Source organism: Acomys minous, assembly GCF_964271855.1.
Source record: "Acomys minous genome assembly, chromosome: 9".
Taxonomy (NCBI): Eukaryota; Metazoa; Chordata; class Mammalia; order Rodentia; family Muridae; genus Acomys; species Acomys minous.
This window is the reverse complement of record NC_140490.1, coordinates 116,631,281-116,742,905: the sequence shown is the minus strand read 5'-3', so window position 1 is coordinate 116,742,905 and position 111,625 is coordinate 116,631,281. Positions and strand designations below refer to the sequence as shown.

Below are 111,625 nucleotides of genomic sequence, written 5' to 3'. Positions count from 1 at the left end.
AGTAATTTTCATTCTCCTGCCTCAGTTGTTGTCTGGGAGGCTTATATTTTCTTCTGCTAACCTGGGCAGAATCCTGGAAGCTTCTAGCCTCCACACAATCTAACGTAGGCCTAGAATGTTTTCAGCCTCTGAGACTTACTGCTTAATGAGATCACCCTTACTTGTCCTTTCTGAGCTCTGGGCTGGCTGGTTCAACTCAGCTGTTCTGGCTCAAACTCTTCTCCCAGCTGACTTATTCAATCTGGTTTCTCCCTCAGCCCAGAATTGCTCTGCTTGGCCTCAAACTAACTCAGCAATCTGTTCTAATCTTCTGGCTCCTTCTCTTTTTATAGCTCATTCCATCTTCACTTGAGTTCTCTCTCTGCAACCCACCTCTCTATTACTGTCCTGGTAGAAACTGCCTCCTCTCTCTGAAAAACTGCCTCTTAAGTAACTTTCCTTTGCTTTCTCTCCTTGTGAGAACTGGGCGTATCCTATTCTGTCAAATCTTCTTTGATTCATCACCTTTTCTGCCACTCAATTAGACATCATTTTCAAACATGGGTGCTTCCTTCTATAAACGAACTTCCCCTTTGTTTCAGATTAAAGGCATGTGCCACCATGCCTGGATCTAAGCTTTTCTTTACCTGATACATGCTCTATACCAGGCTGGCCTTGAACTCGGATCTGTTTGCCTCTGTCTCTTGGATTAAAGGTGTGTTTGTATTCCAGACGGATCACACAGACCTAAAAGTTCTTTGGATCTGATCCCTTGCCAAAATAGTCATGTTCTGACTTAGCATTCTTTTACACCCCTAGATGTTGTGCATTGCACCATAGATGTGCCATTTGGGGCTTGGCCTTCCATGGTCACTTATTTTCTGCATTTTTATTAGTTGTGGATATCTTTAATAGTCTCCATTGTTGCAAAAAGAAGCTTCTTTGATGAGGATGGTAGCTACACTTATTTGTGGGCATAGGATAAATATTTGGAATGCATTGCTTTGGGAAAATGGCAGTGGTTGGTTCTCCTCTGGGTTCATTGATATTTCCATCCATGGGTGGTGAATTAGGATTACAGTACCACGAATGAATTCCCCATATTGAACAGACCTTATGCCCAATTAGATAGCTGTTGGTTATCCCCAAGAGGAAAGCGCCACTATTACACCATCGAATGTATGTTACTGGGCTGGTCGTTGTTGCTGTTCATGGGCTTTCCAGCTGAGTAGGACTATTGACTGCTTTCTTCCCTGGCCGCTTGCATTACATCTTCTGAGAACTGATCCTCATGAAGGAAGTTTCCATAGCAGGTCCAGCTCAACCCCCCACGTCCTGTGTGTCTGAGGTGTGTGGTATGTTCAATAATAGGATTTTATCTTTAAGCTCTGAGAAGCAACCAAAGGCAACGGAGTAGCCTAGATTGTTTGGGGGAGTCTGTTGGATTCTTCTGATCTTGAAGAGAAGTTTCTCATGCCTGGCACTGGGGTTTCTGTTTGGTAGTTTATAGCTCATGGGGGAACATTGTCATCTGTAAGCTCTAATAGATCAAATGAGAATACCAATGTAAAAATGTACATTATGAAACAATAAAACTATTTTCACGTCTTCCTGTGCCACTTAAATTCTTTTTTTTTTTGTCAGCTTATGTACTCCAAATTTATCAAGTACAGTTAAAACTAATATTGGTAACATGCAGCCAGGTGAGTTTAGATTCAACCTTTCTAGTGATTTCTTTACTCCATTACACAGTCATGCTGGTGTGTTTACTGAAGATAAAAATGAAGAATGAAAGTTTAATTTTCAAACAGTAGTGCTAGAAGAAGGCCTCGATGTTAGGGTCCCAAACCGCTGGGGAAATAGAGTCACAGATTCCCAGAAAGGAGTGAGAATCCCGCTCAATCTCTATCCCAAATGATTAATTTAAAAGTAGTGTGAATTTGATAGTCTACCAGCAAAGACACTGAAACACTTCAATCAAAATACAGTTCATCACTTTCCCTCTCTGCTTTGAATCCCGTGTGAACTTACACATTATTTACTAAGAAGAGAGGCCAGTGAACCCCAGGACAAGCTTCCAAGACTGAGTCAACCTTAAGTGCTTATGCCGACTCAGTTGGAGTTAGTAAAAAAGCAATAAAAGACACATACTAGGGTGGGATTTTAATTGCATTAATACTGAGGACACCTTTAAGCGTTTTCAGTCATACGTGGCCAGCACCATCTGCGGATCCACAGAGGCCTCACAAAGGTTGCATCTGCCTGGTCACCTCAGTCACTTAGAGAACTCTCATATCTGAGAAGGGAGCCTCCGAGCCAGCTCTCCCTTGTGGGTCGCAGCTGTCGTCGGCCAGGTCTCGTGACAGTTTTCTCTGCCTCCCTGTCCTTGTCTTTCTAATTCGGCAACCACAGTGCTTTGAAGCAACATGGGCCACTTTAATACTTTAATATTAATTAACATGCTGCTTAGGTTTTTATTAGGACCATCACTGTTTTATTGACTTTAGTGTTCCTGTTTGTTTTTTAACCAACAGTCTATTCTGCTATTATTTTGTATGATTCTATAGGAAGTACACACATAGTAGATGACAGCAAGACACACTCAGGCCCTTGCAATGACTAAGTCCATAGCTCTGAAAAACGGGGGGTGGAAAAAAGTAATCCGATGGAGTAAGATTACTGCTAGGATTAAAAATACTGAGAAATACTTGTAAATTGACTTAACACGGTGACGCTATGTCCTACGTTTAGAGATTACCCAACACCCCTTTCTGATTAACTAGCTCTCACGTGGCTTGTCTGAAGATCCCTTCACTCTTTCTGGCCCTCCTTAGGGACTGCACTGTTTGTCATCTTTCCCTTGAAGGGCACTGTCATGGTTAGCTTCCACTGTCAACTTGGCATAAATCTAGAGTCACTTGGGAAGAGGGAACTTGGACTGAAGAATTTCCCGGATCAGATTGGCCTGTGGCCACATCTGTCAGGCATTTTTTTTTTTTAAATTGCCAATTACTGCAGGAAGGCCCAGCCCTCAATGGGTGGTACCATCCCTAGGGAATTGGGAGGCTGAGCAAGCTAGAGGCAGGAACCTGGTTAAGCAGGGTTCCTTTATGGCCCTGGCTGCAGTTCATGGCCCTAAGTTTCTGCCTTGAGCTCTTGCCCTAGCTTCCCTGTAAACTGTAAGCCAAGTTAACCCTTCCCTCCCCAAAGTTGTTATTGGTCACAGTGTGTAATATAGCAACAGAAAGCGAACTGGACTAAACGTCGGTGTCACCACATCAAGAGGTGACCTGTGTGCTGAAGAACAAGGCCTTTCTGTCCTATTTTCATATTCAACGATTTTATGACCACCGCCCTTCATTTGCTTTGTTTTTATCACCACTTCCTTATAATGCCGTACTAAAAGACTTATCATCTGTTCATTCCCAAATAAAGCCAATGCAAAGCTGTGTGCTTAGCTCACTGACTGCATCTTGTCAGAGCAGCCGCTAGTCAGCCAAGCCTCATGTGCACCTGCCTCGTTCAGCGTCCAACACTGGGGTAATTTGCCTTTTCTATATTAATCCAAGTTACAAATGACATTATTGAGAAAAATAGGAGCCTAGTCTGTCTATGGTAAACACCAAGCTTCTCTCTAGGTTATGCCTTCTGGAGGACTGTGGTGTCTTCCTCTAGAGAGACGGTTCTCAATCTTCCTAATGCTGAGACCCCTTAGCGTAGTTCCTCACGTTGTGATGACCTCAACCATAGAGTTATTTCATTGCTGCTTCATAACTGTAATTTTGCCACTGTTATGAATCATAATGTAAATATCTGATATTCAGGATATCTGATATGTGACCCTGTGAAAGGGTCATTTGACGCTCCACTCCCAACTGCTGCTAAAGTCATCAAATTCCATGGAATTCTGAAGTATTCCCTCTACCTTTTCCGTCTTTCCTACAATGCTAGCCACCCGTCTCTGACCTATTTGCCACTCTCCCACTGGATTGGAAGCTCCTGTTTGGTGTCTCTTTGAGTGCGATGTGCCACACCTTTGTCACTGCCTGTTTTCTTGCTTAGCTGCTCTGCTCTTCCTTGCCTTACAGGTGAGGCGGGGTGAGTGTCGCTCACTCTCTAGTGTCTGGCACACAGTACCTCACTGAACAGTTACCGCATGCCGAATAAAGGAATGAGCAATTCTGCTAAGTGTCTAGTTGAAATAGGGATGCACACGCCCATCCAGTCTCCCAAATCTGCCATCCAGCTGCTGTACAGGACAAGGCCTGCAGAGCTTGTTCCCAGAAGGCATGTGCAGGCTGTCTGCTGTCTCACACTCTCAGAAAAACCCAGAAGCCAGGCTTTCAATAGCCTTCTCTAGAACGTTATAGAAACCCCATATGGAGGTTGCTGCCTGTTACACAGTGTACTTACACTACCAATTGAATAAAGACAGATTTCCATTTTAATCTCTCAGTTATCGGTCATTTAAGCTCTAGGTGATTCATATCGTGTTAAAGTCCAGAGAGAGTCCATTCAGTCGCTGTCTTTAACAATGGGTCCTGTTATCTGTGCCGGGAAAGGGTGATTAGATCCTGGCTAGATCAGTATACACTATCCCTATGTGGGAAATCCTCAGGATCTTGGGGGTGGCAGGTGGCACTTTTCCTGGGTGCCTCGTCCTGCTGCCTGCTCTGGGTTAGGTACTCTTTTTTTTTAACCATCATGATGCAATACCTCACAGGAGCCACATGAAGAGAGAGGGCTCTGTTTTGGTTCTCAGTATCCAGGGGACACAGCCCCGCGTGACAGCGGCAGCACAGAACTGCGGCTTGGTCCACAGCACTGGGAGCTTGCAGCTCGTTCACATTACAGCTGCCCGAGGAGCAGAGACCGGACTAGAAGTGGAGGAAGATTGGAGCCTTGAAGGTCCACTCCTAGTGGCCCATGTCCACCCACTAGGTCTTACACTACAGAGGTTCTACAACCTTCTCAAACACGACCACTCGCGTAGGACCACACATCCAAACACAGGCCTGTGGGAGACATCTCCCATTCAAATGTAATGGTCACCGAGACTATGGGCAGGATGCGTCCTTGAGCCTCTCTCCTTCCTCAGGCTGCTCCCCTGATCTCACTTCCGTCTCCAGGCGTCAGCATGACTGCCAACACCAGGCCGAGGAACTGCTACACTCCTGAGTAGGCACAACATCCACCGCTTTGTCCTCCTGGGCGCTGCTTACAGCTGATGATGTGTGGTCACCCACTTAATAGACGTCCCTGGGAGGACGAAAGGTCAGCCCTGATTTTTAGCGTTGTGTTGACATTAACATTCTCACTATGGCTAATTTTAAGCCAGTAGCAGCTCAGTGTCACTATATCTCAGGAGAAGAGAAAAGTCTGAGCTAGTTGCCTTCCTCACCCTGCTGCACACTCTTGTACTTTCGTTTGCACGGAAACTGGATCAGAGTCTCAGGCCTATAGCCTAGAATCTGCTTTCGCTGACAGCAGCAGCCTCATTGACCCCTGCTCCTGACACCATTTCACGCTGATGAGTCATTCAGGTATCCCAGAGTGCCCTGCTCATGCTTTTTTTTGTTTGTTTTTTGTTTTGTATCTATTAGATAACTGCCATGCCCCAGGTCATGTTCTAGCTGTTGCATATGCTGCTGTGATGTCTTTATTTATATATTTTTTCCTCCTCTCACTGCTCTGTGAACTTTCTGAGCAGAGAAACGGTTGATAACAATACAAGGTAGCAATGATGGAGCTGGTAGCTGCGCTAAGCGCTTTCTGCTCACCAGCTCACTTAGTTCTCAGTACCCTATGACGTCCGGCCACTACTACCATTTTACAGAGAGTGAGATGGAGGCAGGCCACTCTCCTATCTGTGGACATGCGATTGTGTCACTCACTTCACATTGGTCATCGCTCTGCATAAGCGTTACCATTTATGATTGCGTCAGTTACTTTTATGTCACTGTGATCACACACCCGGCACATGCAACTTTGATTCGGAGGACATAGTTCATTACGGTGGGGAAAGCATAGCAGCAGAGGCTCATGGCCTCAGTGTCAGGAACACGAGGCTGCTGGCCACGTCGTGGAGGCTGACCAAGGAAGCCTGCGGGGGCACATGTCATATTTTTACTAACAGTAACTATAGCCACTCATCCACGCCTTCATTCATGCAACAAGCTTAGCATTTACTGAATAACTACCACATCCAAGGGCATGTTCTGGGTCAGTGGTTCTCAACCATCCTGATGCTGCGACCCTTTAATACAGTTCCTCATACTGTGGGGGACCCCCAACTGTAAAATAATTTTGTTGCTGCTTCATAACTGTAATTTTGTGACTGTTATGAATCATAATGTAAATCTCTGAAACGCCGGCTATCTGATATGTGACCCCCAGAGGGGTGGCTACCCACAGGTTGAGAACCACTGTTCTAGTCGCTTAGGAGCCGTACAGTGAGAGACAGTTCGCGTTGCAGAGGAGCCTAGAGTCGAGTAGGGAGAGCTGGCATGCCACATGTCATTGCCACCTGGCTAAAATGCAGATGTGCGAAGCTGGTGGAAAGCTCCATGGAGGGCGTGGCTCTTGTTCTCAGACACATTTGCTGCCTGCTTCCCGTCCCTGAGAGTTGGAACTCAGTCGCCCACTCCATGAAGACACGACTCCCCTGACACTCCCACGAGGCCTATGCAGCCTTCCTTCCTGCACTCGGGCCTTGTCCTCCCTCCCAGCCATGAAGCCTCCAAGGCAGAAGCCAGCAGACTCCAGGGATGGAAATGGGCTGCCTGCTGGGAGGAAAGGTACGCAAGCAGGGTGGCCTAAGCAAGTGTCTAAGACATTTAGAGCAAAGCGATTATTTTTAAAAGCACAAGATCTTATTTTAAGAGCCATCCGAGAGTTGCTCTCTGTGGGTAGAACCTCCTGAAACAGTTTTATCTGACACTATGAATTTATCTTGTTGAGTTATTTCCTCTGGGTCTAGGAGGCAGAGATGTGATCTGAGGGTCTTAGAGAAGGCTGGCTACAGCGGAGACCATCTCTCTGTGTTCATCGTGGTGTGTGGACAAGATGCCAGGCAGAGCCTCTCTCCTGAATCCACCTGGGAAGGGGAGCGGATGCAAGTGGAGGCATTAGTCAGGCCTTCAGGGATACAGATGCCTATTTCCACCTCCAGAATTGTGTGTGTGCGTGTGTGTGTGTGTGTGTGTGTGTGTCCACGCGCGCATGTGTGCATGCGTGTGTGTGTTAGGGGAGGGGTGCCCTATAAAGCAGATGGGGTGCCAGCAGGAGAGTCCATGTGAAACCAAACAGATTTCTCCTTCCATCTGCTTTGCTTAGCACTTGGCTTGTCCAAAGCCCAGTGAAGCGGCAGAAGCAAGCGCGTCCTCTCAGCAGTTGGTTGGCACTGCCCACAGAGGCAGCTTAGCCAGCTTGCCCAGAGTCACTCAAAGTGTGTAAGTGACAAGGGGGAGCCAAGCCAGGCCTGCCTTGACACAGTTTCCTATAGCCAACCTGGCCTCGAACTCATTACGTAGCTGGGGATGGCTTTAAACTTAGGTTCCTCCTGTCTCTACGTCCCCAATACTAGGATCACAAGCATGTGCCACCACACCTGGTTTAAACGGCTCTGGGGAGCAAACCCAGGGCTTGGAGCATGCTAGGCAAGCACACTACGGCCCAAGCTACTTCCCGGCCTTCTGGCTTGACTCTGAGCTTGCTCTCTGTACCGTTATTATCCCGCCTCTCAAAGCCGAGGTGCTGCCAGCAACCCTAAGCCTTGTGAGCTGCGTAGTAGTGACAACCACAGGCTAGGACTGAACTAAAGGTTTAGTGACATAAGGAAGGTAAAGTGTAACGTACAGCCAAGCACAGAGTGAAAAGTTTAAATTCTGCCTGTTTTTGGAAAGCTGCAGTAGCATCCAGATGCATCTCTCTCCTGTTGCTGTTCCCTTAAAAATCCCTTTGCAAAAAGCAACCAGAAGGAACCTTTGAAAAATGCGTGTAAGACGCATCCCGCCTCTTTCCAAAGGCTTCCGGTAACTTGGTCTCATCATGCCTACACTTCTGTGCTCTGTTCCAGGAGGACTCGCTGCCCACTCAGCACAGCACAGCGCCCTTGCTCTTGCCCTCCACACTCTCTCTGCTGCCCAGTGTGCTCCCTTCTTGATGTTTGCATAGCTGGCTTCTTCAGAGAGCCTTCAAGATCAGAATGATGCCCTGTAAGGCAGCCTGTCACACTGTCCTGTTATACCATCACCACTGTCTGACTATATCCTAGCTACTTCTTCTTCTGTGTTGTGGGTTTTGTACCCAACCCTAGCTTAGCAAGACACCTGGAAGGTTCCCATTTCGTTCTCCTCTCTCCTCTTCCCTTCTCTTCTCTCCTCTCCTCTCCTCTCCTCTCCCTGCTCCTCCCCTCTTCTCTCCTCCCCTCCTCTCCTCTTTGTGTGTGTGTGTGTGTGTGTGTGTGTGTGTGTGTACATGTGTTACAGCATGCAGGTAGAGGGCAGAAGACAATTTACAGGAAGCATTTTTCCTGGATATTGAGCTCAGGCCTTCAGGTTTGGTGCCAAGTGCCTTCGCCTGTTGCGTCATCTTACTCATGAAGGACCCCACGGAAGGCCCTCGTTTCCTTTCGCCGCTCCTGTGTCTCCAGCACATTGCACAGCTCTTGGCATACGATGGGCACTTAGTAGACACTGTTTGACTCAGTGGAAGATAAAGAGATCTGTGCTGCAGTCTGCTGCACCCTAGCCTGCCTTCAAACTCAAGCTAAAGCCTAACGGCCATGGCTCCATTTCTGAGCATCCCCAAGGTTAGGGATCTCTTTTCCCTATAAACTCAGGAAATCTTGATGATGTGTCCCATCCATTTCGCCCTTAGCCACATGCTTCTAAACAGAGTTGGTTGTGCTTCTTCTTCGTTGGGCATCGCAATTCCAGAACACACAGAGAGAAGCCTTCACATTGCTTTTGTGAAGCCAGCACAAGGCGTAAGAAGTTCTGGTGTGAGCAAGAAGTGAAGTATTGCGTATTTAAATCACACCCGGGGAAAGAACCCACAAGATGAATTAAGCCCTTAGCCAACTATCTAGCATCTATTCCAGACTTTAATAAGATGAAAGAGAAGCCTTTGGCTTTCCACCTCTGGCCAAAGCCATAAGACAAAACTCCACTTATTTCAGATTCTAAAGGCATGAGGATTTTGTTATCTAGAAAACTAAAATGTTTGGCACAACAAAGTGAGCCGCACAGAGTGGATGCTGGGATTTGCCAAAGACAACCCCCCAGCCTGCTGTGCGTGGAGCAGCCTGGAGCAGCTGACTGCCGTGTGCTGGACATGAGAAACCATCGCTTACCTTAGCTCAACCCTTGGGCAGCAGCTTCTAGATACTGGCTTCCTGTGATGCTTACCATGTTCTTCCCAACGCCGAGACCCTTTAATACAGTTCCTCATGTTGTGGTGACTCCAGACCATAAAATTATTTTCATTGCTACGTCAAAACTGTAATTTTCCTACTGTTATGAATTGTAATATAAATAGTTGTTTTCTGATGGTTTTAGGTGACACCTGGGAAAGGGCTGTTTATCCCCCCAAAGGGGCCATGACCAATAGGTTGAGAACTGCTGCTCTAAATAGTGGATTGTATACAAATCAACATCTTCTTTTATCCCCAACACTAATGAAAATTATTCTAATATAAAAGAAAATCATTAAACTTATCACTGAGCGTTCCTTGATGTGAGTCTTCAATCATTATGCCTCCCGTGTATGTATCTATATATGTATGGTATTGATTTAAAAAGTCAAACACAGATTTTCTCTTAATAAATAAATTTTAGTATTGAATCATCTTTGTATGACTTAAGTCTCCAAAAACTAAATTCTACCTGACAATATTCTATTCAGCACTTGGGCATAATGCTCAACAATGGTATTACTGAGTAGGTTTTTCTGTGCATTTCATTTCTGTCAGTTGTGGCTTTATAAAAGTATTTCAGCCCTTTATCCTTCCTCTGTGTTCTGGCATTGTGAAATTAGTGGAGGAACTGTCATGTTGTTCATGTTTTAAATGTGTGCTCTGTGATGCCATTTTATTAATTAATTAGCTGATTTATATTTCTCTCCGTGTGTTGTGAATGTATGCTATTTATAGTGTTGTGATTTAAAACAAAGCAAAACAATATCTAAAAACCATGACCAAGGCAACTTAGAGAAGCAAGGGTTTATCTGGGCTCAGGGTTCGAGAAGTTTGGATTTTATGATGGTGAAGCTGAGGTGCCCCACATGGCAGCTGGAACAGCAGCAAGCTGAGGGCTCACCTTCTGAAACATAAGCAAGAAGCTAAGAGAGCAAACTGGGAATGCTGTGGGGCATTTAAACCTCCAAGCCCAGCGTCACAGACACATTTCCTACAATACAGCCGCATTCCCTAAGCCTCCCCAGAGAGCATCTCCACCTGGGGACCAAGTAGTCAAGTATCTGAGCGCATAGGGGATGTGCTCATCCAAACCTGCACATTTCTGTTCCACAACCGTGAAACTGGTGGAGCAATTATCACACTCATGTTCTAAAGGTGTGGTCTGTGATGCTGTTTTACTTAAATTAATTAATTTTTAGTTCTGTGTGTTTGTGTTTGTGTGAGTGTGTGCCACTTTTTTGTAGGTGCCCACAAAAGCCAGAAGAGGGCATCTGGAGTTACAGGCAGCTCTGGGCCACTAACCTTGGGTCTTCTGCAAGAGCAGCAAACACTTCTATCTGTCTATCTGTCTGTCTGTCTGTCTGTCTGTCTATCTATCTACCTATCATTTTTAGATAGGTCTCACTAAGTAGCCCTGGCGGGCCTAGAACTTGCTGTATAGACCAGCCTGGCCTCAAATTCAGAGAGATCTGCCCTTGGTCTCCTGAGTAATGGGATTAAAGTTGTGTCTCACCATTCCTGGCCTCCGTGCTATTATATACAGGGCCCGGCAATAACAAAGAATGAAAGTTTTCCTATTTATTCTAATGCTGAGAATAATTTTAGACTTTGTCTTTATTGTTGAGAATTCTGGCAACTTGGCTTTAAAATTGCTTTTAAAGTATCATTTTTATGCAATGTTGTACAACATATTTTCCCCAAGTATAAAGTAGCTGTTTGTAAATATTGAGAAATTATCTTAAATCCTATAATTAAGCCACTGTTAATAGTGTTGTTATCATACTTTTGTCTCTTTGTATATCTATGTAGAGAAGAATAAATGAGTGGATAGGATAATTTTTTATGAAATAAACATTTATTTCCTAAGGTACATTTCCTTCTTGGCCTGGGCTGGCCTCAGACACATAATCCCATGGCCTCTGCATCCTACATTCTGGGGCTCACAGGATTGCACCACAGAATTTGTCTAATAGATCTTACATTACATATACTATATTAATTTTACTTGAACTCAATACAACAAAAGTAACTTAACGTGAACCTTTGGAACTGCAGATTTAAAATAATTTTAATACTGTTAGAGAGACCAATTTTTAAAGAATTCTTTAAGGCCAAGAAATGGGCCTTAATCACTGATGTGTGGACTAAATATTTTCTACCTGGCTCAGATTTAGGTAGTGCTATGGCTTATTATTCCAAATTCATGTGCTAATGGAATTACAAAGCTGAAGACTCAATCTATCTATAGTACTGAGGCACCTGAAAAGTGACAGTTTAGATAGGGTTATTAGGGTGCGACCCCCAGGATTGATTTCTTGGGCTTTGGTTAAAAACAAAACAGAACAAAAAAAGGAACAGAAGCTAGACACACAGATATGAAGGTGTGGTCTCCTCGCATCATTTGACACAATGTGCTGCTTGGTACCCGGCCCCCAAGGAAGCTGTCACAGAGCTGAGCCAGTAAGAGTGCCAAGCATTGAAATTCTAAAATTATGAACTAAGCAAACTACCTTTCTTTGTAATGTTATCTTGCCTCAAGTACTTAATTATAGTGACTAAACTCTGAGTAATCATCACCATCACCACCATCACCACCACCACCACCATCATCATCATCATCACCACCATCACCATCACCACCACCACCATCATCATCATCTTTGCTGGGCTCTGAGATATGGATGATGGGGTGATTAGCATTGTGATCTATCATTTCATCTCCAACCATCCAACTTTTATTCCTTACATTATTTTTCCCTTAGTCAATTCACAAAACACCCCTCCAGTTCTTAAAAAAAAAAATCTAAGAAGTCTTGACAGATAAATGGGTTAGATGCTGGACAAGGAAAAAAAAAAGCACCATAGGTAACATTCCAGGGATAATGGGAAAAATTTGAGTAGGAACATAAGTTATATTAAAATCTATATTAATGTTAAACTTTCTGGTGCTCGTAACTGAATTGTAATTGTGAAAACAATGTTTTTATACATAGGAGAGTGCACTGAAATATCCAGGTACAAGACTGCACTCTTAAATGGCTGAGAAAGGTCTGACAGGAAGATGTGTGTGTGTGTGTGTGTGTGTATGTGTTTTTGTTTGCTTTGGGCTTTAAAGATAAATGACTTTGTATGTGTGTGTATGAATATATGTGAGAGAGGAGTATGAGAGTGTGTGTGAGAGTGTGTGAGAGAGAGCTTGTGTATGTGTGTGAGAGAGAGCTTGTGTATGTGTGTGTGAGAGAGCTTGTGTATGTGTGTGTGAGAGAGCGTGTGTATGTGTGTGTGAGAGTGTGTGAGAGAGAGCTTGTGTATGTGTGTGTGAGAGAGCGTGTGTATGTGTGTGTGAGAGAGCATGTGTATGTGTGTGTGAGAGTGTGTGAGAGAGAGCGTGTGTATGTGTGTGTGAGAGAGCTTGTGTATGTGTGTGTGAGAGAGCATGTGTATGTGTGTGTGAGAGTGTGTGTGAGAGAGCGTGTGTATGTGTGTGTGAGAGAGCATGTGTATGTGTGTGTGAGAGAGCATGTGTATGTGTGTGTGAGAGAGCATGTGTATGTGTGTGTGAGAGAGCATGTGTATGTGTGTGTGAGAGAGCATGTGTATGTGTGTGTAAGAGTGTGTGTGAGAGAGCATGTGTATGTGTGTGTGAGAATGTGTGTGAGAGAGCGTGTGTATGTGTGTATGAGAGAGAGTGTGTCCATTGAATGTGCCCACTCACAGAGCTCTTACTTTCTTCTGTGTTATTTTGTATATTTATACTTCAAAAGAATAAATATTGATTTGTTTGTTTGCTTGCTTGAGACAGGGTCTCTCTGTGTATTCCTAGCTGTCCCGGAGGTCACTCTGTAGACCAGGCTAGCCTTGAACTCACAGAGATCCTCCTGTCTCTGCCTTTGGAGTGTACCACCGTACCCAGCTAGGAAAAAATACTTTAAAGAGCATTTGATGTAAGTGGCGTGGGCAGCACTAAGAGGGAGCAACTGTTTGTGTTCAACAGTTCCACATGCAACTGGAATAAAAGTGGAATAACCAAGACTCACAGGGTAAAAAACAAAACTAAACCAGGATTTGGGAAAAACGGCAGAAATAATTAGATTATTATCTAGTTTTCTGCCTTACTACTGTATCGTTCCGTCTAAAATGCTGGATTTCAAGTCTGTCCATTCAAATGATTGGTTGGAATAGCTGGGTTGGTAACTGGGCAGTGCACGGAGTTAGTGCTGCCTGTTCTGTCTGGGGGGCTCCTGCTGTAACTGTGCTGCGGCAGGTGCCCGTGCCAGAGCAGTCAGCTCAGAAAACTCTAAATGACGCCTACTAAAAACTTTGTTCAGCCGAAGAACAATGTACATCTCTCCGCTTATTAAAATATCATCTTAAGGCCTCAGATGGAGGTTTTTAGTTAAAAATTACTCTAGTATAATGATATGTATGACAATGTTATAATGAAACTATTATTTAGTATGTTAAAACATGGAACTAATTTAAAAGTGTTCTTAAATAGACACTTAGGTGTTTTGGGCTTTCTGTTGTTTTCAATGAAACCTCCCTGTTATACTCATCTGAATGTTAACTGGGGTTGTTTGTGTGAGAACAACTAGTTCTCACGGTTTATTTCAGCCAACTATTCTGTTTGATGATCTGGTCATTTGAGGCAATCAGTTATTTTTCTCTTGAGTTTGCTAAGTATAAAATCTTTTTAACTGCTGCCAAAAGTGCTTAGTTATTATTATTGTGTGTGCATGATGTGAGTGAGTGAGGGTGTGTGTGTTGTGATGTATGTGTGTGAGGGTGTGTGTTGTGATGTATGTGTGTGCCATGATGTATATGTTTAAGGTGTGTTTGTGTGTGATGTATATGTGTGAGGTGTGCATGTGTGTTGTGATGTATGTGTATGAGGTGTGTGTGTATGTATGTGATGTATGTGTGTGAGGCATGTGTGTGTTGTGATGTATGTTTATGAGGGTGTATGTGTGTCATGATGTATGTTTGTGTGTATGTCATGTGTATATGTGTGGGGTGTGTGTGTGTGTGATGTATGTGTGTGGTGTATGTAAATGATGTATGTGTGTGTGTGATGTATGTGTGTGTGGTGTATGTGTATGTCATGATGTATATGTGTGGGGTGTGATGTATATGTGTGAGGTGTGTATGTGTGATGTATGTGTGTGAGGTGTGTATGTGTGATGTATGTGTGTGTGGTGGCCATGTGTGTTTGGTGTGTGTGTATGTCATGATACATGTGTGTGGTGTGTGTGTGTAATGTATGTGCATGTGGTGGGCATGTGTGTGTGATGTATGTGTATGTGGTGTGTGTGTGTATGTGATGTAGGTGTGTGAGGTGTGTGTGAGGTGTGTGTGAGGTGTGTGTGTGATGCATATGTGTGGCTTGTGCGTGTGTGTATGGAGGTTAGAAGTCAACTTTTAGGAATGGGTTCCCTCCTATTTTCCAGGGACCAAACTCAGGTGGTCAGGCTTGTACAGAAAGCTCTTTTTTACCTGCTAAGCCATTTTACCAACCCCCAAAACGTTTTTTTTATTCTTCATTATATTTATTTTACACCATATTTTGTATTCTTTTAAAATTCTAATTATACTCACTACAATCAGTAAAAATATTTTTTTCATTTTGAAAGTCAAGAAGAAGGACAGAACTATTATATGTTAGGAAGCCTATCAAAAAGTAAAGAATATGTTGAACAAACCAATCAGCAAGCCATGCATCCATCCATCCATCCATTCATCCATCCATCCATGCATCCATCCATCCATCCATCCACCCATCCATCCATCCATCCACCCATCCATCCACTCCTCTATCCATTCATTATTCACTGATCTATCCAACAAATGATAATATCGTTGCTTACTTCTTTCATGCCTTGGCTCAGTATGGATAAAGTAAGAAAGACACAGTTCCTCTCCTTAAAGGAGACGGGAGGGATGGGGGGAGGGGAGGGAAGGAGGGACAGAGAGGGAAGGAGGGGAGGGAGGGGGAGGGAGGGGGAGGGAGGGGGAGGGAGGGGCGTTCAACAGTGTGCAAGACAAGTGGTCAGTGCTGTAGGGATTCCTAAAAGGGAACATTACACCAGCCTCAGATGTTCAGAAAAAAAAAAAATAGCTGATTATCACAAACGATCAGAACATCAAATTCTGATTGGCTAAAATAAACCGTAAGAACTAATTGTCATAATATAATACCAGGAAGTCTTGCTTGAAAGGGTGATCCGAAGAGATTTCAAAAGGAATTACTTAAATGGAAAAAAGACTATATTCCCAATAAATGCACTGTGTCTTTTGGCTGCCTTGTAACTCTGGGTATCTGCTTGTCAAGGTTTTAGCAGTCATTCTGAACAGTCATGGTTCTTAAAAAATCTTCACTTTTCCTTTGCAGCTCAGGGAGCCAGTGGCACTCTGGAAAATCCAGTGCTGGACACGAGCCTGCTTGAAGAATTCTTGGGCAATGACTTTGATTTAGGAGCCTTGTAAGTAATGGTGGCACCGCTTGCCACTTGGTATTTTTTTTAATTGTGATGTAATTGATCTGGAGAGTACTGGCTTTTAAAATTATTATTATTATTATTATTATTATTATTATTATTATTATTATTATTATTATTATTATTATTATTATTATACAAGAGCTTGAGTAGAATTGATCTTATTTCTTCTATGAAACCTGGGCAGATTTCACTAGTGCTTTTCTTCTCTTCATGGAGGTGAATCTTGCTCTTCTAAATCTCTTCCTTTGCAGCGAGTTTAGTATCTCTAGTAGATAGGGCGATAGTAGATCTCTAGTAGATTAGGGCCAGCTTAGGCTGTTTGTGGCTTCCAGTGAATTTGTTAATTTTATCTAGGTTATTAAGTTCAATGACATATGTTGTTCAACTTTCCTATTGTATATTTTAATTGTTTTCATATTCATGAGTATTCGTCTTTGTATGTGTGTGTGTGCCATGTGCGTGCCTGGTGCCTGGGGAACTCAGAAGAGAGCATCAGATCCCTTGTAAGTGGAGCTACAGGTGGCTGTGAACCGCCATGTGGGTGCTGGGAACCAAAGCCAGGTCTTTCCACAAGAGCAGCCAGTGGTCTCAGCTGCGGAGCCATCCTTCCAGCCTTTCCTAGTAGGACCTGTAATGCTGCCTCTGCTTTTGCCGTGGAGCCAGGCATGCCTTTTCCTTGATCAGTCTGGCGGATTGTTTATGAATTTTCCTAACTTTTTGAAAGAAGTTATGCTTTTGTTGTTACTGGCATTGATATAGCCATCCTAGATTTATTTTTTAACCTATATATAGTAAACTCAATGTACTTTTTAAAATTTATCCGTCCGTCTGTCTGTCTATTTGTCTCTATTTCTGTCTCTCTGAGTGTATTTGTGCGTGTGTACTTGTGTGAGTATGTGCCATGTGTGTGCAGGTGCCTTCAGAGGCCAGAAGAAAGCACTGGATGCCCTGGGTGGGTTGTGAACCGAACCCAGGCCTTCCGCAGGAGCAGCAAGTGCTCTTTACCATGGAGCCATCTCCTCAGACCTCAGACTTAACATGATTTGGACATAGTTTTGTGTTTTGATAATCTCATCAACTATTGCTATACTTATAATATCCAACAGCCCCCCCTAAGCCCTGGTAACCATTGATTTCTCTTCTTTGTCTCTATAATTCCTTCCCCACCCCAGAATGTCAAATAAATGAATCCACGTGGCACCTCGAGAATCTGTTGTAGTTGTTTAGAATGCCTTTGTGCATTAGTTCATTTCCTTTATTTCTGAGAAAGACTCCTCCAAATGCTTACACCATTGTTCAGCCCCTCCCAAACTCAAAGACCTTTGGGTTGTTTATACTTCTTGGCAGTGTTTCTCATGTACAGATTTTTTTATTTACTTATTTATATGTGCATGCCTGTACATGCACAGAGCAGAGGAGGATGCAGTGTCCTGCTCTGCCACTCCATGACTTATTCTTTTGGGACATGGCCTCTCACTGAACCTAGAGCTAGCGTGGCTTCCAGAAGGCACCACCCATTCCCCCATCTCGGCCCCACATAGCGCCTGGGTGACAGGTGTATGATGAGGCCACCCCTCGATTTTTGCATGGGTGGGAGGGATCCAAACACCGTCCTCAGGTTTGCGGGAAAGGTGCTCTTACTACTGGGCAATCTCTCCAGCCCTTCCTGTTAGGCTTTTGTGTTATCAAGAGTTTACATTTCTTTAGAGTAAATATCCAGAATAAATATGGTCATATTGTTGTAAATGCAAACTCAACTGTAAAAATTGCCAAATACTCTATTGTGACCACACAATTTTATATCACCGTTACAATCTATTAATTATCCAGTTGCTTCTTTTCATTGTCAGAATTATCTATTAAAAATGTAGCCCTCTTGACGGACATGGTGGTGCACGCCTTTAATCCCAGCACTCAGGAGGCAGAAACAGGCAGATCTCCATGAGTTCAAGGCCAGCCTGGTCTACAGAGTGAGTCCAGGACAGCCAAGGCTACACAGAGAAAAAACTGTCTTCAAAACAAAACAACAAAAAAAAGTAGCCCTGTTAACGAGTTTGTACTTGTTGTTCATCACGTTTACTTACTTTTTTTCCCTAATGGTTAATGACGTTAGGTATCGTTTTGTGTGTTCCTTTGCCATTGATTCTTTTTTATTTTTTTTGAGAAATTATCCTTTATATCTTATGTCTATACTTTAAAATTAGGGCTTCTTTCTTTTGGTTTAGAAAACTTAAAAAAACATTCTGGACCTAAGAAGCTTGTTCTCTGCAATCTGTGAATACTTTCTACCACTCTGTAACTTGCCATGCAGGTCAGGCTGGCCTTGAACTCATGGAGATCTGCCTGTTTCTGCCTCCTGAGTGCTGGGATTAAAGGCACGTGCCACCGCCTGGGCTGCTGAGGACTTGCACTGCACTTCCGTCATATTAGACAGTTTTTCCTTCTGGGGTCTTTGATGGAGTTGAAGATTAGATAGCCACAGTATTAATATAAGTTTAGTTAAAAACCCCAAACCTTTAGACATTAGGATAAGAATCAATAGCATAGGATAGATAGTGGAATAATTTCTTAAAAATTGTTAGCTACAAATGGGCTGACTGGTCTTTGTAAATGTGACTTATTGATAATTCTTATAATTATTTTGTTGTACATACCTTATTTTATTTAATAGAAAGGGGAAGATGAAGGAGAGATAAACATGTTCTTTTGTTTAGATTACAAGTGGGACATAAGAAAAAGATTTGTGAGAGAGCAGGTGATGTTTATCCCTTTAGAAGTCGAACCACCATGTGAGGGAGATCGGTTATTAAGCAGCTGAAAAACATCCTTGAACAAATTCTGAGAGGAGATATAAATGCGAGCCCAAAACAGAAGGCAAGGCCTTTGGAGACTTGGGATAGTTTTGGCTGTTTATTGCTCCACTTCGAGATGCTCCTAGAGAGAACCGCTTGAGGGAAGGCTTCCAGGCTCCGGGCACCTATGTTGATGATAATGCGAATCCTCAATTTTCCTTTCATACACAATTGCCTTGCAGTTGGAGGAACTATAGCTTCTTCTAAGCAATTAGAAAATTCTCCTTCTTCTTAAATCGTTTGAATGGAAGTGTGTGGGTAGATACAGGACCACCAACCTCACATCTAGGCAGGCACAGTGGCTTGCACCTGTAATCCTGACTACCTGGGGAGCTGAGACAGGAGCATCACAAGTTTGAAGGCAGCCTGGGCAATACAGCCATCTCAAACAAGAACATCAACAATAGAAGCAGCATCAACAAATGCCCAGGAGCTCTGTGTGTGTTTGTGTGTGTCTGTGTGTGCATGTGTGTGTGTGCATGTGTGTCTGTGGTGTGTATCTGTCTGTGTGTGTATGTGTGCGTATGTGTGTATGTGTGTGTGTACATGTACGTATGCATGTGTGTGTGTGTGTAGCTTTTTCACCACCTCCCCTAGGGAAGTGGTCCATTCTATCCGAGTCATCAAACTATGGCCAGGCAGTGGTCATGGTGTTTCTCATCACCTCTTTATTTTCTGAATGGTCTAGCGATATCTTTCATTTTTCAAATTAATACTTTCTTTTCTAATCTTCCATGATAAATGTGGTTAGAAATTTTTAAAATGTTTGTTTTAAGTGGAGTCACAATTATATATATTTATGGGGGCAGTGACAGTACAATGAAAGTATAAAAAGTACAATGATCAAATCAAATTGAGGTACTAGTATACTCACTGCCTCGAATACTTACTAATGCTTATGGTGGAAATATTAAAAAGCCTCTCATTATTTTGAAACATGTAGTTATATATCAATAAGCATAGTTGCTCTACTGTGTCACCGGACACTGAGTTATGTGTCTTCTCTGGCTCTGTCTCTGTACTCACTCAGCATTGCATCTCTAGTGCCCAGAGCTGTTGTTCTACATTTAATTATGTGTTTGGTGCCATGTATTTGTTTCTATGGTTCACAAAGGAGGGGGCTGAGGATAGGAGAGGTTCAGCAACGCTCCGTATGGCAGCAAAGCTGCGATTAAACCTTGTCTAGCGGAAGCACACACGGCCTTTTTCCTACATGTGGCTTTTGGACTAATTGCTATTTCAGAGAATGCTTTGGAAAAATGCGAAACCCCAGGAAATATATTAAAAGCATCTACAATGATCAATTGGAAAGTATGATTCGGAAGAGATCTAAGCCAATCTTTACAAAGATTGTGAGAGTCCCCTGATCAGACAGCCTGTTTGCTACTTGAGAAAACATGACCCCATGCAGGCAGGCAAATGTGTCTGCCACAGTGTCTAAGCAGGAGCAAGAAGCAGCAAGCCGTGACCTTAGGGGTGTTGGGCTTGGTGATCATGACATCAGTACAGGTGGCACCTCACTTTAAGTTAGAATACTTTATGCAGGCTGGCAGGATTTAACCCAGATGTGTGGTTTTACTTTTTTGTTTTTTGCTTGGGCAGAGTTGAGTTTCAGGTCTGGGCTTACCACTATCCTGAGTTATTTCCTCTTCTACTAAATTACCCATTACTTATGCCCTGAGGAAAAAAAGCCATTGTCAGGGATGGATAATTGCCTCAGAGGTTAAGAGCATGTGTTACTCTTCTAGAAGAAGCGGGTCTGAATCCCATTGCCCACATGGTGGCTCACACCCATCTGTAACCCCGACACCATCTTTGGGCACCAGGCACACACGTGATGCACACAACACTCAGAAGGCAGAGGCAGGTGGATCTCTGTGACTTCAAGGCAAGCCTCAGCTACACAGTGAACTGCAGGCTAGCCAACCTACATAGTGAGAACTTGTCCTAAAAAAAAAAAAAAAGAGAGAAGTTTCAGCATCACAGATGCTGGTGAGACTATATTATGGCAGTATCATCAACTATAGGGCAGAATGGTACTCTGTGCACTTAATATCATGTTGGTTGCGTGAGGATGTGTGGTGACTTCATAGTAGAGGGGCCTTCGTGGTGGTTGGGACACACAAGTCATGAAGGAGTCAGCTCCTGGTTTTATTTTATTTCTATCTAGTGCCTGGGGTTTTAATTAGGACCTGGATGACTAAGGAGTCAGGAGCATCTACATCTCTATGACCCCCTAGACCAGTGGTCCTTAACCTTCCTAACACTGTGGTCCTTCAATGCAGTTCCTCATGCTGTGCTGACCCCCAACCAGAAAACTGTTTCATTGCTACTTCATAGCTGTACTTTTGCTACTGTGAGGAATTGTAATGTAAACATCTATGTTTCCCGTTGGTCTTGGGTGACCCCATGGATGAACTGCTGCCCTAGCGCACGGCACAGAGCCCCTTTACTTTGAAGTTGGGGAAGGGAGTGAGGTGGGTGTGTAGTTCTGTGGGAGGAGCCTGTTAACAGCTCTGTGAATTCATTGGCTCATTTAATTCCTGGCTTCCAACTAGTGAACCCTGAGGAAGCCTAGAGAGAAGCTTAGAGTGGCCCCATTCCTCCCCATCCTAGGGGTTTTTGTAGAAGAAGAAGAAGAAAGGGGAGGAGGAGGAGGAGAAGAAGAAGAGGAGGAGGAGGAGGGAAGAGGAGGAGGAAGAGGAGGAGGAGGAGGAGGGAAGAGGAGGAGGAGGAGGGAAGAGGAGGAGGAGGAGGAGGAGGGAAGAGGAGGAGGAAGAGGAGGAGGAGGAGGAGGGAAGAGGAGGAGGAGGAGGGAAGAGGAGGAGGAGGAGGAGGAGGGAAGAGGAGGAGGAAGAGGAGGAGGAGGAGGAAAAGGACTATAATGAGTAGGATTAGCCTGATGTGCATCTAAAGCATGGGGAGGGGTCTCTGGTGCAGCTCATGGCTCCACTGTGACTACTTGCCAGATGTTAACCTGGGGCGTACTGTGTACTCTCGTCAATCTTGGCTTCACTGTGGAGCAAGGGCAACCACAGCGATTCTGCATCTGGGACTCTAGCCGTTAGGTGAGACAATGGATGCAAGGTTTAGCCTGGCGCCAGGCCCAGGCAAGATTCTCAAAGTGGGGTCTCTGTGTCTGAAGTAGCGGGGGTGGGGGGTGGCAAGAGAGCCAGAGCTTTGCGGTTGCAAACAGGCTGGAGGGGAGTTGGGGCATCTTCTCTGGCGTGTTTCTTGTCATCCTTTCCTGAGATAACTTTCTTGGGATGCCTTGGCCACAGATACGCCCTCAGAGCCATTGTTCAAAAATCCCAGTTTCAGGGTAGCCATCACAAACTGTACTTGCACTCGGGTAAGTGCTGTTCTCCAGGGTCCTGTGGAGCACTGCACACATCCTGTTGATGATACATCTTTAACATGAAGGTCCACATGGGGGAGATAAATCGTGCATGCTAAGAGTACAGGAAACATCATGTCTGACATCTATTTTGTACATGGAGGGTGAGAGACAACTGTGACCAGGCAGACAGGTTCCTTGTTGAGAGGTTACCCAGGGCAAAGAGCAGGCTGGCCTGGCAGGGTACCCAGTTGTTTTCCCCTCCAGGGCCGGCAATGCATTTGGAAGGTAATAAAACACAGACTAACTCCTTCCAGGCCTCAGTGTGGATTTAAAACTCTCCACAGACAATGCAGTTCCTTGTTGCTAGCTCTTGGGGTAAGCCACTTCCTTTCCTCACTCTTGGCAAGCCACTGCTGTCACGCCTCTGCGGTGGGAGCAGAGAGACAATGGCAAATGGTCTGGAGTCACTTAACAAGTTGAAGACACATTAGAGGAAGTAGAAAGTGAGGGCTCTGGGAAGGCCACCATTCTGCAATTGGTGGTGATGAAGGGCCTCTCTTAATATAAGGCTTTCCATACACAGCATGTTCATGCTTTTAAAAAGTTCTGGATCAGGTACTGTGTGGAGCTGAGCTCACTAGACAGCTGGGGTGAGGGAAGGCACAGGGGAGTCACTGGAGAAAGCTGGGAACTGAGCAGGACAGCCACAGGAGTATCACACTTTGATGAGTGTGGGTCCTGCACAGTGTCTCACGGCGTCACTAGCAAACTATGCAGTCAGTAAGTCTAGACTTGATCAAAACCGCCATCTGAAAGCAATACTGGCTGCTTTGGGGGCTCTGGACAAATGGCATGGAGGTACATAGGACGTAAATTCTCTGCTGCCTCCTCTGGCTTTGCATAGCTCACGCCTCCATTAATTCTCCAAAAGACAAAAGCAGATTGTATATCCAAAAGGGAGAAGATTAGAAGGTAAATTACTACATTTTCTGCCAGTTGCGAAGAATCGCTTGATTTTTTTTTTTTAAACAACCATCTATTCCAAGAAGAGCGACGCGCGTGTCCATCACACTCTGGTGTCTGCCGGTTTATGGAAATTTCTCTAGTGTAAGAGGAAATTGGGAACACTAGGACCTCATGGAGCCTAATGCATTCTGCCAGGATCCCCGACACTGTGATCGCAGGAGGGAACTTACAATGCGGATCAACGCCAAACAAGCCTGTGCATCCCCACCGACTTTGCTGTTGACGTTTTGCCTGGTTTTGAATGCAGTGCTCATGAATTCCTCCTTTAAACTCCCTGGGAAGAACTCCAACCTTTCGCTAAGTACACGGGGCGCGCTGAGCTTGGGCTGATAACACCGTGTATTAAGATAAAGGCGTGGCTATGCTGAATGGGCGGGGCGGGGTGGGGGGAGCAAACTGTGGGGAAGGCACGTAATGTGTAGAATCCTTTGAAACTACCCACACATATTGCAGTCGCTGGGTGCAGGCGTTCATTTCTCTAAACAGTGAATACTGGGTGCAGGGGTTCATCTGCTTTTGTTGTGACAGGCAGTGACTCTCTCTTGAGACCCGGGTTCCTGGTACGGTTCCCCACCACACACAGCAACAGCAGGAGATGTAGGCGGTTATACACTCACTCTGGGGCAGCCCCTCTGTTTTCCAAGATTCCCTGTTAAGTTTCCAAAATTCTTGCTTATTTCAAACTCGCTTTGCTCGTTCTGTCAGTCCTGAAAGTCTGTGTGTTTGCATTGGAGTTTTAGCTGCTTTGCGTTTTAACTTTGGTTAGCTAAGGGGTGTAAACAGACCATCGCTGCCCTGTTACCTTCCTCTAAGTCTCAGTGTCACTCCAGAGTCCTGTTGGTTTTGTCCACTTTCCAGCATCTTTGGGAGTCATGTCCTCCCACGACTTGAGTTCCCACTGGCTGGGAGATCGGGTCTGGCAGGGGCTTACCATTCACTCCAGAAGCAGGAAAGAAGGCTGCTGGTGATTCTTCGGCATTCCGTATTTGGTTGGGTGCCCTGGTTTTAATGTCACAGGCTTTCTGGCAGTATCTGCTGTTTCCTAGTTCTGTGTGCAAGCCATCATGCTCAAAGGATGGACTTTATTGAAGACTGATCAGATAGGGACTGGATATTTATTTGCAATTAAAATTACTAAAATGGGGGGTGGGGGCAGGAGAGATGGCTCAGTGACCATCTGAAGGCACAAGTTCAATTACCAATATCTACATCTGTTAGTGCACAACTACCTGTAACATTAGTTCCCTTCTGCCCTACACACACACACACCACACACACACACCACACACACCACACACACACACACACACACACACACACTCATACATACACATAAATAACTTTTTCATCACAAATTACTAAAAGATTGTGTCTCCTCCTTTGCCACAAGCACATCCAGTCTTCCTTGAGAATAATAGTCCTGTTTCTCACTTGTGTTAAGTCTGCTTAGATATACTCAAAGCACAGCCGAGGAGGGGTCTTTCAGTTCAGCATCTAGATTTCTTTTTTTCTTTCCTTCCTTCTTTTATTTCTTTCTTTTCTTTCCTGAGACAGGGTTTCACTGTGTAGCCTTGGCTGTCCTGGACTCGCTTTGTAGACCAGGCTGGTCTCAAACTCACAGTGACCCACCTGCCTCTGCCTCCCAAGTGCTGGGATTAAAGGTGTGCGGCACCACGCTCGGCTTAGATCTCTTTTTCTTTGTAGTGCTGGGGATTGAACGCAGTGACTTACACATGCTCTAAGCTAGCTCTCCGACACTGAGGTAGATGTGTAATGCACGCTTCCTTGTTCACCCCAGCAGCCTTAATCGTGCCTGGTCGCCCTGCACCGCAGCCTCCCTGGCTCCGTTTCCTCAGAAAACAAACCTTCTCAACTTTGGAGTGCTGGATGGGCTCACCTAAGGGTCTGAGTTGTTCCTTTCCTGTTTCCAACTCCACTTTTCTTCTAAATTTGAAGCTACGGGTGACTGTAGTGTCCCGAGCTTTGTTTTGGAGCTCTGTTTGGTGCGAGTTGTCCCTGTTGAGTCCTGATGTTCCCTCTACCATATCCAGGCAGTCTCTGTTAATTCAGTCCCATCATCCTGTTTGTCTGCCACCGTGAAGTGTGTTCTGTTGTGGTCTATACCCAGGTACTCTAAGCATTTTAGAATTTCTGCCTTTATAATATTCCTTTACAGAAATAATATATATTCTCTCTTCATTATTTATAGAGGGCAAATATATTTTAAAGAGCCAGTATGAAGGTAAAACTTAACTTTTTTTTTCTATTTAAAAACTACTGTTTAAACTTAGTATACAAGTAAATGACGGCACTGTGGTATTTTCATACATCCGTACCGTTACGTCCTGACCCCACTGCCTCTCCACTTCCCCTTTACCCTCTTCTTATCTTCCTCCCTCTCCCAAATTCCCAATAGGAATTGTGAAAACAAACTTTTATCACCTTTCATTATGTTGGAATGCTATTCGGAACCCCTGGGTGGGTTACTTCCAAGAGCCTGGGATGCCCCGCCCTTCCACGGACGCAAGACCATTCTTGCTTCAGCGGCATCGTTTTGCACTCTATGGAACACTAAGTTCGGAGCGTTACAGTACAGGCTTTGTGGACATTTTCCCAGTTCTCACAATGCAGAGAAGAGGGTGTGGTAATAATTTCTATTTTGTAGAGCGGGCCGGAGGCCCAGAGAGAAGAGGTGAAGGGAAAAGCTGGGACTTGAAGCCCAGCCCGCCACACTGGGGTCAGAGGAGCTTAGCTTTCCCCTCCGCCCCCTGAGGTGCTGTACCAGGAGGGTTGCCCCCCGCTGGTGACTAAAATAGAACGAAATAGAGCAAAACCAAAAAGCAGTATTTCTAATCCCCCAGGCAACGGCAGCTCCCTGACACCCCGCCTTACTCTGCTTCGGACCCACGCTCTCCTCCACAGCTCAAAGGTGAGTGCATCCACCTAGCGCCTCTATGGTGTGGACGTCTGGGCGGTGAGACTAAGAGACACCTGTCGCTCCTGTCTTCCCCGCAGGCTCTTGCTGCCGGACCCCGAGGCCTACAGCAGGGAGGATCCCAGCTACCTTCCTCCACTCCACCATTGCACCCAGGCTAGTGCCTGAGCACCAGCACCCACCACAGAGCATGTCCGGCCAAACCCACAGCAGCTATCACAATGGCTACCCGGAGTCCAGTCACCCCGCCACCTCCCGGCACCAAACCGGGCCCTCCCGTCTGGGGATGAGTTGCTCTTACCACCAGCAGCCTCTGTGCCACGTTCCTGGGTAAAGGATACGATATTAAGTTATGAACCACATCAGTTTTCACAGCTGGAGTGCCCAGGGGGGCGGACCGCGGCAGCATGTCCAGCAGGTGGCAGTGTGGAGACGTACATAGGTCACTATGAGGCACTGAAATACCTGGCTTAGAGAGTCTTTTTTCCTTAGAAATCCCAAGGTCCTCAGCAACAAAAAGTTAAAACGTCAGGAACATATAAAACAACTCCAGGTGGTGATAGGAAGCGCCGCTTGCTTATGCTGCCTCAGCAGAGGGGCTCAGGGCAGTTTGAGAAAGAGTTAGTTCTCAGATACCTGTCAACCAAGTTTTCTTTTTCTTTTCTCTCTTTATGGTCTCTGTTCCTCCTTCTCTGGAAAGCCAAGGCCATCTGTGACTGTGGTCAAGTTCCACACTAAGACAATCCACAGATGTAAAATGGACACCCGAATGTTCCGTCTGAGTCTTCCCTGCTTTGAAACTATTGACAGTTTATCTTTCAGGCAGGTGGAGCTTAGGTATAGAAAGACTAAATTTCCAAATAAAGAATGGGCGGTTAGACTTAGGGAACCAGAGAGTGAAGGTCTGGGAAATTCAGTTTGTTTTCCATGCAACAAGCAAAGATGCTAACCAACCCTTTGGTTTCCTGATTTCAGAGCCCCGCTGCCTCCGACAAAGAAGAGAAAGCACACGCAGATACGGGAGGACTCCGGGGACTGCTGCACGTGGGCCCACCACTTCAGACCAAGTGAGCAAGTGTGGCCTTCTGACAAAGTCAAGGCATGAAAGCCTTGGCTCTTGTGCCCAGGCTTTTGATAAGGCCCCACACAGTCCCAGCTCTCAGCAGTCCCACACAGCTGTGTTCTGTTTTCCACACTCTTAATGTGTCTTTCATGCAGGTCAATCGCACAGCTGAAGGTTTTCTATTTCAGGAGAAAGGTGTCTGTCTCAGAGGATATAGGCTCCAAGACTGTGGTATACACAGAGCTTTCATGTGCCTGTTGGCTGCCCGTTTCCTTGTTGCCCACAATCCTTTATAACTTTATTGTGTTTAAGTGTATGTATGTAATGTGTGTATGTGTGTGTCTCACATTTAGCACATCTGTTTTGAGCTTAGGATGACAGAGTTGGGAATAGCTCAGGCTTTTGGAATCTGAAGGCTCAAACTGTTGGGACATTTAGGAGAAAGGATAATTCTCCAGGCCAACTCTATTTGCTACTGTAAGCACTCACATGCATGCAGCGTAAACAGTGCTCCAAATTAAGTGTGCAAATCTTATGTTCTGTCTCTAGCGCTCAGTTTTGTGAGAAACCTAGCATTTCCTCTACGGGCTCCTCTGCCTCTTCCTAGCCCCAAACTCTCAGGATCTGTGATCTGAAAGGAGATATTCTGTTACTTCTTTCCAACTGTGGTTGCTGCCTTTGATTTAAATAACCCCGTGGTGGGGGCGGACCCTGCCAGAGGCACGTAGCTTCAGCTGTGGTATGGTACATGTGTACGTGGTTTTTCCATTTGCATCTGTGGACAATGACATCACTCTCCCAGCCAAGTCCCAAATGTGGCCATCCCCAAGAGTGGTCATGATAGCATTGCCCTGGACATCAGTTCTGTTTGATCTGAACCTTGACCTTCCTGCCTCATTTCATTTCTCACTGGTCCAGGAGCACTAATAGCTAAACCTTTTTTTCCTCCTCCGCTGAAGCACAAATTGCTTACTAAAGCCTGCTTTGGGATGCGGACCCTGCTGTCTACCTTTCTGTGCAAGTTTACTCTGGTTTCTTTAAGGATTTAACCTCCAGCTGGACCATAAACACTGAGCACATTTCCAGGCAGCTGGGGGAGCAGTTTGCCCACTCTCCTGTGTACGCCCCAGCTGCCTGGGTGAGGCACAGCAAGCTGCTCACACCTTCCAAGGGTTTCCTCAAAGGGCTATAACGCTGCCCAATTAGTCCCAGCTGTTCCAGAGTTAAACTTTGTCCTGTGGTGGCTTCCTGCTACCATCTTAGAATGGGCATTGGTTTTTTTCACTATCTTCAAAGACAGCTCTGAAGAGCAAGTGAAATGCCCCAGCAGGTAGGAACTCCCGGATCCCTTGTTTAAGTCGTCTTTAAAGGTCACTGAAAAGCAGGCCAAATGTAATTGGTGCCAGATAACTGTTGAGGATGAAAAACAAGCAAGTTGCAGGACCCAAACCAACCAACCAGCCAAAACCCAAAAACCAAACAAAACCCATAAAAGACTAGCTAATTCAGATGCCATCGTGTTGGTGGGTTTGGTATACATTTTCTGGTGGGAGTCCGCTGTTTGATTTGGTAATGCAGAGAGACCAAAGGCCTTTGCAACACTTGACAGTGGAAGGAAATGCCAGCACTAGTCTTATTGTCAGGAGCAGGATTACACACACACACACACACACACACACACACACATGCACACATGCACACATGCGTACACAGGCACACATATACAATGATTAAAGGTGTTCTAAGTCAACCAGCAAGGGTATTTCAAAAGGCATTCAGATGCAAGCCACGGACATTCTCCTCTGCCCCTGGTGCGTTAGATTTTCTCTAGAGATCCTTAGATAACACGGAAGGAAGAGGGAAGTTTACATCCAGGTTTTCCTCTTTGCAGCTGTGGTACTAAGCAAATCCTTTGGGGCCCTTGAACCCCAGTGTCAGAACTTGCTGATGGGGCTTAGAATCCCTGTCTCACAGCCACTTCAGATGCATGTGGCGGCATACCCTCAGATGTGTTCTCTCAGCCAGTGATACAACAGCTAGGAGTAGACCTAACACAAACGTCACCCCTCTCCCCAAAGGCCATGCGGCTCAGAACGTCCACTGTTGCATTACTCACAATTCAGGAGGTTGTCAGTGGCAAATTACACAACAAGAGTATGATATGGTAGTTAAAACAAAGGGCTGCCATCTGCAGCAGCAGCAGCAGCAACAATACAATAATATAAGAAATCTCATGAACACAACAGTGGGTAAGAGATGCTAACACCTATATTACTTTGCTGTACTCTCCCTCTCTCCCTTGCTCTCTTTCCCCCTTACTCTCGCTCCCAGCACCCATGTCAGGCAGCTTGTAATCACCTGGAACTCAGTTCCAGGGGTTCTGACGCTGCCTTGTGGCCCCCATGGGCACCTGCACTCATGAGCGCATACCCATACAGAGCGGCACACAAAGTCTGAACAACAGTAACTTGTATGAACAGATACAGTCACATCATTAAATGAAAATCTCAGTGCTGGGAGAAAGCTACGTCCCTGTGCTGTTGGCCAAAGAGGCTCTGAGACCTCCAAAACAACACTGGCAACAGAAACTGCTACTGGTTTCCCTCTGAGAGCAGCTGGTAAGACCTAAAGAAACCACATTCTCTGGTCACAGGACGTAGAGAAATCAATCCAGAACCAGGCTGGGAACTTCCCATCTGCTGGCTAGCCCACAAAGTGCCATAAGGTGCTATGCTGACTGCTGGGGAAGAATTGACATCAATGGCCTTGTTCATTGTGGGCTCTGAACAAGACACCAATCAGCCAGGCAAGATGCACCCCTGGGCAACAGTGTCAAGTCTGTTAGGGGAGCAAACAGCCATTTTATGCTTGGACCTGAGGCCTGCTCCACAGGAAGGAACTTATTTCTGATATTCTAAACCTAGTCAAAACCCTATGGCTCAGGAGGCCATAGGCCCTAGTGAGAAGTTTACCACTGTTACTTTACTAAATGGTCATGACATGTCCTCTACATAATCATGTTTATGTCCATTGGCTGGTACTGTCGACTTTGGCCAGAGAAGCTTCGTTCTGCAGTGGTCAGTGGTGACTGCAGGGACGCATAAGTAGTCACAGTGGCAAGAATAAGTCACTGTTGACTGCTTAGCCATACACAACCGTGTATACAGGCAACATTTGCGTTGTCCATGTACCAGCTGATGAACACGCAGGCTGACTTCACTTCCTTGCTCTTGTGATACAGAGGGGAAATAGGCATGGGAGTGCAAGTGCCTCTGTGCACTGGTGTGCAAGCGCCTCTGTGCATAGGTGTGCAAGCGCCTCTGTGGTAGGATATGGAGCACTTTGGGTGCACGCCTACGGATGGTTCTGTTGGATCATACCTGTTCTCTTCTCAGTATTTGAGACCTCAGGCTGATTTGCACACTAGCTGCGGTGGCTGACACGAGCACCAGCAGGAAATGAGTGTACCCCTACCCTACACATCTTCCAGGATTTGTTGTCAATTGTTTTCTCTTGACATGGAATGACATGGGTGACATGAAATCTCAAAGTACTTTTAATTTTCATCACCCTGATGGCATAAGGACACTGAACACCTTTAAAAGCATTTACTGAGAGAGACGGCTCACCAGTTAAAGGGCACACGTTGGTCTTACCGAGGTCCTAGGCCTCCGTGATGGCTCACGACCACCTGTAACTCCAGTTCCAGGCAATCTGATACCATTTTCTGACTTCCATGTGCACAAAGCACACACGCGATGTGCAGACATACATTCAAGCAAAGCCCTTATGGTAAAATAAATAAATATTTTGTAATGTATTTAAATGGCCATTTGTATTTCTTCTTTTGCAAATTCTCTGCCCAGTTTCTTAGATCAGTTTTTAAGTTGAGTTGTTAGTTTTCTTGAATTCTGTGTATGTTCTGGGCATTGACTGCCTGTCAGATATGTATCTGTCAAAGACTTTCTTCTGTTCTGTGAGGTGCCTCTTTACACAAATTGTTTCCTCTGCTATTCAGAAGCCTCTTACACCATGAGGTCCCACTTAACTCCACCCTAGCCTTATTCTGAGCTACTGTAGTCCTGTTCAGAAAGTCTTCATATTGGTTTGCATTTTCCCTCTAGCAATTTTAGAGGATAAGGTCTTTGATCCATTTGCAGCTGGTGATTTGTATGGGGTGGGAAATAAGGATCTAGTTCAATTCCTTTACATGTGGGTATCTACTTTTTCTAGCACCAGTTTAAAGAGTCTACATTTTTCTCCCATGTGCATCTTTGACATCACTAGGAGATATAGAATCTTGGGGCCACAAGACCTGCACCAAATTAGGATGTTGAATGAAATTAGTAAAACTGAAAACCAAAATCACCAGATTGCCTAAAAACAAACACAAATAAAATATACCAGATTATGTTGGCTCCTTATGATGCAAAAGTTTAGGGTTGGGCCCAGAACTCAAGTCGTGTCAGGACCAGGTGCCAACGCTGTTCTCCCTACCTGCTCAGTGCTGACAGCCTCCCCAGATGGGCTTTCTCTCTGTTCCCAGATGGTACCCGCTGGTTTTGAGAACATATCTCATAGGCTCAAATCCTATGGGAAACAAAGCATCTCAGTCACTTCATTACCCAAAGCGCTGAGGTTTCTGCTGTGCTTGTTTTGGATTAGGCCACAAGGCCACACTGGATGCAAGTGGTTAATTCTGCATCTCTACTGAAGCTGGGTGACTGCCCTCGTGGGGCTGGGCATAGAATTTATTAGGATCTGATGTACAGGAAGTGGCGAGGAGCTAGGGAGGAAGCAAGATCCCACAAACATCCAATGACCTTTCTTGGAGCTCATTGGCCTGAACATATTGTTTCTTAGGGATATGGATTCAGGTCAGCAGCACACCTCTTGTCACCTTGCACTCAGTGGGCCAGTAGCACACCTCTTGTCACCTTGCACTCAGTGGGTCAGCAGCACACCTCTTGTCACCTTGCACTCAGTAGGTCACCCATGGTAACTCTGCTTCCCACGCAGCCTGCTCCCTGGTGCCATGAGCTACCCGTGAGTCTTAGCAGCCCAGCCTGGTAGGAGCAGTCTAACTCACCCGTTTGCTTGTTTTTGCAGTGACAAGTAGGACTCACGGCATTGAAGCGCAGGACCGTGACAGAGAGGGACATAATGGGATGCCCATGGACCAGTGCTCTCCGGCTCTGAAATGGCAGCCATACCAAAGTGTTCCATGGCACGGCTTATTAAACAGTCATTATGAAAAGCTGTAAGTGGTCTTAGCAGTGCCTTGGGATGGACCAGAAACTCAGTGTCGAATGTGGGAGCAGTGCTACATTTTAGGATTGCATCCAAGTATTTGGGGTTAGGTGACATCCCTGATTGAGTTGTGGGGGGGGAGGGGGAGGGACTCTGAGAAAGTGTCTGTCCTGACCCTTATAGTTTGTATCTTACATTAAGAATCACTGAGGGGCTGGAGAGATGACTCAGAGGTTAAGAGCACTGACTGCTCTTCCAGAGGTCCTGAGTTCAATTCCCAGCTACCACATGGTGGCTCACAACCATCTGTAATGTGATATAATGCCCTCTTCTGGCCAGCAGGTGTACATGCAGGTGGAGCACTGTGTACATAATAATAAATCAATACATCTAAAAAAAATTAATGGGACAAAGGTTCCTGGCTTTCAAGAATCCAGGCTTGAAGTTGCAACTCATTGCAATTTACTCAGTAAATGTTGGAGGGAGAGGAACTTTTTCTGGGATCACAGGCCCAGTGAAAAGGAAGAGCTGGGTGCTGGCCCGATGGTTGAGGCGCTTGCTCTCCAGTTTGTTGACCTGAGTTCGATCCCTGAGACCCGCACGGTGGGGAAGAGAGAACCCAGGTCCTACAAGTTGTCCTTTGACCTCCATGTGTACATCACTCCCCAAGCAAATGTTAAAATAAATAAAAAAAAAAAATCAAAAGGGAAACAACTAACACCCAACTTTGCTGTAAATTCATGGTACCACAGCATTCTCTGGTGGGTGTATTCAATTGGTTGCCAAGTGACTGTTCCTAACATCTATGCCTGAGAACCAGTATTGTCTGGTTCAAAGTCAGCGGCTTCTGACCAAGAATAGAATTTTCAAGTAATAAATACAGTATGAGATGAAAAATACTGGGCAACACACTTAAGGGTCCTTTTAGTATTTTCCAAGTTCAAGTGTAGCAAAGCTTATTTTGGGACAGTTTTCCTGCTGACCCATAGGCTGCAGGAGCGAATGTTTTTCTCAAAGTCAAGCCTTAGGAGTCAAGAAGATTTGGGGAGTTGTGCTTTCTAGGTAGCAAAAGGAAGCGATTTTCATTGAAATATCACAACTGTGCCTGGGTCTGTGTGCAACTAGGAAACAAAGGGAAGGCTTCTAGCTCTTGCTTCTGAGACAGCCGTCCCTTGATTATCTCTTGGAGAACATTTTATGTTCATGACATTGTCACACACAAGGCGTGTGTTTTAGTAAAAACCCTCCTGTGTCCACGCATCTGAGCTGGTCAACTTTAAAACAGCAAGCGTTATCTCTCTCTAATCAGAAGAGACGAAAACTGTGTTTCCCTGTAGTTCAGTGAGTAGAAGCACTCACGGCCAGGCCTGAGTCCCATCCCTGGGACCCACAAGATGCCAGGAGAGAACCGAAGCTGACCTCCACTTGGGCTGACTCTCTAGAGCCTGTACTCACAGACAGAACACACACACACACACACACACACACACACACACACACACACACACACATGTACACACACAAGCACACACATGTACATAAACACAAGCGCACGTGTGCTTGCATACACATGCACACTCACACGCACACACACACACCAGTCTATTTCAACAGCCTGTCTGTGCTCCACTGATCTGAAATAGAAGGGGAACACAGATGAAATCAACTGAAAGGCACAGGGCAGGTTTATTTTGAATACTCAGCCACCATCCACTTTTTCTAAACAAACAAAGAGGCAAGGCACATTGAGATGATAATTCAAGCTCTCTTGACTTGACTATGCAAGTCATTGAGACAGAAAATCACTTATTTGTTTATAGGTAAAACATTTAATTTGTTGCAAAACTGTTGTTTCCCTAGTTTACCTCAAAGCAATAAAGTTTAACCCCTCCCTTCCTGAATCGTCCTAGTGCATGTAGCCGGAGAGCACTGCAGAGCGCGTCCAGCGGGCTTTGCACATAACTCTCACAGGAAGAGCTGCCTTTGCGCATGGTTAGAAGGTGGTTTAGTTGGAGGCTGTCACTCCCAGTTCAGCAGAGCCCAGCTTAGTCCTTGGTCTGTCCATGCCCGCCTACAGCGTCTCTGTTCTTCAGCCTGGTGCTCATGTCCGAGCTGTAACTCCTCTACGGTCAGGCTTTTGGACAGTGAAGTTTGAAACATTGTAAAAATCTCCCCCTTTCACCAAGACAGTTGTTACCCATAGTAAATTAGCATAACTTTATCCACCTAGGCTTTAGATTTGGGCTTCTTGAACATTTTCCCCTCACGGCCCTTTTGCCTGAGCACTTTTTGTACCGCCCTGGGAAGGTAGATAAGATAGGTACACAAACACTTGAAAAACAATTCTTTGGTATAAATATAATTTCACCATTAAAAGAATAGAAACAAATTTGCATGGGCGCACTTGTTAATTTTTATACTAAGAATTAAATCTTGGCTCAATATTTGATACTGTAAGACATGGACTAAATTCAGGGTTTTCCATGGATGCCTTTGATCTTGTTATTGTTAGTGTTGAGAACCCTGATTCACATAAATATATAGTATAAAATCATGAAAGGTATATTTAAAGCCATTTCAGAAACTGTTGGCAATTCTATCCGAACCCTAAGCCAAAATTCATTTCATGATTTAAAAAAAAAAAAAATGAAACTCAACTTGGCAGCTCAAACTGCAATTTTTAAAATCAAATATTTAAACGCAATCCAATCCAAAGGTATACTCACTAATTACATGCTGAATAACTGTGTCAGGCAAATATTAAAAAGTATTTGTTTTCTGTAATCAAATGTTTATCTTTCTGAAGAACAAAATAGTTTGAATGGGTGGTAGAAGCTCTGCAACTTGTACAATAGTTTGAAACGTGAGGCGTTTCAGGCAGCCATGACTGGCCTTGTGTGGTTCGATGGTGCACGGACTACAGCATGCACATGTGTGTTCAGAACTCAGTGACACCATACAAGATGACATGACACGAGCAAAGGCAGCCAAAGCACTGTGGATTCACTGCACATTTGATTTTAATTAACTATTGGGCAAACCTTTCACTGTTACCAAATTTTTTTTGGTTCAATTATGTGCCCCCTGTGTGGGGTTATTGACCCACAATGTAAGAAGCACATTAGGGGATTGATTGTGGAAACCAGGTTCAAAATCAAGCTCCTAGACAGAATAAGGCACACAGTTCTTGTCACACTCCTTGTCCAGTGGCTTTTCCTTGGCTGCTTGTGAGCACTGTGATCCCCAGGCCTTCGATTGGTTATTGAGGGTACCAGCGGTGCGGGGATGCGATGCATTGGTAGGTACCCACTTCACAAAGAACTTGGACATTCCTTTCTCAAGAGACCCATTTAACAGTTTCTGGTTTTGGAGTCACAGCAAAAATTCAAAGCTCTGTGCTTTTCTGATAGTAGCAGCCACCCTCACTGGGACTTCAGGGTCACAGAGAGCCTCACAGGAGACCAATGGGCGTCCTCTTCTGTTCACTCCTGGCTCTGAGAAGAAACTGCTTTTGTAAACAAAAGGTCTCCTCTTAGGAGCCTTGATGAATTAAAGATCATCCTCCACATGAGCATCGTGCACAGGAAAGGCCCGCTAAGGAAGCATCCGTTTTATTAATGTTTTTAAAAAGATTTCTTTTGTTAATTATATGTATTTATGGGTATGTGCATATACTCTGGAGGACAAAGGGGTTGAATTCTGGAACTGGGCTTCCAGGTAGGTGTGAGCTGCCCAAAGTGGGTGCTCGGACCTGAACTCAAATCCTCTGAAAGAGCAGTGCTCCCTCTTGGCTGCTGAGCCAGCTTTTCAGCTCCTCCTTTTATTAACACTTTAAAGTACTGATAGGAATCGTGTTATACACAGAGTATTAATATTGGAAACACCAAAGAAAGCAAAATTCCAACTAGCCACCTTGTCACTATCACACCCCTTTCTGCAGGAAAACAAACAAACAAACAAACAAAAAACCCAAAAACAACCCTGTGGTAGGTTTTCAGCGCCACTGCCAGGTTGGAGGGATCAGAGGGGAGAGAGGCTGTTCTGGGGCGGAGGACGGCTCCAGGCACACAGCGACCAGCTCCGGTTAATGTGGTTTAGAGTTGTTCTCAGCAGTTCTGACCAGCCTGATTTTTTTTTTCATAAGACAATCAGAGGGCTGAACACTCTTTCACCTGAGTAGCTAAGGTGCCTGTGAAATTTAGAAGCTTATTTTAAAAGGGAGATTAATTGTACCCCAGACAATTTTGAGTGAGGCGGTGTCTTCTCAGATTCCAGCCTCCCCATTTCTACTGGATGATGTGGAGTCAGATTAAAAGTTTAGAAATCACCGAGGGGAAGAAGCCCGGGGAAACAATGCTTCCATTCGGCAAGATGCGTTCTGCTTCCTTGGAAGAAGACAGGAGTGGCCAGGGTGCTTCCAAATATTATTTTCATCTCTGCAGCTAAAAAATGCAGGAAGCTGATGGAGTAAATACAGCCAGGCGCGCCTTGCACAATGAGCTCTCTTAGAATGCTTATGCCACTGATGGTATCGACTCAAAAGGAAAACTCTGCAGTTGGTTTCTCGACCCCTCTCTTTGCAGGCCTGACGTGGGCTATCACGTTGTGACAGACAAAGGGTTCACTTTCTCGCCAGTAGATGACGCTTTTGTTTGTCAGAAGAAGAACCATTTCCAGATAACCGTGCACGTCCAAGTCTGGGGAAGCCCGAAGTTCGTTAAAACCCAAATGGGCCTACAGCCAATAGAAATGTTTTACTTGAAAGCTTTTGGAATTAAGGTAAACCTTTTATTAATTGAATTTACTTTAACCGGCGTTTCTTAGGCGTCCTAGTTGTCTATCACTCCGCAATCCTAACCTCAAAACCTTAGTGACTTAAAAAATAACAGCAGTAATTTATTCAGACCACCAATCTGCCCCCTGGTCACATGTGGCCGTGACAACTCATCTCTGTTCGCTATTGGCCAGAGAAGCCCCTGCGCTGTTTCTATGAAGTGCCTGCCATATTAGGGCTTCCGATAGCCTGGTGCTTAAGTGGGACTGTGGCTGGGAGGCGTCGGCTCTTCTTCTCAGTGACACGGCTTGGGCTCCCTACAGCATGAGAATAAAAGTCCAAGACAGAGCATACAGAATCTGCCAGTTCCTCAGGTGTGAGCCCTAACCACCCCCCCACCCCCCCCCACCCCCGTTCCATAGCCCCGCCCCCTCCTGGTACCTCATCCCTTCAAGCCTCATCCCACTGGAATACAATGTATTCTGTCTCGATGCGTTTGCTGTCAACCATTTTTAGTTTTGATGCTGGGGTTATGGCCCCAGGGAGTGGATTCAATCTCAACCCAGTTCTCACAGCGTAATCTGCCTTCAAAAGCCAAAGAACGCTTAGTCAGCAACCCTTCTCTATAGTTTAACACAGGGCATAATTCATCTGGGACAGCAGTGCCAGGGTTGCTTTATCCCTACCTCAGACGTCAGTGACTTAAAGATAAGAGCAGCCATTCCTGTGGGCAGCACATCTGTAACTTGGTCAGTCTGCCTATGACGCCTCACAGGCCGTCATCCCCAGCTCAGTCCAGTCCTTTCTAAGACGAACGCAGGGTGGTTTAGAGTGATCAAAGGCGTCCCAAAGTGTTACTCCTATCCAGCCCCTGAGGAGAGGCGATGTCCATTTCATATTATATTTCATCCTAGTGGTGAGCCTGGTCTTTGGTGTGGCCATGTTTACTCTCAAACGAACTCTTGAAATGAATCCGCAGCAATAGTAGGACACGAACAACAAATAAGCGGGTAGCCACAGGCCAGCATCTTTTTCTGACCGTGGAGGTCCTGTGCCCACTGTGAAAATGTTAGGACATAGTAGAAGTTATGAAGAGGAGATGGAGTCACTCCTGGCTGACATCCAGTGCCCCGTGGACTAGTTTTCCTCTCGTTGAAAACGAATGCTACTGTGCCAACAGGCCATTATGGAAGTCTGTGGTACTGAGCACGTCACGGAAAAGCCAAAACAGTTTTCTGTTGTGAGGATGCATAGTATTCAGGGCTGTGCTGTTGGAAACTCCATTGCTGTCTTCTGTAGTTCCTAGCTAAACTTCACATCGGTGTGCATCCACGTGTACCTGAGGATAAGTTCCAGGAAAGGACATCCATTGCCCCTTCACTTTTTAGGAAGACTGTTCCAGTGTGAACGTCCACGTGCTGTGCTGTCAGAGCGCGGCGCTGGCACTGTTCACAGAGTAGGCTGTGCAGTGGCTGTAGGGTGAGCACCACCTCGTGTATTACTTACATGCCAAGTCATTGTCACTTCATATAAGTGTGTAAGCTCTTTCAGAACAGGAGTGTGCTAGTGTGTGTGTATGTGTGTGTGCGCACGCACGGGGGCATGCATGTGCGGGCGCACGCACATGTGCGCTCTCTCCCTCTCACACACACACAGGCCAGGTTGCACTCACATGTATGTGTATGCTAGTAGGGATCAAATTGATGGCCTTGTGCACACCAGGCAAGTGCTCCGTCACATCACCAAGCTCCACCCTCAGACTTCTTTTTGCCTTTTGTTCTAAGATCTCACTAAGCTGCCCAAGCTGTTCTTGAATTCACTTGCTGCCTGCCTCAGCTTCCTGAGTACCCACCACTATAGGCCTGGACCACTGGATTTTTATTAATTTTAAAATTAATATTAAATAATTAAAATTAATATTAGATTTAAAATTTAAAAACGTATGCCTGTCAATATATATTGATTGTAAATATTAATGGAGTCCATTGTGTTTCTCTGTGTGCATCCAAGTGCATTAATCTTGTCCATTTTCAACTTTTATCCTTCCCGTTTTTTCCTTTAGAAAGAAAAGGGCAGCAGTGAGAGTTGTAACTGCTTTGTTCACTTATCTGTAATGCTTAGTGTGATGCTTGGCACATAGTAGGTGCTCACTAAATAGTGAATGGCTGGATCCTTTGAGTTGTCTTGGTCTTGTTTAGTTTACTTTTATTCATTTTTGCTTCTGTTACTTTGGTAACAGCATACTTTATATTTCATCATTTATGCTGCAGGCATTTCTTTTGTTGCTCTCCAGTGGCACATGATAGGTAGTGCCCTTTGTTTAGTGTAGAGTCTTCTTCAGAATTCAGACCTTTAACCCAGAGTCTGGCATGGTACCCTGGCAAAGGTTTTAAGTATCTGAACATTTTCTACTAATGGGCATTATTATTTTTTTTCTAAGTTAACCAATCCATTAAGAAACTAATTTGCTTTTTGCCTTTTCCATACAGGTGGAAGCCGTCAGCCAGGTGGTTGCTATTGAGCAGTCGCAGGCAGATAGAAGCAGACAAGCTTTTGAGCCTGTTAAGTAAGACTTTCCTTCCTGAGTGTCCCGGGGAAGGCTAAGGAACATGGGTGGTGTCATTTATTTTTCCTTATTTACAACAAAACCCACAGTAGGTCCGCATCAGTAACAGGATGCTAGTATTACAAACACATGTTTACCAATAAAAATAAAGCTTTGAGATCATTGCAAAAAGAAAAAAGAAAAAAAACTGTAAGAAAAAGTCTATTTAAAAACCCACCATTGTTTTCATTAGTTTTGACAATCGATGATCTTACATTTTGAGTCCTTGAGATAGAGCATGGCTAGATCTTTTAAATTTCAGTTTAGGCTAGCACAATTTTGATGGACTTTAACCTCAAGGTTTCCTTCCTATGCGTACAATTCGTTTTCCTGTGTATTTTATGGTTACCTTGCCAGATGCTGGCCTGAAAGCTTGGCTCATGGTAGAGTCCACAGCACTAATGAAGCAACGAGTTAGAGTCCGGCCCGTGTGGGGCAGGATGGTCATCCAATCGGGACAGAGCTACTCATAAAAACTGCTGTGGGGTTCAGGCAGGCGAGCAAGCATGTGACCTGGCGCATGGGAGTCTCCCTTGCTTAGGCAGGCAGGCAACACGGCTTTTTGAAGGATGCTGACTCCTGTTGCTAGGCTATGGGAGGTCACCTACGTGTAGGAAAAGCCTAAGTGTCCAGGACGAAAAGTAAGAAGTCGTTTGTTAGGAGTGGGCTGCTACTCTAGCAACAGTGCGGTACCCACGAGAGTATCTTTCCTTGCCTGCGGAGGCAACAGACGCCATCTGGGGCACACTGAGTTCGTGGTCTTTGGGTCTAAAACCTGAAGCTTAGCTTTCGCTAGCAAGGAGTCACTCTGTGACCTTCCCTGGTAGATACCCCTCGCCACGCTCTGGATCCCTAAGTAACAAACCCTAGAATAAATTGTCCTCTTGCAGTGTGACTGAGAACAGGGGGCCAAACACCCTAAGGGGCGTGGGGGTCGGGGTGGAGGGAAGCTCAGCCGATCATACGCGATCAAAGGCTGTAGTCTCTTACGTTCTTTCGTTGTTTGTTTCAGAATTGACCTCCTGACTGACCAGGTTACCAAAGTAACGCTGGGTCGATTACACTTCGGCGAAACCACAGCAAACAACATGAGAAAGAAAGGGAAGCCAAATCCGGACCAGAGGTACCCGAGAACCACTGTGACCAGGAATGGCCAGACACATGACCTAACCAGGAAGTGCCCCCTCTCACCCTCCCCCCCCCCGCCCCCGTGCCCCTCTGATCCTCCGGGCCACCTAGCCAGCACCCTCAGCCTGCTTCAGGCTCTCTGTCCTTGTCCGGCTCGGTTTATTAATGCATCTTATTTACCCCCATGCCTTTGTTCTCCTGTGCTCCCGGCCAGCAGTGCTCACACCTGCTCTCCGGCTCCCTCGGTGTTCTCTAGATGGGTGCACACAAGCCTGCTCACGGCTCTTTGATTGGGGACTGACTGCACTTTACCAAACCTACGAGCTGGTCCTGAACCGCTTCCCCGCCCCCTCTTTATTTAAGAAAAAAGAAAAAAAGAAAGGAAAAAAACAAAAAAACAAAACCAGGCAGAGTGTCATATACCTGCAATCCTAGCACTTGGGAGTCAGGCAGAAGGATCTTTGAGTTCAAGGCTAACCTGTGCTATGTAGTGAGACCTTGCCTTAAAAAACCAAAAGGAGGGGAAAATAAAAAGGGAAGGAAAAAGAAATGACAGGAAAAGTTCCTTAATAATGTACACCTGGCTCCTCCTGGCCCTGCCGCCCACCCTCACCCCCACCCCCGGCCCACTGCCGCCCCCACCCCCACCCCCACCTCCAGGGCTGGCAGAGATGTTTGCTACCTGTGCACATTTGGCCTCTCCAATATCTGCTGACTCAGGCGTTGGCAAGTGAGCTCAGCTGCAGCTTGACAAGCCTCTGGGTGCTTCTGTCGTGGGCTCAAAACTTGAGACCCGCTTGTCTTGGGCCATGTGCTTTGGTGTTGGGTAGGACTGAGCTTAGACACGACACTGTTATTTGCTAGCTCAGTGACCTCGGGCACGTAGCTTAACCTGTCTGAAATTAATTTCTGTCTATGGCCACACCACCCGGAAATGCTCCTGGCCTTGTCTGTAGTTCATTTCCTATACTGTAAAGTGGGTTCAAGAACAGTACCTGCTCCAGTTCATTCTGTGGGGACCTTTAGCACTAGCAGTAAGCTGCTTAGTCAAACACACGACACCTGCCTCAGCCTCCCGTGGGAGCTGATGACAACAACAAAACAGTCATTACCACTATTGATCTGACTTAGTTCAAGGGCAGCATTCTCTCGGTCTAGAAACTGGAAAGGCTGGAGTGCCACTGTGAGGGGGCCTGGAGTGGCTCAGGAGTTACCATCCCAGCCACAGGAGCTCTGCCATGTTCAGGGGGAAAGCTCTACCCGCATCCCTCAGAGCCCCAGAGCTCAAGAGCCTTTCAGCAGAGGAGGATGTCTCTCAGCTCCCAACACAGCTAAATCATGGTTTATATATCTCCTGGCTTCTTTTTGGTCCTCTTTTGTTTTTTGTTTCGTTTCATTTTGTTTCAAGACAGGGTTTCCCTGTGCAGCCCTGGCTGTTCTGGGAACTGCTTCTGTAGACCAGTCTGGCCTGAAACTCACATTCACCTGCCTCTGCCTCCCCAGTGCTAGGATTAAGGATGCATACCACCACCTCTCAGCCTTTGGTCCTTTTCTTAGGTTGCAATATTATAATGAGCAAGGCAGGGAACAGCCTAGAAAGCTCCCCCCCCCCCAAAAAAAAAACCCATTAATTTTATGGGTATGACTGTTTCCCCTGCATGTATGCATCTGTACCACTTGTGTGCCCATTGCCCATGGTAATCAGAAGAGGGTGTTAGCTTCCCTGGGCCTGTAGTTATGGACCTTGTGGCTGCTGGGAGCTGAATCTCGTTCCTCTGTGAGCAAGTGCTCTTCACCATTGAACCACCCTTATCTCTCCAGCCCTGGGAAGATAGACGTCACGGAGAGCTTCTGGTTTGACGTTCAAGAAATGGTCAGATCTTAAGCTAGTCCCAGTGAGGGTCCCTGTGAGGGAGTCACCTAAGTGCCGTGTGATGAGAATTGCTCTGGGAGCAATCAGAGGGAGGTTAAAGTGTTCAGCTACAGTCAAAGCCTGAGGACATTGAAGGCGCAGGATACCTGGAGCAGGTCACAGTGCTAAGGAACCAACGTAATGGGCATATCCTCTAAGTGCCCCTCCTTTAAGGCCCAAGACATGTGGCTTATATGGTTGTGGACCTAGAGACGCTGGTGGCTTTGTCCTGTGTTGGTAAACAGTGCTTCAATGACACACCAGGGTGAGGCCTGGGCGAGTCCACATGGGAGGGCTGAGCTCAGCCCTGGGTGGTCTCAAAGACACACCTGGCACAGTAGCAAGTCAGCTAATTGCTCTTCCATTTACTGGGGTGTCGTTGAAATAGGAGAGGGAGGCAGTCTGTAAGGAAGTGGCTCCTCTAGCCAAGCTCACTGTCAATGCAATGTTGGGTGCTGTTTAATTGAGCAAATGGCGTCTCTGTTCTTTGATGTGCCCCCACCGCTCTGCTGTTTCTGAATTAGATACTTCATGCTGGTGGTTGGATTGTATGCTGCTAACCAAGACCAGTTCTATCTGTTGGCTGCCCACATCTCCGAAAGGATCATTGTAAGGGTAAGCTCAGTTCTCTGGTTTTCTGGACCACACACATGCTTTTTCTCCCTCGCAGGAAGATGTTGGCCTGTCAGCGGCATACTTGAACTGTTCTGTTTCCTAACTGTTGTTGTTGGTAGTGATAATAGCAGAAACTGTTATGTAGAGAAACTGTTTTATACAGCGGGCAGTTTTGTCCCTTGAGGATCATTCGGCACAACTGGCATCTAGGGCATGGGTACTGTGCAACACTTGACAATGCACAGGGAAACCCCCTCACCGGAAGTATTCCCTCCCTGAATGCCATGGTACTGAGGGTGGGAAATCCTGATCCTGACTCTCTGTTGGAGGTGCTGGTTAAACATCTATGTGTGATACCACTATGTGCTGATGGCGTATGTTCATTCTATGAGTACCCACTATGTGCTGATGATGTATGTTCATTCTATGAGTACCCACTATGTGCTAATGACGTATGTTCATTCTATGAGTACGCTCTATGCCCAGAGGAGCAGAGGCTTGAGACACTAACTCATGCAGGGACACTCAGTGTGTAAGTAGTGGCCTTTGTTATAGCCCAGCCCTCTCTGACCCAGGCTTGCTGAGTGAGGGAAGTGCCAGGAAGGTTTTCTGTGTCCCAAAGTGATTGCTGACCCCGGGGCATCTGGGCTACTGCCTCACACATTCGCTGAATGGTTACAGCTGAGCATGGGTGTCTTGGCAGCCACAGGGACATTAAGCTACAAGTAGGTGCAGCTGCGGCTATGAGTCCAGACTGGCTGCTACAGAGAGTTGCAAGAGACAACAGGTTCCCCAGGCATGGCAGCCTTGAGTGAGACTGTGGTGTCACAGTCCCTTGAAAGAGACATAGGGAGGACGTGAAACTCCAGTAAGGAGTATTGTTCACCGTGAGCATATCCATGTTCACAAAGCTTTCATCCACAGGCCCCGGGGACACTTCTGCCTGCTTATGGAAAGTGATGTTTCTTCTTGCCTGCTTCGAGCTGTTCTGAAAGAAAGACCCCTCTGTAATGATTTCAGTCAGTTAAAAGTAATAAGTTATTTGCTGGGCATGGTGCACGCCTTTAATCCCAGCACTCAGGAGGCAGAGGCAGAGGCAGAGGCAGGCAGATCGCCACGAGTTCGAGGCCAGCCTGGTCTACAAAGGGAGTCCAGGACAGCCAAGGCTACACAGAGAAACCCTGTCTCAAAAAACAAAAACAAAACAAAAGTTACCTACTAGTGGAAACCCTGAAGTTACCCCTAAAAATTTCACTGGCGATGAAGCAATGACAGAAATCAAGTAAAATACACGAGCAAAAGCCAGCTGTTCACACACAGGCTGTTTTTGACATAACCATAGGCCACTGAGGCTCTTTTGAGGCAAAAACCAGGCAGCCAGTCACAGACGTAATCTGTCTAAGCCTCCTGGGGTCAGCGCCATGGTGGACATCTCAGACGGTGTAATGTGATTGCTTTGCTGTGATAACAAATATAATCCGAATTCCAGTCCAGAAAACTGCCTGCTCACTGTTTCTGACTTTTCTTCAGAAGGAATGAAGACAGAAGTACCATTCTTTCTACTTCAACATTGACTAGTGAGCATGGCAGTGCTGTCCTGAGCTGCGTCATCAGTGCTTAGGTCACACACCGTGCTAGTCACATGCGTTCTTTGAATAATTTACCTGCCTTACCCACTACCCCCTGTGGACTAGGAACCACTTCTCCAACGGCAGACAGTCTTTTACTATTCTTTGGAGTGGCAGTGTGAGAACTGTGCCTGAGGCTCTGGGCTCTGGGAGGTGTCCAGGACACCACATTTCAAAATTCTTCCTGAAGGGAGAATGGGGGCCAGAATCTGGCCATTGTCCACCTGATTTGTCAACCATAACACCTTTAGAAATATATTAAATTTCCGTGGTATAAATGGACTAATTTAGTAAAAAAGGAAAAAAAATGGTTTGGCCAATGGATAGCTGTATTTCTCAGGCTTCGGGTGGAGTTTCTTCAGAGTCCTCTGTGTTAAGGGCAAGGCTTCCCTTCAGCTCTGCTTCCTTTCTGAAACACTCAATTATAGCTAGCTTGGGGTGCTGTATGGCAAGCAGGAGGGACGATTGCTTTTGTCTGTCTTTCAGTGACACGCTGGGATTTCCTCCTTTTGAAAAGAGGATTATAGAATAGAAATGGCCCCATCCTCAGGGATCCCTGGTTTCCCCTGCAAAGCACACTGAGGTAGAAAGTCGACACCTAAGTAAGACTGGCGAGGGGCAGGGGTAGAAAAGGGCAGTCCAAGGAGCCAGCTCATTTCCATGTGCTCTTGGGGACTGCTGACCACAAAACTTACTTTTCCTCTACATCTACACACACACACACACCTGGGGGGCTTGTACAGACACAAATAGCCAGGCCACGGCCTGAGTTTTTAATAGGCCAGGGATGTGTACAAACATGCATTTCTAACAGGCTCCTGGCAGCGGATGGGGATCTGCACACTACACTGAAAGACTCTGCTCAGGAGTATCTCTGGCTCCAGCTTTAATATCTATCTCAAAGGGTGCACAAACTGACTTCCTAAGGGCGCTTCTACTATTGGCCCCTTGTGTGTGTTTAGAGTCATAAACAAAGTAAAAGAAACTCCTGTGATTTTCATTCCAGACTCATTTCTGACGCTGTTTGCTATCCCAAGCACCTGCAGGGGGCGCCCTCTGCATTGTTTTCTTGCTGAAGGCAGTGCCCCCCAGGAACTGCAGGTGTGGGTCTGTGATTACAAGTTAAGCCGTGATTGTGGTGTCCAGCCAATTATGCCGAGGGTGAATTTGTGTTGATTCACCCCTTAATTCTGAAGACTCTTCATGCACATACGATTTCTCTTAACTCCATAATAACCTTTGGAGATGGGTGAAAACAATGAAGAAATTTTCTGCTCCCCTCCCCCCCACTAGTCTTCAAAGGATAACGCTGGTACCCAAATATAAATGACTGCCCCAAAGCTCTACAACCAGTTGGTTTCATATAACTTAGACTATAATACTTAGGTCTTTCCTAAACATATGGAACCACGAGACAAAAAGCATTTTAGAAAAGCAAGTGAAGTTAGTTTCATTTGTTATCCAGTAAACGCTGTTGGGCCTTATGTAGATAAAAGCTCATAATTCTGGAGAGAGTACATTATAGGTTGCTTTGCTACACAGAGACGTGGATTCCAGGGAAGGGAGATAAATATACAGATCTTACAGTATTTCTCATTTGAGATGATGACCCCTGCTTAGCATCCCTTGTAGGTCCGTCCGTGTTCCTTGTTGAAATAATTTGAACATATTTTAGGGATCTGTTGAAGCAAATATAAATGTTGCAATTGCATTAAAAAAATTACTTATATCTGCTTCTCCAGTACCCAGTTACCAAGACTGGTAAGAATTATCCCAAAGCTCATTTGCGACAACAGCCAACGGCAAGGATCCCTCACTGTCTTGTTGTGGTTCCTTGAAGCGGCTCATTATGCTCAGCAGACAGCAAGTGCAGCCGCGATCTGTTGATCGCTCACCATAAAGGAACCTGAGTCAAAGCCACCTGACGGTTCACATCCAGCGGCCCCCGGGCACCCGCAGAAGAGCTTTTGTTCAAATGAATTTATACAACATACCGCTTAAAGCTGTCGGCTTGGCTTCTCCTACCCCTGTTGCCTCTGAAGAGTCGGTGGCTGGGTCTTCTGAGAAGTGAGGGTTTCAAGCCGGTGGGAACAAAGTAGGGAGTTGGAGTTGCCCAAAACTTCAAAACATCTTCAATTGAAATCAAACTAAGAACTAAATTTGGTGGCTTCTTTTCATTTTTTAAAAAAACATATAACACATGCATGCAGGAGGCAAACAGACATTCAAGCAATACTGTAACAGTGTGTGCTGAACTGTGACTTTGCCACTCACCCCAGTTCCTAAGTCTCCCAGTCTGTGTTCATGAGCAAAACCTTTGTGGCGACTCCTTGTGTGGCGCCTGCACCACCACAGTAACCAGTCAAGGGCAAGGGACTGCGGATTTAACACACAATAAAACAGCAGGTCCTTCGTGCTAAGAGAGCAGCTGCGGCCTTTATTCAGTGTTCAAAGAGCCTTTTTATAGGCAGCAAAACAGGCACGCCACTCGCAGGTGAAATCCCTCAAGAGGTGATTGCGCACATGAGGGAAAGTCCCAAGGAAGGGAGGGGTGCGTTCTCAGAGCAGTAACCATGACTAGCTAACCAACATAAGCACAGACACGGAAGCTGCTAAAAACAGGACATGTAACAGCAAGACAGGCAGGCAGCCCAGTCGGGCCTGGTTCCTACATCCTTGAGCTATCTTCAGGGATAAGTGGTACCCAGATACTGGAGGCCCACCAGCCAGGCCGAGGGGAAGTCACTTCTGTGTTAGTGCTCCCTGCTGAGGGGTCAGGATCCTAGCACATCTGGATTCTCTACAACCGGCTACAGACGCAAAGGGCACATTTAGAAGAACACACCGTCTTTTAGAAAAATGAAACAGGATTTGTTGGGAGGAATGTGAGGGGTTGGGAGGCCCGTATGCACAATGTTTGGAAACACGTCAGCAGCTACAGGGAGCAGGAGAGAGTACAACTGAGCAGAAATTCCTTGCCAAGGAGTTTTATTAGAAGTAAAGTCTCTTGTAGTTTTGTTTAGGTTTTTTTTTTTTTTAAGGTTTCTGGGGCTACTTCTAGGCTACACAGTGAAATAGTGGAATTAGAGTCCTTGCTCGAGCATCAGGGGAAATTCCGCGTTAGCTGTAGCTAACCTATGTGTTCTTAGGAAATTTATTATCCTTTCAGAGTGCCAGTGTCAATAAATGAGCATCGTGGTACTTAATGTCATAGAATTGCTGCACAGAGGCAGGGTAGCAATGCACAAAGTAGCATAGCTGCCACTATTCCATGTGGAATAGTGAACCCAAGCTCAGGGAGTTGTTGAGGTCTATCTAATGTGTTTGCATTATGTTAGAAGCATGTGCAATCGCCAATATCAGTGTCTCGAAGTTATAAAAGGCTAGTTAAATACAAGGTATTTATATTTACTTGAGCATTCAATAACTTCTACATTTTAATAGGAATGTAAATTATTATTGTGTCTGAAGAGTTAGTCGTCTTTTCCATCCTTGCCCTCCCACCTCGCCTTTTACCGTTGAGCATTCGGTGTGACAGAACACACGGTTCAGTCTCTGAGAAGTGTTACAGAGATTAGAAGGCCTCAGCCACGGCATGTAGAGCCCCCACTGTTGGGGACCTCTCTGGCTCTCCGGGGCTCCAGTGTTATTTATTTACTTCCGCGTTTTCCTGCCCAGTACGGGAATCTCACAGGAAGGCCTGGGATAACAGGGCTGTTTTTCTTTGCTCTGAGGACGCATGACCGACTCTTTCTGCCGCTGTAACTCTAATTGTGGCATGCCGCCGTGTCTCTCCAGGCCTCTAACCCTGGGCAGTTTGAAAATGACAGTGATGCATTGTGGCAGCGAGGACAAGTTCCAGAATCTGTCATCTGTCACGGTCGAGTGGGAATCAACACAGACGCACCTGATGAAGCCCTGGTTGTCTGTGGCAACGTGAAAGTGACGGGGACCGTCCTGCATCCCTCTGACGCCCGGGTGAAGGAGAATGTCCAGGAGGTGAGTCTGGGGTATGCCAGAGGGCCCTGCCTCTGATGCCTTAATCCGGTGTCTGCGACTCCCCCGCCTGACACGCCCAGCCGGGCCATGTTTATGTGTCGTCACCTATTAGTGTGAAATGAACAAGAGGCTGGAAAATAATGATGGTTGGGTCTGTGGGGGCGTCGTTATTGGAACTGTAAAGCTGGTTTTGCCCCTAGAGGATTGGGTCCACCTAAGAGGCAGGGGGCAGAGGCAGCATGTCCCTGGTGTCACAGGTGGCTTTTACAGTTCCTGTCCACACACCAGTGTCTTCCTTCCATGCTGGGCATTTCCTGTTTCCCATTGGCACCTCTCCATCTGGATGCTGACAAAGACCTCTGCAGTCCCTTCCTTCCAGGGTCCCTTGTCCTGTCTCCACGAGCCTTTGTCTTCCTTGCGCTAAATCTTTGAGGAACACTTGAAAAGCTTCCCAGTGGGAGGCCTTATTGGGCCAGCCAACTTTGGGCCAGACATCTGGTATCTTGCTCAATTTAGGACAGGCAGTGTGGCCCAATGGATCTCAAAGTCTGGCCTGACAGTCCACTTCAAGGAAGATGCTTCCCGAGGCTGTATCAGCACATTCAGCTGTGACTTGGAAATGGGCCTGGCTGATCCCCGGGAGTCATTTGTTTTCTAATTAGTAGGGATAAGAGTGAAAAATTCTAGGAAGTTGTAGTAGCTCTGAGGGCCAAGATGATGAGGATGAGAAGATGGGCCACTCCTGATGCTTCCTCAGCAGCCACCAAGACCCCACCCTCTCACTCAGGTTTCTTCTCACAAAAGCAATGTTAAGACTGTTGAAAACTTTGTTTTAAGCTGTTTTTTCCTCCTTTATTTATTCCTTTGGCCACTGGAGGATCTCATCTGTTAATCATTGGCCTTTCTTCCAGACTGCATTCCTTTGCCAGTGCAAATGCGCACTGGGTTTTCTGAACTGGCTGCTCAGAGGATTCAAAAAAAAAAAAAAAAGGTTGTAATTGCTGACTTTCACACTACTTGCAAACCTGCTGTTCACACATCATTAGGGTCGCTGTGACCTCCTCGTTGGATGGGAATTCAGGACTGGAAAGTTCTCACACACATTTCCAAATATCAGTTCTGAAGTGGGAGCATTAGAGACACATACACTTGTCTGCATTTCTGGCAATACCAATGCAGACATGTCCTCACATCTGGCCACACCAATGGCGTATGAAGTCTCAATCGGAAAAGTCCCGGTGGAACGTCACAACTTGAGAACGTCCCCCACAAGCCTGGTTGCTATCACCAGGCTCATGCAGAATTTAGTTTCTTATATTTATTTTTTAATTTATTTTACAGGGCCTTGTATATCCTAGTCAAACATTCTGCCACTAGGCTACATGTCCAGCATATTTTATAAATAAATATGGATGGTTTTGCCTGCTTGTATGTCTGTCCACCATGTGTGTGCATGCCCACAGAGGGCACCAGCTCTTTAGAACTGGAGTTGCAGACAGTTGTGAGCCACCATGTGGCTGCTGGGAATTGAACCCAGGTCCTTTGGAAGAGCAGCCAGTGCTCTCTTAACCACTGAACCATCTCTCCGGCAGATTTCATTTTCATTTAGCAAAAAGTCATCCGTTTTGCTCTTGATGAAAGAAAATTTATTGTCTTAAATAATGTACTTCCCTGGAGCTTCTCAAATCCTTCTAGGAGGCTTTCTCTGGGTAAGGAACATATCCCTTCTCCCTGGACTCTGAGTGAGAATCTGGCCCCACCCACCCATGTCACATCTGCTCACAGCAGCCTGAGGGGATAAAGAGAATTGTAAGCTATAGCCAGAAGGCTGGACTTTAACCCAGAGATGTGCGGAGTCTCTGGCTTTGCAGTCTGTGACTAGAGAATGTTGAAATGTGAGCATTTGACCCACATCAAGAGCTTTGTCTTAGATCATATGTGGAACACTTTTTACTTGTATAATAAAACTAAGTAAACAGTAGATTTACTTGCACAAAATACACATTAATATGATAGATATATTAAAATTATCTCATATTAGAATGTGTTTTCCATCTTATTTTTGGAATGGATATATTCTTAAGACTGCTAGCGTCCCGTTTGCCACTTGTTACAGACACGAGATAGGGAATGGGAGTCATTAGTGGTCGCGTGGGTCCTGAACACCATCTTTTCCTCCTCTCTGAGTCAGTTTTTTTTCCAAAATTTTAAAGAGAAAGCCATCCTTCCAGGGTTTCTAGAAGGATTACAGACCATTTGTTCTGCTTGGTAATTTATACACAATAGAAATTTCTCACTCATAGCTCTGGAGGCTCTCCCAAGGAACCCCAAGATAAAGGCACCGATGGGCTTAATGCCTGCTGAAGGCTGCGGTTAAAGGCGTGCCACAGAGGTGTGCCCGGCCGCTGTTTTCACATGGGAGACAGATGGAGGGGCACAGAGGAAGGGGATCTGACCTACTGAGCTAGTCCCTTACCGATTTTGTTGTTTTGTTTCAAAGTCCCGTTATATAGATCAGGCTGGCCTTGAACTCACAGAGACGGGCTTGCTTCTGCCTTCTGAATGTAGGGAGTAGGCTTGTACAACCACACTCCACTCCTTATAGCTCTTCTGTCAATGCATGTAGAGACCCCCCATGACTCAATCCCCACTGTGGTGGTATTAAAATGTTTAGGGAAGCGATTGCTTTAGCTGTCTGGGGTCTGTTTGTGGTTCCATATGAATTTCAGACTTTTTTTTTCCTACTTCTGTGAAAATGTTGTAGGGATCTGGATTGGGATAGCAACCAATCTGTAAACTGCTTTGGTAGAATGGTCACTTTCATGACCTATTGTAGGCTCAGTTTTCTTAACAAATATATTTTATTACGAACTTATTAACCAAGCATACATCACTTATAACCCGGCTAACTGAAACAATAGAAGAGGATTAAAGAATACAACAACAAAACTGTAAGGATATCAGTTCCAAGGAATCCTGCTGGAACCTGAAGTAACCAGAACCCGGAACCTCCCAGGAGCCTGGGGCCCCGAAGCCTTCCTTGAGCGGTTCTCTCTAGGAGCCTCTCGAAGTGGAGAGATAAACAACCAAAAACTATCCCAAGTCTCCTAAGGCCCCGCCTCTACGTCTGGGCTCATTTACATATCTCCTCCCAGAGTCTGTTCACGGATCTTTTCAGCTGGCAACAATCAAGGTCCCGCACGAGGTGCTTCATCTTCTAGTGGATTAACATCACCTGTTCTCTCACAAGACCGATCCCTGTGCCACACTTGGGATCATAACAAAAACAGGTTTATCTTTCCTTAAACCTATGGCTGCAGGGTCTTTTCACTTTCTAGTGTCTTCTTCAGTCTCTTTCTTCAGCGATTTAAATTTTTCATGGCAGAGGTTCTTCACCTCCTTTGTTAGTGTTGTTTCTGGTCATTTATTATTTTTTTTAGGTATTGAAAAATGGAGTATTTTTTCTTTCTTTTCCAGCAAGTTCATTATTTGTAAAGACAAAAAAAAAAACAGTGATTTTTCTGTGTTGATTTTTGCATTCTGAAGTATAACTGCAAGCGTTCTCTACAAGAGTCTGTAGGATCTCTAGTATAGAATCATGTGACCTGTGAGTAAGGATAACGTGAATTCTTCCTATTTTAAAGAAGGAAGCTTCATTAAGCTTATAGCATTCTCTCCTCTTATTGCTGTGCCTAAGACTTTGAGCACTACACCAAATACCAGTGGGAACCCTTATCTAATTCCAGATTTTACAGGAAATGCTTCCAGTTTTACCCCATGTATAGAATGCTGGCTATAGGTTTGTTGTCTATAACCCACCTTCCATTTATTCCTAATTTTTCTGAGACTTTTATCATGGAGGCACACTGAGTTTTGTCACATGCCTTTTCTGCATCTGTTTGAGGGGATTTGTGATCTCTGTCCTTAAGCCCACTAATTCTCTGTGTTACATTTACTGATTTGCTTATCTTGAACCAGCCCTGCATCCCTGAGGGTGGAGCCCACAGAGCCATAATATGTAATTTTACTGCGTTCCTGAATTCAGTTTCCTAGCATTTGGCTGAGAATCTTTGCATCTACTGTCACCAGGGAAACTGGTCTTTGGTATTTTAGCTGCCTTTCAGTCTTTATTTGATTTTGGCGTCAGCATAACCCTGGCTTTGTAGGTTGGATTTGGTGCTGCTCTTTCTCTTCCTGGTTGGTGCTGGCAGAGTGCTGTGTCCCCCAGAACTACTACTTTGTAACTCCTGAAGGCGGGAGAGGGAAAGCCTTTCTTTCTTTCTTTCTTTCTTTCTTTCTTTCTTTCTTTCTTTCTTTCTTTCTTTCTTTCTTTCTTTCTGACTCCTGCTGCAGGCCCGTCTCCCTGCTTGCATTAGTATCCTTGGGCTTACTTGCAAGACTCTCGGAGTCAGGAGCCCCGTACATGTGCGAAGCTGAGTAGCGGATGTGGATTCAGGTGGTCCTGCCCTGATGAAGATTGAGACAGTGGCAGCGACAGTGCCTGGCAGCTACGCACCAGCGCGGTGGCAGATGGGGCGTGGACGCAGGAGAGGCAGGCAGTCTGTGTGGTTGGTGGCCACTGCAGATCTCTTTGTGGTAGGGCCTCAGGGATGATAAGAGCCGTGTTTGCTAGAAGAGGCATTTAAGGTTGATGTGGAAAGGCCCGGACCAGCACACAGGATCCCAAGCGGCCACTGTGGCTGCAATGGCGGGTGCCAAGTCAGACCTTGGAGGAAGTTCATTAGAGAATGAGGCACATGCTTGTCAATCAGTGGGTCCTGAGGTGAGAAGCTTGCCAGGGCAGGGCAGGGCAGGGCAGCAGAGCTGGTCCTCCTGCTTCCCTCACTACAGTCATCCACTCACTTAGAGATGGCTTCTAACCGCCATCTTACCCGGAAGTTGCCAGGTGATATATTTCTACTTGCCAGAGTAGCATTGATTCCACAATCCAGCTAATTTTCTAAAAGAAAACTCAGGGAACATACTGAAAAGTCACTGATTTAAAAAAAAAAAAATCAGACTAATAGTATTATAATTAGATATAGTTGGTTTGTAAATTTATTAAAAATGTCTTTCAAATTAAAGGGGATCTTTTGGATCAAGCATTTAGTCTTCAGGAAGATTAGCTTCATTATCTTGCTATCAGTTTTCTGGGGCCCAGCACATTCTTTTGAGGACTTGTCACTGACAGCTGGGGACATCAATAGACACAAGAGGTGGGGAGAAGACTTCCGTGCTGGCCTGAGCCCTGAGAGGCCTGGGGAGGGAGAGGAGGGAGACCCACTCAAAGAAACTTCCTCCTGCAAAATGCTCAAAGCAACTCAAGAGTGTGGGATCCCTCCTTACCTAAGGGCCGTCCTTGAACTAGCATCGCACGTTCAGTTTCTAAGTAGACGCTGGGCTGAAAACCCGTGCAGGACACCATGGTATCCTGAACAGACTCTCCAAATTCAGAGTCCTCAAATTTTCTAGAGAAGGGAAGGCAAGACCAGAGTAGGAGGCACTTTGGCCTCATACTTTAGACTCAATGCTCCCACCCCCCGCCACCCCCCCCAGGTCCAAAAGCCTTGGCCCTTTAACACAGTTCCTCATGTCACTGTGAACCCCAACCGGAGTATTATTTTTGTTGCTACTTCATAGCTGTAGTTTTGCTACTGTTATGAACCATAATATAAACATCTGTGTTCCCCTATGCTCTCCTGAGGGTCGTGACCCACAGGTTGAGAACCACAGTGTTAGAGGCTGGAGGTTACGAGCGTGGGTCTTAGAACTTTGCCTTCCCTGAGGAGAAAGGTAGATGTTTCTCCTAATCTCGTTGGCTCAACAGAAAGCGGCCGCCGCTCACTGTCAATCTTCCCAGCCTCTTGGTGTGTCACGTTGGGCATTGATTTGAATAACAAATATGCAAACAGGTGAGATTTGTTCTCCTTTAATTAAATCAGGTGGACACAAATGAGCAGCTGAGAAGAATAGCCCAGATGCGGATCGTGGAGTATGACTACAAACCCGAATTTGCATCGGCCATGGGGATAACCAGTGCCCACCAGACAGGTACAGACACGGGGTCCCTCTTTCATTTTGAGTTGTCAGCTATGAAGCATCTCGGTGTCTGTTTATCCTGAGCTTGTGCGCTGCGGGGCTTGACAATACCTGCCAATCCAACACATCCTCTGAGAAACCCACAGTCGCCCCAACAGGGAAGGTTGGAGACTGTGTGGGTTGCCTCTGCTTAACACCTCTGCCCTGCACCCCTGAGTCTTGGTGGAGTGTTTTGAATATAGTGCTTATGAGGTGAGGGTCCAAGGCCAGAGAGCAGAACAAAGTGCGTGAAATGGGGGAGCGCTGGGTAGTCAGGGGATGGAGTGAGAAGATGACAGAAGGGTGAAGCCAGGGAAGAGGTCATCTGCAGGGTAATGCGTGGTCCTCAGCCTGCGAAAGCCGAAAATAAGCAGGAACACCGAGGGACCAAAGTCTCCTGTAGGAATATAAGGGAGTCAATGCTTCCTTCTATGTATAGGGATTTAAAGGTACTTATCCACCCTGCCCAACATTGGGCAGGGACTTTAAGGAAATAAGAGTGAGAAGGAGGGGGAGGGAGGGAAGGAGTGGGGGTGCATGTCCTTTCAAGTCTGCAGTGGTCCTTGCCTCCGTTGTTGATCAAACCGAAAGCTGAGGTAAAGTTCTCTTTTCCAGAGCTCCACTCTGTTGTAGGAAGCCCTGTGCGTGTTTCTCCTGCCCCCCCCAACCCCCTTAACCCTGTTGGAGTGTTTTGTGTACAGGAATGATTGCCCAGGAGGTGCAAGAGATCCTGCCCACAGCCGTGAGAGATGTTGGGGGTGTCGCCTGTGGAGACGGGGAGACGCTGGAGAACTTCCTCATGGTAGATAAGGTAATCCATTGCTCAGTTGCTGTCTGCAGCCAGCTATGTGCTGTGGCTCGCTGCTGCTGCACCCCTCGGTTGGCAGCGAGCACAATGGGCAGATAGGGTTCACCCAGAGACTTGAAAAGGACCGTTCCCTGGGGGAAAGTTGGCACCAGTTATCACACGATATATTTCCAACACGTAATAACAGGAACAACGGCAGTAATAATGGTGAGCCCGTGAGGGGAAAGGACTATGCCGTGGTCAGAATTTCTTCTCAGCAGGGAGTATTGATGGAAACCTGGCCCAGGCAGAGTTCACTTTGTATGGCTCATATCAAAATAAGGTCTAGACAGCATGGGAAACCTTAATGAAAAGCTTGATCATACCTTGTCTTTAAGAGCGGAAAAGTACAGGTGGAACAATGGTTCAGTGGTTAATGACAGTGGCTGGTCTTCCAGGGGACCCAGGTTTGGTCCCCAGCATCCACCTGGTAGTCACAAGCATCTGTAATGGCAGGCCTGCACTCACGCGGCACACAGACATACATACAGGCAAAATACTTACACACACACAACATAATAAAGTAATTTAAAAGTAGAATAAAATGAAAGCAGACAGCTTATAACAAAACACTTGAGTTCTACTATACAAGGAAAATTGTAATTCTCCAAGGTGCTTCTCAGAATAGTTAAAATGGAACATAGTATTGCAATTTTTGCATAGATTTTTTTTTTCTTAATGAAATTGTGTTTAAATTCCACAATGGCACCATAAAGTAGGTCACTTTTACAATGCTGTTCATGAATCCTGTCTGTTTCACCAAGAGCTTGTTGGAAGTCTTTGATATGCAAAGTGCTCTCTGTGGAAGGATGCCCTCACTCCTCTCCATCAGGCCCCCTCGCTGGATAACAGGTCTAAGTCAGTCAGTTCCTCTCTTGCCAATACGGCCCGTGTGATTTGAGTAGTTCTATAACACCACGGCTGTCAACCTTGTGATACCCTGCTCCTTTGCAAGGCTCACAAATGATGCTGCCGCTGGCTGCAGTGGGCACGGAGAGCAAGACTGATTGCCAAAAGGGATTGATTGATTGATTTTTAGCAGTGGGCATGGATGTTTGAGTGGAGACTAATTTATAATTTGTCAGTTCGTGGCAGAGTGCTTCTCAAACTTCAAAGTGCACACACCCCACTGGGGAGGGGGGAGGGAGGGGATGTCTGACTAAAATGCACATTCGGATCTGACAGTAAGCGTGTTCCTCCGCGGCCTCTGCATCCGCCCCTGCCTCTGGGTTTCTGCCTTGAGCTGTGCGCTGGTTTCTCTTGGATGATGGGCTGTAAGAGGGAAGAAACCTTTTCTTTTCCAAGTTGCTTATGGTCAGGGTGTTTTACTACAGCAACGGAAACCCTGCCCACGAGGCCCTTCCCTCCCCAGGCTGGGTCCTGCCTCCCTTAACTAGCCGTACCCTTCTCATTCTCAAACCTGCCCAGTATGTTTCCACTCCAGAGCTGTGAGTGCTTTCTGCCCCGGAGACTCTCTCCGTGGCTGGTCACATGGGCTAGACTTCACTGCCCAGGCCTTCCCTGATGGTTCGTGTCAAGCGGTCGCTCTCTGCATCCGATCACTTTTGTTTGTGCAGTTCTGCTGGGAATAGCGTACACTCCTTGTTCATAGCAGCTTGGAGGGTGTCTCCACCTGACTGAAGTTATCTGTACATTTACGTGTTCTTTGCCAGTCTGTCCAAATAGTTGTATAACAGCTAAAATCTGTATTTCTCAAAAATTATTTCTCTAGTACTTTATTGTGGTTTTTGCCCTAGGGCTTAAAGCACTGTAGGGATTCAACAAATATTGGAAGCATGAAATAACATGTTGTGATGTCGGGGCTGATCCTGTCTCCACAGAGCCCCCGGCCTCTGAAATCGCATCCTTGAGTGCGCACCCCAGTGCCCTGCCACTCCCTTTCTGGAGGTCAGGGAACACACTTCTTAGTGTCCAGCATGCTGTGGTGATCCCGAGAAGGATGTATTTATGTCAGTGCTCCATTTCTGAATCTCAGCGAAGGGAAGAGAAGTGCTTATTTGCATAAGAAAATCCAAAGAAGTGATTTTTTTTTCTGGGAGAGATGAATTCAGATTTGGCCTTGAGATGCCAATCGAACACTCAAGAAGAAAAAAGTCCAGAAGGCTACGTGGGTTGCGGAGCTCCAGGGAGCGGCTGGGGGCAGAAAGGGGGCGGCAGGAAAGTGTGAAGATGCCAGGATCATGGACGAAAGTCGCAGATGAAAAGCCTGTGGCCAAGTCTGGCCCGAGGATAGTTTTCCTCTCATGGTTTAAAAAACTTGCAAATCCATTGCCTATATTTAAAAACCAGAAATCTTCCCGGACTCTTGTCTCCTGTGAAATATCAGAAGTTTTGAAAACATGGGGCCTCGGCGAAGCTCTCCAGCAGGGCTGCTATATCCCTTCACACTGCAGCTTCCTGTTATCCCTGTGGCTGTACACGGTTTCAAATCTGTGTAAAACAAGAAGCAAGGGGACCAGCGCGAATATTTGGAAGCGGCGTTCAGACGAGGCTGCAGCGCAGCCGTCCCCACCTTTCCTAAGGGCTGCGATCCTTCAATGCAGTTCATGTTGTGGTGACCCCGCCCCCCACCATAAAATTATTCTGTTGCTCCTTCATAACTGTAATTTTGCTACTGTTATGAATGGTAACGTAAATATCCATGCTTTCCAATAGTCTTAAGTGACCCCCAAAGGGGTCACGACTTGCAGGTTCAGAACCACTGCTGTGAGACAGAAGGGCACCCACAGAGGCTGAGAAGGTGGGGGAAATGATGAAAAGACCAGGCGAGGCCAGCACCGCAACCCCCAAGTTCAGAGGACCAGTAAGGAGGAGGGAGGAGACAGATGCGCCAGGAGGTCCTAGCTGGACTATGGAGTGGATACCGGATGCAGGCAGCCTTCCTGGTATGAAGCACCGCCTGGCTGGGTGTGAGACCCCCCACCTATTTCTCAACATTCGGAAAGCTGGCACAGGAGGATCGGGAGTTTCAGGCCAGCTTAGGCTAAACAAAACCCAATCTCAGCAAACAAGCAAACAACCCACCAGACTGTTGGCTGGTGCTCATCCATGGCACCCATGTGACAGCTGACTTTCTAAAAATTTGCTATGGTCATTGAGGGAAATTGGCTTTGCCTTTCTGCGTAGTAAGGACTTTGTGGACCTCTTTCTTAGGGGGGTACTTAAGAGTCCTCCTTCTGTGAGCTTGGTCCAGAATTCTATTCATTTACTTGTCTCTAATTTTCTAAATCTATCATCATGGCTGTAGGCCGTGATGATTATTTTCTCTTTCAGTGTTTCGGCCTTCTTTGTGGTGCTAATAACAATTTAAAACCCCGCCACTGATTTGTGCTTTGCTCTGATTACTGGACTGTTTCTCCACTAACAGAGTGGGTCTGTTTCCTCCTACTGTTGAGGAGAATTTCTAGCACAGCATCCTAAGTGTGTGATGAAGAAGGATTGATTCTGTGCCAATAGTGCGTGAGAAAGCCTGTGGGACTGGAGCAGTTAGTAACTGTGCACACGTACATCCCATGGCACACGCGTGTGTGTCAGAGGACCACTTATAAGAGCTGCTTCCATTCTTCACCATGTGGGTCCCTGGTTGTCAGCCTTTACCTCCAGAGCCATCTCCCCGGGCCAGGCGAGTCACTCCTGTCGCTGTTTTTCTATTAAAGGTGCTTCTCCCGACGAGAACCCCTATCCTTGAACTGCCCCACCTCCCCTTCTTGCTGATCCTCTTATCACAGCAGATTGTGGAACAGAGCTCCCCGCCGGGGGATGATGGGATGTAGTGACCACCTACATCAGGAGTGAAAGACAGACGCCATGTTGGTCAGGCGTGCTTGCTAGCCTGGTTTGGGTTCTGGCACTTACACGCTTTTTCGCAAAAAGAAATTGCCTTGCCGAGTGACTTCACTGTGTCCGTGTGCTCCTCCGTGCAACACCATGATTATTCTTTTCAAACATGAGCAGTAATTTTTATGGCATTTTAAAAATCACGACTATGAAGGTGTGTTTCAGCTGAGGCCACGTTCACAGCTGGACAGAGTGAAGGAACTGAATTCGCTTCAGCTGTTTATAACCAAGGGTGATTAGCAATAAGAAAACCTTTCCAAATGGTATATTCTTCTCAGCACTAATAAATTCAAACATTTACTTGGAGACTAGACATGTTTATGAAGAAAAAGTTCCACAAGTATCCAGATGTACATTCCTCGTCAAATATTCTCGGTGTGAACCCATCACTGAGGTAACGGGGTATTAAAAATCCACAACTATATTTGATCCTCCTTACAAGCTTCGGTGTGATCTTGTTGGACAATAGTCAGAATTTTAAATCTTTTGACAAGAGTTTACTTATCTTAGGAATTTCCATAAAGTCAGGACAGGCCATAATTATAATAAGAAAGGAGTAATAAATTCTCTCTCCATCTTTATTACTTCCCAAATAGGAAAATATGTGAATTATCTCCTTGCCCATTGGACCTACTACAAGATATACGGCACTGGAAAACCTGAGCCGAAGAAATTGGAGCTGGTCTTTTATCACTATTGACGAGTAACTAGGCATGTGCAGCCATTGCGCATGTCTCCTAGGGCGGTAGTAAAAGTCACTAGGGGAAGACATTGCAGGAAGAGCCGATAGTGATTTAGAGACAATTTTTGTCATTCTTCACCGACTGCTTTGGTTAGAGCTAAATCACAGTATATTGAGAAAAACCTTTTTGCAAGGAAAGGAGAGGCTGTACGCAGGGGCTGATGGGGAAAAGGAGAGGCCAGGCTGTACGCAGGGGCTGATGGGGAAAAGGAGAGGCCAGGCTGTACGCAGGGGCTGATGGGGAAAAGGGGAGGCCAGGCTGTACGCAGGGGCTGATGGGGAAAAGGGGAGGCCAGGCTGTACGCAGGGGCTGATGGGGAAAAGGGGAGGCCAGGCTGTACGCAGGGGCTGATGGGGAAAAGGGGAGGCCAGGCTGTACGCAGGGGCTGATGGGGAAAAGGGGAGGTCAGGCTGTACGCAGGGGCTGATGGGGAAAAGGAGAGGCCAGGCTGTACGCAGGGACTGATGGGGAAAAGGAGAGGCCAGGCTGTACGCAGGGGCTGATGGGGAAAAGGGGAGGTCAGGCTGTACGCAGGGGCTGATGGGGAAAAGGGGAGGCCAGGCTGTACGCAGGGGCTGATGGGGAAAAGGGGAGGTCAGGCCGTATGCAGGGGCTGATGGGGAAAAGGGGAGGCCAGGCTGTACGCAGGGGCTGACCCTCGGGAGCTGTAGGCTAGCACGTGGCCTGGGCGTGAGTTGAGAAGAGGCCATGGAGGATGCCTGGCAATGTGTTTGGGCTGCTGAATGGCCATCTACTGACCACGTGACCCACTGTAAACGTTACCGTGTTGCTTGCTGTCCTCTGCCCTCCAAGCTGAGTGAGCGGTCATATGTCATCCATTATGACTTAGAATCATGGAATCAGCTATTTTTAATCTTCATTGTTTCCGCCTTAGTTTTATTAAACAAAAGAAAATGCCTGGGACTGTATCACCTTAGAAGGGGTTGGATTTTTTTTTTTTTTTGGTCAGATCTTTTGTTTATTTTTAAAGAAAAAGATTTTAAATGATGATGATGATGATGATGACTTTAATGACGTGCATGTGTGTGCATGGGAGTGCAGGTATCTGAGGAGGCCGGAAGTCAGAGGCATCAGGTTCCCCTGGAACTAGCATTTTAAGCTGTTTAGAGCGGCCATGTGGGCGCTGGGACTCAAAGTCACACCCTATGGAAGAGCAGTATGTGCTCCTAACCACTAAGCTATCTCTCCAGTCCAGAAGAAGTTTTAATGTACACAAAATTGGAAGAGTAATTGTCTTACAGGGTTTTATTGCTGTGAAAAGACACCGTGACCCCGAGAACTCATATAAAGAAAAACATATAATTGGGGCTGGTTTAGAGTTCAGAGGTTTAGTTCTTTATAGTCATGGTGGGAAGCGTGATGGCATATGGGTAGAAGGAGCTGGGAGTTCTATACCTGGATCTGCAGGAAGAGAGAGAATGATGTTTGGCTTCAGCATTTGAAAGCTTAAAGCCCACCCCCAGTGACATATTTCCTCCAGCAAGGCCACACCCACTCCAGCAAGGGCACACCCACTTCAATAAGGCCACACCCACTCCAACAAGGCTACACCCACTTCAACAAGGCCACACCCACTCCAACAAGGCTACACCCACTTCAACAAGGCCACACCTACTTCAACAAGGCCACACTCATTCCAGCAAGGCCACACCTACTCCAACAAGGCCACACCTCCTAATAGCGCCACTCCTTCTGAGCCTATGGGGCACACTTTCATTCAAACTGCCACAGTGAAGAAAACCCACACCTGTCTCACACAGGCCCCATAGTAGATCAGCTCTTTCTCTCATTGCTGTGACTCGGGTTCAGTACCTGATGGTGGGGAAGCTCATGGGAGCAGGAGCATGAGGCAGCAGTGCCTCGGGGTCTTCGTGAATGAGGAAATGAAGAAATGAGGACACAGGCTGCAGGTAGCCTGGGCTATCCCCTTCACAGGGCTATCCTCAGTGACCCACTTCTGAAATCTCTGTGCTTAATATAGCACCACCAATCAGGTAACTAGGTGTTTAAGCACGCGAGTCTATGGGTATCACAAATTCAAATCCTAACAGGCTACAATTTCTTTTTTGTTTGTTTGTTTTTGTTTTTCGAGACAGGGTTTCTCTATGTAGCCTTGGCTGTCCTGGACTCACTTGGTAGACCAGGCTGGCCTCAAACTCACAGCCATCCGCCTGCCTCTGCCTCCTGAGTGCTGGGATTAAAGGCGTGCGCCACCACCGCCCTGGCACAGGCTACAAATTCGTATCTTTCTCCAACTAAGTTGTTTAAACTGAGTTCCAAAGACACTTTAACGTATTTCCTCTGTCTGTCTTCTCTCTCCCTCCCTCCCTCCCTGTCTGTCTGTCTGTCTGTCTGTCTGTCAGTCTCTCTCTCTCTCTCTCTCTCTCTCTCTCTCTCTCTCTCTCTCTCTCTCTCTCTCTCTCTCTGTTGTATAGCACATGAATCTAGAAGCCAGAGGTCAGTCTTAGTTATTTTTAGAAGTACTGCCAACCTTGGGTTTTGAGACACCACCTCTCATTGGCTTGCTGATTACTCTAGCATGTCTGTCAGTGAGTCCTGGGGATTGTCTGTCTGTCTGTCTGTCTGTCTGTCTCTGTAGAGCTGGAGTCACAACGCATATCACCATGCCTGCCTGGCTATTCCTCTCCCCTTGGGTTCCAGTTGTCTGACGTACACCTTTGCCATCTTTGTCTCATGGCCTGACTTACACCTTTGTGCTTGCACAGCACAGGCTTTTTCTGAAAAGGGAGGACCACTGCCTAAAAAGGGGAGGATCACTGCCTAAAACGAAACTGCTATACCATGGTCATGCATAACATTTTACCATAATTGGTGCTGAACTTTCACAAGTGTTTCTGTTTTGTTTTTACGTGCATGCGACACAAAAGGAGTACATATGTCCATCTGGTTTGGGCAGCTATTGAGAATCATTTTCTATTAGCTCTAGTGTTTTATTGGGGGTAGAAAACAGTGATACTCTCATTCTTTATTTAGTCTTTAGCAGTCTAAAAAAAAAAAAAAACCAAAAGAACAGCTTCCTTACAAGACATGTAGTTGGCATGCAACTGAGGACGCAAAAGCTTCTTTCCTTCCTTTATGAGTTTTCTGGAAAAAAATAGTTAAGCCTCTCATATTTTCTAAAGACAACCAATAAAACGTTTTCAAACTGGGTATGACTGTGGGGCTTTAAAGCACATTTTTCTCTTTGATCTGTTCCAGCACTCTCTGTCCCTTGATGGTCTCTGGCTTCTTCTGGTGGTTCTTGCTTACCGTGACTTAGCCACAGTCGTGGGGGCCATCCTCTGCTCTGACAGTTAGCTGTCTCACCTTCCACTTGTGTCCCGCCTGCCCCAAGCCTGGGGCTGCTCCTCCTCCCAAGGCTCCCGGCTCCCTTCAGTGGGTGGTGTTCACAGACCACAGTCAAGGTGCTTACTGTTAGTGCATCAGGAATAGATCAGGAATCCATGGTGACACTTATAAAGAGTTGCTAGACTTTTACCTAAATTTTTGGCTTTGTATTTATAAATATAAACATGTTGTATCATAAATACTTAAGAACTCAAGGTGTTTAGCATACTCATGTATCTGCTATACTCAATTAGAATTGTGTATTGCACATGTGTACACAGAATCCCTTACATGCTGATGATTTTTATTTTGGTGTGTGGAATATATCTTTCTTAGAAGGATTAATGAATTACTGTTTTGAAGCCATATTTAAAATAAATCCTCTCTGTTAGGTTCAACCAGAAACTCGATAGCGCATCATGTCCATTTCTTTACTTTTTCTTATCAGATGCCTTTTTGGTATAATTACCACCATTTTTTTTTAAGTACCCACAGTATTTTTTCTCACTCTCTGTATTTTATTGGTTTTTTTTTAAAATAGCCTTACAAGGCAATAGGATTCTAAACAGTGTTTTTGTATGTTGTTCATTTGTTTTTTTTCCCCAATCCCAACTCCCCACTTACCTTTCCACCCCTTTCTTGCTGTATCCCTTCATCCCTAGCTTCTCCCCTTTACCTGTGCTTCTCCCTTTAGCTGTGCTTCTCCCCTTTAGCTGTGCTTCTCCCCTTTAGCTGTGCTCTGTTGCCCTCCCCACCTCACTCCCTCAGAACATCCTTTCTTCCAGTCACACTGAGCCCCTTTCGAGTTTCTGGTCTTTACACATATGTTCTCCCACCTGACACCGTGTGTGTGTGTGTGTGTGTGTGTGTGTGTGTGTGAGAGAGAGAGAGAGAGAGAGAGAGAGAGAGAGAGAGAGGGAGAGAGAGAGAGATCAATGAGAGGGTAGATTTATATGTGAATGAGAATATAAAGTAAAATACCCACATTATTTTAAAAGCAAGTTTACATATGTGTACATATATGGCACATATATAAAATGAATAGAGCCTGGCTTTATTCATTTTTACCTGCCTTGGTTCTTCTTTCCCATTATGTATAAAAATTTTAAATTATAATTTTTATGTTTTAATATGAGAAAATCTACACGTTTTGTATTTTCCCCTCTTTTTTAGAGATAATGGATCATCTGAGTAGCCCACCCTAATTTTTTTTCTTCTAACACCGTCATAATCTTTGCTGTGCAATAGGACATGAAGGTTTCTTCATCTCTCCTAAAGTGGAGCTGCTGAGGTGCGGCGGGTGTTCGAGTTGACATCCGCCCACCCCGCCCCTTGCATTTTACCAGCCAGTCCAGGTAATAGACTTCTAGAAGTGGCATTACTGGCTCAGAAAACAAGCACACATGCAGCTCTGCTAGGTGACTGCAAAATTCTGCTCCACTGCTTACCTTATCACTAGGTTTTTAAAATAGATTTTTAAAAGAGGCTGCCTGATAAAGGATTTTAGGGGAAAACACTATTTAGGGGGGTAAATTATAGAATACAGGCAGGCATGCGCACACGCATGCACGCACACACGCACGCGCGCGTGCACGCGTGTGAGCACACACACACACACACACACACATAAAGCAAGCATAGGCCTTAGAGACGAACCTGTTGGCGCTTAGCTTCTCAGCGTTCTGTTTTTCTAAGCTGCTACCTTGACACCTCCCAATTTGCCTGCTGTGCTTGCTACTTAACACAGAATGGACACAATGCCCACCCACCTTAGCCCCTCCATTTGAGTAGGGAAATGGCAAGCCACACCCAGTATGGCCAAATGGCCAAGTGACGTGATCATAGGGCTTCGTTAGCTCTCCATGGCTGGCCGGGACTCAAGAATGTCCAGTGTTTCTCAAGACAAATGTGTCTTTAAAATTGCACAAATTGAACCTCATCTCTGGAATAGTCAGCTTTGATCCCCCACTATATTAGCATATAACTGTTGTCCCCGCTGTATTGGCATATATGTGTTGTCCCCGCTGTATTGTCATATATCTGTTGTCCCCACTCTATTGGCATGTATTTGTTGTCCTCACGGTATTAGCATATGTCCATTGTCCTCACTGAATAAGCATGCATTCGTTGTTCAAAATAATAGGTTTAATTAATTCATTTCCATGCCTCATACGCCATACTTTGCTTCCTTTTTCGGTGATTGTTTTCCAGGATTTGAAACCATGAAAACTTCAGTTTGCACGAGCTCCCCAAACACACAATCCCAAGTTTGACTTTCCAACCATAGATAAACTTGAGTCCTTGGCCTTGGGGCTCTATACTCTGTGGGAGTGGGCTGCTCTATCAGCAAGGCACTGAGAAGAAAAGGAGAAAAGTCATGGGGTCAGGGTGAGATCTGGCAAGAGCTTGCCAGTGCTCTTTATCATGGCTAAGATAGACACATGTGTTCATCAGTACACCAGTACCTTGTGGGTGGGACCAGATGTGGCCTGGGCATCCTGGTCTTGTGGAGTTCCATCTTTCTTTGTCTCTTCAGATGTTTTAGTGTCTGCCATTGAACAAAAGGGATTAGGTGTGTTTTAAAAATTCTGTTTGAGAGTCAGGTTAAAATTCAAATTATATGTGATCATTCTGGAGACATTAAAGAAGACAATATCTCAAGAATTATCATCTCATTTATAAATGAAGAAGCTGAAATCTAAAGAACTTATTACATTTTGCCTGGTGGCAGAACTCAGAGAAAAGCCACGATCTTTAGAGTGATGTTCTTTATTTTATTTTTAGATTTTATTTTGGATACATGGTCTCCATATGTAGCCCTCTGGTTTAGAACTCACTTTACAGCCCAGATTAGCTGGAACTCACAATCCTCCTGCCTCAGCCTTAGGGTGTTGGAGTTACAGATGCATGCTACAACACCTGGCTAAGCCTCCTTCGTGACCTGAACAATTTGGTGCAGGAAGAACTGCAGTCACTTCGTAATAGGATTTAGCAACAAGCACACAAATCAGGCCTCGGAAATCTGTTCTCACTTTCTTTTTATGGGTTTTAAACATAGCACAACAGCCACAGAAAATATGTCTTTGAACTTCAAACTTGACAGTGTCCTCCAGTTCCATTTCCTTACTTCGGTTATAAGGACATAATTTCATTTTATTACAAATTGGTCAGAAGCAGTTTTACGGCATAGCTGGCAGTCTGGGTAGCCTGTTCTGAGTTTCAAACCACTTCAGATTTCTCCTGCGTGAACTTGACGTTGCTGGCACACAACGGTTTCCAGCGGTGGCTGCCCTGGGCTAGCGTGCAGACAGTTCCTTGGTAGCCTTAACCTCTCCAGCTTTGCTGCTTGTGTTGCTTTCCTTCCTAGGACCAGATCTTCATGGAGAACGTAGGGGCAGTGAAGCAGCTCTGCAAACTCACCAACAACCTGGAGGAGAGGATAGAGGAGTTAGAAATCTGGAACAAAAGGCTGGCCAGGCTGAAGCGCCTCAGCAGCAGCTGGAAGTCCTCCCTCAGTGAAGCCAGTTCCATCAGGTAACGAGCAGCGTCTCCTCAGGCTACCTGCCTGGCCTTGCCAGTGTAAGGGCAGTTATACTTCCTGACGCTGACGTCCCCAGTCCCTCCCCTGGAATATTTTAGGATGCAATTTGCCTCCTGATAATTTTGTTACTCTTTCTGCTGGTGCTTTTAAAGCAAAAATATGAGCCATCCACTTGAAGCCTCAACCATTAGAGGAAGTGATAAATATTAGCAAAAAGATGTTTTCCACTTCAAGGAGGAGAGGTGGTCATTTCTAAATTTGCAATGGGAAATCATGTTTGGTCCTCAGGGGGGAGTCATTTTATAGTTTGTTTTTATTACTTAAGGAATTAAATGTACATTTCCAGGGCTCCAGTTCTTCTTTTATTTTTTTTTAAAGGACAAAAATAATGTTAATGCATTCAATAATGCTTAGTAAAGAGTTTTTTTTTTCCTTCTACAAAAGAACTCCAATTGCTTTGACTTTCCTTTTTTCAAATTATCACTGTATGACAAAAGAAAAGTCCTGCTGCTGTGTTTGTGACAGCCTGGGCCATTGTCATATACCTCCTAGAGTGGCATTTGAATAGTAATCAATTTTTTTCTCTTTCTCTCTCTCTCTTTTAAAAGCAAATTTAGCAGAGCTGTTAGTACATCTTCACCAAGAAGAACCATTTTCAAAAAACCCACCAAGGTAAACAGACTGAGATGGGAACAAACAGAGGGGGTGCTCTCTACAGGAACAAGAAGTCCTAGAGGGGCTTCCTGGGGTAGATCTGTGTCCTCGCTGCTGGGGGAAGGTGGGGGGCTGAGGCAGAAAGATGGAACCGGCAAAGCCTGCAGTTTATAGCCTGAGCTATAAAATGAGTTAAGGGTTAGCCTGGGTAACTTTGGAAGAGCCTGTCTGAGAAACACGGAAAACTGGCTGCGGGAGTAGCTCATGGCAGAGCACTTGCCTCACACAGGAGCGGCTCTGTTTTCAATCCACAGTAACAAGGAGCACACGATAACACACATATACACATACATAGACATGTGCACACACCTGCACACACACACACACACACACACACACACACACACACACACACACACGAAATTGATCAGCATCTCCTCCATGGTCTGTTTCTCTCCTGGCCTGTCACATCCTTCCACAGGTGTTAATAACTATTAGCAGGTTTTTTGAACCACAGGAGCCTAAAGAAAAGGAATCAAGAACATGGCCAGACCACTTCAGAAACAACCTTCCAATTACTGTTTACACGAACCCCATCTCGTGAAATCCAGCAGGCTTTACATGAAACATCAGCACCCACACATAGACGTCTTTACACTTACGTATGCACATACTTATGTATGCACACGTGTATTGCTGTGAGACACTATTCCTGGGGAGACATTAACAAACAACTGCTCACCTCAGATAAGGAACCAAGGACAGGCCAAAGTATGACTATCACCAGAGTCCAACTTAGGAAACCACTGAGTTTTATTGGGGTATGCCTCTGGTGAGAAAATTGGTCCTCCTGTGCCTCCTTCTTCTGTCTCCAAGTGTGGATGGACAAGGCATCTTGCTCAAAGCATTGCTGAGGGTGATTGTGGGAATGCTGGGTATTAGTGTGTGTGAAGCACTCAGACGTGTGCACACCCATAGTTGTCAATACGTTTCAAAGCCACTCTCTTTGTGGGTCTCGTGACCCACGTGGGTCTCGTGTAGCAGAAATGGTCCAGGGAGTCTGATAAAGTGCAAGTCGTGATGCTCTGTTCATCCTTGTGCTGTCTCCGTATCACTCTCTGTTTCCATGAAGTTGGCTTTCCCTTGCCTGTCCCTGCCCACTCTCTAGGTGACCTTTGCTCCCAGGGGCTTCCTTGTGGGCAATCCATACACATGGGTGTGAAGTGGGGCTCGTAGGCTGGGTAGGGACTGCCCACGTTACTATGAACAACACGATACCATGATCAACATACTATGGTATGCCACTATGGACAGTTAGTGGTATGACGTGACTAGGACCACACAGCTCTCAGTGCTGGCTGAGACACATTCTGGAGGGGGCAACAGTCACCTCCATGTAGTGCTAATGCAGTCAACGGGACTTACCCTCTGTCTCTCTATTTCTCTGTCTCCAAAAGGTAGGCAGCTGCTCTATGCAGTGGAAGGGGAACAGAGAGGCCCTGGCAGTTCAGAACACGTAGAAGAGAAGGGGGAGGGGATGAGGGATGGATCCAAATACCTCACCCCAAATAAAGCCTCTTGAGACAGAATTTGCCAGGGCGTTTAGATTTCTGACAGGCTCCATAGTAATTCTTAGGTATATTCAAATTGGAGAATTGTTAAACTGTTGAGTGGACACTCCTAATAACTTAGAGAGGCACTTGGGTATGTATTATTTTAACATATAAATTGATATATTATGCATATATTTATTTTAAAAATATATTTAATATAATTTAATAGATTTTTAATTTTAATATATTTTAACTCCTATGTTAATGGTAAGGAAGATGAGAGTCAACAATATATGTAAGACTTGCCTAGGACTTGACTGTCAGTCATTTCCCAATGTGTGGCCAAAGGACTGTGAACAAGGAGATTTAAAACAATCCAGCATCTGGAAAGAGTGGTTATTTTGGGAGGGAAATCACTTGTTCTATGAATAGTGATATTAATTCCAATAAAATTCATCAAACTCCATGCAGCCTTTCCTCTGTAGGGCAGCAGTCAGACATCCTCGGAACTCTCACAGCGAGGCGGAGGAAGGCTTGTGATGTCCAGACTTGCTTCCAGTGACGTTCATGGAAAACCGGGTTCTAATAGCTCCCAGGCCTGTGTGCTTCTACACTGGAGACCACGTGCCTTAACCCGAAACAAGTCCAAGAAATAGCTAAAGGCCAATTTAAAGCTCTCTCTTAGTTGTTTCCACTCCCGTATATCCCGTATAGTCCAAATCAGGATCGCACTCTGTGTGGTGAGAGGGACGGGAACAGCGCGCCACATTGCAGTTGGGAGCCTCCCACTTGGGCAGCACTGATCAGAGCAGGCAGCGACCCCTTCAGCTCCGGCCTCTACCAGTGTCACAGCTCCTGCTGCACAGCTGTAGTTCTTGTCCCTTAACCCCGTGTGGCAGTTTTTACGGAGCTATGTGTCTGCCGTAAGGTGTTTCATTACTTTCCTAGCGACAGTAGTTACCGATTTTCATATCCTCTATGGCTGTACATAGCAGCAATCAATAAATATTCACTGAGTGGATGGAAGAATAAAAATACACGGACCCAGAGCTGACACGTACACACCATGAGGTGTGCTTGGTAGGATTCTGTGCCATGAAATCTTTCCTATGCGCTCCCGATAGTCTCCAGTGGGGCTTTATTCCTTCGTATCTGGGGGAACTGGGATCTCCTTAGTCCCTTAGAAGATAGTATCTGGGCTCATCTCCTAGGCTGCCTTCTTTCATAAAAAACTAGCCTGGTATGCAAGACTGTTCTGGAGACACCGGGGAAAGGACCGCTGCTGGAGCCTGTGACTCTGGGGAAAGGGAGGCATTGGGTGAGATTGCTGTGCTCAGAGAGGCAGGGGCAGAGGGCTCAGATGTAAATTGAGGCAAGACAGAAGCAGTCACCCCCCTGGGGGTGCAACACAGATTTCTGCGGGCGCAGGGCTTCAGGGCACACAGCTGCTGTGCTGACCCAGCACTGTTCCATTTTTCACAGGTCTCTTTCTCAGGAAGGAAACAATCCTGTCCGAACTGGGTTTTCCAGACATTGGTTATAGCGCTAATTGCTGTGATGACGTTTTGGTAAGAAAACTTCAATGTGATGCTTTTTTTTTTTTTGGTCATTCTTTTCTCACATTTGAACCGGGGACTGACCTCTTTGCTTTGAAGACAAGGAGCTTTTGAAATCCATGTCTTGAAGAAAAGACCACTGGATTTATGGACTTTGATGTGAGATGAATGATGATTTTTATTTTTTCAACCAATTGTGATTTAACAGCAGACTTGTGTGTGTGTATGATATGTGTGTGGTGTGTGTATGTGTGTGGTATGTGTGTGTGGTGTGTATGTGTAGTGTGTGTATATGTATGTATGGGGGTGTGTGTGATGTGTGTGTATGTGTGTATGGTGTATGTGTGGTTGTGTATATGTGTGTGGTGTGTGTATGTGTGTATGGTATGTGCATGTGGTTGTGTATATGTGTGTGTGTGTGTGTATGTTTGTGGTGTGTGTATGTGTATGGTGTGTGGTGTGTATGGTTGTGTACGGTGTATGTCTATATATGTATGTGTGTGTTCTATTTGTCTTATCTTTGCAAACAACACTCTAGAGTTCTTTGTTTTCTGTGTATTTGGGAGAAGGGGTAAGTAGGAAACTGGGTGCAGGCCATGCTGCCTGGCTACTGATACCCATTAGGACATTTTGCATTCTTCATTTAAGACTTTGTATCAAAGAGACACCAAGAACTGCAGAAATGCATTGATGCAATGAGACCAAAAGCCCAGGCTACTAAGGGAGTAAACAAGGAAATGGAGCAACAGAGGCTGTGGTTGCTTTGACCTCTGTCTCTGTATGGAGGTGGGATTGGAGGAACCGGTGGAGGAAGGGATAGAGGTGGTTGTAGGGGTGAGAACCAGGGAGCGAGTGGATGCAGAAGTGGAAGAAAGAGTAGAAGAAGGAGTAGAAGTGGTTGTGAGGAGGGAGTGTGGGAAACGGAGATGGGAGTGGGGAGAGGGTGGAGGAGGGAGTGGGGGGAGGGTGGAGGAGGGAGTGGGGGGAGGGTGGAGGAGGGAGTGGGGAGAGGGTGGAGGAGGAGTGGGGGGAGGGTGGAGGAGGGAGTGGGGGGAGGGTGGAGGAGGGAGTGGGGGGAGGGTGGAGGAGGAGTGGGGGGAGGGTGGAGGAGGGAGTGGGGGGAGGGGGAGGAGGGAGTGGGGGGAGGGTGGAGGAGGGAGTGGGGAGAGGGTGGAGAAGGAGTGGGGGGAGGGTGGAGGAGGGAGTGGGGGGAGGGTGGAGGAGGGAGTGGGGAGAGGGTGGAGGAGGAGTGGGGGGAGGGTGGAGGAGGGAGTGGGGGGAGGGTGGAGGAGGGAGTGGGGGGAGGGGGGAGGAGGGAGTGGGGGGAGAGTGGAGGAGGGAGTGGGGAGAGGGTGGAGGAGGGAGTGGGGGGAGGGTGGAGGAGGCAGTGGGGAGAGGGTGGAGGAGGGAGTGGGGGGAGTGGAGGAGGGAGTGGGGGGGAGTGGAGGAGGGAGTGGGGGGAGTGGAGGAGGGAGTGGGGGGAGTGGAGAGAGTGGGGTTGGGAGTGAAGGAGACAGTAGAGGTGGGAGTGAGCCTATTGGTTAGCCACCAGCTGTCTCTGAGAACACATGAGGAATTCCCCTCTTGTGAATAGAATTCACCTGTGGCACCTCTCTCTGTTTTTATGCTGTGACGGGAAATCTGCCACCTTCATGGGGGAACAAAGCACTGTGGAGTTGAGTTTGGAAAGCAAGGTGTGAATTGCGGCTGGCAAGGAGGCAAGCCAATTGACCTTATTTCCAGCAGACTTTTGTGTGACTCATGAGAGAGTCTAAAAACTCCCTGTGAGGAGGAAGACACACACCGTTTAGATGCATATGCACTGCTGGGATTCACATCCCAAACCCTAGAACCCTTGAGGAGCACTTCCATTTTGCTGAATACGTTGTGTTAATGAGAGGAAAGCCGCCTTCATTATTTTGGAGTCGCATCCTGAGGGTGCTTTGTAGTATTTCTGTTCTTCCTTCTACCCAAGCTGATATACTGTACTCTGAAAGATGTTGGAGGTGACCAAAGGGTTTGTGGTCCATCGCTGTCCTCTGCCTCCTTTTATCTCCCAGCTCAACAGCGTGGATGAACACCACCAGCAGGAAGTGACTTTTGTCCTTACTCTTTCCCCGAAGGCAGCAGAGGGCTGCCTCCAGCTGTTGGCAGGCTTCCTCTGGTGACAGCTTGTCAGGACCAGGGCTCCTTCAGCATAGGGTACTCTCTGAGCCTCCAACCACTGGGAGCCCAGGCCTCTTTTCTCTTTCCCAAGCAGAAAAACCTAACTGTGCTGGTTTCCATGGTGTTTCTGCCAGTTACTGCTGCCTCTCTCTCCTCCTCCCATCTGTGTGGCCTTGAGCACATCTTTGGCCAGCTGGAGGCTTGAGTGAGGTATATATGGAAGCAAATCTGTCACACAATGCCTTTTCCCGCCAACAGTGCCTTGACCATAGTTGCCCTCTACATACTCAGCTTAAAGGATCAAGACCGGCGCTTCCCAAGTCTCCCTCTGAGGTAAGAGTTCAGATCTTGTGTTCCTTTGAGAGAAGGACTGAAAAAAAAAAAAGAAAAAAAAAGATTTATTTATGTGTACGTGGGTGCCTGAGGAGACCAGAAGAGGGCACTGGATGCCCTGGAGTTGGGATTGCAGGCTGACTAAATTCACTGACATGAGGGTGAGGAACTAAACTTGGGTCCTTCGCAAGAAAGCCAGTGTTCCCAGTCTCTGAGCCATCACTCCAGCCCTGAGAGAAGGAGTCTTGAAGGCCTCTTTCACTAACCATTTTGCACTCTTTTCAGCAATATCACAAGCTCTCCCAAACCAGCTCTGCCATCCACAGCTCCCACTTCAGGTACCTAACGCATTTACCCTCACTGTGCCACCACTTCGTGTGACATAAACCCAGCCCGTTTCCCCTCACCGTGCCACCACATTGTGTGACCCTCCTTCCTCTCAATGCCTTGCAGTTCCCCATACAACTCTGGTGACCACACAGACCTCCCATCAAGTGCCTGAAATCACGTTCTGTGAGATCCTGCCGTGTCAGGAAACTTATTGCTGCCCCGTGTGGGGACCAAGAATATTATTTTCAAGCCCTGCAGCACAAAAACAACTGGAGGCAGAGAGAGAAATCCAACAGAGACATCGGGCAGGTAAACGATGCTCGAGCAGAAACAACCAGGCCTTTGAGTGTGGGGTTTTCCCTGTTGATATTTACTTGGATGGTGTGTGAATAGATCGAGCAAGACAGTGGCTCTGCTCCTCTGTTTGGCATAGCAAACTCTTTAAGGACACGGCCTCATGAACTGGTAACCATCTGAGTACTGAGCGCCTTCCTTGCGGAGGAGATCTTAGTTAATCATTTGTAATATTTACCCAGCAGAAAAGTTTCATTTGTCTGTCACCAGCCAAGATGGCAAGGAAATCATGTCCACGGGAGGTAATCATGTGTTGGGTTTTTTGTTTTTGTTTGCTTGTTTTGGTGTGCGGCTCATTAGGACTTAAGTGGTACAGAGTCTGGGCTTTCTGTCTAAACTAATTCTGGGAAAATACAAGAAACACTGAGGAAGGAAGGAAGGAAGGAAGGAAGGAAGGAAGGAAGGAAGGAAGGAAGGAAGGATACTATAATGAAAGGTAAACCGTGAGTTAGTGGAAACCAGCAGCTTGGCCTTCCAAGGGATTCTCTTGTCTCCTCTCCCCATAAGAGAGCTGGAACGGAGACCATGTGCTAAACAACCAGCACAATTTGCGCGAGTGCTGGGGAGTCAAATTCAGGTCGTCACACTTCTCCAGTGAATGCTTTATGTCCGCTAAGCCATCTCAGCGGATCCCTCAATATTTTTAAGTGCAAAAAGTTAGTACTCGGCTGGAGAGATGGCTGAGCAATCAACAGTGTTCCTGCCCTCAAAGGCAACCCGAGTTGGAGTCCCAGCACCCACATGACGTGGCTCACAACTGCCTGTAGCTCCAGTTTCAGGGGATCTGACGTTCTCTGGCCTCTCCAGCCACCGGCATGTATGTGATGCACAGAAACTCATGTAGGCACAAACATGTGCACTTAAGTAAAAATAAATAAATCTTTAAAAAGAAGAAACCAATAACCATCACAAGTTACCTAAAACCTTCAGCTCTGTGGAAGGGTGTGGAAGCTTGTTGTTGGCCAAACGTTTTCTGACCTTGGCTGTTCTCACTGGGGACATGGATGTCCTCCTGTAATAGCAGTCCGTAGAAGAGACCATCACACCTATACTAGATGGATCAGTGACATTGAATTCTAAAGAGGGAGAGGTCAGAGCTGGTCTACTCTTCATTTCTGGGGCTGGCTTTGGTCAGTAACAACCAGATCTCCACATAAGAGAACACCAGAAATAGCGGCTCTGAGTGACCTGGCTGATGCGCACAGCCCATCCTGAGCTTCCATATCTGTGGGAACCAGAAAAAGGTCTGCTGCGAAGTGCCTGGACGTGTCATAGATTGTCAGGGAGCAGCCACGCTAGGGACGTCTTGCCTTCTTGACCCTGAGCACCCACTGCTGACAAACTGTCATAATGACCTTATTGAGGAAAGCATCAAGAGCGAGTGTAGCTACAAATCTAGGTGACCTTCTGAACGAATCAGTTCAATTACTTTAAAGACAGCAGAAAGTTGCTTCCTCCCAAGCTCATGAGCAGCACTGTAAACCTGTTGATGCAACCACTCAGGCTTCCAAAGCTCTGCCTCAGAAGAGCCTCCGGTGTGTGTTGATGTGCCCATCTGATGACTGAATCACTGGGTAAGTTAGGACTGGAACCAGGGCTCTTGTTTCCATTATCATGGTTCCTCCCTGTCTGACATCCTGCCATCATCGATTTGGACTCAGGCCGTGCACACACGTGAGCCCATCTCTAAAAGATGCAGACCGCAACCACTCAGGGCATCTAGAAAGCCTCTCTCATGCCCTCATCCTCCTCGAGCCTGCCTCTAGCCATCAGGGTGTTCCCTGATGCAGGGTGTTGCCCAGAGCGGAGGACGGCTGCTCTTCTCTTGCAGATGCAGGTGTCTCCTCTGTCTAGAGCAGTGTTCCTCAGCCTGCGAGCCTCAACCCCTTTGGGAGTCAAAGGACCGTTTCACGACCTAAGACTATCAGAAAACACAGATAGTTACATTGTGATTCAGAACAGCAGCAAGATGACAGGTTGTAAGATGCTCTAGTGCATCCCCACAACAACAGGTATGAAGTAGCAATGAGAATAATTTTATGTTGTGGGGTCACCACAACATGAGGAACAGTATTCAGGGGTCACAGTGTTGGGAAGGTTGAGATCCACTGCTCTGGGGGTGGTGTATAGCCTCAGAGGTCCTAACACAAAGCAGGAGCATGCTGGGTGACTATGCTTTGTAACCAGATGGTTTTGAGACATGAAGAACAATTACAAATTAAGGGATAAAAATTAGAAAAAAAAAATAGGAGAGCTCTCAGTGGGATGCAGAGTAATATCTGGCAATTTACTCAGCCCCCAAAGACATTCATGAGACTGCTCCCAGAGGATTCAGACTACAATAAAGCAAGTGAAGGAAATTCTGTATTGTTATGACATGCTAAGTGCTAGCCATAATTCTTCTTTTAGGTCTGAGTTGATTGCTTAAGTCTTTGTAAAGCATCTTTCAGAAAAGCCACTCACCCCACCCCCACTCTATTTCCTACTCCTTGACAAAACATTTGAGAAAGATAGATCAGGAAGTAGAAAGTATTTCAGAATATTGAATTTCTACTCTGAGGAGCCAACTGAATACAGTGGATTAGGTTTTAACCCATGGAAACCGTAAAGATTTAAGTAGACAGGAGGGGTTCAAATACAAGAAACAACAAAAGATCTGTCACGAAAACATGTATGGAATTGTGATAAGTTGGTGAGCTTAAAAAAAAAAAATCAGAAAGCAAAACAGCATTTGGAATCCATGCTCATTTTGTTTTATACGTAAGAACAGATGTCCTAAAGAAAATGGTCCCTGTGCTAACAGCCTCAGCCACAATGGGTGGGGTGCATTGACCTCTTCCTACATGCCTGTTGCGATCACAGGGCAAGAAAGGCATCCCAAACACTGCACTGGAATTTAGCCTTCAGCAGTCACATGTAGTATGCTACCACCACCACCACCACCACCACGACCGCAGCAGGATATACTTCAGTTGGGTATCAGCTTAAATCTCTCCACTGTTTTTGTTTTGTTTTGTTTTGTTTTGTTTGTTTGTTTTATTCAGTCAGTTGGGAGCGCTCATCTACCAGTGGTGAAATGCACCCTTAGCTTTCTAATGAAAGTCAGTTGCTCTACACATTAAACTTACAGTGAGAATTGCTGGAAGGCGCCCATAGACAGAGGCATTCCCCTGTTTGACACAGCAGGATTGATGGTTTTTCCAATAGCCAGCTTTCATAGAAGGGACAAGTTAGGGGCAGTTTGTAGAGAATTTAAATTTTACTTTCTGCCTTTGAAAAAAGTCATTTTCACAATTTTAATCTATAAGGTTATTCCTTTTCAACCTCACTTAAAATTGTTTAAACTTTATTGTTATCATGTGAGAGTATATGAGTGTGCATGGTTATGAGTGTGGACATATAGTGCATGTGGGGGCTAAGGGATAACTTTACAGAGTCGGTTTGCTCTTTTCTCCTTTATGTGGGGTCTAGAGATAAAAGTTCAGGTTATGTGGCAAGCAGCGTTACCCACTGAATCATCTCTCTGTCCCTCAACCTCACCTTCAAAAATTATTTATTTAAAATTATACACAAATGCAAGTGCCTATGGCAGCCAGAAGAGGGCATTGGCTTTCTTGGAGCTGGATTTACAGGTGGTCGTAAACTGCCTGCCATGGATGCTGTGAACCACACTCAGATCCTCTGCAAGAGCAGTGCAAGCTCCAGATTCATTTTTGTTTTATTACTGCCTTAAAAAAAAAAAACCAACAAAAACAACAAAAACCTTTATCAGGGCATGGTAACACAAACCCAGAATCTCTACACTTAGGAAGATCAGCAGTTCTAGGTACTAGCCTACCTTAGATAGTAAGACCTTCTCTTAAAACACACACACACACACACACACACACACACACACACACACACACACACACACACACACAAAGAATATATCACAAGTTCTATGGAAGAAAGTGAATCTGTAGTGCTATTGCCAGAATTTAAAGTGAGCTTCTTTCCCTGCAGCTCAGCAAGAAAGAACAAAAGGCAGGGGAGAAACGGAGGGCAAGGAGACAGCCAGCTTCTACTTTCTCCTTAGGCCTCAGTTGCCTTGTAAACCTGAGGCCGTCTATAGACGCAATCTCAAGTGAAACCATCAGCAGAAGACAAGCACCTAAAATTATTATTGGAGCAGCTTGAATCTAAGAAATCTGGAAGCTCTGGGGGAAAGCATATATATATTTATGTACAAAAGAAAATGAATATTCAGTTTTCTAGAAACTTCTCATATCTCAAGATCCATTAATGGAATGCATCCTTTTGGGCTGCGTGTTCAGACACTTGTGTTGCCTGTAGGCCTTCTCATTCCTGTTCACTGAGAGGGGGAAGACATGTACCCTCTCACATCTGCTCTTGGCATCCTTCACGTCCTATCTTGGGAATTTTCCCTTTGGGTAGGGGAAGATATTTAAAGGTTAAACAACTGGCTTTTCTTTTCTGTTTCCTTCCTCTTTCTTTTCTCTTCTTCTGCAAACATTTGCAGAGTTCCAAAGAGAGCCTATGCATCGAGCCGCACACATAGACAAGTTCATGCTCAAGGTGTTCAGTCAGGTGTGTTGGCGTACTTTTAAAATCTATTTTTATTTTGGGTTCCTTATACCTCATTTTCCCTTTTCCACCCCAATCCCTTCCAATACCCCAACACTAGGTAGGAGAGAAAGCAGGTTAGTGGGGAGAAGGGGCGTAGTTGTCCTTAGCTACTTCCTGCTGTTTAGGGTCCTCGGGTTCCTTGGGGCAAGTCCAATCCTTGCTTTCAGGGCATCTCCAACTTCTCATCCAACTGCATCCCCAGCAACCAAGAGCAGCAGAGGCGAAGCACCAGCAGCCTTCTTCCTTTGCAGAGCCCCCAATCACTCCCCGGGGCTGGCTTTTATCTGCACTGCCAAAGACCACGCCCCTTGCACAAGGCGGTTCACAGCTGACAAAGATCGAGTGCCCTCTCAGGAGGCAACTATCAGGTGTGGACAAACTGGAGCAGCCTCCATATTCCACACGATACTTCTCAGACTTGATACACAGGACATTTTGAGGTCTGAGGCTTTTGGTGGCTTGGTCACAATTTCTTTTCAGGTGACCAAATTTACAGCAACTGAAGGACAGAGCATCTTGCTATCTGAGGCTTTTGGCCGCTTCCAGAAAAGTCAACAGTGGTAATCTTGTAACCTGAGGGTGCTTCTCTGGCAGCTCAGTCTGTTCAAGGTTAACCTTTTTTCTTGAAATGGGCTGTTCCTCTTTAACCTTTTTTCCCTGTAAGGTCTTCTGCTCCTCCTGGCTTCCCAGCACACCCAGGAGCTGTAGGAACATAACCCTGAAAGTGCACGGAGCAGGGCAGGGCAGAAATGGTGGGAAACTCCAGCTCTCAGGTACCAGGTGTCCTTCCTTTACCAAAGGCGCTTTTTGCTTTCCCTTCAACCTCTACCCGCAGACTCTTTAGTTGCCCAGCCAACTCTGCAACCCTTTCCAAAAGGAGAGAATTTAGCGACACTTTTAGTTTTTCTATTTCACCCACTCACAACTTTTCCAGTTGTTCAGTCATTCCCCCAACCTTTTAAAAACTGGAGTGCAGGACGAAGACAATGAAACAAAACCAGCGACTCCCCTCTGGGGGCAACGTGGGAGAGAACCAGTGGCAGAAGCCACGTTAAACCTTTTGCTCATATCCTGGAACAGCATATTCATTTTTCTACACCCTGCGGCCTCCTCTACGCCATTAACCCAGATTTTCCATTATTCCAAGCCCTATGCCTGGGCGCCAATTATAAAAGTATCTTTTATTTTCCTGTTTCAATTGTTGTCTGGGAGGCTCACTGCCTCCTTCTGCTGGCCTAGGCCTAGTCCTGGAAGTTTCTAACCTCTCTACAATCTAAACCTAGGTCTAGATTGTTTCCAGCCTCTGAGAATTATTGCTGAATAAGCTCACCCTTGTTCTTTCTGAGCTCTGAGCAGGCTGGTTCAACTCAGCTGTTCTGGCTCAAACTCTTCTCCCAGCTGACTAATTCAATCTGGCTTCTCTCTCAGCCTCTGAATTGCTCTGCTTGGCCTCAAACTAACTCAGCAATCTGCTCTAATCTTCTGGCTTCTTGTTTTCTGGCTCATTCTGTCTTCACCTGAGTTCTTTCTCTGCAACCCATCTCTCTATTACTGTCCTGGTAAAACTGCCTCCTCTCTCTGAAAAACTGCCTCTTAAGCAGCTTCTCTTTCCTCTTTCTTCTCGTGTTGGGCATATCTTATTCTGTGAAATCTTCTCTGATTTGTCACCTTTTCTGCCACTCAATTAGATATCACTTTCTAACACGGGTGCGTCTATCTACAAACTAACTTTACCTTCATTTGGGATTAAAGGCATGTGCCTCCACACCTGGATCTAAGCTTTTCTTTGCCTGAAACTTGCTCTATACCAGGCTGGTCTTATACCAGAGCTGAACTCAGATCTGCTCACCTCTGTCTCCTGGATGCAAGGCATGTTTATATCCTAGCCGGATCACACAGACCTAGAAAGGTCTTTGGATGTGCTCTCATGCCAGAACAGCCATGTTCTGAATTAGCATTCCTCAACGCAGGCAAACAGTGTGCAAGCAAGCCCTTCCACCTAGTGTAAAAAGTGCAGAAGAGAGAGTTTTCAAGAAAGATTGTCTCCCAAATACTGTGCCTACTTGCTTCTTCCTGTCCTGAAAACTGAGTGTAGAAACTTGAATGTAGACATAAATGTGAAAAACAAAAATAAAACAAAAGTCAGTTCCCTGTGGTGGTTTGAAGATGTTCTCCACAGTCTTGGACATTTGAGTGCTTTGTCCCTAGTTGGTTGTGCTGTTTGCGGAGGCTTAGTGGGTGTGGTCCAGGTGAAGGAGGCATGCCATTGAAGGTGCCTTCTGGGTCAATAAAGTAACCTATCCCTCTAGGAGTTGCCTTGGTCATAAATTAAAAAAAAAAAAATGATCATGAGAAAACACTGGAGAAGAGCAGCTCACAAAGGAAAGGCTCTCTTGACTGAAGGTTTTAGGGGATACATTCAGGGTAGGCCTTTCCCTGTCAGGTGTTGTCTCATATAGCCGCCATCTTTGAAATGCCCCTACTGACACACACAGAAATGTACTATACTAATCACCTAGGCTACGGCTTCTTAAACCTTTCTACCGAGGATCCTTTTTATCTGAGAAATTTCAAGTGACCCTTGGTATATAAGCATATAAAATAGATATAAAAAACAAACGTTTACTGCTACCATGTGTATGTGTGTGTGTGTGTGTGTGTGTGTGTGTGTGTGTGTGTGTGTGTTAAAGAAATTCGTTTTAAAACACTTTTGGTATTCATATAATATTAATAATAACATGTAAATTTATTTTAAAAACATTAGATGGCTTATAACTACCTTTAACTATAGTTCCAGGGGATTTGTCACGCCCCTCTTTGGGTACCTTCACACACAGGATGATAGTACATCTATACCCTCAGGTGCATACACATAAAAAAGAGAAATGTGTAAAAAAAGAATTAAATCTTGGTTGAATACTTGATACTGAAGGACCCAGAGCATCTCCATTCTTTTTTGGAATTGTTCAACACTTGGACCTTGTCATCACTGAGGCTAAGCATGTCTTTGCATAAATACATAGTATATAATTGCAGACCCATGTTTAGGGACATTTTAGAAACCATTAGAAATTCTTTCCTAATCCCAAGCCAGGATTCATTTAATGACTTTTTTTTTTGAAACTCAAACCACCAACCCAAGTGACAATCTTTAATGTCAAACATTCAAACACCATCCACCCAAAAGGTACACTAACTTGGCATCTTCGTGCTAAGACGTGGTGGTAGGAAACTACTGTAAGTCCTTGCTTTCTTTTATTGAATGATACATTTCTCTAAGCCCAAGAAGCTTTGTAGTCAAGTGAAAGCATGCCTGTGTGCCATAGTTTTGAATGAGGGACCAAAGCCATCTTAGTTGGTATTGGGTGGGTGGTGTGATAACAAAGTGCGCATGGAGTGTTCAGAAGCAAGGCCACACTGAAGTGGCCTGCCTGAGTGCCATCAAGTGCTGCCTAAAACACCCAGAACTCAGTAAGCATATTCTTTTGAATTAATTTTTGGTGGCTGTGCAGTCAAGGCTCTTTTACTATTGCCAACCATTTTACAACTGTCACATTTTTAAGAAACTGTGGCTGATTCATTCCTCAATGAAACTGAGTTGACAACCAAGGCTGGCCATCTCACTGCCAGGTGATTGCTCTCAACATCTGATTTCAAAAGGTTTATTTGGGGCTGGAGAGTGGCTCAGAGGTTAAGAGCACTTGTTGCACTTCCTGAGGACCCAGGTTCGGTTCCCAGCACCCAGATGTGGACACACAACCATCTGGATCTCCGGTTCCAGTGCCTCCCGACCTCTTCAGGCATAGGCACATGCCTGCTGTACACTACAGGCATGCAGGCAAAACTTCTTACACATGAATAATCTAAAACACTTTTTAAATAATAAAAAATTGAAAGATTCATTTTGCGTAGCCCTGATACTGGAGCAGTGCCCTCTTTAAAATAGCTCTGGAAGTGGCATGTTCTACTGTAGACAGAGTGGCTGCCCTGGCTCGGCCCCACCCCAGTGATCTGATGCCTGTCTTCAGCTGCCTGGGTCCTCCCCCTACAGTTTAGACTCACTTCTTTTCTGCGTGGGTCTTGTTTCTTTCATGTAATTCTAGGATGGCAGAGCGGCAGTGCACAGAGTCAGGCAGTTTGGAATGTAAGCACTTCTCTCTTATTCCTTCTGTTCGCCTGTCTTAGTCTGTATTTTCTATCTTTTACCCTTGACTTCATCTGTCAAGTAGAGAAAGCATCCTTTTGGGCTGTCATTGGGTGTTCAGAACAACATAGAAAATGTCAATGGATAGTTGGTATAGTGGTCATTATTTACCCTTCGCTGCAAATATATGTTATATGATTTTTCCCTAATATGGAAATATACAAGTTATTAACCAACCAAGAAGGAGCGGTTTTATAGTTCTGCCTCCAATGCTGTTTGAATGACGGCTGATGCTCATCATTTTACTGCAGAGTTTGTTTGCTTCTATTTATTTTTCTTCATTTTTACTCAGTCTAACCATACTATCCAATTTAATAGGATCTATTATGTAGGAGAGAGGCCATGGCATAGGCAGGGCAGAAAAAGCCAGTGGGAACAAATGCATCCTTGACTCCTCGCCCTAGTGATGCTGGGACTAAATTCTTAACAGACTGTTCCCCAACTCCATCACCTAACTCTCCTCTGAATGTCCAGGATAGGCCAGAAATTAGATTCCAATATACATGCGGTTGTTTCATCCTCGCCCCTGGTTTCTGAATGTTTACTTGTAATGATTTTTATTCTCACCCCCAAAATAAAGGAACTAGGATCCTCAGCAACCACATAGGAGCCAGGCTTGGGCTGGACACAGCTGCTGCCTTTAGGGCCTGTTCTCACCCAAGTAGAATTGACATCAATATAGATGAGGAGGGAGATAGATGACAGCGCAGTGAGGGGCCCCTTAGGGCTGCCCAGCACAGGAATGGCCTGCCCCTGGACTTCTGAGTCTTCGCCACTGCATACATTCACACAGACACCCCCTGGTGACTGATTTTAGTTGTTTAAATATTGCATAAGCAGTGCTGAGAGTTACCCTAAGGTACATACATCTAATGCCTTTGATTAGCATCATTTTTTTTTTTTTACTCAGACTCTAGATGAGAAATAAAGCTACTATTAGCTTCTAACTAATCAGATAATAATGCTTCCTTAATATGATCCAGACCATCCCAGGACTTACGGAGGGTCAGAATAATAAGGTTTCTTACTTTGGAATGGTCAGGAAGGAATGAAAACACATTTGAAGTGAAGGGGTAGCACACATGGCATATGCCGTGGGCCAGGGCCAGATGTGCATCACTGACTGAGGAGCATGAGCCGTGGCCCTGGGGAGGAGGCAGCTGTGAGCTATGGGGCCTTCTGGAATGGTGGTGTAGTCTGCTCAGGCTGCCATGACAGAATGCCCCTGACTGGGTGGTGTAAACAGCAGACATTTGGTTTAGTTTTTGTTTTGTTTTGTTTTTGTTTTTAAACACTTTTGGAGGCTAGAGGTCCAAGCTCTTGGTGTCAACAATCTAGCTTTTTCGGAGGTCTTCCCTTTGGCTGCATAAGGTCACCTTCTTGCCATGTCCTTGTGTGCTCGCACAAGGGGTCCCGTGGTGTCTCGCTGTCATCCCCTGCTCTGATGAGGACAGCTGTCAGATTGGACTAGCGCTCGCTCACTGCCTCACATCCTCTTAATCCCTCTTTAAAGGCCATATCTCCAAACAGAGTGGCATTCTGAGGAAGAAAGTGTTGGGGTTTCAACATACAATGGGGCGTGTGCAACTTACCCGCAACACCCTCTCTGGTGAGGGTGAGAATACTCTATTCTCTAGATCTGGAACAAATGGGCTAAGGTGTGGGTGAGTGTGAAGGTGGGACAGGGTGGGGATGTGTTCACCTCACAGCTCAGTCAGCCTTTTATCATCATGAAGAAGCCCTCATGACTGACAGATGTTTTTACTCTTCAGAAGACAAAAGCAAATCATTCCTGACAAGAAATGCGCTGATCAGCCCCAACTGGGAAAGTGACTGTAAGTTGACATTTAAGTGACACTGTGTTTGCCCTCTGGGACTAGGCAGCCCCACAACCTTGCGAGCATTACTGGAGTGAGCAACAGGAGCAAAAAGACAACCACCCTACCTGCCACACCTACCACCACCAGACAGACAGACAGACAGACACACACCACTGTGGCCACACCTTATAATCCAGTCATCTTGAATATTAATGAGGCATTCAGGAAGGTCACCTGCAGCCGGATAAGCTGTGGTTGAGCTCCTTGATTTTAATGATGTCTCTGAAGTTCCCGCCTTTCCCATTTGTTCTGACTGTATTTTTAGTTCTTTTTTTTTTTTTTTTTAATTTCCCGAAGCAGACTGCATGTCATATCATATCCCCCATCTCTAGTAAATTCCAATTTAGCAGGAGTTCTATAGTCCAGAAATTCTTCTGGATGTGATGCAGGCTGTTTCTAGGAGCCTGAGTTTTTAACTAACAGTCTCTTAAAATTTGCCGTAATTACTCACCCCCCAAAACAAGCACAACAGCCTTGCGCAGACCTTTACTTTCTTTTCTCATTTGGGCGGGGAACGGGACTCGTCTGTCTAGGACTCTCTTAGCTTATGTCGGGGGGCTTGAGAAGGAAGCATGCGCACACCCCCTTCCCTCTGCTCAGGGCTTTACTTCCTCTTCTCTGCTTCTCTTTGACCCAGGGATTGATACCACCATCACTTCTATTCAGATTATGGAAATCCAGCAGATGATAGACCGCCGGTACTGCAGCAGGATGCTCCACTGCGGGTGGGTAAGCCGCCCGCGATGCCCTGGCTGCTTCTGGAAGTCACTCAGCATTATAGTTTTGAGACTGGAATCAAAACCAAAGCTTCGTACTGAAGTGTTTACGTGGCTCCCTAAGGAAAAGCACACTGGGTACATGGAAGATGAGGAAGTCAGTCGGAAGTGGTTGGTGCTAGCACCTATCAGTAAATCACAGGCCCCACGATCCAGATCTCCTCATTTAACGGTTAGATCCAAAGCGAAATCCCGGGGACCAATGCCCAGAGTGGCTAGTTGATTTTGAACACAAGATGGACATAGGTGACGTGACCGCTAAAGGTATGGTTGGAATTGCTGAGGAAATCCAGCTCAGCTTAGTGTATCTTCTATTTTAGGAGGCAAATAATTGTCCAGACACTCTAGACATTTGAGGCAATGTCCACCCCCGGTGTGTATGGCCCTGACACAAGGCAGTCGTGATATGTCCGGACACGTAGAGCACAAGCGGCTACAGCAAGTACAAATGCAGATTGTAGACGTTCACAATGGAGCTTATGTCTTAATTTGATGCTGACCTGTTGGGTGCCTAGACGTGAGGTGTTCCTTTCAGTTGGGCGGGGTCACATGCCCTATTAGTTCTAATCAACCCAATAGATTAAGGCTTCAAGTTGATGGCTTTGAATTATAAAAATAACATGTATTTAAAAATTACTTGTGATACCTGTATTTGTCAGCACACTGAACTCTCACGTTAGCTCTAAGAAGTTGATGTTATTTGTCTCTGTGTTGCGGTTTTCTGTGAGCCGAACAAGTTTGCTTTGGATCGCCCTCTAGTAAGCATCCAAGACAGGTGTTAGGCACCATGGTAGACTGACTTTGTGAGGATGGGTCAGATGACTCAGGCCCATTCTAGACTCAAGCAAAATGCTCGTTTTCATACATTAATTTCTCACCTAAAAGACAGGGCTGTTGTCAGTTGAGTGGCAGTGCTGAGAAGCAGCAGGTATTGGAAGGTAAATGACAGGATAGGAATTCCACGCGTTTAAGCTTCCCAGTTGAGCTATAGGCTCGAATACAAAGGCTGTGTGTGTGTGTGTGTGTGTGTGTGTGCGCGCGCGCACGTGCACATACATGTGTATGTGTGTGTCTACCAATAATGTTAGGATTTTCAGCTTTTTGACAGTTTAATAAGTAAAAATTAAATATATTCCTGGTGCACAATATGATGTGCCTTTTTATATCTTCATATAAAACTCATTTAATTTTAGTTTTTTAAATATAGTCAAAAGTAAAAATTGTACATATCCAAGATTCACAATGCGATGGGTTTTTTAAAAAGTGATTTATTTTATGTGCATTGGTATTTTGCCTGCATGTGTGTCTGTGTAAGGGTGTCAGAGCCCTTGGAATTGGTGTTACAGACAGTTATAAACTGCCATGTGGGTGCTAGAAATTGAACCCGGGTTCTCTGGAAAAGCTACCAGTGTGCTTAACCACTGAGCCATCTCTCCAGGCCCCCACAACATGATGTTTTTATATTCTTAAAGATGGTAAAATGCTGGCTTTTTCAACTCCCTATGTTTTTTTTTTCTTTCACATTTTGGCAATTAGTTTAGTATAATTTAAAGAAAATCTAAAGTGGCTGGTTCTTTCTCCCTTATCTGATTTGTGTTGTTTCCCGAGCATGGAATGGCCAATTACATGGAGTGCTTGGTTAAATACATACATGCCATTCACTGGAGTGTTTCATTACCGTGGTGGGACACCTCCTTCCCTGTAAGCATCCCCGTCTGGTACGTGGGCCCAGGGATAAGAAGGCTACCTTACAATTCCCTCCATCATTGAGTGGTAACCAGGGCTATCGCAGTGTGGCTGACTTTCCTTCAAGTACACACATTTTCTTCCCAGGGCGATTTTAAGTTTACTTCATTTTACTTCTGAAATTTGTTTCTCTATGACCAAAGTAATTTCTTATGCATTTGATTTTGTATGTTTGGTTTTTCCATATTTTATATTAAGACACAAACAAGTTCACACTGACATCGGATGAAGTCTATCTCTGAAAACTACAGGAATAGGAGCAAATTAAACTCAAGTCTCTAAATTTACCAGATGATATTTTTTAGCTAACACAGTGTGTAGCAATTGTCAAAAATCCCTTTGCAGCTTTTTGGGAGTGTGTTTTGACTTGTGATTTTATTTTCTTCTAAAATTAGGCCTGGACATTATAACTATAATATTCCTGTTAATAGGAACACACCCACCAACGTCAAATTCTCTCTGGAAATCAAGTAAGTGTGTGGTTGTATGAAACAACGGTGCTTGCTCATTCACTGAACAGTAAGGCCCAAGTGTTGCCCAGCTGTTGTCATAGTTCAGTGAGTTAGGGGGTGAAATGCTGTCAGTCCGTGTTGACTGATAAAGCATACCAAGAGTGGAATCATGCAGGCCCCTTCAGGAATGAGGGGACTGGAAGCCATATTCCTGTCTGTAGGAAGTCTGATATTCACAGGCCACGGGGTTCTCCTGATGGCCTCCTTTGAACACCAATATTAACATGGCCCCCAGATTGGAGCTGAACATTTTGGTGACCTCCCAGTGGGACTCAAATGCAGGTGGTATTCATTTGCTTTAGGACAGGGGGGAAAATGAGCCTGAGTTTTGAACCGGCCAGACCAGGATTCAAAGTATGTCTGTTACTTCTTCATTTTGTGATCTTGGAAGAGGCAGTTACAGTCTGTGCTACCATTTTTTCCACCTATAAAATGGGTATTACATTACATAATACCACTGCATGCGGAGCTGTTACGAGATATTGTTAACACTGATGAAATTAGTAACTGCCACTTACTGAGCACAAACAACTGTCATATAGTGCACACGTTAATAATGGGACATTTAATCCTCACAAACAGCCCTCCCAGAATGAGTTTTTTTCCTCAATTTATTCTTGACAGGTGGGACACTGGGGAACGCAGGTCAGACATGCATTCTGGAGCTGGAGAGATGGTTCAGTTGGTAGAGTGCTTGCAAGCATGAGGGGACAAGTTCAATCCCCAGTACCATGTAAAAAGCTGGGCGCAGTAGTGCTTACTGTCAAGCCTTGGGTGAGCTGATGGGTTCTCCTAATATGGTAGGAAGTGATAGAGGAAGGCAGCCAACATTGGCCTCTGGCCTCCACAGCATGCACACGCATGAATACGTACTACACACATATAAAAAACATGCTCTGAATTCACAGCTGTAAGGGGGTGGTGGTGCTACGCTTCTGGGTGTGGCCCCCGTCATTCTCTTGCTTATCTTGTAAGAAGTGTGTAAGGCGATGCCCGTTCCTGGCCCCCTCGAGGCAGTGAATAGGAGCTTGTTTTACAGCTACAATTCCTCTAAAACCACGGATATGAGCTGTAATTTAATCACCGCGAAGCTCAGATTTCATTTGTCATGTGGTGGTATGGACCAAGCCCCAGCGCATTAGGCAGATGCTCTACACTGAGCTACCTGTCCAGAGTTTGGGTATTTTCAGACAGTGTAGCTCAGGCTGTCCTGGCACTCACAGCTTCTACTTCCCAGGAGACAGGATTCCAGGCGTGTCCTGCCATATGTGGCTTGTCATTCTCATACCCTAAGTAATTATAACTTCCCGCCCACTTCACTCAAACTTCTGCAGGAAGCTTCTCTTAGGAAGGAGTTTTATTTAAATAGTTTCTCAGTTCCAGTCGTACCCTTTGCTCCTGCATTTTCACTCTTCCCCTTTCCTCTAACCTCTCCACTTCCCCGTGCTCCCATGGTTCTGCCCTTCACCCGCCCTCCACCATCCACCACGCCCATGCCACAAGGTAGTCAACTGTGGTTCAAAAATATCGAATGGAAGTTTCTAGAAATAAACAATTCTTACATTTTAAACATTTTAAAAAAGAATATGTTGTTATAACTATTCCTATTTTTTTTTATTTTAGTGTTGTTTATCTCTTGCTGTACTTAATTTAAAAATCACTCCCTCTCACAAGGATGTATGAGAACAGATAGTAGACGCCAGGGTTGGTGCTATCTGCAGTTTCAGCATCTACTGGGTGTCTCTGAGAAGAAGCCCTGAGGATGAGGGAAGTACTCATCCTCTTAGGAATGATTAATGAGTCGGCCGTCAGGGAAGAAAGCGCTCCACCCCTTTTCTTGTAGTTCTTCTGCCCTCATAACTCTAAAAGATGGTAATTTTTTTTTTTTAAGGTAGCTCTTTGACAACTTCGAGCATGTACCTAACGCATTCCGGCTACTCTGCACCCTGCTGCCTCTCAGCTCCTCCCCACCTCTATCCACCTCTCCTCCCTTCGAATGAAGTCATTGCTAATGTCTGCTTGCCACGTTATTTCAAACAGCATCAACCCAAACCAGGGCTTGTGGCGTCTAAAGCCTTAGGGGCTCCAGATAAACGTTAATTCAACTGCCAGTGGGAAAGAGAAGAGATATACCCCAAAGCAATGATAACATGTGGTGACAAGATGTTTGGATTAGGGATTAGAGTCATGATTCTAGGCTTAGGACCCTATGGCATGAGTCATCTGAGGGTCAGCCTCCCTCCGTAGCAGTGAGAGGAGAGTGAGCCTCCTGCTGTCACCGAGGATTACACAGCAAAATGCCTGTTTTTGACGGCGCTGGCTACTTCTGTGTCAACTCAACCCAAGCTATAGTTATCTAAGAGGAATGAAACTCAATTGAGAAAATACCTCCATAAGACTGGGTTGTAGGCAAGCCTGTAGGACTTTTTCTAGCTTAGTGGCTGATGGGGGAGGGCCCAGCCCACTGTGAGTGGTGCCACCCCTGGGCTGAGCAAGCCGTGGGGAGCAAGCCAGTAAGCAGCACCCCTCCATGGCCTCTGTATCAGTTCCTGCCTCTAGGTTCCTGCCATGTTTGACTTCCTGTCCTGACTTCCTTCCGTGATAAACAGTATAGGGAGAGCATAAACAAAATAAACCCTTTCCTCCCCGAGTTGCTTTTGGACATGGTGTTTCATCATAACAACCCTGACCAAGGCACAGGCCCAGGGAGAATGAGTTACATGCCCAGCAGTTCATCTTCTTATCAAAATGTAGCCTAGTAGAGTCTACTAACAGCTTCTGCCCCCTTTCCTCGTCTCTTGAAGCACAACAGAGCCACTGATAGTCTTCCAGTGCAAATACACCCTCGGGAATATATGTTTCCACAGTCAACGGGAAAGAACCCAAAGCCATGGAGAAGAGGCTCAGATGACCCAGGTAATGTTTTCTGCCTCCTTAGCATTATGTCCTGGTTCAAGCAGACAGCCTTCAGCATGCTTCTTCTTCCTGTTGAGGGAAGAATGCCTAGAGCAAAATGCCAACGCCTGTCCCTGGCCACCTCGCTTGGCAAGGCATCTTTAAGAGACGGCAGACTGGTCTGGTGACATACATAAAAGAGAGAGCATAGAGCCTCTCCCACAGTTGTCAAGGGCATGCTGCCCTAGCCTGCCCTCCTTCCCACACGTGGTGTGAGACAGGTGTGTCTCCTTCCTTCCTTAGGGATATCAGCACATTTGGAGCCTCCCCGTGGCCCCTTTCTCCGACAGCGCATACCATTTCCGAGTGGCTGCACCAGTAAGCATGCTTGGTTTTTTTTCTCCCTTTTCCTCTTTAGTAGGAAATTAAACATGCGATAAATAAAAGTAATGTTAATGAAAGTTAATGTTTACATTCATCCCTTCCTTTCCCTTTGCCCACAGGATTTAGCGGACTGTTCGACGGATCCTTTTTTTGCTGGGATTTTCTTCACAGATTACTTCTTTTACTTCTATCGACGTTGTAGCTAATTTATTCAAGTTTGAGGACTTTACTGAAGAAAAGCACTCAGAAATACAGTTAACAGCGACCGGTATTTCCTCTCCCAATGTCTTTTACCTTTCTGTCAAGCACTCATATTTTTGCTGAAGGACCCTTTTAGGCGTGGCTTCCAGTGGTTTTGAGGCTTAATGAGGAGAATAAAGTGTTTGCTGGAGCTTGAGAAAACACAGTGTTTGGTTTTTTGTCACAATTGTGAAGGAAACACTTCTGTGTTCTCTTATGGAAGAAGCTGTGAGGGCAAAATAGTTTTACTCTGGTTTGTTTCATTTCTAGGCCTTTGAGGGAATAAAAGGCAACATCAACTCGGATGCATTAAACATGGAGAATTTGTGACAAGGTGGGGGAGGGATGGAGCTGTGCAAGAGGGTGAATGCTGTGTGATGCTGAGTGTGAATTTAGGCAAACTATTGTGTGCATGCGAGTGATATATATTTACATATATACACATACATGTAAACACTAGGGTATAAACCTGTCTTGATAGTGAAATGGATGCTGGATTTTCTGTGTGGAGATGACAGAAGCCCTTTATGCTGGGGCCTTGTTCTGCCTTGTGGTGCATAGCCCCTTGGAGGGCCAGGCCAGTGCCTGCAGACTCCCCTCCCTCTGTCTGCCCAGTGTCCCCAGGACTTCATACAGGGGGGCATGGCCTCTTGTCTTAGGAGCAATGAATGAAAGGCCATTTTTGTTAGCAACCACCTCCGGACCCATTTCCTCTACGCTGCTAGCTTTTAGAAAGCTGAGTGCCGAGCCACACAACCACAGTTCCATAGCACAGGCCTGCACAGTGCCTGGCTTCCCTTTAAGTCACTCCAGCCAGTGAGAATGAGGCTATTTGATTTTTTATTAATCATCACAGTGGTAACCAGCAGTATTAATGCCTGTACTTTGAGAGTCTATGAAATGCATGCCATGTGGGTAGACATTAACACTGTGACCTTGACAATCTATCGGAGACAGGGTGCTTGATCTCACAGAGGCATTTTGACATAAACTTCCTAACACAAAAGGAGTTTACAGTAGTGGCTGGTTGGGACTCTGTTGTGGGACTGGCTCAACCTGGAGTTCAAATCCTGGCTCCATCCGTGTCTCCTTAGGCATGGTCCTTAACTTCCCTGCATCCTTTGAGGAGCAGGTGAGGATGTAAGAAAGGGTTAATAAGATGAAGCAGATACAGCAAAGATAGGTTCCTAAGTAAACACAGGCTATTCCTGAAGTGCTTGAACACAATGGACAGATTACACTGGGATCACAAGGCATTGAGTAACTACACACACAGATAAAGAGATGTTTTCATCAACCAAAACCCAAACTGCATACAGAACATGTGCGTGTGTGTGTTGCATCAGGCTTAATTTTCTGTTCTGTGTTTTGGAAATCGTTTCTCCTCTACTGACTGCATAGCCTTTGTGCAACATGGGAGAAGGGACATTTCATGATCCCCCAGTCTCTTCTATCCACTTTCAAAGCTGCTTCTGCTGTGCCCTGGCATCAGCCTGCCCCCCACACAGCTTGGTGCCAGGTACTGGAGTCCTGCCCCACGCCTTACAGCGGCGGCTGTGGGAGACAGACCCATTGAACGCACCCTTCTTGTAAAGGAGTGTTTGTCCCAGCGTAAATCCCACAGCGCACAGACTTGGGGTGACCTCTGGCACACTGACATCAGTTATTGCGAGAGCAGATGCCTCTGGGAGACTCTGTATCTCAAGCGCCTTTCCAGTGGCGAGATGGTCACTCTGGACCATGCGACCTCAAGCCAGTCAGCTTCTCTTCGTGCCAGGGGATGACGGATTTTCCACCTGAACATTCCTAGCCTCTAGTAATTAAACCACCTTTAAGAGCCCTCCTTTTCAAGACTCATTACCCCTGAGGAAGACATCAGACGAGTCCGGAAAAACATTGTTCCAAATACCTATATAGTACGTCTCTAAGGTGTCATGTCACCAGAAACAAGATTTTTTACCTAGCAACAATGTGTCAAAATTACTTACATATGAAAAATATACCACAGTAATGTGTGGTATAACAGGAGAGGGCTGTAGAGATGGTGGAGGTGACTATTGTACAAGCGTGGGGATCTGTGTTTGAGTCCTCAGCATCCACATAGAAAGCCAGGCATGGCCGTGTGCACCTGTAGCCACTGGGGGATGGAGATGGACAAATCCTTTAAGCTTGCTGGCCAGCCAGCCCAGCCAAAACGATGAACTTCCAGGTCAATGAGAAATCCTGTCTCAAGGCATTGATAGCTTCCTCTGGCTTTCACATGCAGTGAACACAAGTGTGTAACACACACACAGACATAAACACATACCCATAGACACACACACACACACCCATAGACACACACATACACATACACACACATACACAGACACACATACATACACAGACACATATACACACCCATAGACACAGACATACACACAGACACAGACACACACACAGACGTACACACAGACACAGACACACACACAGACACACACACATACACAGGCACACACACACAGAGAGACATAGACACACATACAGAGGAAAAACTGGGCAAGGGGTTTATAGGAACTCTGTATTATTTCTGTGATTTTCTGCAGGTGTAACACTGTTGTAAAATTAGTTTATTTTAGAGACATTCAGAAAAAAACTTTTTTAAATAGCAGAGCAGATGCATCACACACTGCCTAAACACTATGACTGATACCGCTGTAGAAGTCCAGCTTGGAAAATGGTACCTGTTTTAAATTCCAAGTTACTCAAAATATCTCAGTTCCTTGTTTTGCCTGTCATTTAAGATCACATTATGTATATCAGTTTAGTTAATCCCAAAGTATAGAGTATTATAAAATAATCATAGGATATAAGTAAGTTCAGTTCTAATAACTTTTGTGGGTTTAAAAGGTATTTAAGACTTTGGGAGCTATCTGATTTTTAAAATAACAGAACCATAAAATATAAAACAAAACTATAAAAATTCACTTGTAACAGTTGGGATGTAGACATCCAATGCTCCAACAAAAAAATTAGAATTTATTTTATTTTATTTTATTTTATTTATTTATTTATTTATTTTTTTGGTTTTTCAAGACAGGGTTTCGCTGTATAGCCTTAGCTGTCCTGGACCCGCTTTGTAGTCCAGGCTGGCCTCGAACTCACCGCAATCCACCTGCCTCTGCCTCCTGAGTGCTGGGATTACAGGAGTGCACCACCACACCCGGCTAGAATAAAAATTTTTAAAGGGGTAGATTACTCTTATTACATTTTCATTCTTTTTTCCTATACAGTTAAAAAGTTACTTATGTATTTTATTTTTATGTGTGTGCATGTGTATAATTGTGTGAATTTATGTGCCCCATGTGTGTGCAGAATTCTGTAGGGCAGATGAAGGCATCATATGCCATGTAATTGGAATTACAACTAGAGGTGTGAGCTGATATGTAAGTGCTAGGATGGGGCACAGGCCCTTCGGAAGGCCAGCTGGTGGTCTTAGCCTCAGAGCTATCCTCCAGCTCAGCCTCAGAGCTATCCATCCAGCTCTGTTGTTGTTGTTGTTGTTGTTAGAATCTCACTCTATAGTCTAACCTAGCTTCAAAGTTCGGTGGTCCTTCTGCCTCAGGCGCCAGAGTTTTGGTAACATATATATGAGCCATCATGCCTTGCTCCCACACAATTTTTGGATTTTATCTTTAGTGATGGAATCTCAATGGTATATTACGTCATGAGACCATCGAACTTCAAAGGAAAAGCAAAAAAAGCAATTCTGCTAGCACTTTCAAGACCTCTTAGATGATCTCACAGCCCTGTGACTTGAGAGCTAAGAGAATTAGTCCTGTCGCCTCTTTCTGGGCACAAGAAATGAGCCATGCTTTCTGGGGCTAAATGTCACCCCTATCCGCGCTAGTATTTCACTTACCCTTGAGAGTTTCTCTTTTTCCACAACTCTTTAGAATTCACAAGAGACCACCGACTCAGCTACTGACCCCCCAAGTGAAGCCCTAACACGCTGACGGCTGAGTCAGGAGTGCACCCCTAACACGCTGACGGCTGAGTCAGGAGTGCACCCCTAACACGCTGACGGCTGAGTCAGGAGTGCACCCCTAACACGCTGACGGCTGAGTCAGGAGTGCACCCCTAACACGCTGACGGCTGAGTCAGGAGTGCACCCCTAACACGCTGACGGCTGAGTCAGGAGTGCACCCCTAACACGCTGATGGCTGAGTCAGGAGTGTTTCCTTGGGACCTGTAAGCTGATTAGAGGCCATTTAGTCATGATACAGAATTGGGGAGGGATGTGGAGGGAGAGAGAAGGTGTGCGTCTCCTGTCCCCAGCCGCTAAGTTCCAACTATTTATACTGCTCCAGAGCTCAACAGCTCACTTAGGAATGCTCGGAGGAACACCCCAGTGAAATCTTCTCTTGGCAAAGCTGGAAGTGTTCAAGGGCACGCGTCATTGATTGCTGCGCTGGATTCTGAAGAGCCAGTTGAGCTCTTAAGAAGCATCCAAGGCGTTAGAATCTAGTGCATTTTTAATGAGAGGTTGCTTAAAGCCTCCAGAAACACGGCTTCCGAGGCTTCCGGTTTACCAACGGTGTTGCCTATACACGTCCGTCTCTTCTTGGCCTGCTTCCATGAACGGAAAAGTGTTTGTCAGTTCTTACGGCATACAATTGGAGGAAGGGATGGCTGCCAAGGATCACAGTCTCAATCTTTCAATTTCTTTATGGCCCCACATAAATATAAAATGAGGTCATATTTCAGAAAGATTCTTGATAACGTGCCTTGACCGGAGTTGACCTCTCAAGCTAGCTTTTGGTGACACCAGGCTGACTTTCTGTTTAAATGCAAACTGACCCACAGGCCAACTCAGGTGGCTTGGTGATAGTCCTGGATCAACAAACTGTCCTTGGTGTCATCCTGGGTAGGTTACTTGCCTGCCATTCATCTTGCTTCTTCACTGCAAAACTGGGTGGAGAGTAATCTTCCTTACCACCGAGGGTTTTTGTGAACATGAGATAAAACAGACACTTACGCATCGCTGTAAAGAGGAGAGACTACATGTGTACAGGAATCACTCAGCTTGATGTCTGGCAAGAAGCTACTTTGAAGGTGTTACAAGATTCAGAGTTGTGTATGGTGGTGCATGCCTGTAATCCCAGCACTCAGGGAGGCAGAGGCAGGAGGATCGCTGTAAGTTCCAGGCCAGCCTGGTCTACAAAATGAGTCAGGACAGCCAAGAGTACAAAGAGAAACTCTGTCTTGAAAATTGAGAGAGAGAGAGAGAGAGAGAGAGAGAGAGAGAGAGAGAGAGAGAGATTGATTCTATTAAGGGAAAGTTACTTACATATCTATAAATTATCCTTCTCAGCTAGGAACATGTTTTCTAGACCATAATAATCATCAACAAACATTTGTTGAGAATTGTATAAGAGGATTCTTACATACCTTCAGTAAGGAAAGAAAGCATTGCCCAAACATATCGGAGTTCACTTCAGCCTTCCCTTGTGATTGCTTTTAATTGCTAATATTTGGGATAAAAACATTCTTACATTATTACTGCTTGTATTAATATTTTCTTCTCAAGCATATTAAAAAAAACTCTTAAGAGCTTCCAATAGAAACTGGACAAATGGCCTATTGTCTATCGTAAGATTCCAGGGCACCGACAGTTGGCTACGGCGTATTCTTCTCATCGTTTATATTTATCCTGCTGCGTTTAACTCCATACAGCACAACTGCATAAACATTTAAATTAATTGCACATTGATCATGGGACATTTAACTAACGTCTGCTATTGTGTTCAGACACTGAGTGCATTCTGTGGGTAATGGCGCTGATGGAGAACTGTCATGTCTCAAGCGGGCCGGCCTCCGGCCTCCACGGTTACCCAGAAACAGTTACTGTTGAGTGTGGCCATTCTTGGCTTCCAGAGCAGCATCCGGAACAGTCTGCAGCAGAGGATCTACTCAAGATGATGCTGAAAGAGAAGAGCTCTTCTTGCTCTTAGCATGTCCCAGAAGGGAAAGAAAAAGAAACTAATAAAACACCTCAATGAAATAGAGACGGTATCGCACATATTTTGTTTCCTGGGCTCTACAGGACTTGCTCACTCTCCTCCACACCCCCCCCCCCCCCCCCGGTGTATGCATGACTTTCTGTGCTCTGTATTAGCTGCTAGGGAACAGCTAGGCTCGAGGACGTTGCTGTCCTTTCTGGGGCATTGTGGAATAGCCCAGATAGTCCCACACAACGTGAGAAGCCTTGGCACTCTAGCACTGGCCTTTGTGCTGTCAGAGTGGGGGGAGGGGCGATAAATACTGCCTCCTGGGGACATGCAAACCGGAGAAGCAGAAACTTCAAGCAGGAAGAAATGGCTGAGTTGTCAGGGACCAGATGAGAAAGATGTTGGCTTATGTTTTCAACAGAGGAACGGGGTGGGGGTAAGGAAAGTTGCATACAAATCTGCTTGTCATTATAAAGTATAACAAAGCATAAAGGTATAATAAAGCATAGTAGTGGAGCGCGCGCTTGGGGTGTATGGAGCTCTGGCTTTGACCCAGGTCACCGGAAAGCACACAGATTTTAGGGGCAGCAGCGGCTACGGAATTGATTCTCGCCCTGCCCAGGTCCTCTGCGAGTCTTGTTCCAGGAGAGGGCCTCTTGCTTCTGAGAACACGACATCTTTCCTCCAGGGCCTACAGGCCTCCATCTGTCCCAGAAGATCCCAGGAAACTGTGAGAAAACACAGTGTGCTGGGTGGGGTATGGGGTGACTCAGACAGCTGGCTGGAGAGCTGGGCCTGGGGACAGTGACTCATCCACAGGTTCTGGCCTCCCCAGCTGGGAGAGGCTTACTCAGCCATGCAGCGAGGCAAAGGCAAGGCGGGTGCATGTGTCTTTTGGTCACTCCGTTCATTTTAAAATAAGACTGTCTTTCCTGCTAAAGACGGTTTATTTGTTCTTAAGTGCTCATAATAGGAAGGCTCATAAGAGGGTCTGGAAAAGTCCCTCAGCACGGCTTCCCCCGCTCTGTGGTTGGAAGCAGCCTGGTTTTTCTTTTCCGGAACTATCTTGGCTCTCCATCTTTGTGAACTTTTGAAGTCAATCCTAGCCACTTGCTACAGAGAAATCATGAGCCAAACAGGCATAGAGAAGACCGTATCCCCTTGGCAACAGTGATTAGCTCAGGTGCAAGCATGTGACCTGAGGTAGGCCGATCAGAATCGACCTTGAGAACATAGACAAAGCCCCACTGCTTTGTAGGAATTAAGCCGCAGCTGCGTGGACCGGCCTGCCTGCCTGAGAATGGAGCTGTCACAGAGGCAGAGAGTTAGGAGAAAGACAGATGTCTAAGCTAGATAGGCCCCTGGACTCAGCTGTGAGTGGATGACAGCATTCCTATGCTGCTTTTTAGCCAGATTGAATTTAGATCTTGGCACATAGCCAAAAGAATCTGGCTGAACGCAAGCCTCTATCAAGACCGAGCAGTTTCCAGCAGGATGTGCACCAGCTGCAGCCAGGACCTGATAACCTTGGGTCTGAGTGCTCTCCACCACTTTCCAGATTGCGGAAGGTTCACAAAGTTGCTCTTGCCTGAGAGGAAAGGTCGGGTTGCTTATGTCTTCCTCCCCCGATCTCTAAGTTTGAAGTCAAAATTAGATCAAGCTACTGCTGAACTTGTACGGTATTTTTCACTTCACAATTTTCTTTGGTTTTGTTTTGCTTTATTTTTTGAGACTGGGTTTCTCTATGTAGCCTTGGCTGTCCTAGATTCACTTTGTAGACCAGGCTGGTCACGAACTCACAGCGATCTGCCAGCCTCTGCCTCCCAAGTGCTGGGATTAAAGGCATGCGCCACCATGCCTAGCTTACACTTTTCTTTAAGGAAGGAGAGCTTAAAAGTTAGTAGAGAGTGGTGGGCTTATCCTATAAAAATGTGGAAGAATTCCACATCTGATGTAGAAAGTGTAGCTCAGCTCCATGGGAAACGGTCACCAGAGGCTTACTCCCATCTCTTCCTCCTTTGGGGGCCACATAACATCTTCCTCTCTTCTCTTTACACTGTCACTTCATGCTTTGTTCAGACACAGTTTCTCTGCTCACTTATTAGCTTGTATCCGTCATGGCCAACCTACACAGTTGCCTGGACCCCAAGGTTCCACGTATTTACAGATTGGTTCTTTAAGTCCAAGTGTCTCTCAAGTTTCAAATGCCACGAAAGACTATCTGACTGGTGGCCAAGCTGTCCACTTGGGATTTAATCAGCTGTGGCCAGCTAAAAGAGTTACCTGGTCTGGATGACAGCCCCATGCAAGCAGGGGTGGGTAGTAGATAGACTCTCTAAGAAGAGAGCGTGGGGGAAGGCAGGCATCAGCATCTTCGGTACAGCCTCCTTATTTCACGATCTGAGAGGTAGAAATTAGAATTATTTCTATTTTATATGAGACAAGTTTGGTATAATGGTTAATCTGACAGAATCTGGAAGTACCCAGGATTTGGGGCCTGCCCATGTGGGATTATCTAGACATGGTTCACTGAAGTGGGCAGCACCATCCCCTAGGCTAGAGTCCTGGGCTGCATCAAAAGGAGGGAGTGAGTTAAGCACCACTATTCTCCTCTCTGTGGAGGCAATATGACCAGCTGCCTTAAGCTCTTGCCACTCTGACTTCCCGGCTGTGACAGGTTGCACCCTTTAACTCTGAGCCCAAAATAAGCTCTCCCTTTCTTAAGTTGTTTTTTGGTCAGGAGCTCTGTCACAGCAATGGGGAAGGCAGCTAAGTAAGTAACCTGTCTGAGGCGGCTGTGCACCGAGTAGATAACAAACATGCCACATGGCCGGCCACACTGTGAGTGGTTTGGCTAAGGCAGTGGTCCCCAACCTTCCTCATGCTACACCCCTTTAATACAGACCCCCCCCAACCATACTCATTCCATTGCTACTCTGTAACTGTAATCTTACTACTGTTATGAATTGTAATACAATATCTGATATGCATTACATCTGATATGTGATCCCCCCAACCCCCAACCCCCAACCCAAAGGGGCTTAAGAACTGCTAGGCTAAGTCAGTTGGTGTCTTGGTTCTTAATTGATGGGTCTGAGGTAAGTGCCGCCAACCAAGTGGCAGCTCTGGTTATAAGGTGTTCTGTCTGGGTGTTCTGGGAACACAAATGGCTCCACATCAGCTTGACAGCTCATGCTCCCATAAACTTAAATGTTTCTCCTCATCCTTTGCTTCCATATCCCACTGAACTGGGGCTTCTGGGAAAGAAGCAGAAAGGGGCGTTCGTGCACCCACAGAACTGTAAGAGCCAAATTGGTCTCTGATGTGGCCTGGTTGGGAGACTTCCTTCAGGCCCAATCCTACCTCCAGTAGCTCTGAGGATTCCCAGGGTCTGCCGATGGTCCACAGTGGTCTCTGCTCAGCCGCGGTATGCCACGTGACACGTTTCCCCTTTTATCTTGGCGGTCTCTCAGGGGTTATTTCTGGTAGCTACCATTGCAAAAATTAGTGGCACATCCTTTAATACCTACCGGAGATGCCACAGATAGTTGCTCAGGGCACTGTTCTCTGTGGCCCTAGGAGGGAGGCTTTTTCAGCCTCTGTCAGGCTGTTGCCTGGACTATGACTGTCCCTCCCCACCCCCACCCCCACCTCACTGCACCTGGCCCGAGGCAAACTGGCCTTGTCTCCTTGAGATTCAGAGTCAAGTAAATTCAAGCCGCCTGCATCCTGGAACGATCTGAAAGCTCCCTCACCAAAGCTGCCTCCTACCCTGGAGCCACGCTGATAGGCCTTTCCCTTGCTTCAGCTAGGACGAGGCCATCAGTCTTTCAGATGAAGAGATCTGGGGACTCGGCCATGGACAGTTTGAGCTTAAATCCTAGGTTAAGTTTAAAGTACAATGTACATGCGTAAATGTGAGTAGACTGGGTTGTCTGCCAGGTTGTCCATGCTTTCTAAACAGTGTCTTAAGGAACCTCGCCACTGAGGAGCAGTTCCTGTGACACCTTTGAGAAACACAAAGGAATCCCCAGATACATGTGGTTCTACTCCAGATCCAGTGCTTCTGGTCTGAGAGGGTCCCCAGCTCCTCAACTCTGCTCCTTTGGCACACTTGCTTTTGCTTTTGTGTCACTATGCAAAAGCAAAAGATAAAATGCTACAATACCGGAGGAGCACACAGACCCAAAGGGACTGCTCTCCCATTGTGGTGCTCTGCAACTGGAAGATTTTTGTCTTTCTTGCTGCCTTGATACACTGCATGGACCCCTGGCCTCCTGAGTTTCAGGACAATGCACAATGAATCCGGGCACCAGCCCTGCACCCACGCGCTGGCGTTTCTTTATTCTTGTCTTAGGCATAGACGTTCTGGAGTTGATTGTCACATCAATCAAATTTAGCACATCTGCTTAAAGTGCTTTTGAAATGCAAATAATGCTTTTTTTTTGCAAATAGTGATTGCAAATATGATAAGTTATCAAAACGTGTGGTCTCGTGGTTAACTTTTGACTGAGGTCACAGAAAACAGAGACAACAAAAATCACGTGGAAAAGAAGAAACAATGCTGTGTGTGTGTGAATGAGTGTGAGTGTATGTATGTCTATGTATGTTTATATGAATGTGCATGTATGTGTGTGTGTGTGTGTAAGCATGTGCGTGTGTGTGTGTGTGTGTGTGTGAATGAGCATGAGTGTATGTATGTCTATGTATGTTTATATGAATGTGCATGTATGTGTATATGTGCGTGTGTGTGTAAGCGTGTGTGTGTGTGCGCGCGTGTGTGTGTAGAAAGCAGACTTAAGGTAGCCAAAGTCAAGAAGCTTTACAGTCTTTCCTAACACCCCAAACCCTCACAGGGTCATAATGTTGGAATCCCTGAAGGAGATAAACCTGTTTTTGTTATGATCCCAAGTGTGGGATGGAGAGCGGTCCTGTGAGAACAGGTGAGCTTAATCCACTGGAAGGCAAACCACCTCGTGCGGGAGCTTGATTGTTGCCAGCTGAAAAGATTCGTGAACAGACTCTGAGAAGAGATATATAAGTGAGCCAGAAACAAGAGGCGAGGCCTTTGGAGACTTGGGACAGTTTTAACTGTTCATCACTCCACAAGCAATAGTCAAAGTCATATGCATTTTTTTAAAAAGACCAGTTGGCATGAAAATTGCTAAGCTTCAGATCAGCCATGGGGAAGTATTTAAACACAAAAGTCAGCCGACATGACATACTGGCCTTCTGCTTTCATGGCGCGGATTCCTAAGCAGTAACTACTATACTGTTGTCAAGATGACCCACAGAAGTTGAGGGGACAGCTTAGACAAATGGTCCCATTGGCAAAATCCACACAAAGCCTGTGCCAAGGGACAGGGAGCTGCACTCTCTCTGGTCCTCTGAAGAGAACTGATGCCTCATCTTTGCCCCAAGCCTGATGACTCCCTAAAACAGAGCCCTGCATACTTTTGGTAAAGGGCCAGGTAGGATACTTGGCTGGCCAGGCCATCTGGTCATTGCTGCTGCCGTCCACTCCTGCCTCTGTGACACAGAAGGAAGCTGCTGGGGGTGGCTGGGGTCCAACAGATTGTTATTTATGGACACTGAAGTTTGAATTTCCTGTCGTTTGCATATGTCACAAAATAGCCTTCTTTTGATCATCATGCAACCATTTATAAATGTAAAAACTATTCTTAGCTCATATGCAGAGGCCTCTGTTTGGCCTGTAGGCTACAGTTTGCCTAACGTGCTGAAGTATAGAATATCGAATTATGTCAAAGAAGAAAATCTGGCCCCCAAGTCTCCATCAGTCACACTAGCAACTCGTATTATCGAGTAGTTTATTCAAGAAGTCAGTACTAAGAACTGTGTACATATTAGCTCATCTAATATTTCAAGTGATACCAAAAATGAGGCTTAGAAAAGAAAAGTACTAGGGCTGAGGTCAGGCCGTGGTAGAGCTGCTTGGGGCTTGGATGAATTTTGTTTAGTTAGAAAGCCTGTGCTCTTAGCCTGTCTCACCTTGTCTGAAATCCTAGATCTTGTTTGCAGGAAATAATCTTCAACATTTGTTTTGATTAACTTATGTTTATTTGACTTATCCCTTGCTGGCAGCTAGTTTCTCCCCTTGAGTTCTCTGGGGGGTGGGCAGCCATGGTCTGTGACTCTTAGACCTTAAAGACACCTAGCAAGCTTAATCTAGAAAAACAACAACAACAACAACAACAAAAACAAAACTCTATAAAGACATGGGTTGAGTAACACTTGCAATTTTCTTTTCCCTTGAAAATAAGGTTAAACAAGCCAGGTGGTGGTGGCACACGCCTTTAATCCCAGCACTTAGGAGACAGAGGCAGGTGGATTGCTGTGAGTTTGAGGCCAGCTTGGTCTACAAAGTGAGTCTAAGACAGGCAAGGCCACACAGAGAAAAACCAAAAAACCAACAAAACAAAACAAAACAAAAACCAAGGCTAAACAGATACTCCTTTTGTGAGTGAGGATTGAAACGGTCTCTTAACATTGGTTCTCAACCCCACAAGGGGTCACATATCAAATATCCTGTATAGATATTTACATTATTTTATATATTATATTTGCATTACAATTCATAACACGGCAAAATGACAGTTAAAAACCAATTTTGACAGCAGGAAATGCATTAAAGCGTTGCAGCGTGAGGAAGTTGAGCTCTTCTGCATAGAGCGCTCACTAAGGGCCCGTTCATTCTAGGCCAGACTGACTTTCCACTTCATGCCTGACTGACAAAAGACCAGGTGGCAAGCAGTGAGGTGGCAGGGCGAAGCTAGGACTGCATCTCCACACTTGTCAGAATAAAGGGTTAACTCTCTAGAGGACACAATTCCTGACAGAAAAACCTACCTATGTTTTATACGTGCGCATGCAAGCATGTGTTTACTGCGTGTGTTACCGCAGTAAACATCTACGTTATTAACAATGAAAGTAACAGCAAGTTATGACTTACTTATTCCCAGGAAACTGTCATAATTTCTGTAAGTTTCTTAAAATAGTGGGAAAATAATGAAGCAAACACTTTAACTTGTCGGATGGATACAAGTGGGATAAATTATTAACAGAAAACTTCAGATGCATGAAACAGTGTGATTAAAGAGATCACCACACACACTCCTCCACTCATCCAGCTTGGAAATACGTTCATTTTAAGGGAAGTCTACTTCAACCTTGTAGGCACCAATAAACATTCACCGGCCTAAGGGAAAGGTTGACTCGTCACCGAAATGAGAAGCAGAACTTTTGTCTCTTTAACTTGAGAGAGACCAAGCTGCTGGTGACAGAGCTCAGGCCTTCAGCAAAGAGCCCTGTGTTAGAGAGTAGGAATCAAGACTGACATCAGCCAGAGAGGATTTATGATATGGGTGTCCAGACAGCTGTTTTAAATTTCCTTTTTATTTTATTTTTTGAGATCAATAATGTAATTGCCTAATTTCTCACTATCCTCTCTTCCCTCCAAATCCTCCCATATATGCTCCTTGCTCTCTTTCAAATTCATGGCCTCTTTTTTTTTTCATTAATTTTATATGTCAACATATAAGAAAAACTTTATCATATATACGATACACACACACACACACACACACACACACACACACACACACACACACCCTCTTCCACTCCTGCCACACTCTCTGAGCTTTGTGGGGGCAGGAGTTGTTTTGTAGATATATTCACCTGCTGGAACAGGACACCACAGCTCTGCATTTTGATTGGCTGAGGTTTTCTGTAATGGTCCTTTTTTTTCTGGTGCAAAGAGAAGTTTCCTTAATGAGAGGTGAGGACCACACTTAAGGGTGCGTATGAGGACAAATACTTAGAACGTGCTTAGGGAATGTGCTGGTTTAGCATGTTGGCTTCTCCTCCAAGATCCATGACGCCACTAGGCCTGGGCGGTTGGCTAGGTTTCCAGCACCCAGGCACGATTCCCCCCCCTCTGTTTGTGTGGGTCGTAAGCCCAACTACAGAGCTGTTGGTTGCAGCCGAGATAAGCGTGCCACTACTGCACCCCTAGGGTTACCATGCTATGGTGGCCATTGCTATGGTTCACAGGTGCCGTGGCTGCGCAGGACTGCTGCTCCTCTGCTTGGATGGAACCTTCTGGTACTGTATTAATTAGTACTAATGGCACCTTGTAGTCCTCATAGAGGAGAGCGAGTCCATCTCAGAGGCCTCTGGGCCTTGTGGCTAAGGCGCATGGTATCTTCAGCAAGAAGGACGTGTTATCCACTTCTGAGGTTAGCCGTGGGCAACAGAGATAGCTGATAGTGTTTCCTGAAACAGTCATCAGGAGCCAAACTGTCATCTCATTAAAAAGACGTATAATACACATAAGTCACTGTGCAGACATACACATAGAATTTAAGTTAAACTTGCCTATCTGAGCTGACAATGCTTTCTCCAAGAGCCCAGCACCAGGCATGAGAAGCTCTCTTTCGGGTTAGTGGACAGACAACTTTATAATGGAGGTGTAAGTTTATATAATTGAAAGGACATACGACAACTTATAGAAAAGGCTTTAAGAAAATCTTTGCTAAGTCAAAGGTAGTCTCACCCCTAGGACTTGCTTTTCCAAGCAAATAGTTGGAAAAATGGGTTAAAAGTAACACACAGAATGCTAATTACTATACAGTTGGAGCTGACTTAAATAATTAGCAATAGGAATTCTGATAAATAGCTATGGCGCACAATGAAAGCCATGAGGCTGTTAAGTAGGATGGTTGATCTGTGTTCCTGGATATGGACAATTACCTGTTTGTATTTTGCTAAGAGGAGAAAAATCTCTGTCCACTGATCTATATGTAGAAGTGAAAAGTGTGTGTGTGTGAGTGTGTGTGTGTGTGTCTATTACCAGAGGCTTCTCAAGGCCTGAAACTTACAATTTCACACAATATATACACATCCATATGCACATCCACATCTTCCAGAAATAAACATTTGCAAGGAAGTGGCAAAAGGATGTTGCAAAATTTTGTAACTTACTAGATGAGTTCATATCTAATAAGTCAATATGTTTATCATCAAATTCATATAATTCTATATTACTAATGAGATCTATGGTAAAATTTTCATTTCAGGGCGTTATGGAGAGGGTAATCTGAGAGCAGACCATAATCTAAAGTGGTATTAACATTTTCTTTTTAAACCTTATCAGAATACTCTTCAGGCCTGCCTAAATACTCTTTCGGATATAAAGTAAAGGCATTAAAGTATCAAAAATCACAATGTGTTGCCCTCAGGGAGCATGTGCTGACAAATGAATGCTCTTCGTGACTTGTGGCAGGCTTGGCCTCTGTCCCAAGTTGGACTACACTCCACCCTGCCCAGCCCCCACCGTTTCCTCCGTCTGGCTTTCCCAGGCTGTGCTTACTGGCTCAGAATGTACAGTTCCCAAAATATATTCTGGATGCCTCTTGGGCCATAGTAACCCGACAGATTTACACTGCAGAGTTTGGCCTCTATCAACCCCTGCTCAGAAAACACAGCTCTGGCCTGCGACAAGGACCCAGGATCACATCAGGGTGCTGTGGCTTCTCTGTGACGGGTTATCGCCCAGAAAGCCAAAGATCCGGAGCCTGTCTCAGCAGCTGTGGCCCTTACCTGCACAGACAGCCAGAGGCCACACAGCCGCGCTGGCGTGAACGGAAGGCAGGGGTCATCGGGTCCTTTCTGCATGACTTGCAGGCCAGGGCCTGCCCCAGATGCCCCGCTTGGATCACTGAGCAGGAGAGACCTGTGCACACAGTGAGGCAGAAACAGATCTTTCCCAAGAACTGATGGCCTTCTTGGAGCCAGCACACCAACGGACATGATGCCCCTTGCCAAATCCCCAGGAAATTGCACAGGAGCAGACACTGGGCACCCAGAGTCTGCAGACAGCTGCCATGGAAAATGTAGAACAAGGGTCGTCGTGAGGGAAAAACAACAACAACAACAACAACAACAAACAACCAAGCTTCGATATTCTAAAAACACTTCTGCAAGCCATGTAAGCTAAAGATTACACCGGGACACGGCTACGCGGGCTGTGCCATAAACATGAGACAAAATCTGGGATATAAGTTTAGGGATTTTGTTGTTGTTTATTTGCTTGCTTGCTTTTGAACCTTCTGTTTGGTGACAGCATTTGGTCTTTGCAATTTTACTCATAGATTAATTTTGTTGGACAGACTGGGTTTGTATCTGTCTGTACCACCATCCTATTCTCATTTTACCCTGGGCAACCATTTTAACAGGGTTAGAGTTGTGGATCTTTCTATTTGGATGTGTTTTAGCAAAGCATATAATATTTTTGTGCACTCTAACTTATATAAATAGTCAGGCAGGATATCTTATTCCGCTTTCTGCTTTTCCCTCTAAGCATCAGTATGTGTGTATGCTGCTAGACTCCATATTGCTGCATGTGTCTCTAGCCTGTTGCTCCTGCTAGCTGCGTATCACTCATTTACACTCTCCATAGGAACTCACTTGCTCTCCCAGGGAGTTGCTAGAAAATATCATTACAATTAACCCTCTCGTGTGTACATCTGTAGGAAGACATCCCAAGCATCCTAGGGCCATGTTTTTGGAATGGTGGGTGCAGACTTGCTCACCTCAGTTCTGCATGGTGCTCCCCATGATGTGACCCCAGCCTACTCTTCTGTGAATACTGTGCGGAGAGCTCTGTTTCCACAGCTCCCAGACAGGAACCACTTCCGAAGAGGTAGCTCCCAACACGCAACGTTTCCCTCTGAGGCCTCAGAGGTTTTGTGTATTGTTTCCAGGCTGGCTGCCTGAGCCAGGGACTGTGGCTGCCTGAGCACTGTGACATCAGGGAGTTTCACTGCCTTTTTAATAAAGGTAGAATCTAGAATGGCACCTGAATCAGCATTGACCCTCCCTAAATAATTGATGACCAAATGACTAAAATCACACAAGGCTAGTGCTTGGAAAGACATAATGCTTGAACTATACCCTGATGATAAGTGTTAGTCAGAACATGGTGGTGGCGGTGAAAGGGGCAGTTTGGGTAGAGATGATGTTGGTGGCAGTGGGGACTATGGCGGTAGTAATTAATGGTGGGGGCATGGCGATGGTGGGATGGTGGTGGTGACGATGGTGGTGACAGTATTGGTAATAGTTGTGTTTCGAGAGGTGGTAGTGATTTGTTCTGGTAGTTAGGGTGATGGTGATGGTGGCCGTGGTAGTTTGCATGGTGGCGGTGGTGATGGTGGCGGTAATGATTTTGGTGGATGACAGAAGTTCTCTCAAGGCAAAAGATTGGAGGTGGACTTGTAATGATAGGGGCAGCGAAACACACTTGCACAAACACTACAGCTAAACACACTTGCACAAACACTAACAAATACAGTATCAAATGTATAAGCCCCAGAATGTGGATCCCTCAACACTGTTGTTGAGGCCAAGTTCAGTCCCGTGAAAGAAGGCAGTGGACAACTGGAAACCTGCAGTGTGGGGGAGAAGGGAAGCCTCTGTCTGATAGGTAGTTAAGAACTTGTTTGGAGCTGGAGAGATGGCTCAGCGGGTAAGAGCACCGACTGCTCTTTCAGAGGTCCTGAGTTCAATTCCCAGCAACCACATGGTGGCTCACAACCACCTGTAATATGATCTGATGTGCACTGTGTACATAATAAATAAATAAATCTTTAAAAAGAAACTTATTCGACAATGTAGTGAAAAAAGAATAACCTTGGAATCACAAAGACCTGAACTGAAATCCCACCTCTTTCTATCTCTAAGCAAAGAGATATCTCTCAGCTAGGCAAGTTAATTAACTTCTATTAGTATCTTCACAAGGGGGAAAAACACACAGATAGCAACACCAATGTTATAGAGGTTTTGAGGAAACCAAATGACACATATTATAAATAACATGTTTTATATAATAATGAGATACAGTTATTATCCCGGAAAGCTAGCCATTCTCACGCATTTCACTTGAATTCTCTCTCACATACAGTGTCTATTGTAAGGATGACTGTGGACACATACACACTTCGCACACAGTGCCTGTAACTATAGTCCCATGGACATTCCCCATTTTACAGATGAGCAAACAGGCCTAGAGATGATGAGTGACTTGCCCGATTTTCGCGCCCAATAAGTAACAGATCTGGACTTCATGCTTTCTGCCATGTTAATCTAAATGGTGAACTTGGCAGCGTCAGGCCAGCTGGAGGTCAGGCTTTCAGGCGTGGCTGTTGAGGTTACCTTGATCAGCTTGAGATGGAGAGACCTACCCACAGTGGGTGGCACCATTCCCTGGCCAGGAATCCCAGGCTTCATAAAAAGGAGAAAAATGAGGTGGGCAATGACAGTCATCTCTCTCTGCTTCCTGAGTATGGATGCAGCGTGTCCAGCCAGCCCTGTGCTCCTGCCAGCATGCCGTCTGTGCTAGCATGCACTGTGGTCCTCCGGAACTGTAAGCCAAAGCAAGCCCCTTCTCCCTTAAGTTGCCTCTGTCAGATTATTTGGTCACAGGATTGAGAAAGTAAGGCGCCCCTCCCCCTACTCATAGCCCTTCCCCACTCACGTCACACACCTCTGCTTGCCTCCATGGATGCGATTAACAATGAGAAGAAGTGCTGAAGTGTTTCTGTGTGTGTCTGCATGCACATAAACACTCTTTCTCTCTCTCTCTGACTCTCTTGTCTTTCTCTGTCTCTGTCTCTCCCTGTCTCTCTGTCTCTGTCTCTCTGTCTCTCTCTTACACACACACACAGAGGTCCGATGTTGGGGGTGGGGGGGACAGACCATAACCATGGTAACATCCTAAACTCAACAGCAGCTAGACTGACTTCTGAACGTTCTGAACTTGTGTAAAAAAATACCAGTGGCTCTCATGAACCTTACTTAAAACTCGAGTTCAAATTAGAAAAACGAACCGAAACAAAACAAAAAAAACCTGAGTCACTTCATTATTTTCCCTTGAAGAAATGGGAAAATTCCGTTTCGGAGCCTGACAACTACTATCTAATTGAGCAGACTTGAGCAGAATCTACCGTGTTGGGTTATGGGTAGTTACTGGAGTGTCCACGTGCCCAGGAGAGAGGGTAATCACTTGAATAGACACATGGGAAAGGCGAACATCCTCCTCCCTCTGCAGCATATGTTTTCCAGGGACGATCTCACTCTGGGAGCCGGCTGCTTCCTGAGAGAGGCCTGGAATTCTGTGAGGTCTCGCAAGGATCCAGTTGAAGGTACAGAGACTGAGAGCCCAGATGAAGACAGAGCCTGGAGCTAACTAGCTGCTTTTCCCAGACTCCTTCTGCTCCTCCTTCAACCAGGCCCTTTCCCCTTTTAACCCTGTGATCTTCTGGAGCTTTGCAGGGACCTCACTATGCACTGATGGGAAGGTTTCTTTCACAGAACAGCACAAGAATATCTTGGGCTTTCTGCAGGGTACCCGAAAGCTCCCAAAGGTAGAGAGACAGGCAGACTCAGGGCCATGCAAAGTCCTCCTCGGCAGCTTGTGATGATTCCTGAGTGAATTGCAGGGATCTCAGAAAAGAGAGCACAGTGCCTGTGAGTCTGAGTCCCTGATGCCAGGGACTCCGGGGTTGGGGGGGTGGGGGTGGCGAGGGAGGGGTGAGAGGGGATGAGAGGGGAGATAATGATGATCTAAAACCAGAGCAAGTCCTCCTCGGACGTGATGAGTTAAAGAAATAATGCACCTAAAGGAAAACGAACGAAGGGAACGCATCCAAAAAGAAAGCACATCACCTGTTTTCAGGACGAGTTACCAAAAAAACCGTTTATTTTTGTTTACAACAAATGCAGATGCTTTTCCAGCTGGGAAAGACTACTCCACAAAGAATCCACCAAGGAGCAATGAAAGGTGTGAAGGGCACAGGGGAGACAGAGAAGGAGAGAGAGAGAGAGAGAGAGAGAGAGAGAGAGAGAGAGAGAGAGAGAGAGAGAGAGAGAGAGAGAGAGAGAGAGGCTAACT

The 111,625-nt window shown here is 45.7% G+C and overlaps 1 protein-coding gene across 1 annotated transcript; it reads left to right on the top strand.

The window, feature by feature from the left end:
* The first annotated feature begins 25,805 nt into the window (after positions 1-25,805).
* MYRFL (myelin regulatory factor like) lies at positions 25,806-91,843 on the top strand. Its single transcript, XM_084795357.1, has 23 exons — positions 25,806-26,041; positions 26,128-26,377; positions 27,023-27,114; positions 32,220-32,370; positions 36,944-37,139; positions 39,624-39,700; positions 40,752-40,862; positions 43,304-43,394; positions 48,821-49,021; positions 54,964-55,072; positions 55,801-55,910; positions 67,284-67,450; positions 68,066-68,129; positions 71,147-71,232; positions 73,645-73,719; positions 74,005-74,057; positions 74,173-74,358; positions 85,009-85,071; positions 85,754-85,841; positions 88,034-88,108; positions 90,955-91,066; positions 91,349-91,423; positions 91,549-91,843. The coding sequence occupies exons 2-23, from the start codon at positions 26,238-26,240 to the stop codon at positions 91,633-91,635; spliced, it is 2,409 nt and encodes an 802-aa protein (XP_084651483.1). The 5' UTR covers positions 25,806-26,041; positions 26,128-26,237; the 3' UTR covers positions 91,636-91,843.
* The last annotated feature ends 19,782 nt before the right edge of the window (positions 91,844-111,625 follow it).

Coding starts and splice junctions, on each gene's coding strand:
- MYRFL (XM_084795357.1), top strand. CDS start 26,238: ATGTCCGGCCAAACCCACAGCAGCTATCACAATGGCTACCCGGAGTCC. Junction 67,451..68,065: donor AGTGAAGCCAGTTCCATCAG/GTAACGAGCAGC, acceptor CTCTTTTAAAAG/CAAATTTAGCAGAGCTGTTA. Junction 74,359..85,008: donor CCAACAGAGACATCGGGCAG/GTAAACGATGCT, acceptor TTTACTCTTCAG/AAGACAAAAGCAAATCATTC.